The sequence below is a fragment of the Periplaneta americana genome, chromosome 15, assembly GCF_040183065.1.
Source record: "Periplaneta americana isolate PAMFEO1 chromosome 15, P.americana_PAMFEO1_priV1, whole genome shotgun sequence".
Taxonomy (NCBI): Eukaryota; Metazoa; Arthropoda; class Insecta; order Blattodea; family Blattidae; genus Periplaneta; species Periplaneta americana.
In genome coordinates, this window is record NC_091131.1 from 67,827,006 (window position 1) to 67,944,595 (window position 117,590).

Here is a 117,590-nt window from a genome sequence, read left to right on the forward strand (position 1 = left end):
CACTGACTAATCACATCACACCACCCACAGTACTATAACACACTGGAACCATAATGACATACAGTAGTCTAGAAGCCTGTGTTCTAACGCAGGTCATAAAGAGATGAGGGTGTTGACGGTTTTTTTTGTATATTCGAACAGATCTGCTTCGGTTGCAGCTCCAATGCAATCTTATGGGGCAGTGAACAAAACCTGTTTCCTGCTGCCGACTACCCTGCGTTGAGCTCCAGGAACTGCCGATCACAGATCCGAAAAGTACACTACAGTTAAAATTCTCCAGCAGTTCAAGGCTCCTACAGACAGTAAAATCTCGAATCGAAGGAGAATGAATTGGAAAAATAAATGAGACAATGAACTAGATTACATAAAAGCACGTTTTACATTTTTAATTTTACAGGTCCATTTAAATGGCGGTTCTGCAGCTCTGCAGTTCTTATTGTAGAGCCGCCACTGCTCCCAGGTAAAACAAATGATCAGTGCTCTGTGTCTATGACAGAGTAGAGATGAGACAAGTGCCATTATGAAATATGTAGTTGAACTAAACAATAACTTACGGTACCGAACTGGTAGTCTACTGTTCCAGATGGGTGCTGAGTGAACATCTAATCGTTCATGCATTAAAAACTTTGATATTATTTTTGTAATTAATATATAATTCGCGGAAAAAAAAGATTTGCTTTTCTTTAAGACCCAAATCCAACAAGCATAAGTGAATTTCAACCTGAGCCTGTGCAGACCTCTAACAGATGGGTAAAAAGTAGTACAACCAGGTCTGCTGGTGCAGATATCCACTGTGAATTCTCTCTCTACACAACTACATTGGATAGAGAAATTAGGGACATTTTATAGCTCTTCAGTGAAGTAAGATACAGGCACTCAAACTTTAACCACTGTGTTGTTTTATCTGACTCCAAGACCACGATTCAGGTGTTAACAACATAGCAGCAAGATACATACCAAACTGCAGAGAAGTACAGAAACACCTGAACAATTATAACAAAACCATAGCTTTCCAATGAATACCATCACATGGCAGCATTGCTGGCAATGAAGCAGCAGGTGTACATGCAAAGAAAGATGCCTAACTCTTCCAAACGACAAAGTTTGTTTCAGAATTGCATACAACCTGCTACATCAGATGTATCAACAAAATTCCCTGAGGCCAGACATGAGCTCCCAGAATACTAAGTGAAAAATGGAGATTGCATACCTTTCAGACTAGCCAAGAAAATAGGCTGTTGCCAAATTCAGATTGTGGACTAGCCACAACTGCTCTGCAGAGCATCTCCACCATATTGTCATCATTAACAGTCCTGAATGCAGACTGTGTTCTCAGCAGGCCATCTTGGACTCCGAACATATGAACAACTTTCCAACACTATCAGGGAAATCAGTCTGAGAGAGATACTGGGAAGGTAAGGGATTAATGCAAAACCTCAGATAACTAACTCTTCATAATTTGAATGTGTTCTCTGTGTAAGATTTCATTTTATATGTTTTGTTCTTACGACCAATGATGTAAATCAAGTACTTGCTACATTGAATAAATAAATACTACATAAAATCAAAATTTATGCCTTTAATTTAAACCAGCTGGTCTGTGAAGGTTCTTTTGTACATGAGGAACATGATGTACCGCTATTTACATTTCATCATTTTAAGGTTTTTTGTAGGTCTCCCTGTTTCAGAAGAGATCTATAAGGTAAGTAAGGTTTGCTGTACTTCGTTTCAAAATCTATGATCTGTTGTGCATAGTATCAAGACTTGGTATTTGCATTAATTCAAGTTATAGTATACGATGAAGTTTCCAGTTTTGCACGATATTATGTGGAATGAATAAAGGGTAATTTTTTTTTTAATATATGTAGTAATTCAAGAAGTGGTTGTGTGCTGTAACTTTGGTAAGCATCTTTCTGCTTTCACATGTATGGAGTCACCTAAACTCTATATACATAGGATATAGCATTGGCATTGCAACTAGAACTTCGACTTCCAGCATATTAGCCAGACATGTTGCCCCTCTGCCAAGGCAGTTCTGTTGAAGGGGTTCGACTTCAGTTTTTCACAGTAACCAATATTTGCCATGGAATAGATTAATTCCATATTAATTCTGAGTTCCCAATTAAATGAACATCGTAATACTTTAAGCCTCAAGAAAGCTCTCTTTTTTTTTTTCAATAGGTTTGTGCCCAGGTAGATGTGTACTAACAACAGTTACGTACTTGTTGGTCAAAAATAATCTCAATTTGGTCATGTATGTATATACACGAGATGTGATCAAAAGACATCCAACCTAAGATCGTGAAAAGAAAAGGACTAGCTTACTTTTCGAGTTTCCACTTTAATCCCTTTGAAATTAGGATCCTTCTGACTTTACACACTTGTCCTAGTGGCCTTTCTATTGTGCAAAGCACATTTCAAAGTAATTTTTCGAGATCAATAGCAAAGTCTTTGTCACATTGGTCTTTGTTGCCTCATTGCCTCATGGGAACAGCCTGAAGCACAGAAAGCTATATTTATAGGATAGGAGGCCTCTCAGACCTGATGTTTGACCAAAAAGTTCTGAATAGGTGGAAACATTGTCGTGATGAAGCTGCCAGTCAGGGGCATATTTTGCGGACTATCGGGGCTACCCAGTGGTAGCCCAAGGAAATTACAAAAGAAAAAGTTTATAATATAACATAATGTAATAATTTTGTATTATTAGTTTTACCATAGTAATTAAAATTAAAGTAATTGTTAGAAATATATGCGCTCTCTGCTCTCGAAAAGAAACAAGTTGTCAAGGCGGCATTGCTGGAGAAACCGCTTGCTATGTGAGGTAGCCTGTGACCGTACCACGCACGCTGTCCTGTCGCACAACTGCCCGTCCCCCCCGCTCCCTTCCGTTACCATCGTGCAGTGTAGGCTGGGCGAGTTGCCGCTCTCGTGATCAGTTTCTTCGCAGGCGCGAAGCAGCAATACGCTTAGTACGCTAGCAATTGAATGTGATTATGTTCTTGCAGTGCATTATTTTAAATCTGTGATTTGTTCGAGTGTCTAAGAGTTATATTAATTGTGAATTATTAAGTTTTTAATTTCCCAATTAAGTGATATTGTGAAAAATATGGCAGAACAAGTTTTTGGAGAGGTTTGTGTTGAAAATGACTGTGTAATAGAAGGTTTATTAAAAGTGCCTTTTAACCATCGTACATAACAACGAGAAAGTTGAAATTGTGAAAATGGAAAGACCAACTCCTGAGTTAAATTTGTCCATGGATGTAAAAGAAAAACAGCGAGAGTACACACGCCATTTCACTTCAACATCATATGGTAAGTGGAATTGGTTGTGTGGTACTTCTAAACTGTCTAAACTATTTTGCTGGCCATGTTTGTTATTTAGCCGTGAAACTAATGTGTGGTCAAAAGAGGGGTTTTCTAATATGAACCCCCTTCGAACGGCACTCCTAGAATACGACAAATCAAAAGCTCATATTTGTAGTAGCATGAACTTTGCAAACTTTGGGAAGACAAGAATTGATTTACAGCTAGATAAGCGAAAAGCTCTACACATCAACCAACACAATGCTGTTGTGAAAAAAAAAAAAAAAAATCTGGAGATTTTACTGCATCTTATTAACACAGTCTGCTTTCTAGGAAAACAAGAATTGGCTTTTTGGGGGCATAACGAGAGTGTGGAATCAGACAATATAGGAAATTATATTGAATATTTAAGTTCCTTAAGTGAATTTGACCATTTACTGGCCAATCATCTTGAGAGTTCAACAGTATTGCATGGTACTTCTCTCGCAATTCAGAATGACTTAATATTTGCTATAAGTGGGGTTATGATAAAGAACATAAAACCTTTTGTGGCCATTGTTGTTGATGAAACAAATCTGCTCTAATCAGAGTCAATTGTCCACTGTTTTAAGATACGTCGACAGTACTGCCAATGTTCAAGAACGGCTTATAGGATTCACAAATGTCAGTTCGGACAAAACTGCTGCTGCTTTGTTTCAGCATGTGGAAGGTGTTATAGCAGAATACAATGTCGGCAATAAGTTAATTGCACAGACATATGATGGTGCTTCAGTTATGGCGGGAAATATTAATGGCTTAAAAAAAAAATTTCAAGAAAAGTATCCTCAAGCACTATTTGTCCATTGTTACAGCCATGTTCTCAATTTAGTTTTGCAACAAACTACTTCATCCATTCCAGAATGCCGCATTTTTTTCAAAACACTGTCGGGTTTAGCTGCATTTTTCTCATCATCTCCTAAAAGATCAGAAAACTCAAGGAATTTATGAACAAGAAACTCCCAAAAGTAGCACCAACTAGATTGAATTTTACATCTCGGCTTGTAAATACAGTAAAGGAATACAGAGAAAAACGGACTGCTTTCTTTAAAAATATCATTTGTAATGACTCTGAAGAAAACTGGGATGATGCTGTAAATGTGCAGGCTCAAGGATATTTGAATTTTTTCACACAGTTTCAGAATATATTTCTTCTTGAAGTCTATGCTAGAGTGTTCGCACATACAGATGTGCTCTACAATATTCTTCAGACAAAAAGTCTAGACATAGCATACTACTTGCAAGAGGTATCAAAGTTAAAAAAAAAATACTATATCTGAGTTCAGACGTAGTGGTTTCCATCCATATGGAGTAATAAGGAAAATGAAAATTCTTCAGCCAATGCAATGGAACCACCATTAAAGTGAAGAAAAGGAGATGATGAATTGAAATACAGGCAGCTGTACTACAGCATACTAGATCGTATGCACATGGAAATTACTGACAGATTTTCTGATTATGGAAAGCTTCAGTTCACACATCTTCTAGATTCTCAAAAATTTTCTGCTTATAGAGAAAACTTCCCGAATGAGGCACTAAACAAATTATTTCAGTCCTATAACAGTCACTTTGATCAAGTACGTTTGAAAAATGAATTAAGTGTAATATATTCAGCAGAAGTCTTTGATTTTTCGAACAAACCTATCCATGAAATATTATCTGCCATATATGAAAACCAGCTGAACCAAGTTATTCCTGAAGTCCTTAAATTGGCAACATTAATTGTGACAATACCAGCTACGTCAGCATCGGTAGAAAGAACATTTTCTGCGTTGAAGAGAATAAAATCCTACTGTAGATCAACTCATACACAAGAACGTTTATCCGGCTTGGCACTAATATCCATTGAAAAGTCATTTCTACAGAAACTTTGCAAGTGGCCCAACTGTAATTTCAAGGACGAAGTCATCAACGTATTTTCGTCCCAATCAAGACGTCTGGAATTCACATAAATATGTAAGGAATTTTATTATAGGGATTTTAAAATATATTTTGTGTAATAATAGGGTCAGTGGTAGCCCAAATCTTTAACCAGTATACGCCACTGCTGCCAGTGATTATTGTATTGAGCAACAATTCTGGCCTCTTATGGCCCGCTCACACTTACGCTGCGGACTAATAATGTTTTTAAATAACAATAATTCAATTTATTAGGCCTTTAGACATACAGTAATAGGCTTCGTCACATACATTGAAAAACATATAATCCATTTGAAAAACGAATATAAATGAAACAGTAAAATTTAATTAAGACAATGAAAACACGTAATATTTTGAAACTATAAAAATTAATGAAAACACTTCACACTTAATGTATTAATTGTAACAAAATGTAAATAAATTAATTTATTAAAAAAATGCTTTCATGCAAATTTATGTTAAAAACTCACTAACAGAGTAAAAAGAATTACTAGGCAATTATAAAATCTAGTTTTAAAGCTATTGATTGGTAACATATATTGACTGGGATGGATATTATGAGAGGCTGAGGTGCAGCATGGCTGGTATTCATCAGAAAGAATAATTTTTTATGATGCTTCAGAATCTGAAGTTCTGGAATAGATGCTCGGGTTTTCCCAGGCTGTTGACATAACAGCTGTCTTTTTAGATAGCCCATCTGTGCATCTTAACTTCTTTATAGATTAGCAATTAAAATGGATTGTGAAAAAAAATTAATTTAGTGGAGAAATATCCATTTTTTACGAGAAAAGTGACAAATACTATTGTAATAATAACATGGTGATAATGCCTGGAACCAAATAAGTAAGACACTAGGACACACTACAGGTGAGAAAATATTTTTAATCCATTTTGTTTAGCTGCACTGCACCACATCACTTTAAAGAGCGCAGACTAGAAAAATATTAGTGCAGAGCAATGTGTAGGTATGAATGGGCCATTACAGTGAACAGCATCTGCACTTGATTAGGTGCACACTCGTGAATAACCAAACACTGCACAGAATGCTCGTCACTCTCACCTTATGTTCGGCCATTTTTTTTTAATTAACGTTACTACTCCTTAATTTGCGTTTCCCCTACAGTAACGTAAAAAAAAGAAGCCTCTATGTTCTCTGCTTGCGTATTGCATAGTGCAGTTCTCTTATGTGTTCAGTCATAGTGGCATGAAATCAGAATATATATGGTTACGGATTACATAACAAACACAGGTTGTCTGCCAGTGACCCTTCTGTTACGTCTCACTCAAATATTGCAACTATTTTGCGAGTATTGCCTTTTTGATCAAACATGCATGTGTACATGTGTGAGTCTGTAATATTCTTCCTCTATGTCTGAAAACTGATTTCTTATTGCATGCTTATTTCAGTACGATACAAACATATACAGAGTGTTTCAAAATTAAATTCCCAAACTAAGAGGGACCACAGAGGAGTTGAAGGGTAGTAAATTTCATTCACGAATCCATGTCCTAATGTGCATCATACTTCACCACCACTTCTAGCCCTCTTGGTCACCATCCAACCAAGCTGTGAAATGAGAACTCTTCAGGCTTACTGCAGTACAGTACACCATGCAACAGCTCATATGGCACCAGTAGTGGATTTCATCTGCCCCAGATACACTGTGACAACATGCAGCACATCAGCTATTTGTTGTTATGCGTTGTGTAAAAATGCAGACATAACTGTGTGTGACAGACTGCTTCATATGAAACTAACGAACAAAAGCGCTTTTGGTTTTATGGTGCAAGCAATGGGAATTCAAGAGCTGCATATTTTCTTAACGCCAGAGCAATATCCTGATCAGCATGTAGCAAATCCGTGAACATTTGTTGCAATTATTTATTGCCACCTACGCAAAACTGGTTTATGGCAGGCAAATCTGTCTGAAGTGAGTGCTCATTGTCACAATATGTCATTTTCATCTGCATGGCAGAGTTAGGAAGTAACAAGTTCCAAGTAATGCCATTACTAGTAACAATATATTTTTCAAAGTAATGCTTGATAATGGTGTTACTACCTGTATTTAAATAAAGTAGCTATAACTACAACAAAGTTACTTTTATTGGTAAAGAAAATATCATTACTATTTTTGTTACTTGTAATATATTTTGATCTAAGAATCTCAGACAGTATTGTGGCACCCGTCTGGAACATTCTAGTCATGTCTGGTTGCCTCGGGAGTGAGCGCGCGTGTCCAGCAGAAGGGAGGCTGCGAGGAAACGAGACTCGAGCTTCGGCAGCTGCTGTGGCGCGGTGTGGGGCAAGGGGAAGGAAAACTACTAGACGACGCAGAGCGGAGCAAAGGGAAGAAGACTATGGCACAGAGCAGAGGAAGGTAAGGAAGCACCTGGAAGTGGATTGTTGTGAAGGTCCAGATGCTTCATGACTCAGAACATTCTAGACAATCGTGGTAAATAAATAACACCGTGAATGCCGACGGAGGCCAGTTAGTTAGTCAACTGCGAGAGAGCTAGTTAGTCTTGTCTTGGACAGTGGAGACGTATCCAGTGGATCTGAGTTCGAGGTGCAGTGAACTTGAGTGAGTCCGTAACTGTGGCAGCGTCCAGGCGAGTGCGGCATATCCGGAAGTCTTGGGTTCGAAGTGCAGTGAACTGTATCTGGAAGTCTTGGGTTCGAAGTGCAGTGAACTGTATCTGAAGGCTTGGGTTCGACGTACAGTAAACTTGAGTGAGTGAGCTAGAAGAACTAGCCAAGGTGAACAAACTGTGAACTGAGAACTGACAGTTTTGTTCTGTATATAGTGCTTTGTGAACAGTTGAAATTAGGAGTACATTGTTGTTCTTCTCAATAATACACGTGAATTGTCATTGTCGCTGTGTGGTGTGCAATAATGACTACTGTGTTGCTGTGTTGAGTGGAATACACATTGTTGACGGGTGTGTGGCTAAAGGTAAAAATAAAAGTCACATTGTTGTAATAAAAGTTACAGTATAATAATGTCAAAATTTATTTCGATCATTTCAACAATGAGTACATTATTATTTTATTAATGCATTCTCTTCTTTGCCCTAGGTCCACTCATATTCACTTGGTTCATTGCGGCAACTGTATTTCCACCATTCCTGCTCTCCTCCCCCCCCCTCCCTGATCTCTAGGTCGCTAAGTCGTGTTCTGAATCTTTATCTTTCTTATGTCAGTTACGTAACAATAGCAGACCTTCCAGGTCTCATGCATTGTGTGTAAGACACACTGATTCGAGGCCGATCTCATGCTCACACACACATGCGAGCTGAAATCTCACGCATTTGTGGATTACAAAATTTTAAAACAAGACATTATCCTTGAAGATGTATATGAAAGTGCTAAAGTCCAAGATTAGAAGCAAGTATATAAGTCGCAGGGGCGTATTTTGCGGGCTACCGGCGGTAGCCCAAGGAAATTACAAAAGAAAAAGTTTATAATATAACATAATGTAATAATTTTGTATTATTAGTTTTACCATAGTAATTAAAATTAAAGTAATTGTTAGATATATTTTGTGTAATAATAGGGTCAGCGGTAGCCCAAACCCTTTAACCAGTATACGCCACTGATAAGTCGGTACATTTACCGAATGGATGTAATTTGGGCATATTTATCTCAGATGAAACTAGCAAATGTAGAAATAAAGTACAAGAGGCTATTTGAGGTTGCAGAATTGGTTTTAATAATTCCACATTCTAATGCTGGTGAAGAACGTGTTTTTTCTATGATAAGGAAAAATAAAACAGTTTTTAGATCTTCGTCAACATGGAAGGTAGGCCTATACAGTATTATAATCTGTCTTGACCATGAAAATGGCCATTCCTGAGCCATGCCACACATTCGAACCTCCAAAAGAAGTGATGGCTAATGTTAAGAAAGCATGGCATCAGTATAACCAAACACATTGCAATAAAGAGTGAAATCTGTATCGTTTACAATTAAAGTGCAACATTTGGAATATATTAACTTTTTTGTGTTCTATTGTTTTTCACAAAAGTGATGAATATTACATAAAAATAATTTGCATTATAAAAAAGTTGTGGTTTGCTAATGATTAATTATGAAATAAATGGATATATAAAAGAAATTTGTTGTCTCACTCATCTTCCTTGAATCTCACTCTTCCTGACCAGTGATATCATTCAGTTACCATGGGGATACTTGGCAGCTCTGTGATAGTGTCTGCTATGAAATGAATTTAAACAACTGTGCATATCTTAAAATCTGCCTTAGAAATATCCGAATTATAATTCTTATGAATACTGCATTCACGCCCTGCCAATTAGATTTAATTTATATAATTAATTGATTAACTAGTGGACTTACTCATGTTAATTATGTAAGATTTTTGTGCGGCTTACAGCTGTTTCAGTGCTTCACGCACCATCCTCAGAGCCTACTAGATCACGGCGTCATCTCGAACTTCTCTGCCTGTTATGTGTGTTTGATTGTTGAAAGGTGTTGAAGAGTGGAGTCGAATAGTGTGTGTGTACTGAAATTGATCTGTGTGTTGAGAATTTGAAGCACTGAAACAGCTGTAAGCCGCACAAATCTTACATAATTAACACGAAAGTCCACTAGTTAATCAATTAATTATATTCAAGTGTTAAAAATAGTGTATGCAAGATTCAAAATGGATTAATTTATATGCTTTTCATTTGAAAATGTTATACAGCAACAATGAACATGTTGCAATTACGTGACTCGAGAATAACATCTGATCTCTGTCATTACATTCATTTCAGTTTCTTTTAGTTATGGAGCATTATGGCTTTTAAATATAATGTTCCTGTCATATATTATTATGTATTGTGATAAACTTGTCCACCGTTGTGGAGTAACGGTTAGCCTGCCTGACCATGAAATGAGTAGGTTAGGATTCAATTCTGGTTGAGACAAGTTACTTGGTTGAGGTCTTTTCTGGAGTTTTCTCCGGACTCATTTCATCATCATCATTATCACCTTTTTCTACAATATCTATGACTCTCTGCCGACACTGAGGTAGTTTTTCAATTCCATATCTGAAGAAATCTGCTGCTTTAAAGTTAAAGAAGTCATCAAGCCAAGTTTGTAAAGCATTCGTAATCAAAAGAGTTTCCTTGAAGATTGTGGACAGAGATTGGAAAAAGTGGAAATCTGAGAGCGCAAGATCAGGAGAATATGGGGGATGTGGAATTATCGCCCAACCAAACTCCTGCATAGCTGCTTCCATCATGTTAGCAAAGTGCGTATGTGGATTATCGTGTTGCAGCAGCACTTGATGCAGTCTTCCCAGTCGCTTTTCTTCAATTGCGATCGCAAGATGTCTGAGTTGTTGGAAATAAGTGTCAGCAATTACGGTTACATTTTTGAGACGAAATTCGTAGTAAACGACACCTTCTTTGTCCCACCAGACGCATATCATCATATTCTGTGGATGAACAACAGCTTTTGTACGGGATATTCTATTGTGTGTTGAAACGACAGAACCATTTTCTTGCAGTGTTTTCTCCGATGGCAGTCTCCCCGTACATGAAACAAATGTTTCAAGCTGCCTTCGCTTCTCTATTAAACTCAAACAGGAGAATATGTCGAAAGTGTTCTTTTTTTTTTACTTCACATTTGAACTTCTTTAGCCCTCATATAGCACAAACTTTCTTCAAATCCGCAAAATTCAAGGCGTATTTACAAACACAACACTCCAAATAACTTATGATAAATGATAAACAATTTCCTATATATATATATATATATATATATATATATATATATATGAAGAGTCCACTGCAAAAAGGGAGAATGTTGTAAATTTGTGAAAAATGAGATGAAGGTTCAGTACTATAGATCAAAGGGAGTAGAAGATGATAGTTCCAGATCCACATCGTGTTGACAAATTGGTATACAATACAGAAAGGGGGGAATGTAAAAATTTAAATTTCATATCCTGCAAAATGGAATAAATTCGACATTCCCCTTTTTTCCAGTGGAATCTTCATATATACGTATATATTTCTCTCTTTTATTTTTTTATTTCTTGAAAATTTCTTAAAATCAGCTAATACTGATTTTTTTTTTCAACAGAAAAATTATAATCAATACAGTACCAGTTATATACTTGTATAAGGTTATTCAAAAGTAAGTTCCAGACACCGGCGTGGCTCAGTCAATTAAGGTGCTTGCCTATTGGTCTGAAGTTGCGCTTGGGTGCGGGTTCGATCCCTGGTTGGGTTTTTCCCCGATGTTTTCCCCAACAGTAAGGTGAATGCTAGGTAATCTATGACAAATTCTCGGCCTCATCTCACCAAATACAATCTCGCTATTACCAATCCCATCGACGCTAAATAACCTAGTGGTTGATACAGCATCGTTAAATAACCAACTAAAAAAAAAGTAAGTTTCCATTTTGAAATGATAATAAGTTTGTCAAAGTTTTAGATTCCACAAAAATAAAAACACCTATTTATTCTATAAAGAAATGGGATTTTATTAAAACATGAAAAAATTAAATATGACCACCACTGTGTTGTTCAATGAGAAATAGTCTTTCTTCTATGCTATAAACGGCATTAGAAAGCACATTCCTAGGGATGTTTTCAATGATATCCGATATTGACTGTTTCAGTTCCTCACATGTAGCAGGTCTACTAAGAAATACCTTTTCTTTTAGATAACCCCATAACCAGTAGTTAGCTGAATTTATGTCTGGTGACCTAGAAGGCCAACGGTTCAGAAAATGCCTACTAATTACACGATCACTAAATGTGTAGTGCAATAGTGTTTTTACATTATTGTGTCTGTGAGGTGGAGCGTGTCTTGCATGAAAACAATGTTTTCGATTTCATGATTCTGTAGTGCTGGTATTACAAAGTCTTGCATATTTGAAACTATCACTATCTGGTTACTGTTACTGTTTTTTTTGTCCATTTCCAATTTTTTTTATAGAAATACAGTCCTATTATGAAATGTGACGTAAGACCACACCAGACAGTAACATTGATATCATGTAATCCTTGCTGTATAATTGTGCTGCCCGTATCCTGCAATTATGAGTGTTAACACCGCGTTCAATTCGAAATGTGCCTCATCTGTCCACAAGATATTGTCTAAACACTCAACGTTAATCTGAATTTGTGTTAGTTAACATTTACAAGGCGAAATTGACACAAATCGGCCTATCTTGCTCTTTGAGTTGAAAACACATTTTCATTTTATAGAGATAGAATCGAAGCTATTTTCTCAGAATTCGCCACACTGATGAATAACTTATGGTACAGTATGTCCAGATGCTCTGCAAATTTATTAACACTACAAACATTATTTTCTGAATTTTCACTAACTTCCTGGACTTCTCGTAAAACTAGAGCTGTACTTACCTCGTTTTCTACTAATTTTTGTCTACACGACCACTTTCTATTGGCAACTGAACCAGTATAAAACCAAACTGCTGATATGTACAGAAGATACAGCTGTTTCCAAATGGGAACTTACTTTTGAATAGCCTTATACATTAAATCAGGTCAAATAAGGGAATGTGACAAAATATGCAGATAAATGTATAAAATAAAGTTGGCTTTATTCAAATTTAAAACTCACAAACTGCAAAGATTTATTTACTTTTAATAGATATGCCATATCAATAAGAACATGTAATTGCATTACGTTCTGCGGTCTGGTGATAAGACTTGTTTACTGCTGTGACAGGAAAATGCTATCTCAGTTTCCTGTTTCCTGTAGGCTCTTTACATGACTTCTTGTCTTCAGTCAGTGCAATGAAAGGACTGTTGCTACTTTTGCTGTTGATATGTGTGGATGCATGTCCACAGGGTTGTCGTTGTACCACATTCAGATTAAAATGTTTGCGTGCCAGGGTTGGAAAATTATTGATTGGCATGGGAAACAAGATAAGGGACCTACATGTGGAACACGACCACATTCCAGAGCTGTCAGCAGCACTGTTCTCACATGCAGGACTTGGAAACCTACGCATGCTGCAGCTACACGACACAAACACGACCAGCATCACAGCCAATGCCTTCAGTGCTATACCCAGACTGCACACACTCTCCATTACAGCCTGTCCTCTTCTTGCCCTGCCAGATGGTGCTCTGCATGGCCTGTCAACACTGTCTACCATAAGATTCTCTTCAACTATTCTACGAACACTTCCAGCACGCATGCTGGAAGGACTGAGAGTGCTGCACCTAGATCTCAGTGCCAACCTCCTGCTTCAATTGCTACCGAATTGGCTGGGGCATCCTGCTGTTGGCGCCTGTGAGCATGCAGATGCAAAGCTTTCCCTCCGGAGAAACTATCTGCGCATCATTAAGCCTGGGACATTTAGTAATGCCTGTATCTATACTGTGCTGGACTTGAGTAGTAACATGCTGACAGTTTTGCAACCACACACCTTCTTTGGACTGTCGCGTTTGCATACTCTGGACTTACGCAGGAACCACATCAGCATCCTTGCTGCTGATATCTTTGCTGGTATGGATAGACTACAAACTTTTCATCTTTCATCCTACATACAAGTTCACCTCAACCGACATGGCAACTACGAGCTACATAAGTCACTGGGACATGTTCTGGAGGGCCTAGGCTACACACAGTTCAAGGATATGGGCTCGGAACTTCCTAGGCACGTTGTGTTTGGAGTCATGCCACATATTTTCGAGAACAACAAGATTAAGTTCATAGAGGAAGGTGCATTCAGAAACCTGTCTCTGCTACAGCGTCTAGACCTATCCACGCACTGTATTCAGAATGTCACCAAAAACATGTTCCTTGGACTGTCATCCCTGCAGGCACTCAGTCTCAACCAGACATGTATTTGGACACTTTCACCTGCCACATTCATAGGCTTGCCCTGCTTATATCATCTGGATTTGTCATTCAACATGATGGAGCAGATGCTTCAGGGCACATTTCAGGGACTATTGAAGCTGAATACCTTAGATATTTCATTCAACAAAATTCATACAATACACCCTGGATCATTCAGTGATATCATTCAACTTCGGATCTTGAACTTGATGGGAAATGCAATCCAGATATTGTCAAATGGCTTCTTGGAAGGTCTTGGTAACCTCAGAAGTTTGAACCTGGCACTCAATGCGATCAGAATTATAGCACCTGAAACATTTGGGACAGTCACCCGACTTCAGGAATTGGATTTGTCAAATAATGTCCTTACTAAGATCCCTCAGAACACATTCATTGCAGTGGGGAGGCTAAACAAACTCGATATATCGAACAACAACGTCATTGTGGAACAAAGAGCGTTTGGAAAAAAACAGGTGATGAAGACTCTCGGAATCTCTGCCACAAATTGGACTCTTAGTGCCTTGCAGACAGTGCAGAGCAATCAGATCAAGATCACTGGGCTTCCGGCTTATCTAATACCTGGACAGTTTGCAGGTTTTGAAACACAAACACTGGATTTGTCCGACAACTTTCTTCCACTTCTCGCCTCGAATTCCTTCACAGGATTGTCTTCTCTAAGAGTTTTAGTTCTCAGAAGGAATAAACTGAAAGTGATACAGCAAGAAGCATTCAGGTCACTGTGGTCCCTTAATAGACTGACAGTGGCTTATAACGCCCTTGAATTTCTTGAGCGAGGCTTATTTCAGGGTTTAATAGCTCTGGAGTATCTTTTTCTACACAACAATAAAATTTCTAACCTTACTGATGGAGTATTTGATTCTGCAAAATCTTTGAGACGTATTGTGCTCTCTTACAATGAGATACATTACATCCATCCACACACATTTGTGCATTGTGCACTCTTGGAGACTCTGGAACTCGAATTTAATAGCATGCTGACTCTTGATGACAATTTTCTGCATTTGCCCTCTCTCAGAGTTTTAAAACTGTCAGTTTGCAACATCACGAACATTCCAGTCTCTACATTTAGATGGACTCCTAAATTATCTGTACTGGATGTGTCATACAACAAGTTAAAAACCATTGAGGCAGATGCGCTGAGGCATTTGGCAGACCTCACTGAGTTGAATCTTTTCGGTGTCACCTTTGAGTGTGATTGCCCCCTGAAGGACACCTGGACCTGGCTGCAGAGGCACTCCGTGAAGCTCGAAAACATAATGGTTTGTAGAAATCTCAACAGTTCCCAGGTGCTGTCCATGACTGAACTCGAAGACATATTATCTAAGCTGGAGTGTAGCAACCTCCACTCCACGATGGAATACATGCCCTCAGTAGACCTATTGGAGGTGTTCAAGAACTACATAGAGCCCTGTGTTCTGAGTCTCATCCTGTTATGTGGCATAGTGAGCAATGGCTTTTTGGTGTTCCTGTTCCTATGGCATCCTGACCTTCGTGCTGGCCCCAATGCCTACTCGGTAAGCATGACGGTGGGCGACCTGCTGTCCCTCGTGCTAAACTTACCTCTCAGCTACTGGGATATCCTGCATGGCACTTGGGAGCTGGGGCTCACAATGTGTCGCATCTTCATGAGTTTCAGGGATCTCACTGTGGGGGTGTCTGTGTTCTCTGTAGTGGCACTCAGTGTGCACCGCTACCGAGTGGTGGTGCGATCCTTTTCCAAGCACAGGGGTATGTGTGGCTTGCCAGAGCATGAAACTGTACAGCTGTGCATTTTGTTGGTGTGGGGATTGGCTCTGGGCTTTGCACTGCCCACCTTTCTCACAGCCACAGTGGAAACACGTTGCTACTATGCTCCATATGGAGTCGAGTACTTACAGAGAACTTGGACCATACAGCTGTTTGTGTACTGCATCTTGCCTGTCATCGTTATCACTGCACTGCACCTCCGAATGGTGCAGCACATGAAGGAGAGTGTTAGAGCCCTTCCAGGAGTGCCACAGGACACAGTGCAGTCAAGGGGTAGGATGCGAGTGGCGAACATGGTAATAGTACTAACAGCAGTCTTCTGCCTGAGTTTCGTGCCCAACTTCCTACTGAGAGTCTTGTTTATATGGTCTGTGCTTGAACATGAGTCAGTCACCACTGTAGTTGTCAGTTTTATTTCCTTTTGTCTCTTTTTCTGCAACTCGTGCTTCAGTCCCATAGCCCTGATATACATGAGTTCTGCCTTCAGAAGCAAATTTAAGAAATACATATGTGGTCAGAAGAAGGAAGATACGGCACCTCAAGTCATTATGTTGCAACAACGGATGCAGTTGGAGAGAGGTAGAAGGTGATGTAAGAATTGAAACTGGAGAATAGTTTAGAATCTGGTAAATCCATTGAAACGTTTGGCAGATAAAGACTGCATTCATATAGATTTTTATTTCCACTATCATTTAATTCCATAATTTCTCAGTTCATTACCATACATAATACAACAAAAACCTTGTAATGCTGTTACACTCTATAATATCTGCAATATTTCATTAGGAAATATCCTCGTACTCATAGGCTTCGATTCTTTGAAATATGGGGGGGGAGGGAGGGAGAAGACTGCAGAAAAGCCTGAGAGTTCACCATTGTGGAATAACGGTTAGCATATCTGACCACAAAACGAGAGAGACTCGGGTTCAAATCCTGATTGGGACAAGTTATCTGGTTGAAGTTTCTTCCTAGATTTTCCCTCAATCCATTAAGAGCAAATCGTCGTTGATTTTATGAAACCTCCTATCTGACAGTACAGAGTATAATTTTTGAGGAGGAAGAAAATTAATTAAACATCAATACGTATACACTGATCCTCGATGATGTCATTATATTCACGAACGTTTTCCACCGAATTGTCTGATATTCTTCTGTAGGTCTATTGATATTTAATTACTTTTTTCTTCCTCCTGAAAAAATTATGCTCTGTATTGACACATAGGTTTCATAAAATCAACGACGAAATGCTGCGCAACCTTTGGCACCAGACCCTGGACTCATTTCATTGGCATAATCACCTTAATTTCACTCAGATACTAGATAAACATCGCAATTGATAAAGTGCTATAAAATAAACCAATTTTTAAAAGTCTGAGAAGACTTTAATTGGTGTTTCTAAAATATGTCGTTAAGCATTTTCTGGTAACAACGTCTGATTTTTCATACAGTAACTGTGGAAACTGTTTAACCAAAGATGGTTAAAAACTATAGCTCTTTTTTTCTACCTTTGCTCACCCTTCGTTGATCCTTGTAGCGATGATGAACATGAGCTATTAGTTTTACTGCCACTGCTGCAACCCGATTTATCATTTTGTTTCCATTCACTGCAGTTCCATTTTGGGCACTTTTTTTTATTAAGAATTTTTAAATAATAGTTACATCCAAATTGCTGACCATTTCACAAGTCCTCACCCACAGTGACAATGATCACAAAAAACGATCACTGAAACTGCATGTTGATAACAGTTACTTCTAAATTTAGAAACAAATTTAACTGTTTATGAAAAAATGTGAACATTAATAATACGGTAATTTGTTAACTGATATTACACAAAATTGCAGTCGAATACACTGTTAATTTAGTATAATTATTATTTCCGCTTAGGTAATACTTACAACCATTACTGTTCGATCACAATAGTTGAAAAATTTGAACTGAAATGAAAAAATACCTCAAATACAGGAGGAAAGAAAGGAAGGGGACATTGTGAGTTGTGTCACTAACATGTTCATTGTGGCAGCTGGCCATCTCTATAGATTTGAAATAACCATTTTTGGCTTACAGATACAGATAAACTTCATTTTTAAATTAAAAGCACTAAAAATAAATTATTCTGAAGAATTCTGGAAATTTACGCTATAAGTAATGTTAATTGAATTCTGCATGTTTTGCATTGGGGAGTACAAATGGCCAAAGGATTCAGACTGCATCATCTATGATATGGGAGAATATTGTAAAAAAGATTAATCCACCAAAACAGATGAAGAGAAAAAGTTTCAAATTTGAGAATCTTAATATTTGAGCTGTTCAGAGCAGAAGTGGTGTAAGTCAAAAATGGGTAATGAGGGTTAAAGTAAACATTCTGTAAAATACAGCGCAAAGTAGCAGTTACTATTCAATTTATTTAAACTATTAGTAGTCAGTAGATAACACGAAGGACATATTAACTGCTACTTTGCACTGTATTTTACAAAATTTTTACTTTAAATCTCATTACCCAATTTTGACTTACACCACTTTTGCTCTGAACGGCTCATTTCATGCTAATGCTGGCACACTGTTGTTTGTTATACAGTATGTAAAATGTGTTGCTGTCTAAATAAATGCTTTGAGAATGCCAAGAAACAATGTTTTTTATTTAATTTTTTATAATTTAGTGCACAAGTCCCATACATGACAGCTGATGTCCCAAACGTAACAACACAGTTAAAAGTAAATTTTACTCTGTTGAAGTGCAAGAAGTTAATCTGAATGGTCTAGTCCATAAGCAAACTTCACAATGAAAACATAAAAAATTTGTCAAATTTTTAACATTTATAGTTCAGCTGAATTTTGATAGTAGTCTTACAAAAGCAATAATATGGTGTCCCATATGTGAGAACAAAATCTTAATTAAGTAACCCCAGTAATAGGGCTTGCACTAAGGATCTAATAGGACTCTGGATCTCCTGAAGTGTCCTGCTAAGTCTCATAACAAGCCCAAATTTTTTTGCAACTATTTTACTAACTGTTAGGGTATTTATTTCAAAATAAAATTGTGAGCAACTGTCCCATATGTGACAGTGGAATGCCCCTTAATATACCAGTAGTGATTGCTGCATACATTAATATACCAGTAGTGATTACTACAACAAGTCAGTGAGAAGGTACAAGTAAGTATGTTCATGATTTGAGAACATTAAATACGTTGATTTGTTATAAATATTATGATGACGAAACTTTAAATTAAAATAAGTTTATTACATTCCAAGATATCATAGAAAAATTAAGAGGCCTATGTGAAGTGAATACTGGTACCGATACTGTAATTGTTTGTTATTAGTTATATGATATTTTTATTCCTACAGATTTTTATCTGTTATTATATATGTATGTATATAGAAATGCCTGCTGTTATGCGGTTGAGAAGCTTTTGTTATTCAATCTGCTTTAAAAAATCTGAAAGTTAGAATTTATAAAACAGTTATGGTAACAGTTATATTACCGGTTCTTCTGTATGGGTGTGAAACTTGGACTCTCACTTTGAGAAAGGAACAGAGGTGTTTAGGAAAATATTTCGGGCTAAGAGGTATGAAATTACAGGAGAATGAAGAAAATTACACAGAACTGCACACATTGTATTCTTCACGTAACATAATTAAGTACATTAAATCCAGATGTTTGATATGGGCAGGACATGTAGCACATATAAGCGAATCCAGAAATGCATATAGTGTTAGTTGGAAGACCTAAGGAGAGGCCGAAATGTAAATGGGAGGACAACATTAAAATGGACTTGAGGGAGGTGGGATATGATGCTAGGGACTTGTAGTGAAAATGAATTACTTGGTGTCATAGCAACGTGTTTGTTTGTTGTAGTAACCTGTATTGGTTTTCTGTTTATTAAAGCCTTATATCCTAAAAGGTGTTTTCTTTACAATTTAATAAACAGAAAACATAAAATAATAAAGTAACTATGGATAAATTATTACGTCCTATAAGATTTGATGTAGAGGTGAATACTAATGGCGCAGAACAGCAGTGGAAGCACTGGTATTGTACGTTTAAAAATTTCGTGGAATCTACAAAAGCTAATGAAGAACAGAAGCTTTTGCTGCTCACTAATTACATTGCTCCCTCTGTATACGAACATATCAACGAAGTTTGCACCTACTCTGCTGCTATCGCAGTATTGGAATCCTTGTATGTTAAACCGAAGAGTGAAGTTTTTGCCAGGTACCAACTTTTTACTAGATGTCAGTTTCAGGGTGAGTCCGTGGATCAATATGTCGAAGCATTAAAATTATTAAGCAAAGATTGCAATTTCAAGGCTGTGTCAGCTGACCAAAATAAAAATGAATTTATACGTGATTCATTTATCAGTGGTCTCTTATCACAGCATATAAGGCAACGTCTACTTGAAAATTTAACACTGCCATTAGATGTTGCCATTAGTCAAGCCAGATCATTAGATATGGCGGAACAAAATTCAAAATATTTTATTGCTGTAAATCTGTCTGTTAATGCTGTACTTGACAACCTTTGAACCATGAAAACTCTATTTATGGAGACGGACCTACTTCTGCAGCTACGAAAATGATGTGCTATCTTTGTGGTCGCGAAAAGCACCCTCGTACTCAGTGTCCGGCTAGAAATGCCATCTGTAAGAAATGTGCCAAAATGGGGCATTTTGCTAATGTTTGTAAATCGAAATTTTTCAAACAATCTCAAGATAAAACTTCAGCGTCCCTCTTAGCTGCTTCACCATCCTGTCTTTCTAAAGCCGTTATACAAATTAAAGTTAATGGCTCTGAAACTGATGCATTAGTGGATACAGGAAGTTCACAAAGTTTCACTAGTCTTGAATTTGCATCTACTCATAAGTTCAAGATTTTACTAGCTCAAGGTCATGTGTCTATGGCTTCTACATCTCTCCAATCTCATGTGAAAGGAATGTGTATAGTAACATTACAATTAAAGGATCACACATATAATTGTATTAGCCTGCTAATTTTAAAAGGCTTATGTGCTGATGTAATTATTGGACATGACATTTTAAGACAGCACACTAGTCTCAATATTTCGTTTGGTGGATCTAAAGATCCTCTTTCAGTATGCAGTTTAGTTACAGCTCTTGTCCCTCCAGCATCACTTTTTAACACACTTACTTCTGATTGCACTCCTATTGCCATAAAATCTCGGCGACACTCAAATGAGGACAATGAGTTCATAAAACGAGAAGTTGAAAAATTATTATCAGAGGGAATCATAGAAGAAAGTCGATCTCCATGGCGAGCACAGGTCTTAATCACTTCCAGTGATAATCATAAAAGACGAATGGTAATTGATTACTCTCAGACGATTAATAGATTCACTCTTTTGGACGCATATCCCCTACCTCGATTAGAAGACGTTGTAAGGAAAGTGAGTAAATATGAAATATTCAGCACTATAGATCTGCGTAGTGCGTATCACCAGATACCTATTATGTCGAAAGATAAGCCATATATGGCTTTCGAGGCGTGTGGTCGATTATATCAGTTCTGTCGAATTCCTTTTGGTGTAACGAATGGGGTAGCATGTTTCCAAAGAGCTATTGACGCTATTATTGAATCACAAAATCTAAAGGACACATTTTCGTACTGGGATGATGTAACAATATGTGGACGTACTCAGGAAGAACATGATATTAATTTGCAACGTTTTCTAAAAGCTGCAGAAAAATTTCAACTCACACTAAATGAGAATAAATCTGTCTTCTCTACTAGACGTATCAATTTATTAGGCTATACAATTGGGAATAAAACAATCAAGCCAGATGTTGAACGACTTCGCCCTCTGTTAAATTTACCTCAACCTAGTGACAGTCGCACTTTACGACGTGCAGTGGGAATGTTCGCACATTATTCAGGGTGGATACCCAAATTCTCCGAGAAGGTACGACCTCTTGTTCAATGTAAGACTTTTCCTATGACTCAGGATGCTGCACTTGCTTTTAAAAGTCTAAAACAAGTAGTTGCAGATTCAATTGTAACTTCTATCGACGAAGACTCCCCAATTACAGTTGAAACAGATGCCTCTGATTTTGCTATTGGAGCGACTTTGTCACAGTCAGGGAGACCAGTTGCTTTCTTCTCTAGAACTCTTTCTAAAACCGAACAGAGGCACTCTGCTGTCGAAAAGGAAGCCTATGCTATTGTTGAGGCCTTGCGTAAATGGAGACATTACCTCATAAATCGTTATTTTAAGCTGATAACCGATCAGAAATCAGTTATGTTCATGTTTAATAATACTAGAAAGAACAAGATAAAGAATGAGAAGATTAAGAGATGGCAACTTGAACTGTCGTGTTATAAATATGATATAGTTTACCGACCTGGACGAGAAAATGCAGTTGCTGATGCATTCTCCCGTATATGTTCTGCTACAGAAATGCCTGGAGACAAACTAAGAACATTACATCAAGCACTCTGCCATCCTGGAATAACTCGTCTTTATCACTGGGTAAGAAGTAAAAACTTACCATACTCACTCGATGATATTAAGAAAGTAACTGCATCACGCAATGTATGTGCAGAACTTAAACCTAGATTTTTCAGACACAATGGAAAATTAATAAAGGCAACCTCACCCTTTGAACGATTAAATATAGACTTCAAGGGACCAATCCCTTCAACTACTAGAAATCGGTACATTCTGACAGTTGTGGACGAATATTCTAGATATCCCTTCGCATTTCCTTGCTCGGATATGAAGTCTTCAACAGTAATTAAATGTTTACAACAACTTTTCTCCATATTTGGTATGCCCTCTTACATCCATTCAGACAGAGGTACATCCCTTATATCGTATGAATTGAAAGCTTTCTTAGCAAGTCATGGTATAGCATCTAGTCGCACTACTCCGTATAATCCTCAAGGCAATGGGCAAGCTGAAAGGTACAATGGGATAATATGGAAAACTATTTTATTAGCTCTGAGAGGAAGAAAGTTAGAAGTATCACAGTGGGAGACAGTTCTCCTGGATGCCCTTCATTCAATAAGATCGTTGCTGTGCACTGCAACTAACCAGACTCCCCACGAACGTATGTTTGTTCATCCCAGGAGGTCAACTTACGGTTTTTCTCTACCAACATGGCTAACAACACCTGGACCAGTGTTGCTAAAACGTAATGAGCGTCCTACAAAATATTGCCCTTTGGTTGACACATATATATATATATATATATATTAAATGACTTTGATGGCTGGCGAATTCCAACAGTTTATGTACTGTTCAGCAGTTTATACGCCGTATGACTGAATATTAGTCCCGCGCCGTGGTGTTGTGGTCTAAGGCATCTTGCCTAGGACTCACATTATGCAATGTGCGCTGGTTCGAGTCCTCATGGGAGAAGAAATTTTCTCATGAAATTTCGGCCAGTGTATGGGACCAGTGCCACCCAGCATCGTGATGCACTTGGGGAGCTACGATAGGTAGCAAATGCTAGCTATAACGGCTGGGGGGATCATCATGCTAACCACACTATACCTTCATTCGGATTGGATGTTGTCCACCTCTGCTTTGGCATGTGGACGTGAGGCCAGCAGCCGGCTGGTCAGTCTAGGTCCTTCATGGGCTGTAGTGCCACGGAAAAAAAAAGTATGACTGAATATTTTATTAGTTACTGATATATGATATTTTTATTCCTACAGATTTTAATCTGTTACTGTAGCATATGTTATTTTAGAAGAAAATTTTCGCTCCTGCACTGGGGATCGAATCCAGGTCTTCAACTCTACTCACCAAGTGGGCTATCCACAGTATCAGCTTGAACTCTCCTTTCTCAGTCATCATCGTAGTCATCAATTTTGTTTCCTTTGTCTCTTCTTCTGCAACTTATGTTTTATTACCATAGTCCTGATATGTCTTTATGATGTACCGGTACATAATCCTATGCGTCCAGGAAGAGAAAGATTCGACATTTGAAGTTCTTATGTTGCAAAAATGGATGCAGTTATGAGTAAAATTGAAAAAGAGAATGGTTCAGAATCTGGTAAATCCATATAGAAATTTTGGCATATTATTGCGTTCATACAGGTTTTTCTTATTTCCACTGTTATTTACTGAATACCTGCCATACATATTACAACAGAAATCCTGTAATGCTGCTCCATTGTATAAAATCTGCAATTGGCATCAATACTTTGTTAGAAAAGATACTGAAGACTGCTTAATATCAATAATTGTTACATTGAATATTTAAAACACTCAGACTATGATTTAACTTATATACATGTTCTGGTAGCCATAATTATGTTGTACATGAATTGAAAATTATCTTTATATTATCACAAAGACACTGTTATCTGTCGAAACTAAGTTTCTTGGTACGTATTTAATTGAATTTCAAGAGAATAGATGCAACATCTACTTTGTCCACCAAAAATTTCATCACTATCAGGACAGATATCAAACCTGGGTTGTCTGGATCTAAGATCAGTGCTCTGGCATTGAATCACAGACATAGTAAGTTTGTTAATTCACCGACTCTACCTATTTTTCTTTAAGTACTTTCCCCCCACACATTATGCAAAGTTGAATCCTAAGAAACCAGTTCTGTCTTCGATTTGCAAAAGGGGACACGTCCAAAATAACAAATTGTTGGGAAATCGCAAAAAACTGTAACTGACTTAAAAAATTAAAATATTCCTACTTTTTTTTTTTAATTAGATCACTATGGATACATACATTCAGGATCCATAATTTCAATAATCCTGGATTTGTATTTTCCTCTAACATTTGAAAATAATATTGCAGTTGTCCCCTTATGTAACTTGATCATGGATTTGTCCCTTTTTGCAACATTTCTGCACTTTTATTTGTGCAGAGACTGTTATGATCAAATTCAGAAAATAGTTATAATGCTTTATTACGTTAATTAAATTAAAAACACATTGATATCTTTTTTTTTTTAAGAAAGAGATAAACTTCAGTATAATGATACATTTGTAACAGTAAAAAAAACTACAAATATAGTATATTATTCTCTTACTGAAATTTTGAAAGTCTGTTTGACTACAAAAGAAAAGATAATTAAATGTCTCTTTATCATACGGAAAATGTGAAAAACTGAACATATTGAAAATGAAACAATTAGGTTCCATAAGACAATAATAAAACATACAATACTAAAGAAACTGGCTATAAACAAAACTGTTAGTATCTTCTTCATTAATTTAATCAAAATCATAATCTGGATTATCTATTGCATTGTTTGGTGGGCCTTTATAATATTGGGGATTAGGCACTGTAGCTAAGTTTTCACTAAAATGTGCAGTGAGTAAATATGCAACATCTTTAATTTTTGGAACTTAGACAGCTACTCCAGTATAAATTTTAGTTTGCCTAATAGAATTAAGTGACATTCCACATTTTAACAAGAATTTGGCAACACCAGACTCTGTGCAATTTACTTGTCCTTGGACGAGTACAACACCAGCTTTTCTAGTCAGTTTCAATCTCTTACAAGGAGCAAATTGAAAATTATATTAAGCTAGAGATTTCATAAATGATTTGACAGCTGTTTTCCAGTCATACAGAGACACTTTCCTTCAGACGAGACTCTGATAACCGTGCCTTCAGTTCTGTACATTTTCCAATTTGGTTTTGTTTTGGCCATCACAGCCGTCAGAGAATAGCTCAATTTTGTGGATATTGGACAAGTATATGTTGTTTAAGCGATGAAATACGCATGAAGCTATTTCGTTTGAGTCCTTATGTTTACTTTCAAGCCAAGTATAGATAAATGTGTTTGCAGGAGTTTGTGCATCGTTTGAAGAGCCAAGGCAGATTGTGAAGTTATAAATGTATAACTGATGAGAATAATATGTCTTTTGATCTGGAACTTTCGGTAAAATTTTATTATTGTGACAGCCATAAAACAGAATGAGAACACCTTTTTCATTGGATTTTATTCTCTTGTAAAATTGTTTGGCCTTCAAGTTTTGTAACTTTAACTGAGTAGATACAGTAACTGTGATTTTTCACTTTGTTCTCTTGTGTTTCAAATTCTTTCCTGCATCTGTATACATGTTGAGCAACAATCTGTTGCCAGAGTTGCAAAACTTATGTTAAATTCCGTATCAAAAACATTTTGGAAATTGCCATATTTAACTTTTTGTTCTGGGTTTGTGATACATACCAACAAGATCTTTATATTAAATTTAAGTAGACACTACTTTATTGTGCTCGATTGTAATGAGACTCTACTGGTTTTGCAGCCTGACTTATCAATGGGAATAGACTAACATAAAGACTTGTCCCATTCTGTAACCTGTATGTAATCTGTGGAGCTTGTCCCTTTCTGCATCCTAATGTACACAGGACTAGTCCAGTTTTGCAAAAGTGTGGTCAATTGAAACATCTTTTTAGCAGTGGCTCTGATACCTTCTACAACTTTACTTATACTATCCAGTATCTATCTACGAGATAAACAAGATGGCATGAAAACCTAGAAATATTTTTTTCGTGGACTTGTCCCCTTTTGCAATTATTGAAGCATATCCTGCCACCCATTTCTGAAAATAGCTCCAACCTTCTGTTCATGGCATATAACAGCCTCATTCGGACTCCCAAATCAGTGGGCATGAAGTTTTATATAATATAAAGTAGTTTATTGGTACAAACTTTCCTTATTAAAGGATTGCCACCAGGACAACAATTAATTTCAGTGAATATAATATGTCTGTTTACAAACTCAAATGTGACTTTTACAATTTTTTAACTTTACATATCACAATCTTCAATCTTAAATAAAACACATTAATTGTTAAGTCCATAAAGATGATTTCTCAAAATTGAAACAGGCCCCTTAATAGCGATAATGGCCAATTGAAGAAGGAATGTTTTATCTAATCCCATTGATGTCCAGAAATTAGCAAAGTGTAGATTGGATTTCTTTACTTCTAGCCAAGCAGATAGCTGCTTGTAATGACTCCAACAAATATGAATTCCCATTCTCATCCCATATTTTTTATCATCTGAAGTTGAAGATGGAACTAATCTTCGAAACGTTGCAATTTACTTTTCCATTACCAGCAATGGAAACAGTTCAATCTATGGTACCTCTTCGAAACAATTCACTATTGCTTTCTCTCTCATTTAGATGTAGGCTACCATACCCGGTAACTGTTGGGAAACAGGAAAAGTCATAGGAACAGATTTGGACTGTATGGTGCACAATTCACTACTTTTACTTGTGATTCTTGCAGGAAGTAGGCTACTTTGTTTGCAATGCAGTATGTGCGGACATATCATTATGGAGCAAAAATCTACGGATTCCTGACTTTTATTTTCTCTTTATCAGCTTTTCGAAAATTCAGCTCGACTAACTCATTGTGGTTGCATTACAGTAGGCTCACAGTCTAGTATATACAGTCGCGAAGATCAATACGTAGTAAATATGCAAACATTAGGTAGTTGCTCACCACTAGGATCGCTGATATCGCCTCATTACAGGCAATGCAAAATAGTACCGTCACAGTCTATAGTTTCTAGCAACCTCAAAACTCAAGCTCGTGACTATATATAGTAGACTGTGGTAGGCTTACTACATCACTCTATTTGTCTATGCTCTAGGGTAGGCATTGGCATATAAAGAAAATAGCTCAGGCTATAGCACGTTTTTGCTGCTGATCCGGAGCTGCGCTCGGACGTGGGTTTGATTCCAGCTTTGATTCATTACTCGATTTGTTTTTTTCCGAGGTTTTCCCCAATTGTGAGGCGAATGTCACGTACTAATTCATGGCGAATCCTTGGCCTCATCTTGCTGTTATCAATTGTATTCACACTAAATATCCTCATAGTCGTGTAGTTAAACAACAGTTGTCACCATATAGGCAACTGGCGCCATGCGGATGATGCCCGATCTATGAATATACCGTGCGTTTTTTTTTTAAAGCAAGACGTAAAGCGCTGCAGCAAGACGTTCTTTTATTACATTTGCTTCACCGTCGCTGCAGCAGCGCTGTAGCAAGCGTGCAGCAAATCAAAACTTCGCTTTACGAGTTTGCTGCACGATCCATCATGGCCGAATGTGTGTTTTGGTCTTTTGCGACGTTTATTATTGTCAAAATCGTCTAGTAATAATAATTCCATGTCATTATCATAGAAGTCGAAATTATTTAACATGTTCGGTTCTTTTAGGGTTAAATTTATTACGGCAGAAATAGAAGCCAATATTAAATGTCCACCATTTTGCAGTCATTTGACCTACTTACGTTTTTTTCGACCCTCATTTTGCTGTCGAAAAAAAACGTAAGTAGGTCAAATGACTGCAAAATGGTGGACATTTAATATTGGCTTCTATTTCTGCCGTAATAAATTTAACCCTAAAAGAACCGAACATGTTAAATAATTTCGACTTCTATGATAATGACATGGAATTATTATTACTAGACGATTTTGACAATAATAAACGTCGCAAAAGACCAAAACACACATTCGGCCATGATGGATCGTGCAGCAAACTCGTAAAGCGAAGTTTTGATTTGCTGCACGCTTGCTACAGCGCTGCTGCAGCGACGGTGAAGCAAATGTAATAAAAGAACGGTCTTGCTGCAGCGCTTTACGACTTGCTTAAAAAAAAGAACGCACGGATTGCAAGCGTATCTGTGGCCGTATGCATAGAGGAAAGGAGTGATTCCTCTATGGCACTATAATCTCTGGTACTGTGTTCTCAGACATGTGAGATATGCGTTGCAGAACGTTCGCTGAAGAGCCTGTAATTAATAATTGTCGTCCATGTTTACAGTCTATGTGTTTGTTCTACAATAATAAAATGTAATTGTTCAAAACGTTGCTTATATTAACTTTGTACAATCATCAAGACCGGTGATTTCACGCTGTGCTAAGAGGTATTGGTTTTCCGAGTTATTAATACTGAACTTTTAAGATTTGTAATTGATTTGTATTTCATGGTTGCTGTTATTTTATGGACTTCAGAAGAAGCATAACTAGTGTTTCCAGCAATTTTGTATTTATTTTGTACTTCGAAATTCGACGATAGCGTGTATAGGGTAATTATTGCACCCTAATTTTGGAAGGCAATTGAATTTTTACCAAAATTTTTGGAAAAGAACTGTAACATGACAACTATTCTTGGTAAATGTGTATCATGCGGTGAATCTTGTGTATGCTGTATTCTGCACATGAGTTTTCATGAGTGGAGTGTAATTAATAATACCAGCAAAGCAGCGTGGTGCAGTATGTTTGTAAATTCTGAAATAAGTGCCCCATGATAATATAGCTTGATATGGGTTTTGTGTATCGGTAAGCTACTTTGTGAATGCATTCTTCGGTAAATATAAGTACTGGTTTTGTTTTTTTCGAGAAAAATATGTTCAAAACCCCCAGATTTTTGCCCCAAAAATTAAAACGCAACCTTCACCTAAAACCACTAAGAAAAAGATGAGCGGAAAACCTTAAAATTTGAAATAACTTCAAATAAAAAAATCTAAAAACTCCTCACTTTCGTAAGTAAATTCAAAACACAAAGAATTCGCAAAAACAAAACACTTTAAATATAGACAACTTCAACTTCAATTTATAATAACGATCAACTTAACATTCCTAAGCTAATATAGTCTAACCTAACCCAAGTCAACAACGAAATAATTCAGTAGGCCTAAATAGCAAACTACGATCACTTACGGCTTTTTAAGGAACCCGCAGGTTCATTGCTGCCCTCACATAAGCCCGTCATCGGTCCCTATCCTGAGCAAAATTAATCCAGTTCCTACTATCATATCCCACCTCCCTCAAATCCATTTTAATATTATCCTCCCAACTAACACTCTATATGCATTTCTGGATTCGCCCATACGTGCTACAAGCCCTGCCCATCTCAAACGCCTGGATTTAATGTTCCTAATTATGTCAGATGAAGAATACAATGCGTGCAGTTCTGCTTTGTGTAACTTTCTCCATTCACCTTTAACTTCATCCCTCTTAGCCCCAAATATTTTCCTAAGCACCTTATTCTCGAATGCCCTTAGCCTCTGTTCCTCTCTCAAAGTGAGAGTCCAAGTTTTACAACCATACAGAACAACGGTAATATAACTGTTTTATAAATTCCAACTTTCGGATTTTTTGACAGCAGACTAGATGACAAAAGTTTCTCAACCGAATAATAACAGGCATTTCCCATATTTATTCTGCGTTTAATTTCCTCCCGAGTGTCATTTATATTTGTTACTGTTGCTCCAAGATATTTGAATTTTTGCACCTCTTCAAAGGATAAATTTCCAATTTTTATAGTTCCATTTTGTACAATATTCTCGTCACGGGACATAATCATATACTTTGTCTTTTCGGGATTTACTTCCAAACCTATCGCTTCACTTGCTTCAAGTAGAATTTCTGTGTTTGTGCATTTTCTCCTAACATATTCACGTCATCCGCATAGACAAGAAGCTGATGTAACCCGTTCAATTCCAAACTCTGTCTGCTATCCTGAACTTTCCTAATGGCATATTCTAGAGCGAAGTTAAAAAGTAAAGGTGATGGTGCATCTCCTTGCCCACAGTGAATTGGAAAAGCATCAGATAGAAACTGGCCTATACGAACTGTGCTGTAAGTTTCACTAAGACACATTTTAATTACTCGAACTAGTTTCTTGGGATTATCAAATTCAATAAGAATATTATATAAAACTTCTCTCTTAACTGAGTCATATCATCATCATCATCATCATCAGTTAGCGCTACAACCCGGGGTGGGTTTTGGCCTCCTTAACAACAGCCTTCCATCTTACTCTGTCATTCACCATGTTAGTCCATCCTCTCACTCCCATAACTTCAAGATCTTTGGATACCCCATCCATCCACCTCAGCTTTGGTCTACCCTTTCTCCTCCTGTTATATAGTCTACTCTTTAACATTTTAATAGGAGTGCGTGTTTCAGGCATCCTGTTTACATGTCCTAGCCATCTCAGTCTTTAAGCTTTCATAAATTTTACAACATCTTGACCTCCTATCAGGTTAAGAAGTTCATTGTTGGAGCGTATCCTTCATCCTTGATTATCATTGATTGGGCCAAAGATTCTACTCAGAATCTTCCGTTCAAAACTTCGTAAGAAGTTCTCGTCTTTCTTTGTAAATGTCCATGTCTCTGAACCAAAGGTGACTACAGGACGAACTAATGTTTTATAAACTTTAATTTTTGTCATCCTCGATAACATCTGATTTTTAACGATTTCCAGCCTGTATTCTGTCATTGACACAACCACTCACATCACAGTTATTATTAATAATAACTCCAAGGTATCGGAATTGGGATACACCTTCAAATGTATACTCCTGGATGGTAATATTCTTAGGGGTCCTTCTCAACTTAGAGGTGGACATAATCATGTATTTAGTTTTTCCTTGATTCACTGTTAATCCCATGTTTTTGGCATTCCTGGATAATTCAATAAATAACTGTTTGAGTGTGGGAGCATTTCTAGATATAATAGCTGTATCATCAGCATACACACAGATTTGACTTGATTTTGTGAATATGGTGCCTTTCTGGTCTACACTTTCTATTGCTTGGTGTATGGCCAGATTGAATAATACTGTGGAAAGACCATCCCCTTGTTTGACTCCAGTATTGATATAAAAGCTTTACCGGTACTAATTTTATGTCTCACTTTAACATATGCCATAGAATTGTCCATGGTCATTTGTACCAGTCTTATGATTTTTAATGGGATGCCAAATTCTCCCAAAATTCCGTAAAGCTCCTGTTTGTTTACACTATCAAAAGCTTGCTTAAAATCGATAAACAGCAAGTGAAGATCTATGTCCCATTCAGGCGAGTTTTGTTGTGCTTATAATTTCTAAGATACACTACATATTTCAGTGAAGTAAACGGTGATCGACAGACGAAGGCTGAATGTATCCGTAACCTTGACTTGGAGTAGGTGACATCATTAGTGATACACAAGAGGGGGGAAGTTGAAACACGAATTAGTGGGTTGCGCGGCAGGAGAGGCAGTGTAACTCGAGAATGCAAAGTGATAGAGTGTTCACAGTGGTATCAAACCATTGGTTATGAACAAGTCTACAATCTCTGAAACCCCTGGTATATGTATATGTATATGTATATGTATATATATATATATATATATATATATATATATATATATATATATCAGTATATCAGTGGCGGTTCCTCGGGGGAGGGAAGGGACGAAACGTCTTCCTCACATTTTCTTCTTTTGAAAGTAAATACTAAATAAAGTATGTGCCTTGAAATTCGAGGAAGATTCGATAATTTTTAAGTTCACAGCTATAAGAAAAACTCGGTTGATCGAGTTTTAAACGATGCGCGCTCATGTGCTGTAGAAAACTGTGGGAAAGATGCGAGATTGTCTGTATAGAGGAAAGGCACTCCATTCCTCCTCTACTGCAGTTAACACACATAGACAACAGCGCACTAGCGGCCAGAGAAAGAAGCAGAGTTTTAAAGCAGGTAAATGAACGGAGAGGGAGGAGATCCTCCTCTGAATCAGTCATGGGCGGGAAATAGAAACCCACTGGTCGTCCAGCAAGCTCACTACCGCTGCCACCTAACGATGTTGCATTCAACCGGACTATAACATATCTAGGAGGAGACACAACAGAAACAGTTTTAACGCAATGCTATGAAAGACACCATATAAACTTTTTTCTAAATTATAAATCAAAAATATTATTCATTGCACTTTATACAGAGTGTTTAAAAAATACGGGGCATAATTTCAGGTATGTATTTCCCACATGTAGACAATCAAAATAGTTCATTACAACATGTGTCCGGAAATGCTTCATTTCCGAGTTATGGCCTTCACAACATTGAAATTCACCGGAATGTTTTTCTTTCCGCAGGTCGTTGTCATTACAGAAGATGTTCAAAATGTCCACCTCCTGCTTGAATACAGACCTCACATCGATGTCTCATTGACCTGCGAACACGATCCCAAACTCCAGGAGTATTGCGTATGTCCTCAGAACATGCCACAATTCGATTCCGAAGGGATTTCAAATCAGGCACCGGAGACGAATAAACCAATGATTTTAAATGGCCCCACAAGTAGAAATCGAGAGGGTTCAGATCAGGTGAGTGTGGAGGCCAAGCAATTGGGCCACCTCTACCTATCCATCGATCAGGAAACCTTCGATCCAAGTACCAGCGAGCCGTACGACTGAAGTGTGCAGGAGCGCCATCATGCAAGAAGTGAATGTGTTTACGATTGATCAGTGGAGTGTCTTCTAAAACATGAGGTATTGTGTTTTCCAGGAAGTTTGTGTACGCCTGCCCCGTAAGTCTGTTTACAAGTACATGGGGTCCAACTAATCGATCACCAATGATACCGGCCCACATGTTGAGGGAGAACCGCACCTGGTGATGAGATGGAACAATTGCACGTGGGTTTTCATACGCACATACTTGCTGATTGTGGAAATTTGTTATGCCATCTCGTGTGAACTGTGTGCTTCATCTATAAATAATACTAAGGCAGGAAAGTTCGGATTTACACCACACTGCTGCAAGAACCACTGACAGAACCTAACTCGTGCAGGGTAATCTGCTGGTGACAGGGCCTGTACACGTTGCAAATGATAAGGATACAATTGATACTCTTTCAACAGTCTCCAGACAGTCGTATGAGGAACATTGACTTGCAACGCTACCCTTCGTGTGCTGATAGAAGAAGTCATGTTCACAGCCTCCAGAACCTCCTCCTGTACTTCTGGAGTTGTAGATCTTGGTCGTCCCCTTCCCAAACCAGGAGAGTTAAATTTTCCATACTCGCACAGACGGTAATGGAGACGTACAAATGTCTTCCGATCTGGACATTGTCGCTGTGGGTACCTCTCCTGGTACAAATGACGAGCCAGCGCAGCATTGCCGTCCGCCTTACCATACATGAAGTGTATCTCTGCCAGCTCTTGATTTGAATACATATTGTCGCTGTGGGTACCTCTCCTGGTACAAATGACGAGCCAGCGCAGCATTGCCGTCCGCCTTACCATACATGAAGTGTATCTCTGCCAGCTCTTGATTTGAATACATGTCGCACAGTCTAACGCCTACACAACACGAATGTAACCTTCGCCTCGGAATGAACTGTCAGAGTGCCCTCTTAATGTCTCCTTTGACGGCAACGACCTGTGGAAAGAAAAACGTTCTGGTGAATTTCAATGTTGTGAAGGCCATAACTCGGAAATGAAGCATTTCCGGACACATGTTGTAATGAACTATTTTGAATGTCTACATGTGGGAAATACATACCTGAAATTATGCCCCGTATTTTTGAAACACCCTGTATATGCTACTATTCATGGTTTGAAACTTTCGTGGATATTTGAAAGTTAAAAGTCGGGTTTATGTAAAACAAAGAGGAAGCAGTTTTACGTAGTTGATCCCTGAAATTCACTTCTATTCATTGTTTACTAGACAGGGCAACAGCCAAGTTGTCAGTTTTGTACAAATATATTTGAAAATGAAAGTAGGTACTCCAAACTACATCATTTTTAACATAAAAAATTAATCGGCCACCGGCAGGTTTCAACAATAATGATACTATGACTTTACAAGAACTGACATTCTTCAAAAGTATGTGATACTGAACTTGTAAAATGTACATGTGGCAACACAGACCACGTGGGTGGGTGCAGTGTTCTCGCTTTCCTCAGATTATTTCCCATTCCCATTTCCATTTCCGTAAAACTGTTCCGGTTACGAGTTAATAGCTAGTCTCTTTCAACACGTGTGATTGTGTAGTGTGCTCGAAAAATGCTACGAGGTTGTGAATTTCCTTGTAATTATTAATTTGTGCAATTATTCAACAATGAATGGAAGTGAAATCATAATATATTTTGGACAATTTAGGAAACTCCGTTTACAAGAACAGATTATTGCCATACAGAAGGGAAGGCCAACCCCAACACTACCTGGTCTTACATGTATGCATGTAGGCTAATTTGTAGCATGTTTCATTCAAGAAGGTGTCATTTAGTGCTGTTAATTTCTTTCCTCCTCTTAAGAAATATGCAGGAGCCGCCACTGATATATATATATATATATATATATATATACATACATACATACACATACACACTGTATATCAAATTTGATTATTTACAGAAGATTGTGAGCCATGGCACTTCCTCCATACTTGCTAGGCCCTCACCCATGGGCAACCATGATGGCCCAGCAGCAAGCAGCACATGCGCAGTTAGCTGCTGCTGCCCAGGCACAGGCACATGTGCAAGCAGCCCATGCACAGGCTGCGGCTCATGCACAAGCAGCACATGCTGCAGCACAGCAGGCGCACATGCAGGCGCAGGTGCATCAAGTGCATCACCATCCACCCCATGCACAGCCACACAAGCAGCATGAGGTCATCACAGAAGAGAAACTACAGGAGAAGGGTGAGTGCATACTCGTATTGTTACACTATCAACAATCATCATGTGTGTTGCCATTACCATCAATACCTCTATGTTTGTAGGGATAATATTGTGATGATTCAAAATATCAATGCGAGATTTTCTTACATCTCGAAAAAGTAATATTCGATATGCTGTCTGTGTACAGCAGTTTCTTCTAAACTAATGGACGAATTGCATTCATATTCAATATCAGAGAAGTCACTTGGAATTCAGAAGTAAACTTTTGAGTAGTCCAGTGTGTCCTGGAATTTAACTCGGTAATTTCCTATAAGACGGGCAAAATCCAACATGGCTGACGAAAACTACCAAAAACGTTCTGCCAACTATGAAGTCCAAATGTCACCAAACATCGCAAAATCAAAGATGAAAAATCAAATATATATTCATATTTTTAAAAGAAGAACAAGCCCTCCAAAAAAAAAAAATGAAAATATATTTAATTTTTTGCCTTTGATTTTTTTGGCGTTTCGTGGCATTCGAACTTCATAGTTGGTAGTACTTTTCTGGCAATTTTCGTCCGCACTTTACCCCCAAAAATCACTAAAACACAAAACAAAACATAATAATTTATCACCTTATCAAATAAAATTCAATTTTAAAGGCATGTTGGGTCCGATAAGTATAAGACTATTGATAAGTCATTTGACTGTAATAAACCCATACACATTTGATAAAAATAAAATTCAATTCTCATCGACGTCAATGACAACATCTTCACTACCAGTATAAACGACACAGGCTTTAAGGCAATCTAAACTTAAACCATGCAGGCAACAAAGAACTAAACCAACACTTTGTCGTACAGTCAACTTTGCATAAATAAACCACGTGTTTACACTAAATGAAATTCTCTTCGAACACTTATTACACCTTAACTTCTACAGAAAATTCAGTAAATAATTCCTATAAACCACAAAAAACAACTCAACACAATCCTTATTCACCAGCGAAAGAACTAAACCAAAATCGACACAAAATTTAATAGATAAATTTCAGAACATGGATTCCTTCCTTTCCCTCTTACTTCAAAATTCCAACCATGTGCACACAAAATAAATTATTGGCACTGAAAAGTGCCTTTTCGTAAGCATGATGATGCGCATTCGACAAATTCAGACAAATCTACATTGTAACACCACTCACGTCAAACAACCAAGAACAACTGACGTCATTATCCATTAAAAAATAATGAAAATTCTAGAATAAATGACAACTATAACCAATCAAATCGAAAGAAAATCACAAAAATCATAAAATGACAAACTTTCAATAGCTTTAGCCATCAGACACAACATAACACCACTCATGGCAAACAACCAAGAACAACTGATAACGTCATTATCCATTCAAAATTAACGAAAATTCTAGAACAAATGACAACTATAACCAGTCAAATCGGTAGAAAATCACAAAACTCATAAAATGACAAACTTTCAACAGCTTTAGCCATCAGACACAACATAACACCTCTCATGTCAAACAATCAAGAACAACTGACATCATTATCCATTAAAAATTAATGAAAATTCTAGAACAAATGACAACTATAACCAATCAAAATAAAAGAAAATCACGGCGAAACCTAGTACAAAAAACCTAGAACTAACTTGTAAAAGTCATTAAAAGATCACTAACATTTAACTCTGAAATAAAAAAGTTTGTAATACTTACTATATTCAACCAAGTGCCCGTCTTCTATGAAATTACCTTTAACTCATATCATGTAGGATTGTTACATTTGAAATACAAAAAATTTTTCCTAAAATTTGACAGGCAGTTATAATTGTGAATTACAGTGAAACCTCTGTTAACTGAAATAAAGGGGGCTGACCACATTTTGCGTAATAAATATATATCCTTTTTTATAGTTAAATGATTAGAATCTGACTCGTAAGTTGTTTATATGAAGCATCATATGTGTTAAAAAAGGATTGATGCAATGCTTAGAGTAAATGCAATATCATCATCACAATCGTGATCATGACCATGATCCATCATCAACCAGGTCAAGCTTTGGACTAACTGATCGGTTGTGGTCTCTATGGTTTCATGCCATCATTTTAAGGGTCTTCTAATAGATCGTCTTCCGAAAGGGTGATAAACTAAGGCTTCTTTCTACCATCTACTCTCCAGCACTCTTCCTATATGCCTCTTCCAGTTGACTCTGTATTCATGTTGGAAATCAGTCACGAGTTTAACTGCAAGTTTTTCCGAAATATCTTTTACGTATTTTTTTTATCCCAGATTGTCTACCCTGCTGTTTTCCTCCTCAATCTCATTTCACTACTTCGATATCAATCTTTGTCATTGTTCAGGCTTCAGAACCATAGGTAGAGTAGGCTTTATCATCAAATATTGAATACTCTTAATCTTGTATGATGCTGTACAGAGTGGGCTTAAAAACTGTATTAACAAGTTTATTTCTATGAATTTTGCAAAATGTGTGGTTTTGAAATTTAGCCTATATCTTTTTCTTGTTCATTTGAGATATTATAGCCTAAGTATGAGGGAGGATCGAAAAGTAACACACAATTTTTTTGGCAACATATTTAATAGATAAACAAAATGAAATAATGCACAAGAAAGCTACATATTTTACCCATTTTTCGTCATAGAAACTGAGTCTCTCAACACATTTCTCCCATCGTGACACCAGGTTCAGTACACTTTGTTCATAAAACTCCGTTTTTTGGGCATACAGCCATCTTGCGCATAACTGATTTCATTTCTTCATCTGAAGTGAAGTGTTGACCTCCTAGAAATTTCTTCATTGGTCTGAAAAGGTGAAAGTCAGACGATGCGAGATCTGGACTGTAGGGTGGATGATTGCCACTTCAGTGCCTCTTACTTTGGTATTGCAGCAGTCACTGGTCGGTCAGAATGTGCTTCATCTGGAGCTCTCTTCGAAGAACCTACACCACTGTTACTACAGTCCAGACAATCAGCATCATACACCTCCAGCATTTCCCTATGGATTTCACTCGGACTTTTTCGTTTTGCCGACAAAAAACGGACCACACCTTGCTGCTTTTTACTAGTAGACATGCTATCTTTACTCAGTAGTTAACCGCTCGTTACGCCAGGGTAACACCTGATCGAACCATTGCTGTCTGTAGCACAAGATTCAAACTATCTGCCAACTTTGAATGTCCTAACCAAAATATATAGTATTCCATAAAAAAAATTGTTGTGCATTACTTTCCCATCCTCCCTCGTATTTAAATGTGTTCTAAAATTTTAGCATCAATGAATATTTACCGTGAAATGCCATTATTTTGGATTTTTTCACAGAAATTTCCATATTAAAGCCTTTCACAATAATATTTAAAAAAGTGTTATCTGAAGATCATCCTCTGTGGTGGCTAATAAGACCTGATTATCTGCAAATAAGATTGTATCTGATTTAGTGTGCCTGTTAATGGGGATGTATCCCCTGTTTGGACATTGGTTTCGCCATTTATCTATCATGGAATTCATATACATTTTAAAAAAATAATGAAGGAAGAGGATAACTTTGTCGAGGACCTGTATTAATTGATTTGAAGTCGGTGATTTCATCATTTACTTTGAAATTTTAGAGTCTTTTTTTGTTTAGTCAACTGTCCAAAGGCAGGTCTGGATCCCACAAGTGAGACCAACAAGGCATGATTCATGAGGCAACTAGGCCAGATGATAATGGGGTAGAGTGGCCAGTTCCTTTTCCCCTCCATTGCATATATCATTGACTAGATACATATTACACTAATCAGACTTCAGGTGTATACAAACAATTGTTCTTCCTCTGACACAAATCATAATTAAAAAAATAATTATATATATTTCCCTTGTCAATTTTATTACTGTAATTACAATAAAATCTCCATTAACCAAAGCTCCGTCAACTGGAAACTGGTTTAACTGAAACGTGTAAATGATGTAACTGAATTTTTATGAAGAAATTAAAAAGTTATACAGCGTACTGTATTATGAAATATAAAAATTACGTACGATGTACGGTTCATTCATAGGTATTTATTTTTAATTTCAACACTGTGGATAAAATATAAGGGCAACGTAAGAAGCATTCCGAAGACAAGTATTGTTATGATCAGATCAGAGGAATGTGTGCAAAGACAGCAACGTGTCCTATTGTTTACACAAGCTGGCTAAACCCACTCCCAGCGCTAAGAAGACAGAGAGAAGAAAAGATGTGAACAAAAAAAAACTAAAAACAAAATTCCGGACATTTTTCGTAAAAAAATGTAGTGGTGAAGAATCAATGTTTAGATCTGGTAATGGTGTAGTCCTACTGTAATGCATTGTATCCTTTTTTTTTTTTAAATACATCTGATGCTTTCTTGTATGTAACTTATGAGTCAGTTTCTAGCCTTTTAATTCTAATAATAGGTATATATTTTTATTCGAAATTTTGCTTAAACCAGAAATGGTGTCAGAATCCTCTTTATTTCGGTTAACAGAGATTTTACTGTAATTAGAAAATAGTTTTTGTGCATCCAGCCTATTGTCTTCCTCTGTAGTAATGCTGTGTGGAGGACTTCATTTTTTAACTAAGTTTAACTTAAGAGACCATGAGGGATCTCTAAGCTTACTAGCAAAATAATCTACTGATGTAGATAACTCAAAACCGAAAAAAAAATCGAATTACCTAGTTGCAGTACTGAACCCTCTTTCTTTTAACTAAATTTAGCTTAAGAAACCATAAGGGATCTCTAAACTTACTACTAAAATAATCTACTGATGTAGGTAACTCAAAACTGGAAAAAATCGAGTTACCTAGTTGCAGTACTGGGCCTGCAAAATATATCTTGAACAGTTAAAGGAAACAAGCACTGTCATCGTGTACATGATTAAGAACTATGTAAGATGTAAAATGAAAATTTGTGTATGAACTTCATGATGCCATTTAATTTATTTTGAGAGCCGTGCAGCCTATTGACCTACTGTACCCTATTTTCGTATTTTAAATATATATTCCTACTTTTTTCATTTATAACCTCTTCAAGTCACACAAGACAGTTTACAAGGATGTATTTTCACAGAGGGAACTTTGTGGAAAAGAGATGGCAGACAGGTGAATTTCACCTCAAGGTTGCCATTCAGGGATACCTTTTTATACCTCTTACATATTTTAGATCAAGTGGTCTGCTTAAGATATTTGATAAAGGGAAATTGCATGTATATGAGATCATTTAATCATTAAAATAGTAGGCCTAATATAGACTTATGCATAAAGATCATTAATAATTTTTATACTGTAGTGAAATTTATATTTAATTGGAGATTAATATATGTGCATACTGTACAACTATTTAACTATACAGTAGGCCTACATATATATAAAAGCATGATTCAATCTACAAATTTTTATAATCAGAAATCCTGCCACTATCTTAATTAAATATACCATCTTTCAATATTTATATATTTTTTTTATTTCAGTTTTATTATATGCCATTATGACTATTTTTCAGCACAAAAATGGCAGCAGTTACAGTCTAAAAGATTTTCAGAGAAGAGAAAGTTTGGGTTTGTTGATGCTCAAAAAGAAGATATGCCTCCTGAACATATTCGAAAAATCATTCGTGACCATGGAGACATGAGCAGCAGAAAATACAGACATGATAAGAGAGTCTACTTAGGGTATGTGTTCTTGGACTTTTCATCTTGGTGCTCTACAGCCATGGACAGATTATTAGCAAAGGCACTTAATGTTACAAAATATTAATTTGCAAGTGAATCTTACTACCTTCTTGTACCTCATCCTAAAATAATTTCTCTGCACTTGTATAGCATAGTACCGTACCACATTTTAATAGTCATCTTAGTGCACGTTTGTACATTAATTGGAGGTGTGTTTCAAGGTATTGTGTTTCAGTGATACTTTACATGTTCAGTATACCAGAAAAAGTCTCTTTGTGTCACTTTTATGGCCTTCATTGCACAATGTCACTTGATCGTAATGAATGCATAAGATTTATTACTTCACAACTCATAATTGCAATAAGAAGTAGGTTAGAGGTGAGTTCGAGATATTTCCAGCATGGCATTGTCATTCTGAATTGATGTTATTTGTGAGTGTGAAGATGGGCAGAGCTAGAGATGTTTCTCTTAGAAAAGAAGCAAAATATAAGATGCTATTTAAAGCCAATAGCAGATCGCAGGCTGAAATCGGTAAAATTATATGTGTTAGTGTCTTATGCTAAGCAATTTTTGTGATAGCTGAAATAACTGAGTCATATGACATCAAATCAGAAGGAAAAATGTGGATGAAAATGGGCTACATCAACAGTTCTAGATTGTTTTCTACTATAAAAAGTTTATAAAAATAGACACTGAACTTTAACTCAGCTTAAGTTTTCAGCTTGTATTCAGTAATGAAAATATTGTTTATACAGTAGAACCCCAATTATCTGTCTTCCTATTAACTGATTGTTGGATTATCCGACTTTTTTTCTAGTTCCTATTTTTTTCTGCTGCAGAAAAAATTATGAAGTACTGCACGCTATGTTTCTACATAGTTTTTCTACATAGGGTTATTAAAAGTCTTTACCCTTACGTAACATGTAGTAGGAATACTTCGCTGTTGACAACAGAAATAGTTGGTCTACTTGTAAAATAGTCACTACAGTACCTGCTATCCTTACTATTTGAGTGGCCGTATTGTCTATTGCAAAATATCTCACATAGTTGCCAAAATAAAATGTATTGTGTTAATTATAGAGAAAAATTGCAAATAATTGAGAGGTTAATTTATGAAAATCTTCTATGGTTCGGATTGTCCTATTTTTTCGATTAACCGTTCAGTTCACCCCTTTCATTAGCACGGATAACAGAGCTTCTACTGCACTCATACATAGAAAAAAAATTCCTTTGTATACGAGATGTTTAGGAGTAGCCTTGAACGCGTGCTCTGGAGGATTGTTTCAGCTTAAAAAATTGAGCAAAATAAGTACTGCAGAGAGGAATAAGAGCTGTACATAATACAGTCATAAGGATTGTGATGTGTAATAGCGTCATTGTTAAAGTGCTACACTGCAAGCTGGAAGATTGTGGGTTCACTTTTCAGAGGGATCATGGATTTTCTTCATTGATCAAATCCTTCCAGCCGCACTGTGACCCTAGAGTTTACTCAGCCTTTAACAGAAACGAATATGAGTGGAGGTTAAAATGACGTATTTCTAGTCAGTGTATTGGTACGCGTAGTTTGGGGACTAGTATTAGAGGTTTAAATACCGAAAGTAAAAAATGTTGTTAATAATGATACTATATATTATCTGCCTGTCCGAAACATGGCTACATAGCCTGTTGAGAAAAATGTATTTATTTTTTTCCAAATCTTTATACTACATATTGCTGAGATCGTAAATTTAATGATTTGATATATTACATATCACTGTGATCGTAAATTTAATGGCACTACTAAAACTCATGGTTACTGCTACTGCTGCTGCCACAATAATAGCCTTATTATCATTATTATTATTATTATTATTATTATTATTATGTTATTATTTTTTATTTTTATTATTGGAAAAGCGGTTCAATGGCAGCAGATCAAAATGGATGATCCTGTAGAAAATGCTCTTGGCATTGTCTTTGTCCACTACAAATTCATTGGGATTTGCACTCGGATTTCTGGTGTGGAAAACTGATGTCCTGTGAGCTAATGATGTGCCACCTTTTATACATGAAAACCAGGCTATAGTAGGCATTTAAATGGCCTTCTACAGTATAATGTACTGTAGAATTTTTGTGAAACATGCTACTTTGCGTTGGTAATGAATTTGTATTTTTATTTCAGTGCTTTGAAGTACATGCCCCATGCAGTTATGAAACTTTTGGAGAACATGCCAATGCCTTGGGAACAGATTCGGGATGTAAAAGTGTTGTACCATATTACGGGGGCCATAACATTTGTGAATGAAATTCCATGGGTCATTGAACCTGTGTATATTGCTCAGTGGGGGTGAGTATTAAGTGTTGTTGTTGTTTTCTAATGCCAGGCATTTGACAATAAAGTCATTTGACCTCTTGCACTCCAATATTTTTCAAAGATATGGCCAGCCACTGAAGCACAGATTTTGAGGTGTTCCGAATCCATTTCTTGGAGTATTAAGTGTACAGTTGCAGTTAAGTTGAATGCTGGATTCATTCCATGTCAAACCAACCAGTCAGCCAACTTGACCTCAGATTTTTATGAAACTTTCAGGAATCAGTCTCCCTAAAGGTCTAAATGAAGTTCTTTAACGATTATTTATACTAAAAATCCTTCTGGCTTTATTTTTAACACTAAAATATGTTTTTGTATTGTCTGTATATGATAGCCAGTGTTTGTACTATGTTGATTTTCATAAACTTGTATGCAGTGCTGTTAAATACATATGATATGAGGATAATTAAGATTTTTGTTTTAGATTTACTTCATTTTTATTAATCCCTTTCCGTTTTTATTATGTTCGTAAAACATTTATTTATATTCCTTTTGAATTTTGTACATTAATGTTAAACGTAAGCCTATAACATATTTAATAAATGCCTAGATCATATATGTAACAGATAACTCCTTGCTGCGTTAAAATCGGCAGCACTTTGAAGAGAACAACCGCCAGGATCGCCACCCATCTGCCGTAAACGAACACAAGATGGCAGCACAGTCGCTAATGCAATTCAGATGGGTATTATGACGTGACTCCTTATGTAACAACTAGATGGCAGCGTAGTAAACCTGACAAAAGTTGTTAACCTCAAAGCCTATAACCTCGACATATCTGTTACATACATGATCTAGGATAAATGTCAACCAATCTTCAAAATTCATGTCTTCATACTTCTTTTTTTAAACTAATGACAAACACTTGAGTCATTCAACCAATTGTCCCCATCTTGTGGACAACACACCAAAGCTAGAAACATTTAAGATAACACAGTTTTCAAAATTTCAGTACTATGTGGATTATGATGCGTCGAGAAAAACGGGACCGTCGACACTTCAAAAGAATGCGGTTCCCTCCATTTGATGATGAAGAACCTCCTCTTGATTATGCAGACAACGTTCTGGATGTAGAGCCTCTGGAGGCAATCCAGATAGAACTTGACCCTGACGAAGATGCATCTGTCTGCAAGTGGTTTTATGATCATAAACCATTAGTTGGGACGAAGTAAGTTGTCATTGATTATCTTCATTGAGAACACTGGAATAACACTCATTTCTGTTATATTAATTACCAGGGAAAGGATTTATATGTAAATACATATTTACTTATAAAGCTAATATAATTTATATTTTGCATTATCTTTATGTTTCACAATGTGTAGGGTTGAAAAATCCTACTTTTATTTTCCATATTTTTCCATATTTTAGAGTTTAGTACATATTTTCGTTAATTTCCATATATTTTCCATATTTCATATAAAACAGTCCATATTATATTAGGTTTAACAATAAAACAAAACAAAATTCCATTAACTTTTAAAAATACATTTCAACAATAGAGATTTAAACACATGTTCAGTAATCCCTTTAACATCAGAGTTATTTGAAAATTAGCAGTCCTATCAACAATGGGAAAGTAAGTTACAAAACTGTATTAATTTAATTTAAAATTTTTAACAGACTTCAGTTGTGCAGCTCAACAGTTAAATGCCAGTCAGAGTACACATAGGTTCAGTTTTGTAAATCATACTATAAAGACGGTAAATATGCCAAAAGTACGTCATTCAGTCAATTTAAAATCAAAACTAACAAGTTACATTTCAGAATTTAAAGAAGATGGTTTATCAACTGACAATAAAATATTATTTTGTAATTTGTGTCAGTGTGCAGTATCATCTACACAAAAGTTCCTGGTGCAACAACACATTACAACTAGTAAACATCAGGCCAACAAACAACTAAATTCCAAGCAGAGACAATTGTTTTTAACACAACCAACAACATCGAATGTAAGATCTGAGTTTAACATCGACCTGTGCCGTTCTCTCATCTCTGCTGATATTCCTCTCTACAAACTAAAGAATAAGGTCTTCAGGGAATTCCTTGAAAAATATACTCAACATACAATCCCGGATGAGTCAACACTTAGGAAGACGTATGCTCCATCCATCTACGATGAGACAATACAGAAGATAAGAGATGAAATTAAAGATAGTTCAATTTGGGTTTCCATTGATGAGACTGCCGACAAAGAAGGTAGACTTGTTGGTAATGTAGTTATCGGTTTGTTAAGTGAACAATATTCTGAACGAATTCTTTTACATTGTGATGTTCTAGAAAAGTGCAATAACAAAACTATAGTTAAACTGTTCAACGAAGCTATGGGTATCCTGTGGCCAAAGGGTATTATGTACGATAATGTGTTATTCTTTATTAGCGATGCTGCCCCTTATATGGTCAAAGCTGGACAAGCATTATCTGTTGTATATCCTAAATTGACTCATTTTACTTGTGTGGCGTATGCATTTCATCGTGTGGCAGAAGTGGTCAGAGACAATTTCCCTAAAGTAGATTTGTTGATTTCATCAGTGAAAAAAGTATTTCTCAAAGCTCCCAGTAGAGTTAACGTGTTGAAAGAAATGTACCCTGAAATTCCATTGCCACCAAAGCCAATTTTAACTAGATGGGGTACATGGCTAGAAGCAGTTGAATATTATGCCGAACATATAGACTCTATTAACAATGTTCTCCTTGCATTGGACTCTGAAGATGCAGTCTCAATTGATACTGCGAAAACAGTTACCTGTGACATAAGTGTGAAGAATGACTTAGCTCACATTCAGCATACATTTTCATGCATCATAAAAACGCTCAAAAGTCTCCAAAATAGGCACCTTTCACTATCTGAAAGTTTTGAAATTATAAATAGTACTGTGGAACAACTGAATCGTGGTAGAGGTAAAGTTGCAGATGCAGTAAGAGCTAAGGTGGACACTGTACTTTCAAAAAACCCTGGATATGAAGAACTACAAAAGGTTGTTGCTGTGATGAGTGGTGAATCAACAGTGAAGATTAACTTGGACTTATCCCCAGCAGACATTGTGAAATTGAATTATGTACCAGTTACTTCTTGTGACGTCGAACGCTCTTTTAGTCAGTATAAATCTATCCTCAGAGACAATAGAAGAAGATTCACTTTTCAGCACTTGAAAGAAATGTTTGTAACCTATTGTTATGGTAACAGACAATAAAAATTGTGTTTTGTTGAAACTACATTGGAAGATAAGGTACGTCCATTATATTTTTTGTTTAGTTTGATTAAAATGTACCAATATTTAACGTACATAGTCATTTTTTTATAATTTTAAGTCCATATTTAATTCCATATTTTGGTAAAAATCCATATTTAATTCCATATTTTGGTAAAAATAACTACATATATATTTACATATTTCATATATTTTTAGTCCATATAAATCCGTTCCCTGTTAATTACTGTCTGTAGCGTGATTCTGAATGTTATGTAAACCTGACATCAGTGTTACTCCTACATCCAACAGCCATTATTTTGAGATATTTGTTAAAAAGACGTAGGGGACGATGGATATCAGTTACTGAAGCACTACAAATTTAACAAAGCTATTTGAACATTGTAGAATTTCTACAATGCGAGAATGGTACTTCCCTCATAAATCTTCTTTTGCCGTAGGTAGAATTGGTGTTATAACTCTAGTACTCATCAATTCTGTTCATATTTCATACTGATTGCTAGTTACATTTATGTACATGCAGTTCAGTTAAACTGTTAAGATTTATTTATTTCTATTTTATGTTTAAGAAATATTGTTATAAAGTAACTGTGCCTTACGTCACAATCAGTTTTTTTTTTAATAATTAAACGATTATGAAAATTAATCTGTAAAAAAAAAAAAAAAAAAAAAAACTAATTTTTATCACATTACATAGTGTGTAAATTGTTGTACAGGTTTTTGTTTTTACAGACTTAACATAATAGGCATATTTTATATTAATAAATTGAAATCTTGTATTTTTAATTGAAAAAGTAATATATAAAAATAAATTGATTATTTAATAGCGTGTGTCATAGTGATATTATGAACATCTACAGTACTAAATTACAGGTCTGTGTCGAAATGTGTTGGTAATACAATGGTATTACACACAGTTTATATTCTAGCATTCAAATTAAATTTACTAAAAAGAAAGGAATGGTAAATAGGAAGAGTCCTCTTGAAATGGTTGAGAATACTGAAGTCCTGGCTGTAATTTACAAAAAAAAAAAAAAAAAAAAAAAAAAAAAAGTTTGGTATCAGGATAGTTGAAGAACTAAGAACTGTAGTTTGTGCTTTTTTATGAAGTGAGAAAAAAAAAGAGGTAAAATTGACTGAAGAAGGAAAGTTCCCCAAGAGCCATGCCCAGGGATCGAACCACCCAGTTGCAACTTCAGATTGCATTAACATAGTTACATGAACTTGCTTGTGGCTGTGTGATTAACCTCTCTGTCTTCCACCGTGGTGACCCACGTTCAATCCCTCAAAGCAGATGTGAGAGGGTTTTCTTGTCAAATTAATTTAATTGTAACCTCAGAAACAGTTCTGTTTCTTTCAAGTCCTCTTAATTATTATTGATACAGACTATACCAATTGTTCCAGCATTGGTTCATCACCACACAATTTTATAACACTAGAGAAATAACTTCATGTACATTTTGAGGCAGAAAGAGTGGGCAGACTCTTGGTCATGAGAACTGCTAAGTTCTACTCTGCTGTTCACATGTGTCAATGAACTGCATTTGGAGACATAACTGTTATGTTTGTTTATTGAAAGTCATCTGTCTACATCTACATCTGAAATGTAGTCAACCTTACCAGGGGAGAGGGTTTGTGTGTGTGTGTGTGTGTGTACACGCACGCGTGCGTGTGCATGTGCGCTAGGAGGGAAGTACCATTGTTGCTTACTGGAGACAATTATCTCATCAGAGAAAATGGCATTTCTTCAATCCGAACTGCTGTTGGAGAGTAGCCTACGGCAGATAGTCCACAATATGCTCTGTCTTCGAATGCTGATTCCTTACAGATTTACGATCCCTTATGTCATGCTCTCTAAAATGTCTCCTCACTGTTTTTGGGGAAACAGAAAAGTTGGGGCAGTTTTAAAGGGGTGGTTTTAACTTTTCTCAATAATGTAGCATCCTGTTTCCTTGTAGAGATGCATGGCTGACCAAGAATTGGACAATTCGTAACTTCATTCTCGAGAAAATGTTTCTCCCACTTCTTAGCATTTGACAAAGAGCCTTTAGTTAGTCTCTCTGGCTGTCCTTGATGCACAATAATCTATGTGAACCTGGGCAATGATTTGCTGACTGAGTTATTGTTTCTCTGCCATCGTCAAAAGTGAGGAGATAGTCAGTTTTATTTACAGACAGGAGTATTGTTTGGAAGAGGAGAGGTTTGTTATTTACTAGAGTTTGAGCATATATTGTAAGAGATATTATGGCATAAATCTAGCTTTGCGAGACATATGATGGAAAATTTGTAATTTAAAAAATGAAAATTGTCAGAGACTCGAACCTTGAACAAGTACTCTCCACTCTCTTTGTAGACCCATACTGTAACAGTCTATGCTACTGAAACTGATAATAGCAATTGGTATAGTACGTGGTTTTCCTATTCATATTTGCATCAATTGATTTTGTATTTATGAATTCTATTTATGATTTCACTCTTAAGAGGCCCTGATGCATCTAAAATCAACCCTCCATTCGATTTTATAATATATTTCAGACTCTTAAACGAAATATAGCAAATTTAAATGGTTTAATTTATGTGTTGACTAGAGCGCTTTCAGAATAAGAAGGCATATAAGGCGGAGCTAGTTCAGGCCGGTCTATCTCGACTAGCCAGTGACAGTGAAGCGGTGTTGTCCAGTTAAATCGTCGCGAAGTCTCGCTGAAGCGTCGCGTATTATTTTCTTTCTTGCGCGCACAATACTTATGGCTAGGAATGAATTTTAAGCTATGCCATTCGATAGGGCTCCGAATTCTGAATCCAACAGTACAAGAATGGCAATTGTATGTCAACTGGTTCACGTGTTATCGCTTTAAGACTAAACAGAGATATCCAACCTACAGCATAGAACATATTTTGCTCTGAATTCCGTCTCTGTAAACGAAGATAGATTCTGTTTATTTTCAAATTCAGATGTGGGCTGTTTCCTCTTGTGTGATGTGTAACTTACCGTAACAATGTCTCTTGAAGGGATTGCAATTGCCTCTGGTGTTCCATCTGTTATACGCAAAGGGATAGTCCAACACTCACAAGCGAGGAGTATGGTATTTTTGTATATATTTTTTTAAAGGACTAACTTATGATTCAGTGCGTGTCAGTTCTTCACGAACAAAGAATCTGACTGCAGAGACGTGTGGTTTAGAAGTGCATACGCTATCTCATATTCTCGGACAGGACAAAGAGACAATTAAAATAGGTGGTATACTTGAATTTACCTCTCCTGGAAAATAACGCAAAACAAACGTGTTAATTATTTGTACAATTTTCAGAACCGTGTATTACTTCATTGTACGATATTTTAAATACATTAGTAGTATGTGTTAGCAGTGCCATTAAAATAGAACGTGGAAAGAAGAAGAAAGCTGAGAATAATCATAGGTACGATTTTCACGTTTCATTGGAATATTATACATGGTATAAGACGAAATATTACATAAACATATGAGATATTTGGATGACATCGTAAACATGAACACTCCTGCCTCTTTTTCCGTGAATTATACGAAGAGCATTAACGACATTCTTCCTTAAGAGCATTAGAAAACTTTATAAAATGAAGCACATTAATTACATTTCACTTTTAAAATAAATGCAGGCATGCTAGGAACGAGGAGATTTTATAATTCCAAAACTCAATTTCTATTTTAAACCTTTCGTTACATATATTACACTTCGTACGATTTTTTCTAATATGCAATTTTATCTTCAATATATTAACGATATTATTGGATTACGGTTTTCATATTCGCTTATGTACAACTACCTTCACTCGTAGGTTTATATTGCCACAGGCCAGAGTGATAGAACATAGAATCCTGGACTTCTAGGTAGGTATAAGCTTGAGGATTAAATTAAATTAGATAGGCTTGATTTAATAAAATAAAAGAAAGTAAACTTCAGTTTCAATATGAGTACTGAATTAGCCCTACATATGAACAGATATGCTTAGATTCTTATAGCCGGATTCTTAGCCAGAATATGGAACACTGGACCTCTAGATATGTAAAAATTATATGACAAAATAAAATTAGAAGGACTTAGTTTATCAGAGAAAAATAAAATAATCTACAGTGCCAGAATGAGTACTGAATTATATATGAACACACATTATGATTACGCTGGATTATAGCCACATTCGTAACCAGAATGTAGAACCCTGGACCCCTAGGTATGTATAAGCTAGAGAATTAAATTAAATTATATAGGCTTCATTTAACGGAGGAAAAATAAAATACTTTCCAACTTCAATACTAAATTACATATCTACAGATATGTTTTCGTTTTGTTATCGCTATATTCTTAGGCTGCCCCTACAAACAAACTGCACCTTATCTTTCCTCTGGAGAAATAAACAATAATAAATTCAGCTTTGCTGTACAAGGAAGTCTGAGTAAGAATTAAAACATTCTTTCGCAGACATTATCAAAGTAAATTTCTACATATCTGTCACTTTATTTCGCAAGTCAGTGACTCCAAGAGCTACTGATCTATGAAGCGAAGAAGTAATAAAAATTGAGATGAGAATTACTTCAGTAAGAGTAATTATATTTAAACATTACACACAATGAAGAAACAGGTCTCGACCCGCTCGTTCAGCGAGAGTGCTGCTACTGATATGTTCTGTCCTTATCTGTTGTCTTTGTCTTCCACGTCTCGAGTACCGTGCACTGTGTGACAACGTCGAACTGTTGATAGCACTCAATTGGCTTAGGCCATATGCCTTCTTATTCTGAAACCACTATAGATGAGCGTGTACTGTATTACATATCTGGAACTTGTAAATAATTGTTGTCTAGTGCCTTGCATCTGGCAATGAAGCCATTAGCAGATTGTAAATAATTGTCAGAGGCCCATTCTTTTTGCTGACCATAACAAATGACCATCCTGAATTTTGACTTTTTCTCTTTCCCACTGTTACAAAGGAAAGCATGAATCTAGGAAGAAATAAATACTGTTACAAAAACACAATTCGAAGTTGAGCAATATTTAAAATAGAATAAAGTATTTTAAATTCGTTGGAATACAGTAATGGCTTTATTACCAAATTCACTGTTAAACTTCACAAAATTTAATGAGTGAAAAAACATTACTAAAGAAAGGGAGATCAGTTAAAATGACCTTGAAGTCTGGATCATTGTTACTTGCTTAGGAAATTATGTGGACAATAACAGTCATTATTACTGTATTGATTTACTGTATTTGTTCTGCTACTATGTCCCCATGAATCAGAAATGTTTGATACCACGTGACAGTAGAGTACCATTCCCTCATAAAACTTTCAGAGTTTTCCCTTTGTGGAATTTTCTTTCCAGGAATGTATATTAGGTTACATTGCAGGTTAAAATATCCATTGTGGTTCTCAAAATTGCATGTATTAAAGTACAAATGATGTGTGTTTTATGCGAGAGTCTAAATTAGTAATGTGTTTCAGGCATGTGAATGGATCAACATACAGGCGCTGGAATTTATCATTGCCACAGATGGCCACATTGTACCGACTTGCCAATCAACTCCTCACTGATTTGGTTGATACCAATTTCTTTTATCTTTTCGATCATAAATCATTTTTCACAGCCAAGGCCTTGAATATGGCCATTCCTGGTGGTCCCAAGTTTGAGCCCCTCATCAAGGATTCCAATCCTGCGTAAGTATTACGTAACTAGTTTTATATTCAGTTAATGTGTAGTTACTGAATTTTATTAGGCCTATAATAAATTGTAAATAGAAGTTGGCTGTTGATAAATTACTTGTTTGGTTTCCATTGCCTCTACATATGATTATTTAAACTTTTCTGCACTCTGTGTTAGTCTTTCAAAGTCGAATTCCATTCCAAATGTCAGAAGGCAGAATTCTTACGCGATTTTGTTAAGATGATGACTGTTGATTATTAACTGGAATTATGTAACTAATTTAATCTAGAGGAATTGTAATAATTTACATACAGGAAAGATGGTTGACATCTTATTATGTAGTTCTGACACTAATTTGAGAGGACATGTGGTGAAATATTGCTACTTTCTCAAAAAAATGGTCTAGAACAGGGGTTCTCAACCTTATAAGATTGTGAGTACCATCCACTTGTAATACTAAATGAGAAATGAAAGGTAGAATGCATATAGTTTCCTTTGGAAAAAGTAGATGCTAATTTTGATGAAAATAGATACGAAATTTTCAGGTCCCTAGTAATACTATAATACTAATGCTTCTTACATTGATGCATCTGTGTGACAGATCCATTAATTAAGAATACACAAAGACACAAATATACATAATACACTATGTTACTGTAGACTCCACTGCTGGTAGCCATATTTGCAGGTCTAAAATAAGAGGATTTCCATTCCATTTAATACGTGTGAAATTGCACAAAGAATAATAGACCTGGAAAACAACATCAGAATGCGTCAACATAAGAAAATGTACAATACTGAATATTACAAGTACAGTAGAGTCTCGTTAATCCGAACTAATTGGGACCAAGCCCTGTTTGGATTACAAGATTTTCGGATTAACTGAAATATTTCCTGTAATGCAATACATGCTATTCACGAGCACTGAGAGATGATGGTGGAAATACCCTGTTGCTATTTTTAGAACCACTACCTATCTGCCTGCCTGCCTGATTTTATGAACATGAGAAATGTGTAAATTATGTACAGAAAACACTAATTGTTGTAAGTACTGTGTAATGTGATATTTTTCATAATTTTTTAAAGTAAAAGAAATTGAGTGAATTTATACGTTTTTTTCTTTTCGCTGCTTTGTGCTATTACAATAAATTTAGTGTTTTCTTAAAATAATTTTGTTCGGATTAACCAGATTTTCGGATTAGTGTAGTTCGGATTAACGAGACTCTACTGTACATAAATACATAAAATATTGGGGGACATAATCACGCCTACTGTGTATCTGATTCTATGGTATACCGAGGTGCAGTATAATGGGATTTGTGTACTGTATATAAAACACACAACATATAAATTTAAGAGCAAAAAAAAAAAAAAAATGCTATATGAAATCTATTGCAAATTTGTGTGTTTGGAAAGGAGGATGTTGTTAGGCTTTCAGTGAATAACAATTCAATTACGAAATTTTTATATACATTTTCACAGATATACATGAAACATCTAATATGTTGTTTTCTAATGCCAGGCGTTTGACAATAAAGTCATTTGACCTCTTGCACTCCAATATTTTTCAAAGATATTATGGCCAGCCACTGAAGCACAGATTTTGAGGTGTTCCGAATCCATTTCTTGGTTTGAGTTGCACATTGGGCAGTTAGGAGACTGATATATTCCAATTCTATGCAGGTGTTTGGCCAAACAATCCTGGCCTGTTGCCAATCTAAATGCAGCTACAGACGATTTTCGTGGTAAATCGGGAATTAACTGTGGATTTTAATGCAGAGAGTTCCATTTTTTCCCTTGAGGTTGTGTTATCAAATTTTGTTTGTTGAAGTCCAAGTATGTAGATTTAATAAATCTTTTCACAGAGTGAAACATCTAATATACAATAGAGTCAAATTATTTTCCTCCTAACTATAGTAACTATAGGTTTTTTTTTGTCTTATATGGATTGGAAGACATTGTAATACGAGTTTGGATATTAACACACCTGAGAAATATGGTTAATATGATGAAATTTGATTATGTTTACATTCAGTTTCGTTAGGCTGATATTTCTTTGAAATAACTACTGAAGCTTTCCTGGCAACATAACTCAAAATTTTCTCGGGCTTCCAGCCAGGTCGTAAGTTGGTGATCCACCGACGTTTCGATGATGTTCATCTTCCTCATCTTCAGGGTTAAATGATAGGGTACCCTTAGATATCATTTAACCCTGAAGATGAGGAAGATGAACATCATCGAAACGTCGGTGGATCACCAACTTACGACCTGGCTGGAAGCCCGAGAAAATTTTGATTGATATTTCTTTATTTAACGTGTGATCTATTGATTGTATTGTTACATATCTTGAGTCTTTTATGTTTTATTTTGTAGGGATGAGGATTGGAATGAATTCAATGATATCAACAAGATTATCATCAGACAGCCAATTCGTACAGAATACAGGATTGCGTTTCCATACTTATACAATAACATGCCGCATTATGTACATCTTTCATGGTGAGTTCAATTATTTTTTTACATTTAGTTAATATTTCATAAATTATCATAGAATTATACTGTCAATATTCTATGTCCCAAGAAGAGGTATAGAGGTATGATTGTTATAAATTTGTTCTTTGCTACACACATTTCTGAACATTGTACATATACAGCTCGTTGCACATATACAGCTCGTGTGGAAGATCTGAAAGCTTGGTCTACGTCGCTTGGGAGGAGAGAGAACAGTGTGAAAACAGTAAGTGCTTGTGTACGCTAAACATGAAATTGAAAACATTGACTAGTTAAGTTGAGCTCCTAGTCCGAGTCCTCAAGTTCTGCTATCCCATCCATTTTACCATCACAGTTGGAAGCATCATTATCTTCATCACTGATACCACCGAGCCTTATGATACTGGGGTCTGTGATATCATCGAACAATAACTTGTGCTTCATGTATATATATATATATATTTTTTTTTCAAAAGTAAAATTTTTACAAAGAGGATGGCACTTTCAAGAATGGGATCTACAGAATATTTGACTAATGAGGGTTTGTACATTTGTATGAGTTGGTATGATGTTGGTTTCAACAAATCATCACTGTAAGGAATGGTCTATTTTTCAAGTCATTCCTTCGTTACAGTTATTGAATTTTAAATGGAGGTTCTATTTAAAGCTACATTACGGTAAGCAAATGTTGGGTAACTATCAATGCTGGACCCCGGACTCATTTCACCGACATTATCACCTTCATTTCATTCAGATGCTAAATAACCTAAGATGTTGATAAAGCGTCATAAAATAACTTACAAAAACATTATGGTAAGGAGTGTTATCAAATAACAATGGAGGGTTAAATTTGGAATCAAGTTCTCTCGAATCCATTTCTCATAATTAAATTGGATTATTTGAGAGTGGTAATCCCCATGTGTACATTATTTTCAAAGAAATAAAAAAACGCTGTATGGAAAAGGAAAAATTTCGGAACCAACTTCATACCTACATAACTGCAGAAATTATTGTATTTTGATGCAAAAATCGTATGTAAGCTATAATATGGAAGCTTATATATATACAAAAGAGGATCATAGACATATTAAAGCAATTTTTGTGATTTTGGACAAACTAATTTTGTAAAATCTACTCCTCATTTCTTCTCTCAGCTCGATAATTAGAGTCGGCCTTTGTTGGTGCAGTTGGTATAGCACTGGCCTTCTATGCCTGAGGTTGTGGGTTTGATCCCGGGACAGGTCGATGGCATTTAAGTGTGCTTAAATGTGACAGGCTCATGTCAGTAGATTTACTGACATGTAAAAACTCCTGCGGGACGAAATTCTGGCACACCGCCGACACTGATATAACCTCGGCAGTTGCGAGCGTCATTAAATAAAACATAACAGTTTTGTTAATTAGAAATAATCCTGATATCGTGATTTTCAACTTATAGTGATGTACTTATTTTTTGTTTATCCCAACAATATCACAGTTTTTAGCAGAGTTCTAACATTAATATTACCATATTAAAGCCAGTTGCGTCTGACAGTTTCATTCTAAATGCAGTGACTGCTGCAACATGTTTCTCTGTTATGTAAAGTCGTACACTGTTCTTCACACTACACTATCGTCATATGCGTCTGGTATGAAGATACTCATTTTAAATTATTATCATCTTCTTATACGGCATTTCGAAAGACATACCGTTGCCTCTTTTTATTTTCCTCGTTTCTGCAACATGTTTTCATACTGTTACAGGACACGCCTGTAGCCATTACCACTCGCTTTTGAATGTGTAGAGGAATTTCATTTCCTTGAGAAGCTTCTTTGGATGTAAACACCAATAGATACATAGTTTGTAACTTCTTTGGTTTTACTATGAAGCTTCCTCTCGTTTAATTTTGAAATAACTGCTGGATTTATTTCCTTAACTACATTTGCAAATTACAAACACTTAAACTCTAAATACACAGTTTAAATACATACACACTTATAAATGTATCCACTGAATATTTATAAAATTTCCGTAAAGTAACACAAATAGATTCACTACAAGCGCCTATCAATGAGCGAACAACTGGCAAATGTTTTGCAAGTGGACTTTACACCTGACTAAGAACAGTTATCTGTCTTTTAAATCTCAACGGGCTCTAAGCTTTTAGATATTTCGCACGAGCTGTACATAGGTACAGTGAGATTTTTGATAGTCATGATTCAGCATTTGTTCATAAGTCAGCATCTCCTGTTGCTGGAAAATGCTACAGTGACCTTGGTGTGGAATGTAATATCAAAATCAAAATTAATTTCAGCACTAATAAAACAGTGTAACCTAAATAATTTTAATATAGACACCAACATTGATCGCAACAACTTTGAAAGGCTGTCTGTACATTCTTGACGTCACTTTAAGAAGTTGTCATTGATCATCTTAGGTTTTTGTGCACGGTTCTTCCCAATTTCTGCCCGCAAATTGATCTCGATGTATGATCTTTTAATTCTTCTGCTGTATAAGTGTTGTGTGAAGTTTTTAGGCGAATTTTCTAGTTCAGCACAAATATAAAAAAGTTTTTCCTTGATGAGCACATATCCTTCTTGTTTGATTTTTTTGTCTGGTATAGATACACTTTCTCTACACTTCTTTGCCAATATGATTTATTACACTATCTCTATTGGAGCATGAAGACTTGGGTACTTCATAGTATGTATTTTTGAGTGGCCATCATTTACAAGCAGATAAAATACGTGAGACAGTAAAGCTGATAGTAATAGCTCTGTACAGCTCTGAAAGTAAACTGCATTTCTATTTTTTTGAGGGATCTTGAGATAGGATGTTAATATATTGAGTAGAAGGTAGATGTTAGAAGCTGGAAAGAATACCGATCCTTCACTAGCACTGTATAACACCAGGTTGGTCATTTAAAAATCTGTTGTTGTTATTGTTGTTGTTATCTAATGCCGGGCTTTGGCAACGAAGCCATTAGCTTTCTTGCTCTCCAATATTTCTCTGTGGTGGATCCATCAGGTAGAACTTCACAGGTTTGTAGATGATCTTCAGTCATTTCTTCTTCTTTGTTGCATAGAGGGCAATTTGGATTTGTGTAAATTCCTATTTTATTCAAGTGTTTGGCCAAATAATCGTGTTCTGTAAGCAGTCTGAATTTTGCTACTGCAGATTTACGTGGGATTTCTGGAATAATTTCTGTTTTTTTTTTTTTATTAAAATGCTCCATTTTTTATCTTTGGCTTTGGTACATAGTGCTTGGTTTTGCTTGATATTTAAAAATCTTAATTTGATTTAGTTGGCCATGGCTAGCACCCACTTGCTGTATTCCATCTAATTTTGTTCTTTCTCACCTATGCTGTGTCAAATGTTATTTGACATTATCTTTTGCACCTTTAGTTAGTTTTTTGGGTACAGAGAGTTCATTAATTGGGATAAAATTTAAGCAATTTTTGAGAAGAATTCGTTTTCGCATTGTTTGAAAATAATTATTTGATTTGATAGTTCAATTTTTGTTGATCTTATAATTTGAAGTTTAACAGAGTTGTCACTTAATAAGAATAAATGAATTTCTGAAAGGAAGGTTGTTTATCAGAGTGAGGGGTGCTCTTAAAATAGAGGAATGCAGTAACAGAAATTACAGGTATTATTTTCATTTGGTTAAAAAAAAAAAAATGCTCATTTACAACAGTTATTGCTTGATAGAAATGATGTAATAATACAGATTTCACTGTGTACTTTTGTAATTGTAAAATTATCTTTGTGTCATTTATATGTTCAGTCACGCTTGTTTTTAAGTATCTTTCAAGATTAAGATTCTGAACTAGCAGCGTGAAAGATAAATAGTGATGGCGTATTAGTTGCTTTACAAAGTTAGTAATGCAACTGCTGAGCTCACTAACATCAATAATACATATTTTGTGTTATGAAATGATTATTATGCGTGTAAAAAAATACGAGATAAAATATAATTATTTAAAGCTCTGATAAATTCCAGAAACCGAAGTTACTTCTTTTTTCCTTTCGTTTTAGGTATCATGCACCAAATGTTGTGTACATCAAAACAGAAGATCCTGATTTACCAGCATTCTATTTTGATCCACTGATAAATCCAATATCTCATCGCCATTCCCTGAAGGTATGTCTTTTAATCTGTTTTCAGTTTGGTGAACTGATCATATATATGAAGAGCACAGGAAAAGAACGTGCTTTGTCCACTTTATCAAATTTTTCAGGAGAGCAATTTCAAAGTTTGAAACCGAATTCCATGGATACTAACGGAGATATTAATGAACACTTAAGTCAGTATGAAAGAACAGGTTATCTGAATGAATTTGAATTTAAGTTTGCATCCTTATTTTTGAAAATTGTAGTTTTATTGACATTTACGTAAAGTAATGTCATAAGTTACAGGGAAAAAACGTGCTTCTTATGTACGGAGGAATTAATTTTAGATTAAATATTACAAGTAAAGCTGTTTTCTTCCGGAAACGTGTTTGTATGTCTGTTTGTGCATATTGTGTGTATAGAAATTTTGAATTAACATTCAGAATTTCAAAATCACGGGATTGACAAACCTTTAAATGATAACATAACGTTAAACATTTTCTCTTTCCTTTTTTAACTTTTTCTGTAATGAAGTGGAGTGGGGCATAATAATAATAATAATAATAATAATAATAATAATAATAATAATAATAATAAAGATCACTTTTGTCACAAAATGCTCAGAACCTTATAAGAATAAAACAAGATCAATTCTGTCCCAAAACACACAAGGTATAATAATAATAAAGATCACTTTTGGCTCAAAATACACGTGAACTAATAATAATAAAAATCACTTTTGTCCCAAAATGCACAAAGCCTAATAATAATAATAATAATAATAATAATAAAGATCACTTTTGTGCAATTTTGTCCCAAAATGCACGGGACATAATAATAATAATAATAATAAAAAAAAAATAAAATAATAATAATAATAATAATAATAATAATAATAATAATGCTCACTTTTGACTCAAAATGCACAGAGCCTAATAATAATAATAATAATAATAATAATAATAATAATAACAACAACAACAATGATCACTTTTGTTCCAAACTGCACAGGACCTAATAACAATAAAAATCACTTTTGACCCAAAATGCACAGCCCAGTCTAGTGTGGAAGGTTTGTGTAAAACACTCTATCTTTGTGTCCACGAAATTCCTTCAAAATCTGGAGGTCCTAATACTTTTCCTTCGATATTACCAGAGAAGTTTCTTTGTTAGAAACAATGTTACCGATATTTAAATTATTAGCGGATATAAAATAAATTATTCAAAATAATTTGTGTTTTGCCTCTGTAAGCAGGACATGGGTATTCTTCAGATTGCTGCTCTCGAAATCGCAGTGAAGCTCTCACCACCGATGAAATCCTAGTTCCATTACATATATCACAATGTTGAATGAGGTGAGGGTGTTCTTTTGTGATGATTACTCCTCTGATGGGCCTTGTAAGAAATGAATATTTCCTCAAATATTTCTTCTGCAGAAATGACTCCCAACTTCCCATCATATCTTGATTGAACACCACAACATCAAAAGGCGTAGGTTTACTTCGAGCTTGTACCATGATCCGCACCCAACCCATTGGAAGTTCTGCTACTGCTTTTGTATTAGTTAGTCCTATATTTTATTACATTCCATAAACGAATGTTTCATTCTGTTCGTATGTTTCAATTCGTTCACAAGATAATTAAGATACTTCAGAACAATATAATTCTTGCTCTGGCCTGAACATGAATCACAAAAATTTTCAAGATATCCGCTTTGTTGTCCATTATTCCTGTCACAAAGTGATTTAAAAAGGATACGACTTCATTGGCTCCTTTTCTACCATTATCTTCAGTACAACTAAAAAACACTGAAGTTTCATCTGAAATTTGATGAATATTGAAAGAGTAAACAGATAATTGCCTTCTGTAATACTAGTAGACATCATTGATACTAATGTACGGTAAGCATACATTTTTTCGTAGTCCATGAAAATTGCTTCTGTTTCTTCAAACTTCCGACTTCTTAAACGAGCATTCCTCTTTCTGGTATAAAATATTTCAACTTTGAGTTTATGGACCTTGTTGTTACTGGTGATCTTATTAATTTATCCCAAAACTTGTTTCTTCATGTTGCCATCTAAATTATTTTCAGTCAGTTTTGCATTCAGCACTTCCATCTCAGCTGTGTACTTATCACATGCATGTATCACTCCTTGGATATCCAAATGCTATATTGAATTTGGTGTTGAACATTATTCTGTATGTTTCATATGAAATTATTAAATTTTGGTATTTTTTCTTGAACATTTCATACATCTTTTTCACTGATAGTTCTTCTGGGAGATACAATTTATTGGTCCTTCCATTGCTGTAATGACTGATCGCTTTCGATAAACTGGAATTATTGTAATGAGCCCAGTCATATGCAATGATTGTTGATTCCAGTCTGCTAAATCATTAAATTGCCTTATAATACTTGATCTTTCTTCAGCACTTACTTCCTCGAAACACTTTAACTAACAGTTGCAGTCTTCTCCTACTTCATGTGATTGAACCCTTAATTTCTTCATGACTGCAGTCATTCTCCCTCGTACTTTCTTTTTCTTAACACTGTTAGAAGTCGAAGGTCTCTGAGTTCCATCCTCAGATGAAGTACTCAACATTCAATAATATAATAATATTAAAATTTAAGTGACAAATTTACAACACTTATACTTCTAAACTGAATTTCTCAAACTAAAAAGATTTATACTTGTACATAAAGTTTATGCAGCAAGAACGAATTTTCTCATTATAACAATAATGAAAAACAATGGAATATTATTTTTACTCCAATTCCCTTCTTCCTGCTATAACATGCATGCCAATCCATAAGGAAACTAAAAATTAAATCACAGAAACAGTGGACAGAGCACATTATTTCCCTGTAGTGAGAGGACTTAGCACGTTCTTTCCCTGTACGCCAAATCTAAAATCTCTTGTAGCACTTCGACTATTCACATTATCACACTGGTTGATTAATAACTTTAAACTACATGGAATCCTGCATCTCACAGCCTGCATAACTCATTTTTGAAAAAGTGGACAAAGCACGTTCTTTTCCTGTGCTCTTCATATGGAATTCCTTTTATATATTGGAGGATCTTCCTCATGAAATGATCTGATGAATTAATGAAGCATTAACAGGGAAATGGATATGTCTTAACATATATGAATACTGTTTGGACTCACAGGCAGTTGAAGACAAATTTGTATTATGGAAAATAAGTGGTACAGACATTTGGCCAGTGGTTCATGCATTACTGACTGAATTTATAACTTACTTAATTTAATTTATTATTACCACAACAGTTATTTTCTACAAAATATATAGCTTGTTAGTGTTATGAAATCATGCAATGGATGTACGATGCCTGTCTAAAAAGTATCCGACCTTTAGCCAGAAAAAATATTTCAAATACCTGACGGGGTTGGGACCCTAATCCCCTTCAAAGTAGGCCCCTTGTGCTTGCACATACTTAGCCCACCGATCCTTCCACTGCCGGAAACACCTCTGGAAGTTCTCTTTTGGAATGGTGTTCAGCTCCGTCTCGGTTTCCGCATTATCTCTTCTCTACTCTCAAAATGGGATCCTTTCAGTGGTGTCTTCAATTTTGGAAACAACCAGAAGTCGCAAGGAGCCAGGTCTGGAGAGTAGGGAGGTTGGCGAACGGTTGTAATTCCATTTTTGGCCAAGAAAGTGTGGATCAATTGGGATGAATGTGCGGGGGCGTTGTCGTGATGCAAGTGCCAGTTGTTCGCCGTCCACATGTCTGGTCTTTTGTGCCGAACTGCATCACGGAGTTGCCGGAGAACATCGTGATAGTACTCCTTTGTCACCGTTTGTCCTTCCGGTGCGTATTCGTGATGCACAATTCCACAGACATCAAAGAAAACAGTCAGCATCACCTTGATTTTGCTTCGCACCTGCCGCACTTTCTTCGGCCTTGGAGACTCGGGATGCTTCCATTGCGACGACTGTCTTTTTGTTTCTGGGTCGTACCCGTACACCCATGACTCATCTCCAGTTATCACGGTGTTCAGAAACCCAGGATCAGCGTTGGTGGTGTCCAGAAGGTCCTGTGCAACGTCACGACGGAGGTCTTTTTGTTCCGGGGACAACAACGTGGGCACGAATTTCGCAGCCACTCGGTTCATGTTCAAATCATCATGCAAAATTGCATGTGCAGAATCTTTACTCACTCCAACCTCTTCGGCAATCTCCTGCACGGTCAAACGACGATCTGCCATCACCAAATTTCGCACCCTCTCAACAACAGCTGCACTCCGAGCAGTTTGGGGCCTGCCACAACGCTGCTCACTCTCCGCTGATGTGCGGCCATCTTTGAATCGGTTGAACCACTCCTTAATTTGTGTTACACCCGTCGCATCTTTCCCACACACCTGCTGAATCTTACGAATTGTTTAACTTTGAGAATCACCAAGCTTTTGACAAAATTTGATGCAGTATCTTTGCTCAGTTCGTTCAGTCATCTTGCGAGAAAACTAAATCCGACAAACACTTAGAACAGCACCTTACTTGGCGACCACCAGCCAGTGACTGGCACAAGCGAATGCGGTGAAAAAATTCAAGCATGCGCATTACGGTTCCTCCTTCCACCGTGCGCAGTGGCGCCGCCTTAGAATCACTACTTTGCGCGGGAAAATTTAAGGTCGGATACTTTTTAGACAGGCCTCGTAGATAATTAAATATTTTTTATAATACTACTATTTTCATGAAATAACAGAGTAGCAACTTGAAAGATAAAGTTATTTTGTATGAATAATCCTGGATGTGGTTGATAATTTATTTTAAAAATTTCGAACTTTGATGCAAACGTCTTATTTAATGTATTTATACATCATTGAGTTCTTAATTTTTCAGTGACCATGATTATTTGTTATTAATTTTTATGAATTTCGTTACCTCCATTATTTATATTTTTGTACTACTACTATCTTTGATTACATCTGTTATCATGTTTTATTATGTACATTTGTTCTAGGCTGCTGAACCATTACCTGAAGATGACGAAGAATTTGAATTGCCAGAGGAAGTACAGCCATTCTTGCAAGAAACACCATTGTATACTGACAACACAGCAAATGGCATTGCCCTTCTGTGGGCTCCTAGGCCATTCAACATCAGATCAGGCAAGTTAGTCAGTGTGAATGAATATCATTTATTCTTAAATGTTGTTGATTCAGTAATGTAATAATTAGCTAACCAGCCTGTCACTTTCAATGACTGTTGCATTGAGATACCGTCACAAAACTGACTTAAATATCGCAGAAGGCTTATTCTCTTAGACAACTTACCAATATTTCTTCATCGTTGACTTCGTTTGTGATGTGATACATTTTTTTGTTATAATGTAACTAAGGGGTATTATTTGTAGATTCTTATAAAAGATAAATGGTGAATTTAATAGATTATGGTATATTAAAGTAAAAGTGACATTTTGTTTAAGCTGATAATACCTTCTTTTTCGAAACCAGAAAGTGCTCAGAGCTAAGTGTAGTTTTTTCATTATCATTGTCTTTGTTTTTGTCATCTTCTTTACGCTCGCTTGAGAAGAATCATCTGAGCGCTAGGTTACCGTGAATAAAACAGCGAACGAATGCACTCTCTCAATTATCGCTTCGTTTTTGTTTATCGGACTGTTTCAAACATCCTCGCAGTTTTAAATAACAAGTTTCAATAATCATGGAAAAAAAAAAGAAAAGAGCACCGAACTTCTCACAGTTCAAAGTGGGAATTCTTTTAGAACTCGTCAGCAATTCTGCATTCACATTAGAGAATAAAAGTACTGACGGAAGTTCTTTAAGAGAAAAGCAGGCTACCTGGTTGGATTTAACCTCACAATTCAAAATGAGTTATACGTGTTTACATAATTCAACATAATTTGAAACTTAATTTATACAGTGGTTATTTCATATTATTGATAATAATTGGGAAAATTTCAGTATATGGATACCTCACTGACAATTATCTTGAAATAGGCTACTAAAAAGAGCAGATTTGTATGTGTCGAATGCTCATCATCTTGCTTACGAAAAGACACATTTCAGTACCAATAATTTATTTGGGAAAATTTCAGTATACGGATACCTCGCTAAAAAAAAAAAAAAAAAAAAAAGAGCAATTCGTCTGTGTATGTCGAATACGCATCATCATGCATACGAAAAGGAAGTTTTTAGTGCCAATTTATTTTGTGTGCACAAGGTTGGAATTTTGGAGTAAGAGGGAAAGGAAAGTATCCTTGTTCTGAAATTTATCCATTTATTTTGTGTTCACAAGGTTGGAATTTTGGAGTAAGAGGGAAAGGAAGGTATCCGTGTAATTTCTCTTAATTCAAGCGTAAATAGCCTAATTGTTCAAAACGTCATGTAGGTCCTAATAGTTTCAAACGGCAAATCTATAGCTAATAAATGATAATCTCGCATTCTACAAAATGGTAATTTAGTTTTACTATATTATTACTGGCATAGAATAACTACTTTATTATTATGTTAACAAAATTGGACAGTTAGGCCTAAATAATATTTTGTTCTCTTGTAAAATCCCGATCTTCCAAAGCAGAAACATATATAAAACATTAGTCTATTTTGAGAAAAAAAAACATTTTTATTATTCATCTACAAACTTACTCTTTCTACAATAACACCAATTCTGTTATTTCTGGAGTGATTTGCGTGTTCAAGATACATCATTTCATCTTCAATTCCATCAAGTACCTACGTCAAATCGTGCCGCCATTTTGGTTTTCTCGACTTGACCATGTTCAATTGAAGGTAATCGGTCCCACACCCGTGATCAAATTTGATCATCATCAACTCGCTTGTTTAACTTTGATCGAGATTGATACTCCGCAAATTGGCATTGAAGATGGTCAAGTGCCGACTTAACCATGGTCAAATTTTAATAGAGAATGGTGCATACGGCCATAAGAATGACACTTCATTTAGACTTGTGAAATTCATCTTGCTGTTTCATATAGTGATTGAAGATGTCACTTTACCAAACATGTTCCGAATTTTTTGTGTAATCTTTGTATAATGATCGTGGGAGGAATGTGTTAGGAAGGCAGTACTTAAGTTGTTTTCTGTCTTCATTGATATTACATTTCGTTATTATTGCTTCATCTGTCAGATGTGAAACTGGAAACACCCAATAATATTGATGGTTTCCAGTGCATTAACACTGTAGGTAGTAAATAGTTACTGGGTTTTGATATTTAATATTACTTTATTTTTCAGGTCGAACTCGCAGAGCTATTGATGTACCTCTTGTAAAGTCATGGTACAGAGAGCACTGTCCACCTGGTCAGCCTGTGAAAGTGCGAGTCAGCTATCAGAAGTTACTCAAGTACTTTGTGCTGAATGCACTGAAGCATAGACCACCAAAACCACAGAAGAAAAGGTGATTATAAAGGATATTTTGTTAGGGCACATATGAAAGAAAATATTGGATTATATTTGCTATATAAAGATATCATGATACAGAATTGTATTATTGTATCAAAATAAGATGATTCATTTTAAATTTCTCAAGATATGGCTTATAATTTAATACTTTACCTGGCCTTTATTGGTCTAAGTGAGTCAAAATCCATTTCTGAAATGGGGATATCTGTATGACTGAATTCATTATCCTACCGATAATGAATAAATGGAGTTTGAGTAGACAGATTTTATCTGGGTTGCTTTCAAGGACTAGATTCTTTACTTTCATTGTAAAGGAAGCCATGCTAAGGAAGTTCATTATCATGAAAATCCACTGCTTGGAATCGTTTGACCACAAGGACAACTCAATTTGCCCATTTAGATTACTAATTTAAATTTATAAATATCCCACATTAGTAATACAACTGCATCAGTGACATGGTTAAAAATTTTTATTAAAAGCTTTGTAGAACTGAAACAAAATTAATATCTTTCTGGAGGTCTAGACATGTTACATAAGATTAAGCAAAATGATTGTCTTTTTGGTGATCTGGACATGTGACAACATTAAATGCTAGTTAATAAAATGACATTATTTTTTTTTTTAATTAAGAAGGTGAATGAATCATACTGTAGTGATTGACCATGTTCGTTCGTTTTGATCTCAGCTTTAAGTGAGTTAGAATTAAGTTTTGTTACCAACAGAGCAAGAAAATCGTGTACTCAGAACCCACATCTGCTGCATTACATCAAATTTATTTACTTCTACTATGACGAGCATAGATATATTTTTCTCACGTTCAACTAATGCTAAAAGCTCTACCTGTTGCTGTAATAGGGAACTTGTTGAAAGAAGATAGCTTTAGGATGATGGTGTTCATCCCTAGTACTGATTTTGTTTATCTATTACACATGTATGTGAATATTTTTTTTCTTAAAGTAGTATATAATTTTTGTGTAACTTGTATTCCAGATACTTGTTCAGATCATTCAAGTCGACAAAGTTTTTCCAGACAACCACTCTTGACTGGGTGGAGGCAGGTTTGCAAGTGTGCCGTCAAGGCTACAATATGCTTAATCTCTTGATTCATCGCAAGAATTTGAACTATCTTCACTTGGATTACAATTTCAATCTGAAGCCTGTGAAGACACTCACAACCAAGGAGAGAAAGAAATCTCGTTTTGGAAATGGTATGTATGGTACCTTGTTATATGTTCATGTTCTGTGTGACTTTCTTTGCTTGTATGGTATCCTACCTGAATATTAAGTTGTTGGTGTCAACGCCAGCATTCCAATGTTTGCTTACTTTCTAGAATATTCGCCATATATGTCACAATGTAGTTCTACTGAGGAAGACAGTTATTACAGTGGTGAAAATGGTGGTAATAACTTACATGGGGAAGTAGTGAAATGATAGCAAGGGAAATGAGAATACCTAAAGGAAACTTGTCATAATAGATTTTTGTTGAACTTTGTGGGATTTGAAATTGTGTCTTCAGGATGGAATATTGTTTGGCTGACATTGCACTTAATATGACTCAGGAGACGTTTTTGGCTAAGAAAGGCACAGAAATTCTACAAAAACTCCTACTATTCTGTAAAATTGCTAATCAAGGGAAAATTTCAATCAATGTACATACAAAACTGCAAAAACAATGTGGAAGGCAAGAAAAGTGTTAAATTGTTATATCTAATCCAGAATTGTTCCTTAATTACCACGAAAATGTGCATTTGCAATGTACTGATTTATTACAGGCTATGACTGTCTGGGAGAACATCTACACTGATTGGAATACTTAACTCTCCCTTGTGTGTATGCAATTCTAATGAACCCAAGCACTTAGAACATTTAGGAAGATATAAAACCCTAAAAAAAATAAGATTCTGTAGCTCAAAATACTGAAGTACAAGGGGAGGACTAATGGCTTCGTTGCCAAATGTGTAGGCATTTGAACAACAGCAGCTTATTTATAGATTAAAGTAATGAAGTGTGAAAGTTAGAACTATTATAACTTGTCACATCCATTACGAATTCATGCCCATTTGTTACAGAAAATAACATAATTTTGTAAATTAAAATAAACATCATGGAACTTATCAACACAGGTAGGTAGTTAATGTTATCCTTTAAGGGGAGAGAATGGTATTTTTTAAAACTTTTTTCCTATTTGGTGTAAAATTTTAATTTTTTGTATGTAGAGAGCTCACAGCTGTAACAATTCAACCAAATATAAATATTTTGAAAAAAAAAAATTATTTGGGGGCCCAAATTTGAAAAAAAATATACCCAATGCAGGATTGTACTAAAACCGATATATCTAAACCGTTTTTAAAGATAGATTCAAACGGTTTTTTGCAATGTATTTGCAAAAGCATGTTCTACAAACTGTCTGTAACAGAATTTCGATATTAGTCCCTATGTTTGTAAAATAAACAATTAAAATTTAATAACAATTTTCTGATTTCGTTTCTTGCAAACAAACGGACGTATTTTTAAAATGACATCTAGTAACAAAATTCTGTTACAGAGAAAAGTTTCCCAATAGTCTAAAGAATGTGTGTTCTAAATTTCATTCATGTATCTTTAATATTTCAGAAATTATGTCCATTTTTGTCTGGCAATGTAGCAAAAAAATGAACTTACTGGAAACCGATAAATGTGGGCATGCGATTTAAAAATCCATAGCGCAGGAAGTTTAAAAATGACGTCTCAACATCCTATAAGGGCACAAATACCCACAAAGTGTTATGCAATGCATTCCACACATATCACAGAGTATTTTAAAGAAAAAAAAAATTTTTTGAAAATTTAATTTACTGGAAACAACAATAAAAGTTGGTGAGTTATTTAAAAGTCCATAACGCAGGAAGTTTAAAAATGGCGACTCAACATGCGATAAGGGCACAAATACCCACGAAATGTTATGCTATGCATTCCACACATATCAAAGAGTATTTTAAAGAAAAAGAAATTTTTGAAAATTTAATTTACCAGAAACAACAATAAAAGTTGGCGAGTTATTTAAAAATCCATAATGCAGGAAGTTTAAAAATGGCGATTCAGCATGCGTTAAGGGCACAAATACCCACAAAATGTTATGCTATGCATTCTACACATATCACAGAGTATTTTAAAGAATTTTTTTTTTAATTTACTCATTTTTTTACTAAAAAAATACCATCCTCTCCCATAAGTACCAGTAAAAAATTTTTAAAATATAATTATTCGAAATGATTAACAGATTTTTAATCTACTATCAAATGGTGTTTAGGTGGGTAACATTTTTGTCACATCCATTACATTGCAAAAAGTGCGGGTAAAATAAAAATCTTGAGAGCAGTAATGATGGAAATTCAAGAGAATCCAAGAAAGACTGTAAGATGACGAGGTGAGAATGTAAATACAAAATATCTGTTTACAGTTTTAAAAATGAACTTCTACAACTATGTACATATCACACCTATTACAAAAGAATGACTGAAAGAAAGCTATGCTAAGGATTTTTACCACACATTGCTTATGTAGCTGGTAGTTGCAAATGACTTATAATTGGCTGTTCATTTTTTTACTGAAAAATATACCGTTACTGTACTGTGCACTACCTCTTTCTGTTCTGTTTGCAGCATTCCATTTATGTAGAGAGATCCTTCGTTTAACCAAGCTGATTGTGGACTCCCATGTGCAGTACCGATTGAATAATGTGGATGCCTTCCAACTATCAGATGGTATACAGTATATCTTTGCTCATGTGGGTCAGCTGACAGGAATGTATCGTTACAAATACAAACTCATGAGACAGATTCGTATGTGCAAGGACCTGAAGCATCTTATCTACTACCGCTTCAATACAGTAAGTATTTTGGAGCGTAATTTTTTGTTATCTTGTCTAGTGATTTGAAGAATTTCATTTGTAGTTGAGAATATGTACAGTGAGAATCTTATGAAAGCATTGGTTTGCAAGTCTACTGCTTACTGGTGCAACTCCTATGCATCTTCCTGCGTGAACTCACAGCGTCACAACATTTCACTGGCATTCCCTTACATTCTCCTTATAAAGTTATAGTTTACTACACATTAAATAAATAAATTTGTTATTTAGTTCAATATTTGCCCTTCTCACAGAAGGTACTGAAATTGTTGCTGATTTTATGCGGTGCACAATCTATATACATTTTCTTAAACTATCATTTACACGTGCTATTTTCTCTGTATTAACGGACCTAATGTCTTTACAAATGTTTTCTTTTAATTCATCTATAGTGTGAGGATTAGTTGCAAACACTTTACTTTACTTTGGTTTGTTAGGAAACTACCGTTCAAATTTTTGCCTTCTACTGTAGCCTACAATTTCTTACACCTTATGTATGTCTTCAAAATGTATATGTATATTATGATGCAGTGAATATCTGTTGCGCAACACAAAACACTACTGCACTGCTTCAAATGAAATGTGACTCAACTGATCTGCCCACAGTTCGAGACAGCTTGCAACTATGCCGTAACTTTATGCAGGGGAATGCCGGTGAAGTGTTGTGGCACTGCCAATTCATGGACGGAGATGCCAGCAGATTTGAAGGGCACCAGTAAATTGCTGACTTATGAACCAATAGTTTCAAAAGATTCACGCTATACGAGTAGAGCTCCAGAAATAAATTAAATTTACTATTCTCAAGAAAGGATATTTGTTGGGCATATTATATTTTTTATCGTCGTTTAACAACATATGAATTGTATGTTTATCTAGCATTGATGGAATTTCTTGTAGTGAAATAAGTCCGAGAATTCATCATGAGATTATCAGGCATTCCCCTTATGGTCAGGGAAAATATCTGTAAAAAAGCCAACCAGGAATCAACCCAAGTGGATTTCGAATCCACACCTAAGCACAACCCACATTCACAAGTTCTGTGCACTACCTCTAGATTTTATTGGTGATTAGGTTATTTTGAAAGCATAATGAGATTGAAAATTCATTTGTTTTATGTTTCTAGTTAACTTGCCCATGGTAAGTGAGCATATGGAATCTGCAGCTCTTTCTACATTGCAGATTTCATTATATGTAAGACAGGATGGTAGCGAAGACAATGCCTATCAGCATGAATTTATGATATGGGCGAGAAATGTCTGTTAAATTTTCTGGTCTCCCTTTCTCTCTTGTGCTTTCCTGTGCTCTCTTTTATTGTTGTGTCTATACTCTTCTTGCCATTATCTTAACTCTTCTCTTCTTACTCTCCTTTTCATCTCGTCTCCTTTCTTCTGCTCTGCTCATTTTTCCCCTCCTCCTTTCTTTCCTCTTTCTCTCTTTGTCTCCCTTTCCCTTCCCTCCACCCTGCCTCTCCTTCCTTATCCTCCTCTTATCTCCCCTTCTCTCTCTCCTCTTCCTCCTTTCCTTTCCTTCCCCTCTTCTCACGCCCTTTCTGTTTTGTCTTCACCTCTTGCTCTCTCTCTCTCTCTCTCTCTTGTCTTGTTCGCTCTTATATCTCGCCCCCTTCTTTTCTCTTCTCCTCATCTACTCCATTCCCTTTCCCTGCCTTTCTTTTCACTACCTCCTGTCCCCTTCTTTCCCCACTTTCCCTCTCTTTTCTTCTCATATCGACTTCTATTTACTATATTCTCTGCTGTGTTTCATCTTATATATCCTCCCTCTTGACATTTACTAAGCTGAAGTAGCCTACTACAGTCTCAAGCCACCAAATTAATAATAATTGGCAGCAGATACATTTTTATGCATTTTATTAGTACTCATTATGTAAAGCAGATAATTGCATTATGATATTTTATATCAGGGTCCAGTAGGGAAGGGACCAGGATGTGGTTTCTGGGCTCCAGGATGGCGAGTATGGCTCTTCTTCATGCGAGGAATCACTCCACTTCTGGAACGATGGCTTGGCAACCTCCTGTCCCGACAGTTTGAAGGTCGGCATTCCAAGGGAGTTGCCAAAACTGTGACTAAACAGAGAGTGGAGAGCCACTTCGATCTGGAGCTGCGAGCTTCAGTGAGTATAATGTGTCGTATTTGTGTAGTTGATTGGCTGTTAGTTTGTATGCATTGTTTATTATTTATACGTTTCTTACTCTTTTTTCATAGGTGATGCATGATATTGTTGACATGATGCCTGAAGGAATTAAGCAGAACAAGGCCAGAACTATTCTTCAGCATCTGTCAGAAGCTTGGCGGTGTTGGAAAGCAAATATTCCTTGGAAGGTTAGTTCAGAACATCTCGATTTATCCCAGTAGAATTTAATCTCTCTTACAAATACAATATTATTGTGAAGACACAATATTTTAACTGCAATATTGAATAAGTTTCCATTTCATGTCATGTATTTTGTTGTCACTAGGAATATTGGTTCAGTTTCACTTTCATTTGTTTGGCACCAGCACAGAATTCATTTATTTACTAGGGTACAGCTTTTGTGTTCCATAATTAAGAAATACATTTTCTTGGAACTCTTTTTAGGCTTTCTACACATTTTTCATGCATATCTAATAATGAGCACAGAAAAAATTTGTCATAGGCTTAAAAATTTTTTTAAATTTAATATGCTGCTCTTAATTGAAAAAATTTTAGAAGTTTTGTACTGTACATGTCATACTGATAAATTACGACAATTTAATCTTCTGTAGATTATCTGTTATATGCAACCATTTTGTATTGTTGTATTGATTTAAGGAAAATATTTATAGATAATGTTGAAATAGTAATAATAATCATCATCATTATCATCAGTAGTGTAACAATCCTTGTAGTCTCACCTTGATCTCTCCTTTGACAGAATATTCATCTTCCTATGCAATAAGGACATTTTTTTGGAGAGTTAGAAGGTAGAATTAGAGCTCATGTTTCTTATATGAAAATATGAACAATTTACTTACATTTGTGTTCTGCAATTTGTAAGCTTACATTATTTAAAACAATGATGAATTGCGTAGGGGTCCTGAAATCAGCCATTCATGTGGGCTGACAACCTTTCTAGTGCACGTGAATTTTTGTCTGAGATGAAAATTCCCACTAGGAGAGGTTGGAACTACGCTATCTGAGTTACACAGCATGGACATAGTAGTTTTTAACAAAACCACCTATATCAGTCCAATCTATGAGCAATGATTTTATAGGTACCTGGTCTTCCAACACCAATAGAGAACATGATTCTGCGATATGTGAAGATGAAGGCAGATTGGTGGACCAACACAGCTCACTATAATCGTGAGCGTATTCGTCGTGGGGCTACAGTTGACAAGACCGTGTGTAAAAAGAATTTGGGAAGACTTACACGGCTGTATCTGAAGGCAGAACAGGAGCGACAGCACAACTATTTGAAGGTATTTATTACCACCACACAGTTAATGCCACTAGCACCACCAACCACCACCAGTGATGTCACTTGTTATGTAGTTGGACCAATTCTTAACCAGTCTCATTTTTACGTTGAAGTTTAGTAGACTGTATGTTCATGAAAGTGATGAAAGTGTTTTGCTGTGTTGCAATTGAATATTTTAGTCATAACTTAGCCACAACCATATTAAAGAATTACAGTAGTATGAACTTAAAGTCACATACTGTTGTGTTTTTAATATAATGTTCTTGGAAAAACGTCAGGTAGAAGCATGATGAGTTCATTGTGGAGCACTGCTGTTATTAATATTGTATGAAACCAAATGAAAACTGTGTTTCTAGGATGGTCCGTACATCTCACCTGAAGAAGCTGTTGCCATCTATACTACCACTGTTCATTGGCTCGAGTCACGGAGATTTGCTCCAATTCCATTTCCACCTCTGTCTTACAAACATGACACAAAACTTCTGATCTTGTCTCTGGAGAGGCTGAAGGAAGCTTACAGGTGTGTTAGAGTGAAGTCTTTGTTACATTTATCTTCTCAGAGGGAATGGTGGCTGCTTTTGTGTCTTGTAAGTTGTTTTGAGCAAGATGCTGTCTTAAACAGGACATTGTATCTGGGAATATCAAGATTTATATCCATTACCATGCTTCTCATACTCCTCTTAGAAACCCACAAGTTACCTGGTTTTACATATGCTTTAATTTAATCATTTCTGTCTATAAGTGTAATTTACTCTCTAAGGGATATCTTGTATCACATAAACTGATATTCTCTGTTAAATGTTTAATACATAGCTATCCCCACTGTATACCTCCTTACTATTGTAAACCAAATCAGTATACGAAACAGATTCAGGACTTTTCGAAATGATCTTGTTAGCGGATTTCTGAAAGAATGTAGTTTACATACTTCTCCCATACATTGAATCTTCTTGATCTTGTAATTTTGTACAGGGTTTACATTGCATATTAAGGTAAAATGAAATAAGTTTACAAATTAAAGATTTAAATTTGGTCATTATGACCAAAAAAGTGTTGAAATTGAAGCATTTTTAATCATTGTACACCCTCTGTTCATTTAGATCCTTCAGTAATGGCAGCCTATACTGTTCAGACATTGCTTTAATAATAAAGTGCTACCTATGTTTCAGTGTGAAATCTCGACTAAATCAGAGTCAGCGGGAGGAGCTGGGTCTCATTGAACAAGCTTATGATAATCCTCATGAAGCTTTATCAAGAATCAAGCGACACTTGCTCACACAGAGAGCTTTCAAGGAGGTAATAATATATCAAAACTGATAGTTTAGCACAATGTACTTTCATAAACATAATATTGTTAAAAATGATACTTTTTCTTAGATCCTCTTGAAAGATAAATGTTATGTTTATGTATCTGATGCTCTTGATTTAACAATGAAGTCATTCTCCTTCGTGCTTTCCAGTATAAAGTTTAATAAAGATAAATAGTTTAGTCCCAAAAGAGTTAAAGTATTTCACAGATATTTTACTCTTATTATGTAATTCTAATAAAAAAAATCCTTAAATGAACATTAACTAGAGTAATACGTGATCTTTTTTATGTGATGTTAGGGCTAGTGAATAAGTACTTTTTGACGAAATACATTCTTCTGAAAGATTACATTTCTCTTCAAATTTTTTCCATTACTACTCCTTTGATGAAGTAACAATTTCATTTTGGTTTGTTCAGTACTTTTATTTTGGGGTGGTGTGCTTTCATTTTGGGGTGGTGGGGGAATTAAATTGAGATTGTGATATAAGAATGCTGTTGTCCCACTAGGGAGCAGGAATATGTTCGAAATGGTAAAGAGCAGCTGACGAGTGCCATCAAAAATTGGGCAAGCGTATAAGTGATATACCATTATATTTAATTAAACAATAACAAGTAACTTAAAGAAACTGTGCGTAGTAGATAACATTTGTTAAAGACGTCCAAAAGTCCGTAACCAAGGCATTAAATAGTGTCTCAAAAGATGAATTCAGCAGTGGCAGCAACATTGGAATAAGTTTGTGCAGTCTCAAGGGAACTGTTGAAGGTGATCACATTGTAATTGATTAAAAATGTAAGTAAAAGTGTTTTTTAAACCAGTCTCATTACTTTATTGTCCGACCTCATGTTCTTGTTAACTTTCCTGTAACGGGTTGAGGAAGAAACAAGATGGGTAGGAAATTGGCACCAGCAACAAAGAGACACAAGTTCTTTTGCTAGCATGTTGTTCCCTTGGCAATAGTGTTTGAATTTGGACTTCCGGAAAAAGATTCTCTACCTTCTTTTTAAATTAAGAACGGACATAATTCCATGATACTTCCTCTGAATAAAAAGTTTTTTTTTAAGTGATCAGAATACATAGTTTATAATAATAACTTGCCATGAGTAGAAAACATCTTCTAATCTTAAAGGGATTTGAATAATAATAATAATGATGATGATGATGATGATAATAATAATGTAATAATAATAATAATAATAAAGTGAGATGAAACCTTCATAAACCTATGCTCAAAAAACATCACAACATAACGAGTGGAAAATTATGATGTGTTACAAAACCTTCAAAATATTATTCCTATTTTACAGATGTTTAATCATTGGTGATTTATTTTTGTTATTTATAGGTTGGCATTGAATTCATGGATCTGTACAGTCATTTGGTGCCAGTGTACGACGTTGAACCACTCGAAAAGATCACAGATGCCTACTTGGACCAATATTTGTGGTATGAAGCCGACAAGAGACGACTGTTCCCACCATGGGTGAAACCCTCAGACACAGAGCCACCTCCCCTACTGGTGTACAAGTGGTGTCAAGGTAAAGCTTAAGTTACTCTTCCATCCTTTTCGTATCAAATATCAGATTTGTGCTGTGAATGGCTATTTATGGCACTTAATGCAGAGCATAGTTGGGTGAGAACTTGATGTTTAATCCTAACAAAGTTTATTAGTAATTTAAGGCAGTTAATATTTGGCCACTGGTATAGTGTAAAGATAATGAGAAGAACTTTTGCTCTGAAATTCCGCTCAGGCCTGGGTTGGGTTCCTGCTAGAGCTGACATGATTAGCTTTTGTCTGAGGTTTTTTCCAACTGTAATACAAATGTCAGGGAATTCCATGGCGAAACAGATTCATTTCACTATCACCAATTCTAGCAATACTACAAAACAAGTTAAACCTAAGGGACAGGCATTTCTGCCATCTCTCAGCACTACAGTCTGGCAAGTGAATTTTTGGCTTAACTAGTGAATTACTTAAGGAGAATATGAGAGAATCACCTCAATGTTAGAACAGTTGCTCAAAATGACCTCCATTTATTCTGTACATGAGGTCGAGAAAACCCAACTAGTGATGGGGTGTGATTTGAAGACCTGTGACTTTGTCGCAGGTTCCAACTGTGACTATAATATTTCCAAAATCACATCTCCAAGAAATCTCCTTCTCCGATTGACATGTGACTCATAACGATGGTGACTGATGTACGTATATGTGACAGCTCCAGAGTCCAAACAGCTGAAAGTCAGAAGAGTAGCTTGAAGGACAACATAACTGGGTTCTAATTAACTTTCGTCTCATTCAGAAGTTTATGTCGGCAACTCTTTGATACTCAGGTGATAATACACTCACTATATTCTTCCATGAATGATTCACCTAATCATTCGTAAACATTCTTGGGTGAATAAATATATATTAACTAATGGCGAGTACTTAACTGTTTGTCTCTTTGGTGAATATACACACCCATACATCACGATAACACAGTTCAGAGAGAGCATATTGTTATACCCACCAAACTAATCAGTACTAGTACTGTATATCAATTCGCAGAAGAGCAGTAAACATAAACATCTGCTAGCTCGTGAAGAGAAACATTCACAATTGCCAAGAATCATTTGAACACAAAAATCTCACTGTGACGGAATTGCTATTATCTATTACAGTGATTTTTCTGGAGCTGTGATGGCAAAATGCTGTCATTCCACCTCTAAACTAAACATGCTGCTTATCACACAGTAAGCTCACAGTTCAGTAAGAGTGCTGGTAACTTCGATTTGGCTTCAATCTGACCTAGAACACAGTGCATGGGTTTTTCTTATCAGTAGTTGCACTATGCAGTTGACACAATTTTGCTGCACTTCACATTGTCAATCTTAGTAGTATTGAGAAATACCTATTTGTGACCAGGATTAGATGAAAATGCAGCAACACGTTTTCCTTGTTAACACGGCTACTTAAGGAGAAATGTAGGAATTATGTTTATGCAAATTTCAGCAGTATTTTCCAGGGACTACATAACTATCTAAGCATCATGTTATTAAATTATTTAATAATTGGCGAGAAATAGATTGTATTTTCAATAAGAAGAAACATTGCTTTATGGCAAGTAGATAGTACATTGAGTTTTTCAGACCTCATGTATAGAACATAATGAAGGGTATTTTAAGCAACTGCTGTGAAATTGAGGTGAGATTCTCTTCATTTTCTTACATAAATAATTCAGTGATTACACAACTGATCACTTGCCAGACTGTAGTGATTTGAAATGGCAAGAATGTTATTCACGGGAGCTGGCAATCTGCTTGTCAGACTATAATGTTGAGAGATGGCAGAGTGCCAGTCCCTTAGGTTTGACTCATTCTGTATATAGCCGTACAGTTTATAGAGCACTAAAATAACGGATTAAGAAAAACAATGTCAGACTTTAGTGATTTGAAATGGCAAGAATGGCAGTCTGCTTGTCAGACTGTAGTGTTGAGAGATGATAGAGTGCCAGTCCCTTAGGTTTGACTCTTTCTGTATATAGTCATACAGTTTATAGGTGACTAAAATAACAGATTAAGAAAAACAATGTTCTTAATTTGGTGTCATTTTGTTAAAAATTAGGTATAATATTATTTCTTTATTATTTTAGATTTAGTTTCAAGCAGTCATTGTGTTTAATTTAGTTATGTTTGTCACTTTTAGGCATCAACAACCTTCAGGATGTGTGGGATGTGACAGAAGGTGAATGTAATGTACTTCTTGAGTCCAAGTTCGAGAAGATGTATGAGAAGATTGATTTAACTCTTCTCAACAGATTGCTCAGGCTCATTGTGGATCACAACATTGCAGATTACATGACAGCAAAGAATAATGTTGTCATCAATTACAAGGTAATTATTTATTTTACATAAATTAATAATTTTGTTCGAAAATGTTTCCTTTAAGAGTCATAAGATGTATCTGTATGGCTTTGCTCAGTTTGTAAAAATCAAGCATTGTTGTGGTTTAGTCAACAGTCCGAAGACATGAGGTGTCACATAAGTGACACCTCATGAGACAACTAAGCTAGGGTAGGGTGGTCAGTTCCTTTCCCCTCCGTTGCATACATCGCTGACTAGTAACATAATCAAACATCCATTTGTATTTTTCTCTTCTGTTCATATAGTTGTCAAGTCATTTTATAACTGAAAAGTAATGTGCATTGTAAATTATAGAAAGACGCATATAATGTGGTACAGTTGAAGCTGATAAATTTGTACAGGCAATAAAAATACATAATGATACCTTTCTGAAATGGGAGTAAAGTTGCAGGTTCTTTGTCGTATTTATAACATGCAAAACTGTCCCTGTATGAGAGAGTTTTGGGAAAACTTAGAGACTCTCACCCATGTCACTTTGCTAGTCATCATCTTTGCTTATTTGAACACTGGAAGTACAGTAATTAATTTCATCATTAAGGATCCTTTCTCTCAAATAAGGAATTTGTTTTGCTTAACTAGCAGAGTCCAGAAAGATCTTAAGTTTTAATTGATAAAGTGTGGATGTTTTGGAAGATGAAAAATGTATACTTTGAAGTTTGTATGGTTTTGCTTGCATGTTACCATTTTGTTTTAATTGAAACATTTTTTCCGAGAAATTTGTCCACTGAGAGAAGTTTGTAAGTGAGGTGTGTAGGAAGTTATTTGAATCAACAAACTCGTACACATTAAAGGTGGTTGTAGTCGTAAATTTGAATTTTATTATAAAAGTGTATGGTTTCTAAGCTCTACCATAATGCTGGCATTGGAGCTTAATTGAAATGGGCAAAGATGTTTCATTACCATCTGAATAAAGGTATCGCGTGTAACTTAATTGATACAGTTTTTTAAGTATGTTTCTTCTTTTTTGTAATACATTTTTAGTATCGTGAAATATTTTAAAACTTTTTCTCTATTGTCTTTATTAACTTATTTTTTACAGGATATGAACCATACCAACAGTTACGGTATTATCCGTGGTCTGCAGTTCGCATCTTTCATTGTGCAGTATTATGGGCTTGTGCTGGATCTCTTAGTTCTTGGTCTCCAGAGAGCTTCAGAAATGGCTGGACCTCCACAGATGCCCAACGATTTTCTTACATTCCAGGATGTTACTTCAGAAATTGCTCATCCCATCAGACTTTTCTGTCGTTATGTAGACAGAGTACACATTTTTTTCAGGTATAAGAATATTTTTTTTTTAACATTTAGTTACACTGTTTTGTATTATATAGTGTAGTTATAAGTTGAGGATTCTGACAGTTCATTGTCCTCTACAGTATTATGTAGTGTAATAGAAAGTTAACCTGTGGCTTATTTGATTAGGTGACCTCTTTTTAACAGAATGATAGTAGATCAAGGTTATAAATGTGTATGACAGCAATAGATTTTTAATGGTGTCATTGATGTCCTTAGAAGGACTTATTTGAAAAGGGAGTAGAACTCAGAGCAGTGTATATTAGAGAGTACCGCATTCTCGACGGCGGTGGCCATATTTACTCCTTGCTTGGCACAGAAGCGTAAGCAGTAATGCTAGAACGATGATGATTAAAGGCGATATCATACATGTTATTGTGGTTTATTGAACACAGGAGACAAGAATTAATAAACATTATTGTCATAGTGAAATGACTCATGAGAGATAACACTTTATTATTTATGTTATGTCCATTTCAATAAGGATAACATTAGCAATTTTCTACTGCAATTCTCATACCAACACTTCGACTGTTACATTTAGCAAATTGTTGTAGTGCATTTGCTATAACAGACAATTTTCTTAACAATAAATACATTCTAGTCCTAAAATACAGTGATAAGACTTTTTCAAAAATAATATAAGTTGGGAACGTATGAGTTGAAGTGTTAATGAATAAAGACTTCAAATACTTTACTGTCAACTCATTTTCTACCAACGTTTCACACTTTCTGCATTTAGAATTATACCAAACACGAATTTACAAGGGTATGCAAGTGATATTTCCTTGTACGACTTGAGAGTCACAAATAAGCTAATAAAATTTATAGATTCATCCCTGTTATCAGTTACTAGAGATGAAAAACAGTTCTCACAAATACTATATAACTTATTTTGTTTTATTTTGAACAAAACTGATCCCAACAAATAGTAAAGAGCTTGTTCACTCAAGTCAATATCTCTATTTTCAGTTAAATTACAATTTAGCCTATATAAATTTCTATTGCTCACATTCATCTTCACTAGACCTTTCTGTTCCGGGTTTACTTACATCTACGTATATCTAGAAACTCAACTAATTGTTCAGAATCGCAAACTGCGTAATTTCCATGCCTCGTTTTTTTTTTTTTTTTATAGAAAAATTGATAAATCATAATGCAGTGTTTGAATTCTATTGGATTCGGGATTGGATTTAAGGAACGGACAGTAGAAAATAAATTTTCTAACACATCTTGAGTGCACATATCTAGCATAAGCTATTTGAAGTTCCCTTTATTAAGATAGCTTTCTTGAAAATCAAGAACTGTTTTTATTGCCAGTATTGTACCAGTTTGGAATAGTTTCCAACATCCACTTTTGCCCACCTTGATATTTTCAATTATAAATATTATATCATTATACTTAAGGCTTTTAAGGAACCCGGAGGTTCATTGCCACCCTCATATAAGCTCGCCATCGGTCCCTATCTTGAGCAAGATTAATCCAGTCTCTACCATTATATCCCACCTAACTCAAATCCATTTTAATATTATCCTCCCATCTACGTCCCGGCCTTTCCAAAAGGTCTTTTTCCCTCCGTCTTCCCAACAACACTCCATATGCATTTCTGGATTCTCCCATACGTGCTACATGTCCTGCCCATCTCAAACGTCTGGATTTAATGTTCCTAATTATGTCAGGTGAAGAATAGCCTACAATGCGTGCAGTTCTGCGTTGTGTAACTTTCTCCTTTCTCCTGTAACTTCATCCCTCTTAGACCCAAATATTTTCCTAATTACCTTATTCTCAAACACTTTTAACCTCTGTTCCACTCTCAAAGTGAGAGTCCAAGTTTCACAACCATACAGAACAACCGGTAATATAACTGTTTTATAAATTCTAATTTTCAGATTTTTTGTTAGACCAGATAACAAAATCCTCTCAACCGAATAATAACAAGCATTTCCCATATTTATTCTGCGTTTAATTTCCTCCCCAGTGTCATTTATATTTGTTACTGTTCCTCCAAGATATATTAATTTTTCTACCTCTTTGAAGGATAAATTTCTAATTTTTATATTTCCATTTTATATAATATTCTCGTCACGAGACATAATCATATACTTTGTCTTTTCGGGATTTACTTCCAAACCTATCGCTTTACTTGCTTCAAGTAAAGTTCCCGTGTTTTCCCTTTGTGTATTTTCTCCTAATATATTCATGTCACCCGCATAGACAATAAGCTGTAACCCGTTCAATTCCAAACACTCTCTGTTATCCTGAACTTTCCTAATGGGATATTCTAGAGCGAAGTTAATAAGTAAAGGTAATAGTCAAATAGTGCATCTCCTTGCTTTAGCCCGCAGTAAAGATATTGTCGTTGAGAAAATTAATCATTGAAGTATATTCCTCCTGTCTTGTTCGTGAGTTAATGCTAATTTGGTACAGCAGCAATTGATTACACATTGATTAACTGCACAACAACACGGTATTCTTCAAGATAACGATGGAATATCACACTGGAAACCTGTGTTTCTACGCAAGTCTTGCGATGTACTGAGTCTCCGCAGGAGTAAATATGGCCGCCGTGGCGGCATTTATCGGATCAAAAGAATGCGGTACTCTCCAATATACACTGCTCTGGTAGAACTGAGATTCTCGTGTCAGTTTTGTGGAAAGATGCTCAGCATTGTGTGAGACTGTGGAGGTCTTTGTAAGACACAGTTGATAGCATAATATAGCAAATATGAAAGAGGGACACTAAATCAATAGACTGCAATGTTACTGTTGCTGGTTAGTGGTTGGGCCTCAAATTAAAAACAAAATAGGACTTGTTTTCATGCTGAACAACGTTGCCGAGAAGTGAAAGAGAAGATTGACTGAACAATCTGTCTTTTGCTCTGTAATAGGCCCTAAGTAACTTGGAATTGGGACATGGTGTATTGTAATTTCTTTATATTTGTTATTGTGATGTTGTCATGAATAGACTATTGATCTCTTGCCTTGTAAATTTTGTCACATTCATAATGTAATCAGAAATATATTGTATTTTGAAATAGATTCACTGCTGAAGAGGCAAGAGACTTAATTCAGCGATATCTCACAGAACATCCAGACCCTAACAACGAAAATATTGTTGGTTACAACAACAAGAAATGCTGGCCAAGAGACGCAAGAATGAGGCTGATGAAACATGATGTCAATCTGTGAGTATGAAATAAAATGTTCTATAGGTTTCAAATTTTTTTAATCTTTCACTTTTAGGTCTCTCTGTATTCCTTTTCATGAGTGTAATACCGGTAAGAGTGAGAGATGAGTTCGTGTGTGCATATGTACAAGGGATAGTTAGTCGGAAAATAAGTTTCCCTTGTTTGTCATCTGCAGGAAACATTACAGACGCAATACAAAATGATTTGGGCAGAAAGAGGCATTAGTCGTCTATTTTTCTATATAATCCCCACCGACATTGGTGTAATTGTCCCACTGCTTTATATACACTCATTTGATATTGAGAAGAATATTAACAAAGTTATTTTTCTTTCTTTTCATAAATATCTTTCACTATATCACATCAATGAAGGTTTACCTGAGAAATCTTACATTAATGTAGCATTTATTTTATATTTATTTATTTTGCCCTTTATTCAGAATGGTTATCATCGAATATTTGTGTCACAATGCTTTTTGCATTGAGAACTAAATAAGTAAGAATATGTTTAATAGGCAGTGATGAGAATGCTCTGAGAAGCTTCGAACATAAGATCTTGGTCCTGTTAGAGATCAAGGATGGAAGATGCACTCTAATAACTAACTATACAACCTGATTGAAGGACAGGATATTGTAAAATTTATAAAAGCCCAAAGGATAAGATGGCTGGAACATCTAAATAAAATGCCAGAAACAGAAATACAGAAAATGAGAGACTATATAATAGGAGGAGAGATGGTAGACCAAAGGTGAGGTGGGTGAATAGTGTAACTAAAGATCTTGAAACTATGGCAGTGAGAGGCTAGACAAATATGTTGGATGACAGAGTAAGATAGAAGGCCGTTGTTGAGGCCAAAACCCACCCAGGTTTGTAGCGCAAAGTGATGATGATGATGATGATTAATAGGTCATTGGTAAAAAAGTTCACGTATAGTTTCTGCTATCTCAGCAGCCCCCAAACCATTTATTACATTTAGTATATCCTCTATTTAAAGCATTGCTGGAAGTCTGATATGAATTACAACAGAGTGACTCTTAACTACTGCCATTTGCTATTACAGTAACTGATTACCTCACAATATGTGAAGAGAGCTATTTATATTGTTTATTTCTTCTATATATCTACTTCAGTTTTCTGTTTCATAATATGTGTTGATGCTCTTTTGTGTTCTTAATGATGTTTCTCTTTCGACCAATGGGTCTTCCATTTTGTTCATTAAAAGTCGTACTTGTTAAAATTACCTTTTATTTAATATCCTGAAGCTGTCTTCCGCTTTTTATAATGATAGGTTTTGGCATCTTATTTTGCTCTTAGGTATGATCATTTCTATTGATTTATAGGGTTAATGAGAATAATTGGTTTGTTAAAAATAAGGGCATATTCAGCAGATTAGTGTTACATTCGTTTTTAACAAGTAACATGTAATATTAAATTTGTTATTTAGTGGTCGTGCTGTATTTTGGGATATCAAGAACAGACTTCCTCGTTCCACTACCACCATCCAGTGGGAGAACAGCTTTGTCAGTGTCTATTCCAAAGACAATCCAAATTTGCTGTTTAATATGAGTGGTTTTGAATGCCGTATACTTCCTAAGGTAAGTTCTTATGTGAAAGTGATATTCTTCCCAACAAAAGTAAGTTCATGGATAATGGACACACTTTCTGGTTTATGTTATATATATATAATATGTCCAGATGTGCACAATTCCTTGAAGTTTCTGGTACCAAAACGAAGCAAATAAATTTTATGTAGCTTGGACTAGGACACCATATCATAGATTTTCTAACTTAATGTTAATGGAAGATAATGTTGACGTCATAAAAAGAAATACTGGGAAAAACTCGCCTTTAAATCAGAAATTATTGTGGCATTTCATTCATGTTTTCCAAGTTTGGAACGTGTTGAGATTTTCTGTTACATTTGCTGAATGTCCTTCTGAACATGATAAGAACATTATTTGTAGAAATTAAAATAATTTTTGCAGTTCATTTCATGTATAATTTTCTCTAACACAGTTGTGACATGTCTTTCCCCAATTTGGATACTGCAAACAATTTAATTTCTCATTTTTGTTGCACGAATACTTTCTTTGGTTTTTAGCATTAAAAACGATATTTCATTGCAGAATGATATACGTAGATGCTTATCTTGTCCTACAGGCAAGTCATGCCACAATGGAGTGTAAGAAAAATTTCATTGCGTCAGCCTCATATGAGAAAGTTTAAGTTGACATTAAACAAGGATACAAATTTAATATGATATTCTAATTTTATAATTTCAGGTAACTAGTTCTTTCGCCCATAGGGATGTACTATTTGCCAAATGGCTAGTAGGGTTGACTTTCCACACTAGACATATAGGTTTGAATCCCACCACGTTTATGTGGAATTTCTAGTGGACAAATTTGGTGTTGGAACATGTTTCTACAGGTTTCTGTTTCCCCTATTATCCCGCAATTTCATCATTTCATCATCATTATCAGGATCATCGTCGTCATCCGTACCCTTGATATAATAATATAGATCTACCTTCTTCATGGTGCATCTCAGTTAATGCCTAAGATAGCAACCTTATCTCCAACTAGCACATTACTCCAAAAGGATGATACCCTAGTACAGTAATAATCATATCAATGTAACTGCCATGGAAAACTTAACTTTGTTACACCTTAGATTGCAATAAAATAACTGTCCGAAGTGTTGAGTACATGTTTAATTACATATTAAGCATGATAATTTAACTTTGGAAGATAAATTTGCTCTATAATGACAAGTGCAGTAACTATGTCTTAGTTGCTGGTATGTCTTTTAAAGCAACATAATGTTCTGGAAACATCATAAGATATTATTTTTCTTAATATTTCTGTATTTACAAATGTGCATTTTTTTGTAGTGTCGAACCACACATGAAGAGTTCACTCATCGTGATGGTGTGTGGAACCTCCAGAATGAGGTGACAAAGGAGAGAACAGCTCAGTGTTTCCTACGTGTTGACGAGGAGTCCCTTCAGAGATTCCATAATAGAGTTCGACAAATTCTCATGGCTAGTGGGTCCACAACTTTCACAAAGGTATGGCACCTTACTAGGAATTAGATTATAAGTTTTTGTTTTTGATATATGTTTTGTGACTTTTTATGGTGTTCTATCATTTGAGCATTTTAAGTCACTTTTGGTGCATTACACAATGTTTTTGGCAGTTGTCCTCCTTCCATTTTCGGGATGTTGGTATTTGATATTACAGGAAATAGTATATAAATAATTTTTATTGGGCAAATTTTGTCTTGTATGTAGATCTTTTCTACTTAATTTGTGAATATGTAGTAGGCACTTACGGAGAGGATGTGATCATTAAAAAATATTATCATGCCACTGATATTAGAATTCGAGGTTGCATGTATCTAACATTAGTCTCTAGTACAAAATGAATTCACAGGTTTTAGCAATCTGTGTTCTAGTTTTCACTAATAAAATTGTAGAAATATGGTCATATTTAACATTTCAATATGGTGCTATAATTTTATCATAAAAGTGGCCTGTAACGAAATTAGTAAAAGATAGCAATGACACATTGTTATCAATGGCATAGACTATGTTGGGTTAAGTTTTCTGGTAGCACTCTTTTTTTCTGAATGTATTCGTCATAGTAAGTAAGTATGTTTCAATGGTTTCCCATTACATATGTCCACATTCGTATGTGATGTTATTAGCTGTGTGCAAAATTGTTTTCAGATGTACAGACTTCTACATACCAATTCCTCTTAATGAAAAGTTTTTTTTTTATGTCCAAAGTGTTGAGTACATGTTAGTCTATACGAAGCATGTTAATTTAACTTTGGTAAAGAAAATGCTTTGAATTGTAATTGCAGTAGCCTTATGATGTAGGTTACTGTTATGTATTTTGAAGCAACATCAGAATTAAAATGTACTTCCTGTGAATGAGATATTTCTGTTTATGCATAAAATTGGAAGTTTTTATTTAAAAATCTGTTTCCATCTTTCGACTATTCATAGTTAAATAAAAATGATCTAAAAATTCTTTGAGTGGCAGTAACACTGACGTTCAATTTGTGAGTGTATCTTGAAATATTGCATCTCTAACATAACAATTTAACTCTATTCTGTTTCCAGATTGTGAATAAGTGGAATACTGCATTGATAGGTCTGATGACGTACTTTCGGGAAGCTGTTGTGAACACTCAAGAACTTCTAGATTTGCTAGTTAAATGTGAAAACAAAATTCAGACCAGAATAAAAATTGGACTCAACTCCAAAATGCCTTCCAGATTTCCACCAGTTGTGTTTTACACACCAAAAGAATTGGGTGGTCTTGGTATGCTGTCCATGGGACATGTGTTGATTCCACAGGTATTTAATCACATTTACATTGGTTTGCTTGAACTTACAACACGTCAATTATTTTATGAAATTAAAATCTAATAGATTATCTTGATATAGGCTATTGTAAGAAGATATGCCACAGTGCAGAGTAGATTTAAAATATTTCTTGGCAAAATAAGTAGTGGAATGTGCCTCCATATAAGAAATAAAATTCTGCACTACTAAACTGTAGAATCTGTAGAGTCCCATATAAAAATAATTTCCAGAGGCTTTGGAAACAAGCTGATTTTTTAATAATAGAGTGGTTCAAAGAGAAAATGAATCTAGACCGAATTTAAAAGGTTTAACATTTGTTAAAATGCTCATAAGTATTGTATTTTCATCATGTTTTCACTTGAGCATATTTATATGATATCGCAGGAACTGGTGAAATTTCACGTGTTTCGAAAAAATGATATGATAATATTCAAATTTGACAAACTTAAATGTATTTGCATATATGGGTTAGTTCACTCTCTTGCTAACTGTTGTGAATTATTTTTGAGTTACACCTCTTCTTTTCAGTCTGATTTGCGTTGGTCAAAGCAAACCGATGTTGGTATCACCCATTTCCGTTCTGGCATGAGCCATGATGAAGACCAGCTTATTCCCAACTTGTACCGATATATCCAGCCCTGGGAATCAGAGTTCATAGATTCACAGAGAGTATGGGCTGAATATGCACTCAAGCGACAGGAGGCAAATGCACAGAACAGAAGACTGACATTGGAAGATCTGGAGGACAGTTGGGACAGAGGCATTCCTCGCATCAACACTCTCTTCCAGAAGGATCGTCACACACTGGCGTATGATAAGGGGTGGAGAATTAGAACAGAATTCAAGCAGTACCAGGTAAATATGATTTGTATTCAAAAATGTATTGTCAACAAGACAATTAATTTGCATTAGATACAATATGTAATGATAATTAAATATTTACATTTTTGTCATCATTAGAATAGAATAGAATAAAACAGAACTTGACATTAAGCATGATATAGGGGTAGTAAGGAGGACTTCGAGTTCTCTGAGGCTTTTCTTGGGCATGAGTTTGAAACTGTCGTATGCTGATTATCCAAATTATAAGTAGAGATGTGAAATTATAGCATTATTTTTTTTTTGTATCATAGCAAAAAAAATAGCATTTTATAGCATTAATTATTTGAAGAAATAGCATTCATTAGCTAAAATGTTTTGCTTTTTTTTTATATATTTAAGAGGGGTAAATGAAAATAAGATATTGTATATAAATGGTAATAGCCATAATTTCTGATCATTGTTATTCAGCTATTAACTATAGTTTCAATTACGCTGTAACTTAAAAATCAACTATTGAAACATTATGGACAGCTGGTGCTTCCCTTCTCCCTTGCCTGGGAATAATATCCATGTTCATGTCAAAGAGTATCAGAGTGATACTCTTTGGTTCACGTGCTCTGTACAGATGGAAGCAAAGATCATTAATGCATATGCACAGTTCACTGTATGCCAGACTCCACAAAAACGAAGTTCCTCCAGCTGTGTCCTGAAGAATGGAACAAAATATGAAACATTTATTCAAATTGAAAAGAAAACTGAAGAAAGAAGCAAAAAGCACTCTTCTTAATCTTTATCACATTTATCACGATTGCGATATTTTCAGCATCATCATCATAGTCATACAGGTTATAGTCCCAGGAGGATTGTTATGATCAACAAAAGTTTTCAGCCCATCTCTTCATTAGACGTCCAGTTGATCTCCTGCCTCTAGGTTGGTAATGCAAGATTGCAAGAGGGATTCTAGTTCTAGACATACGCCTCACAGTGTTGCCAACTGGACGGAAATTCCGTCAAAAGTGACGGAATTTCAACGTAGCAGACGGGAAAAAAATGGTTTTGACAGGTGACTGATTTTCTGGCGGAAATCACGATTTACATAGTCTTTTGACATTTTTAGCTGCTGTCATTTTTAATTGTTTAATTTTTGAGAGATTTTACTTCTTATTTGAACAGCCGTGCCTGATCTGTAAGAATCTCCTGTTTCAGATTTCCTCGTAATCGAGTTAGATTTGAAGAATTATTATTTTAATCAGGATTTGTAAGTAAGTTGTGTTAAAATTTGCTTTATATTAGGCCTATATTGGGTCTTATTTTTATTTTTTTTTTTTAATTTTGATGGATTCTGACCGATTTCCAGGTGTTATACTGATGGGGATACAATTTATGTGTTGGCAACACTGATGTCTCACATGCTGACACCAGTTATTTTGATAGTGACATATATCTGCTGTATAGAATTCATTTCAAGTTCCTTTAAGATGTCTTCATTTCTTTTATGGTCCCACTTAGTGTAGTCAGCTGTTCGACACATGAATCTCATTTCACTAGCAGTGATTCTACTTGCGTCACGTTTCCTTAGAGTCCATGCTTCACTTCCAAAGTGCACGACTGTGATGTTTTCATTCCTTTAATTATAAAGTAAATGTGAGGTAATGCAATGGTGAATCTTCAAACTTCATCTCACCAAAATACTATCTTGTCACATATTCCACTAATGCATAATTAATACAGAGTAATTAAATAATTGTTAAATAAATAGAAAAAGAGAATCTGGTTGCATTAGACTGAACACTTCAGCCCAAGTGGACTTCTGTTACCAACCTCTGTAATATCACCACAGAATTAAATAAACAGAACAGTCTTGAAATCTTCATGAATTTCAGAAACTTGCTTGCAAACTTTGTTTATTGATATTCTCTCCCTGGGATTTTTTGTTAAGTTTATTTAACTTAGACACACTTTAACATCTGCAGTCATATCACATATTAGGATCTGTGGGTGAACCAGTAGGCCTCCCTGGGATTTATGGTGTATTCTTAGGCAGTTATCATTAGTTTTAATTTTTTGAATTTTAAATTTCGATGTGCATAGTTATAACTGGAACAAGACTGTTTTTACATCTGGAAAAATGTTAACAAGATGCCTCATGACCATATTTCATATACTTCCTACATTATAAAATTTCTTGTAATCTTATTTCGTTTTACAGTATATATAAGAAAAATATTTATGTTGTAGGTGTTGAAGCAGAATCCTTTTTGGTGGACTCATCAGCGTCATGACGGAAAATTGTGGAACCTGAACAACTACCGTACAGATATGATTCAAGCTCTTGGTGGAGTAGAAGGCATTCTTGAACATACTCTTTTCAAGGGCACATACTTTCCCACTTGGGAAGGTCTGTTCTGGTTAGTAATTTTAATTTTGAAAATGTACACTTTTTGCATGAGAGAATATGTGGAGAGATCAGACTTTCTAACATTTATAATGCAGCTTCATAGCTATACGCCTTTGGTTTTAATGCATGTATTGACATAGGTAGTACAGTAGTATGAGAATTGGAAATTAAAATGGTCACTTTTGCCTTCAATTGTAGAAGTCACGTTTAAACTTCCAGCTTAATAGACAAATTAATGAATATCTAGTTCTTTTAGTATGTTATTAACAAATATCTGATCTTGCACCTCCCTTCCAATACTGAAAGTCTTCTACATTCCTTCTATTGTTCTTTACCAAATTATCTTATGGAAGGTCTTGTCTGTCTGATTGGGAGTCTTTATTGCACAAAACACCTGCATTCTATGTAGTATTTCCCATCCCTTGTAAATGTTCCTGAAGACAATCAGCCTCCAATCCAGAAAGTACTGTTGAATATATGTCTTTATTGCTTCTTTTACCAGTCAACAACACACTGGCCTACAATTTTTTCCTTATTTTGGAGGTAGTTGCTATTGTTAGTATTTTCACTTCAAAGTTTGTCGAGTCTGGTCCATGTGGTATGCACTGTAAAAAGATTTCACTTGTATTATTTCTTTTGCTCCTTTATCTATGTTCGTCAGAAAACTATTGTTTTCTATTTTTTTTAAATTATATTACCTTTTTAGTGCCCGAACATATTCACTCTAGTATGTACTATACTTGCACTCTTCCAATGAGTAATCTACATAAAACACTTGAGGTGCAATTTATGAATATGTTGTTGTTTTCTAATGCCAGGCGTTTGACAGTAAAGTCATTTGACCTCTTGCACTCCAATATTTTTCAAATATATTATTATGGCCAGCCACTGAAGCACAGATTTTGAGATGTTCCGAATCCATTTCTTGGTTTGAGTTGCACAATGGGCAGTTAGGGGACTGATATATTCCAATTCTATGCAGGTGTTGGCCAAACAATCATGGCCTATTGCCAATCTAAATGCAGCTACAGACGATTTTCGTGGTAAATCGAGAATTAACTGTGGATTATGATGCAGAGAGTTCCATTTTTTCCATTGAGATTGTGTTATCAAATGTTGTTTGTTGAAGTCTAAGTATGTAGATTGAATAAATCTTTTCACAGAGATTTGGCACTTGGAACGTAACTAGTCTTTATAGAACAGGAGGGGTAACATTAGTAGCAAAAGAACTAGCTAGATATAGAATAGACTTTGTGGGAGTACAAGAGGTTAGGTTAGATGGGAATGGCATATCACAAATAGGAGATTACTTGTTGTATTATGGGGAAGGAAACAATAATCACCAATTAGGAACAGGATTCTTTGTACATAAAAGAATAAACTCAGCAGTAAAAAAGGTCGAATTTATCAGTGACAGGTTATCGTATTTAGTACTTAAGGGTAGATGGTGCGACATCATAGTTATAAATGCTCACGCCCCTACAGAAGAGAAAGACGACTATCTAAAGGATAGCTTCTATGAGGAATTGGAACATACTTTTGATCAGTTCCCTAGATATCATATGAAAATTTTATTGGGGGATTTCAACGCTAAAGTAGGACGGGAGGATATTTTTAGACCAACTATTGGAAAAGAGAGCCTACACGCAATTAGTAGTGACAATGGAGTTAGATTAGTCAACTTTGCCACATCGAAAAATTTAATTGTCAAAAGTACAACATTCCCCCATAAGGATATACATAAATATACTTGGACTTCTCCAGATGGATTGACACACAACCAAATAGATCACATCTTGATAGATAAACGGAGACATACTAGTATAGTAGATATTCGAACTTTCAGAGGTGCAGACTGTAATTCTGACCATTATTTGGTGATTGGAGAATTAAGAGAAAGATTATCAGTAGCCAAGCGAGTAGAGCAACAAGTTAATATTACTAAATTCAATATTTTGAAATTAAAGGACGAGGAAGCTAAGCAAAATTATCAGGTCGAAATTTCGAATAGGTTTGCCACTTTAGAAAGTTCCGACGAAGTTGAGAAAGAATTAGATGTTAATAGCGTGTGGGAAAATATCAGAGATAGTATCAAAATTGCAGCTGAGCAGAGCATAGGTTATTATGAAACTAAGAAAAAGAAACCGTGGTTTGATGAAGATTGTTGCATGGTAGTAGAAAGAAGGAAACAGGCAAAATTGAAATTCTTACAGGATCCAGTTGAGGAGAATAGAGATAATTATTTCAATGAAAGACGGGAAGCAAGTCGTACACTTAGGAATAAAAAGAGAGGTTAATTGAAGGAAAAACTGAATGAGGTAGAAACAAATAGTAAGAATAAAAACATTCGAGATTTATATAAGGGTATAAAGGAATTTAAGAACGGATATCAGTCAAGGGTAAACGTGATCAAGGATGAGAATGGTGACTTGCTTGCAGACTCTTCATCAATCCTAAACAGATGGAAAAACTATTTTGCGCAACTACTAAATGTACATAGGCCAAATAGAAATGATCGGGATGATATTGAAATACAAACTGCTGAGCCATTTATACCCGAACCCACGATTTCAGAAGTCGAAATTGCGATAGAAAATCTGAAAAAGTACAAGTCTCCAGGTATCGATCAAATTCCAGCAGAATTAATACAAGAGGGTGGAAGTGCATTATATAGCGAAATTTATAAACTTGTACTTGCTATTTGGGAAAAGGAAATTGTACCAGAACAATGGAAGGAGTCCATAATTGTACCTATTTTTAAAAAGGGGGACAAAACCAACTGTGGTAACTTTCGAGGAATATCACTTTTGTTGACGTCGTACAAAATTTTGTCCAATATTCTTTTGAGGAGATTAACTCCGTACGTAGATGAAATTATTGGGGATCATCAGTGCGGTTTTCGGCGTAATAGATCGACTATTGATCAGATTTTTTGTATTCGGCAGATAATGGAGAAAAAATGGGAGTATAAGGGTACAGTACATCAGTTATTCATAGATTTCAAAAAGGCATATGACTCGGTTAAGAGGGAAGTATTATATGATATTCTTATTGAATTTGGTATTCCCAAGAAACTAGTTTGATTAATTAAAATGTGTCTCAGTGAAACATACAGCAGAGTCCGTATAGGTCAGTTTCTATCTGATCCTTTTCCAATTCACTGCGGGCTAAAGCAGGGAGATGCACTATCACCTTTACTTTTTAACTTCGCTTTAGAATATGCCATTAGGAAAGTTCAGGATAACAGGCAGGGTTTGGAATTGAACGGGCTACATCAGCTTCTTGTCTATGCAGATGACGTGAATATGTTAGGAGAAAATACACAAACGGTTAGGGAAAACACGGAAATTTTACTTGAAGCAAGTAAAGCGATCGGTTTGGAAGTAAATCCCGAAAAGACAAAGTATATGATTATGTCTCGTGACGGGAATATTGTACGAAATGGAAATATAAATATTGGAGATTTATCCTTCGAAGAGGTGGAAAAATTCAAATATCTTGGAGCAACAGTAACAAATGTAAATGACACTCGGGAGGAAATTAAACGCAGAATAAATATGGGAAATGCGTGTTATTATTCGGTTGAGAAGCTCTTATCATCCAGTCTGCTGTCCAAAAATCTGAAAGTTAGAATTTATAAAACAGTTATATTACCGGTTCTTCTATATGGCTGTGAAACTTGGACTCTCACTCTGAGAGAGGAACATAGGTTAAGGGTGTTTGAGAATAAGGTGCTTAGGAAAATATTTGGGGCTAAGCGGGATGAAGTTACAGGAGAATGGAGAAAGTTACACAACACAGAACTGCACGCATTGTATTCTTCACCTGACATAATTAGGAACTTGAAATCCAGACGTTTGAGATGGGCAGGGCATGTAGCACGTATGGGCGAATCCAGAAATGCATATAGAGTGTTAGTTGGGAGACCGGAGGGAAAAAGACCTTTAGGGAGGCCGAGACGTAGATGGGAGGATAATATTAAAATGGATTTGAGGGAGGTGGGGTATGATGATAGAGACTGGCTTAATCTTGCACAGGATAGGGACCGATGGCGGGCTTATGTGAGGGCGGCAATGAACCTTCGGGTTCCTTAAAAGCCATTTGTAAGTAAGTAAGTAAGTAAGTAATACGTAGATTTAGTAACAGGTCTGTAAGTGAATATAAATTGTAATAAAAATGTTTGCTGACAGGGAGAAGGCTTCAGGATTCGAAGAAAGCATGAAGTATAAGAAGCTGACTAATGCCCAAAGATCTGGTTTGAACCAGATTCCAAACCGTCGCTTCACATTATGGTGGTCTCCTACAATCAATCGAGCCAATGTGTATGTTGGTTTCCAGGTACTGTATTTTCTTGAAATTAATTTTTTGTGAATGTTATATTGTTCTTCGAAGAGAGATTGAAAGAATATTGTGGACATGAAGGCAGTCAAATGATCCCAGGCAAACAATGCTGATTTCCATGTTCAAAGAAGCTTAGTTTGTTTTCAAAATATTGTATTTTGAAAGTAGGGTAGAAGTAAAAATCATTTTTCTCTACTTGAGATTGAATCTGCTCCCCTTCAGTTAGTAACTAGTTTCTCTGTTCACTGCGTTTTGCCCTCCAAAATACTCCTTATACATTATGCACGTGTTTAAAAAAAGTAAATAAAGGGTTAATATACAGTATTTAGACATCTGTATCATAGATTTACATTAGGACCTTCAGAGAAGTTTATAAAAATCTGTATTAAGGCCTTTTGGATGTGGATTTTAATATGCAATGTTTCTTAATCAAAGGTTAAAGGAAGACATTCCCAATATTAATTGATACATTTCTTTATTATGTTTACACGGAAATTCAAGATAAAATATTTCACATATGCTGGAATAGATATTTAGGGTGAATAATAAGCCTCATGTACGTTGGGCTTGGCTTTTTGGTATACCCCTCAACACCTAATGTTGTTGACATAGTTATCTTCCTTTCATAAGTTTTCCCCATCTTGTAGAAATCATCAGGACCTTATAGCAGTAATAGATCTTTTTTCTCCTCCCTCCCTCCCTCCTCCCACCTTTTCTCGTTCAATCATCAATGGATCTTTAATAACGCAGGTTTAATAAGAACATATACAAAACATTTATGTGTTCTAGGCTGTTTTTGTTTCACACCACTGGAACATACATGATCTGTTTTCGTTAAACCTTTATTCTGGTCGTCTTTTCTCCAAATTTTAATTAAGTGAAAAATTTCCAATGTTTTGTGTGCATCTCATTAGGTTTTATAAATACATTTTTAATATGGTACAGTCTTTAGTGAAATTAATCTTTAAGTCATGAAGAATATACTTTCTCTTTCATGTATAGAGTCAACAGATAGAACATATGTTTGACTTTTTTTTGTGTATGTTTCACGATTCCGTTATTATTATTATTATTATTATTATTATTATTATTATACATAAACAAAAGAAACGAGTTCTGTGTTCTAAAAATGTATGTAGGCATTGCTGGTAAGGAATTAATATTGTATTTAATATTAGATACCCTACACTTAGAATGATTTTTTAATCTTACGTGTTTCAGATTATGCCATATTGAAGTTATTTTCATATTTTGTGTGCAAAGTGAAAAGAGATGAGAGTTATAAAAATGTATAAATCAATTACTGTACTTTGAAAAAATCTGGTTTTTCCTCTAACCCGATTATTTTGGTGCAGAATAGTTTTAGCTCATTTATACATGCAAATGTGAGGTTGTAGTGACATCAGATTGTGTTTGTTTCAGGTACAATTGGATCTCACTGGTATATTTATGCATGGTAAAATTCCAACATTGAAGATCTCATTGATCCAGATTTTCCGTGCTCACTTGTGGCAGAAGGTGCACGAATCAATTGTCATGGATCTCTGCCAGGTTGGAAAAATTAAATTTTGTAAGCATGCAGAAGTAGCATGATGAACGTACAGTTTTTAAAAAAGAAATAATTGCTAAATAATTGTTGTAATTGGTGATTATTTTAACTCACTAGAATTGACAGAGATATTTGATGTTTATATAGGTGTTCGACCAGGAGCTAGATGCCTTGGAGATTGAGACTGTACAGAAGGAGACTATTCATCCTCGTAAATCCTACAAGATGAACTCCTCCTGTGCTGACATACTTCTGTTTGCAGCCTACAAGTGGAATGTGTCTAGACCATCCCTTCTTGCTGATTCAAAGTAAGATTCCCTGTAGATGTAAATATTGTTTCCAGTTCAAATTCGAGTTGAAGATACAAAAGTATATAATTTATTTTTAATTGGAACTCAAGTAATGGCTTGCTGAAACAATATTTTAACATAACAATGTATTTTCAGAGACACCATGGACAACACAACAACACAGAAGTATTGGATTGATGTGCAGCTGCGTTGGGGCGACTATGATTCTCATGACATTGAGAGATATGCTCGTGCAAAATTCCTGGACTACACAACTGATAACATGTCCATCTACCCATCTCCAACAGGATTGCTGATAGCTATTGATCTAGCATACAATCTGCACAGGTAATATTACTATAAACAAATATTTATTAACCCATTTGATCCCAAGACACTTTCAATGATTGGAATATAAATATTTCAGAATTGCCCAAATTATTTTTTATTAAAAATGTTGGTGTTTCTTATATATCCCTTCTTATTGACACATAAGATACAAAATAAGATGATTATTGATCCTCTCAAATCATTTACGCCGTAAATAATGCATGTTCCCATTTGGGAACAGTGGGAGTAAATGGGTTAATAGTGGAGAAAAATCCGCTCCGGCCCTGAGGATCGAAACCAGGACCCCCCAGTTCTGTACACTGAGTGCTCTACCACTGAGCTATGCAGAGACGCAATTCACAGCACTGGATCAAACTCTTCTTATGATTTTTCTCTTTTTGACCTACTCCATGTTCAACATATATCATCATATAGGAGCCCACTCATATAAGTGACTTGGGTGGCCAGTAACCAATAGTTAATGTTAGATTAATAAATATTTATGTGATGGTATTGTTAATTTTTGATCCTACATAATTGGTTATGTGGTTATTATTTATTCTGTAGGATCAAAAATTAATATTACATAGATTTGTCTAACAGTACATAACTATTGTTCCCCAGCCACACAAGTCACTCATGTGAGTGTGCTCTTATATGATGACATAATGTGTCGTTGATTTTATGAAACCTCCTACAGTATGTGATAGTACAGAGAATAATTTTTCAGAAGGAAGAAAAAATTAATTAAGTATCAATAAGCCTACACTGATATCATTGATGTGCATCATATTCACCAGTGTTTTCCACCGAAATATCTAATATTCTTATGTAGACCTATTGATATTTAATTACTTTTTTCTTCCGCCTGGAAAAATTATGCTCTGTACTGCCACATAGAGGTTTCATAAAATCAACAATGATAATATGACGAAAATGGAGTAGTTCAAAGAGGGAAAAATCATAAGGAGAAGAGTTCGATGCAGGACTGTGGATTGAGCCTCAGCATAGATGAGTGGTAGAGCAACCAATGTGTAGAACTGGGGGTCCTGGGTTCGATCCCCAGTGCCGGAGCGAATTTTTCTCTGTTATTAATAAATAATCACACCAGAGATTTCAGTAGGATAAAAAATTAATATCATCACATACATCAGGGTTGCAGAACTGAGGAAGAGAGGGGTGGAAGTATGGGGAAAGAGTTTGTTTCCTATCCACAAGGCCAGAACCTTCAATGACGTTTGGCAAACACTGTTCTCTCTTCTCTTCTTCCCATACCACAATGACGTGAGGGTTTAAGGGAAGGGATGAATTACGTGTTCCGGCTTATGACGTGTGCTTCAATTTTAGCACAGTTTTGCATCTCTGACATAGATAAACAAATGTGATGATAATGTCAATATATATTTTTAATTCTTTGTATGAACTGTGTTATTGTTAATGAGGTCGAATACATATTAAGAAAGAGAAAATTAAATATTTGTTATAATGTTATAATATTTATGGTCTTGCATTATCTCATAGCAGAGTCAAGACTTACCTGAAATTCTACTAGTATTCTCAGTATACAAGTCTTAATGTTTATTTACAGTGCCTATGGAAATTGGTACCCAGGCTGCAAACCACTGATACAGCAAGCCATGGCAAAAATCATGAAAGCAAATCCTGCTCTATATGTGTTAAGGGAGCGCATCAGGAAGGCTCTTCAGCTGTACTCTTCAGAGCCCACTGAGCCATATCTGTCATCTCAGAACTATGGAGAGCTCTTCTCAAACCAGATTATCTGGTGAGTTAAAATATTAAATCTTCCATTTAATTTTTATGTATATAACTGTGCATTGTGTTGAATGAAATTGGCTATATTGTGGGAAAGGCTAGTTTCATGCAAATCAGTATTGAACACGATGGCAGGTTTAAATTATTATTTTTATTTTACAATTCATAATTGAAAATTCAATAAATTCTATAGACTAATTACAACATAAATTCAATATCAGTCCAAAACTTACCTGTTCATTGCAAATTAATATAATGCAAACTTATTATTGAAATATTTAATTAATTATAAACTTGGTAATTATTATATACTATAATATTAATTACTTCATGTTATTATACAATTTTAATATGTAATAGATTTTGCTTACATTGATACATTATATAATATGTTAATCTGATGTTGCCATAACAAAGACGAAAACGTTAATTAAACATTTCAATAATATATTTGTATTACATTTATTTGCAATGAGCAGATAAGTTTTGGACTGATATTAAATTTATGTCATAATTAAAATAATTATTATTATTCGAGATACACATCGGCCAGTAAATTGGTAAATTTAACATTTTTTTAATGCAATGTGGAGAGATTATGTAAGTGTAAGGACATATACTTTTGAAGAAAAAGATGAAAATGTGAGTAATAATTACCAGCAGTTTTTGTTATATAATTCGAGTTAATGTAATTTAAGTTACACTATTTTATATCACAATAAAATTAATCATCAAATTCTCAACTATCACATCACCATTGTGCTCTAGCTGAAAATAAAAATCACTGTCAGCTTGTAAATATTGTAGTTTGATACATGCTATGGAGAGGTTGAACTTACGAGAATATGATATGACACATTAATTTTCTACCACTTGGTGCTAAGTGTTATTAATTATGGAAAATGAGTGAAATAATGGCAGAAGAAACGGGGCTGTGTAACAGAGTTATAAAACACAAAAAATGGGAGTCATGACTTACCAAAGCTTATGAAAGTAGTTCAGTGAGGGAATAAGCTAACACAAATCAGAAATGAAAAATGTTAGACTTTCGTGAGAATTCTCATAACTGCTGTTCTCATTTCACTGCAGTATATTTTTATAAATAATAAATTATGAAATTGTGATAGGTTTACTGTTGAGACTGTTGAGCTGGAAGACACTATACATGGCATGGCATGGCATGTAATCTATGCATAAGAGTCTGTAAGCCTCAGAAGAAATGTTTTAATTACTGTCATAAATCTTGAATGTAGCTAGTTGGCGATGTATGCAATGAAGGAGGAAAAGAACTGGCCGCCCTATCCCATTATTTCCTGGCCTAGTTGCCTCATAAGTGATGCCTTCTTGGTATCACTTGTGAGGTTCAGACCTGTCTTCGGACAGTTGACTAAACAACGACAAAACAAATCCAAAATGAAGAATGCCAATAAAAAAGAGATTTTGAATCAGCTTGTAAAAGTGACTGTAATTTCAGGTCTCTTAAATTAATTCCTCCCTTCAATGTAAAGATTTAATCAGTTTCATACTACGTATATGGGTTTTTTTTATTCTACTGACATGTCGAATTTGACAGAAGTCATGGATTGAACTCTCATTAAACTATTTAATTTATTTGTATCTATTTGTTTATTGAAATTTGCAGATTGGTTAAAATAAATGTAACTATAATTTTATTTTGAGCTGCCATGGTGGTCTAGTAGCTAGAGCTCTGGACTTTTAAGCCTGTGAACTCTGGTTCGATCCCCAGCATACCCCTGATTTATAACTTGTGTTGGGCAAGTCCGTAGTCCAGGTAACATAGGGATTTTCTCTGGGAACTCTGGTTCCTCTGTGGCATCCCAACAAATCCCCATCACCTTATCTCATCGCAGGTGTAACATAGACAAGCCTCCTATGGTGCACCCTGTGCAACAACTCTGTTGATAAATTGGTCTACACAACTGGCTTCATATGGTTGAATGGCAAACAGTCATGTACCCGCCATTAGTAAAAAAAAAAAAAAAAAAAAAAAAAAAAATGAATAAAATAATTTTATTTTTTGTTGCTAGGTTTGTGGACGACACAAATGTGTATCGCGTGACCATCCACAAAACTTTTGAGGGCAACTTGACAACGAAGCCCATCAATGGAGCTATCTTCATCTTCAATCCTCGAACTGGTCAGTTGTTCCTCAAAATCATTCACACATCTGTGTGGGCTGGCCAGAAACGTCTAGGACAGCTGGCAAAGTGGAAGACAGCTGAAGAAGTGGCTGCACTCATTCGGTCTTTGCCCGTGGAAGAACAGCCCAAGCAGATCATTGTTACACGAAAGGGAATGTTGGATCCACTTGAGGTAATGTTCATGGGTCCATACTTAGCAGGAATGATTAATTTTTATAATAGGACATTAAAAATTCGTAGCATGGCTTCTTCCAAAAGTGAAATGAAGTTTCTTATACAGTGGGATTTATGATGCATAAAAGCCTGTCCAGAATAAGAGGGGTTTGGCCAAATTTATTGACTAGCCATTTCTCTCCTACAGAACTCTCTGCTTTGTGACAGCTGTTTCCTTAGGTTAGCTTCTCTGGAGACTGGAAAGATCTCTGGACGAAGGACCTAGTAATTAAAAAAAATTCTGCATTGCATGCAGATATAGGCGAGAAATTAATTGATTAGGACAGTCTGGCAAACGAATCTCTGATTTTCTGGCACTGATACTGTTCTCTTACTCATCATGGCTTTTTTCAATTTACTTTCCAGGCTATTCATATTGTCTGCTAAAGATGATCCAGCATTAGTATTTATGTGAACAGTATCTGATACGATTTCCACTCACAATGTAGGTTGATTATTTATTTACCTTTCCAAATTTTCTATAGTTCGTCTTCTCAGACGATAACACTAGACATTAGTAAGTCTTTAACCTATCACTTCACCAGTAGTATTTGTTATCTGATGGTGGAAGGTAGGTTTAGTGGGTTAGAAGAAGCATATGCCTTTCTTCTAATTTATGAATATGATATAAATTCCAGTGTGCTCTCAAAAAAACTGAAAGTTACAATTTATAAAAGAGTTACATTGTTCTGTATGGTTGTGAAACTTGCACACTCACTTTGAGAGAGGAACAGAGACTATGGGTGTTTGAGAATAAGGTGCTTAGAAAAATATTTGGGGCTAAGAGGGATGAAGTTACAGGAGAATGGAGAAAGTTACACAATGCAGAACTGTACATATTGTATTCTTCACCTGACATAATTAGGAACATTAAATCCATATGTTCGAGATGGGCAGGGCATGTAGCACATATGGACGAATCCAAAAATGTATGTAGAGTGTTAGTTGGGAAATCGAAGGCAAAAATACCTTTGGGGTGGGCATGACGTAGATGGGAGGATAATATTAAAATGGATTTGAGAGAGGTGGGATATGATGGTAGGGACTGGATTAATCTTGCTCAGGATAGGGACCGATGGCAGGCTTATGTGAGAGTGGCAATGAACCTCTAGGTTCTCTAAAAACTATTTGTAAGTAAGTACGTACATATATAAATTAGAATTCAGAAGAGGTAATTTGCTTGGTGTCAAATCTGGCGGAGGTTATCACCAGAAGAGGTTCTGACACTGATTAATGAGTTAATGTTGCAGAGTTGATTAATTAGCTGTTCTTTTTGAGCCATTGGAACTAATATAGTATTTCGTGCTAATCTCCTGTTGTGAATTCTTTAGTTTATTGTGCTTCTGAACTTGGTAAATTACTGTACTTATTTTCTGTCGTAACAACTTACGAATGGAACATACCGTAATTGAATCAAATTATTAATGGAAAATTTAAATAATTTGTGCATAGTGTAATGTATAAAGATTTATGTTGAAGTTGAATGTTGACTAAATGAATGTTTTATGTTACAGGTTCACTTGCTGGATTTCCCCAACATTGTGATCAAGGGCTCAGAGTTGCAGCTGCCTTTCCAGGCCTGTCTCAAAGTGGAAAAGTTCGGAGACCTCATTCTCAAAGCAACAGAACCACAGATGGTTCTCTTCAATCTCTATGATGATTGGCTGAAAACCATATCTTCGTACACAGTAAGTGCAGCTCTGAACTACTAAAAAATTTGTTGATTTCAGTCTTGTGCCATTGTATCCTGCATTTGAACTGATTATTATTTCTCTTACCAAGTACTTTTATTCATACTCTGTTATTGACACACTTGTATTTATTTATTTATTTTTTTTTCCTTAAGTGCATTGAGAATTAAATTCTTTGCAGTATTGGTTGTTTATGCTGATGATCCAGATTCATATCCTGTGAAGTCCAACTGAAATTTGTGGTGACATGGCATTTGGAGTGGTTTTCATGGAGTGCTTCAGATTTCTCTGCCATTATTCCATTTATCATTAAAATCGTTTCAAAGTTTCAGCACTAATCCTCCAGTTACAAGGATATTTTCAGTGTACAGAAGATACTCATGTTCTTGATTAGTAACCTCCACTGTTCTTTCAGTTACTTTTCTTTCTTTTAAAAACAATTGTTCTGATCTTCATTTTTTTTTCCAGAACTGCTTCATTTTCGGAATTGTTAAATTATTTTTGTCTCACTTATTTACCAGCAGATGTGACTCGTGTATTTACATAGCATGCTGCCTTCATCTTCATGAACATCATTGTTTCATTCACAATAATGTAGGTCCTATACTCCAACATGTTTTGTGATTTTTTTCTGTTCATGAAGCAAATAACATGATTTTAGTTTGGAATACACCGTGCCTAGCTCTTTTCAAAACCCTTTGTCTTTGTAGTTACATATTTATCATTGCAGTAACGCTGAATAATTTCGGTAGTTCAATCAGTCCCTTTTCATGGATGTCTTGATTGCCTTTAGCTATAAATTAATGTTCATCATCAGGGTTCTAGAACTTTTAATTGCAAATCAATTAACAGTGGTAATGTGAATAGTCTCATTATATAAAATATTTACAAATTAATAATATGTATATATATAGAGTGTCTCAAAAATAGACCGATAAATTAATTGTGGTGGTAGCCACAGAATAGAGATATATGCTAGTGAAAATCCTACAGACCTACTGTATTTTAAATACCATTTTTCAAGTTATTCTGTGAATTTGTTAAAGCCCAGTTCCGATAATAAGTTCAAAGAGAAAGGAAATGTGTTATTTTTGTGAAAGAAATTCCCGATGTTTTTTCTCTATTGCTCAAATGATTTCCACTTCTTTTAATAGGTAAAATTATGTAAACTCAACCTATCTCAGAGTGACTGGGCTGTATATGGAGAACTGTTCTCAGATTCTGTGGCAAGTTAGTTGAACAGTTTGATGTCAGGTAGTAAACAAATATCCAATACATATGATGTACACCAACATACTGTCTGATCACAAATAATTTTTCTGTAATATTTCAAGAACTATTTCAATTGGAAGATTGAAACCGTTTGCTCGTGTGTTTTTTTTAAATTAAAGAACATTCCAAAAAATTTTGTCAGGCTATTTCTGAGACACCGTGCATATAAAAGAAAACCAAAGTAAGTACTTCATTTTCTGTACATGTATCTTTTATATATCCAGGGAACGGATTTATATGGACTAAAAATATATGAAATATGTAAATATATATGTAGTTATTTTTACCAAAATATGGAATTAAATATGGATTTTTACCAAAATATGGAATTAAATATGGACTTAAAATTATAAAAAAATGACTATGTACGTTAAATATTGGTACATTTTAATCAAACTAAACAAAAAATATAATGGACGTACCTTATCTTCCAATGTAGTTTCAACAAAACACAATTTTTATTGTCTGTTACCATAACAATAGGTTACAAACATTTCTTTCAAGTGCTGAAAAGTGAATCTTCTTCTATTGTCTCTGAGGATAGATTTATACTGACTAAAAGAGCGTTCGACGTCACAAGAAGTAACTGGTACATTTTTCAATTTCACAATGTCTGCTGGGGATAAGTCCAAGTTAATCTTCACTGTTGATTCACCACTCATCACAGCAACAACCTTTTGTAGTTCTTCATATCCAGGGTTTTTTGAAAGTACAGTGTCCACCTTAGCTCTTACTGCATCTGCAACTTTACCTCTACCACGATTCAGTTGTTCCACAGTACTATTTATAATTTCAAAACTTTCAGATAGTGAAAGGTGCCTATTTTGGAGACTTTTGAGCGTTTTTATGATGCATGAAAATGTATGCTGAATGTGAGCCAAGTCATTCTTCACACTTATGTCACAGGTAACTGTTTTCGCAGTATCAATTGAGACTGCATCTTCAGAGTCCAATGCAAGGAGAACATTGTTAATAGAGTCTATATGTTCGGCATAATATTCAACTGCTTCTAGCCATGTACCCCATCTAGTTAAAATTGGCTTTGGTGGCAATGGAATTTCAGGGTACATTTCTTTCAACACGTTAACTCTACTGGGAGCTTTGAGAAATACTTTTTTCACTGATGAAATCAACAAATCTACTTTAGGGAAATTGTCTCTGACCACTTCTGCCACACGATGAAATGCATGCGCCACACAAGTAAAATGAGTCAATTTAGGATATACAACAGATAATGCTTGTCCAGCTTTGACCATATAAGGGGCAGCATCGCTAATAAAGAATAACACATTATCGTACATAATACCCTTTGGCCACAGGATACCCATAGCTTCGTTGAACAGTTTAACTATAGTTTTGTTATTGCACTTTTCTAGAACATCACAATGTAAAAGAATTCGTTCAGAATATTGTTCACTTAACAAACCGATAACTACATTACCAACAAGTCTACCTTCTTTGTCGGGAGTCTCATCAATGGAAACCCAAATTGAACTATCTTTAATTTCATCTCTTATCTTCTGTATTGTCTCATCGTAGATGGATGGAGCATACGTCTTCCTAAGTGTTGACTCATCCGGGATTGTATGTTGAGTATATTTTTCAAGGAATTCCCTGAAGACCTTATTCTTTAGTTTGTAGAGAGGAATATCAGCAGAGATGAGAGAACGGCACAGGTCGATGTTAAACTCAGATCTTACATTCGATGTTGTTGGTTGTGTTAAAAACAATTGTCTCTGCTTGGAATTTAGTTGTTTGTTGGCCTGATGTTTACTAGTTGTAATGTGTTGTTGCACCAGGAACTTTTGTGTAGATGATACTGCACACTGACACAAATTACAAAATAATATTTTATTGTCAGTTGATAAACCATCTTCTTTAAATTCTGAAATGTAACTTGTTAGTTTTGATTTTAAATTGACTGAATGACGTACTTTTGGCATATTTACCGTCTTTATAGTATGATTTACAAAACTGAACCTATGTGTACTCTGACTGGCATTTAACTGTTGAGCTGCACAACTGAAGTCTGTTAAAAATTTTAAATTAAATTAATACAGTTTTGTAACTTACTTTCCCATTGTTGATAGGACTGCTAATTTTCAAATAACTCTGATGTTAAAGGGATTACTGAACATGTGTTTAAATCTCTATTGTTGAAATGTATTTTTAAAAGTTAATGGAATTTTGTTTTGTTTTATTGTTAAACCTAATATAATATGGACTGTTTTATATGAAATATGGAAAATATATGGAAATTAACGAAAATATGTACTAAACTCTAAAATATGGAAAAATATGGAAAATAAAAGTAGGATTTTTCAACCCTACACATTGTGAAACATAAAGATAATGCAAAATATAAATTATATTAGCTTTATAAGTAAATATGTATTTACATATAAATCCTTTCCCTGTATATATCATATTTTCTAGTGTAACTTTTTGTTGTCTTAAACATTAGTGTAAGGAAAGGATTATTTTAGTGGATGTTCCTGTGGTTGGAGAAATTTGCATGGGATATAATATGATGTGCGTGTTCTTTTTATTGAAAAATGAATACAGTAATAAAATGACCACTGCCAAAAAATTACAGTAATGAGGAAAAATAAATTCTCTTCTAATTATCAATAGGAAATGATGTTTTGCATGTAGTTGAAATGACTTTTTGTTAATTTTCTTTCATATGTATTAGTGTGTACAAACACATGACATAAGAGAAGTCTGCTACATTTCACATGTACTAAATTAAGTTTTATATGCACGTAGTTTCAATCAGTTTAATTTGCATACAATACCAGCAATAACGTTTCGGAATATAGTGTTAAAAGTTGAGTAATCAAGATGTATATACCAGCAATAAGTTATTGTGGACTGGCAATTGGAAATTTTCATCTTACATTACAGTAGCGTGCAAATTAATCCGAACAACGTAATTACTTATGCAAAAACATTCAAACGGGATAAAAAAAGGATCTAAGACATACCTCAGTAATCTATGTGGCCTCCCTTGTTCCTAATAACAGCTCTGAGACGATTTGGCATGGATTCCACTAATTTCCCACAAATATTCTTCATTTCTTCATCACGAAACCATACACCAATGAGGGCAGAAATCATCTTCTCCTTTGTAGAACAATCCAATTTTTGCATTCTTCTTTTGCAAATTGACCACAAGTTCTCAATGGGGTTGATGTCGGGTGAGTTGCCTGGCCAGGGAGTACCTGAATATTCTTCTTGTTGAAGAATTCTGTAGTTTTTTGAGACGTATGGCATGGTGCCAGGTCTTGTTGGAACACACCTCTGCCATCCGGAAATGATTTTTGCAGCTGGGGTACGATTCTGGTTTCCAATAAGTGAATATATTTGTCAGAATTCATCATTCCCTTGATAGGTATTAATGCTCCAGGCCCTTCATGTGTAAAACAACCCCAAAACATTACTTTAGGGGGGTATTTTGGTGCTTGTTGGAGATGAGCTGCTGTTACTTTTTCGGATCCTTTCTGTATGTAAGAAACACAGTGGCAGTGGACCTCGAAATGAGACTCATCGGAAAATAGTCCATTCTTCCAGTCATTCACTGTCCAGTGTTGATGTAATTTTGCCCACATTAAGCGTTTTTTGCACATAACAGGGGTTAGCAGTTGCTTCTTAATAGGCTTACGAGCCCTTCGTCCAGCTTCCAAAAGCCTACGCCGCACTGTTGTGATGTGAATATTCGCCCCAGTGCAGTGGTAGCCATTAACTCGCGGGTTAAGTCGACAGCAGTTAGTCTAGGATTTAATTTACTTTTCCTGACAATTAAACGATCATCTGCAGGTGAAGTCTTCCTTTTCCGGCCACAGTTTCCTTTTTTCTGGGGTGTGATGGATCCAGTCTTCCTGTATCGTTTTATGATCGAATTAACAGTAGCCAAACCGATGTGACATTCTGCAGCAATTTGCCTCTGTGTCATAGAAGAATGCTCTGCTAATGTTATAATTTTAGACCGTTTTCGTGAAGTTGTATCCATTTGTGAAGACGACAGAATATACACAGGATTGCAGTATTAAGTCTTCGACGCAACTGAAATGCTTATAAGTACAAAACGACAGGCAAAATGTCACATATTATAAAGAAAATAATGACAGACCTTCAACAATGGAATTACACGTACTATAGATCTCAATTAAAGCGGTATGAGCAGCTGTGAGGCCAACAATGATAGAAAATGTAAAAATATGTCGTGTTCGGATTAATTTGCACACTACTGTATTTCTGAAGGGTAAGAAGCAACAAAATTACACGACTTTTAGAATTGTAATGAGTTAATGAGTTCATGGTGAGATACTGTACTGTTGGAATGTCATTCATGAAGCCTCAGAAGCCTTGTTTATATACAAATCTGGGACAAAGGCAAGATTTATGAGAAGACTTTGGGACTAATTAAGGTTTCAGGGCTGTCAAATTATTAAGTTTTTTTACGTAAAGAAAGGTAGGCTTATTGAAGTTATATCTGAAATTTTAAGGGTTTAGTGTCTCGGTATATTCATTTATTCATTCGTAGTTTTCTGTCCAAGGGCAGGTCTTCCACTGCACTGCCTCTATATAATTGAATTACATTTCTATTTTTAACAAAAGCATACTCTCTCCCCCCATCCTCTTTCTCACTTCCTCCCTTTTCACTCTCTCTATAGAAAGATATGTACAATACCATTTTTCCTCTTATGTTTTCAAATTATGGGTATGCAGATACATTGGAAGCTAACTGAGTTATGTTGTTGCTGACTTTCCTGTGATAGCACAAAAGACATAAAAGACATATTTGTTGGACTTGAAAATTACTTCTGATAGGTAAATTTACATTAATCATAGTGTTCTTTATTTGCATTGTTTAGGCTTTCTCACGTTTGATCTTGATTCTGCGAGCCCTTCATGTGAACACTGAACGCACCAAAGTGATATTGAAGCCAGATAAGACAACAATCACGGAACCACATCACATCTGGCCAACATTGACAGATGAGGAATGGATCAAGGTGGAAGTTCAGTTGAAGGACCTGATTCTTGCTGACTATGGCAAAAAGAATAAGTATGTATAGTTTACTGATATATTACAAGAGTTTTATTTTCGTTGGAAAAAAAAAAATGTATTTTACAACATAGTATTCTATCATAGTTTGAAATTTCTCGTAGCAGCTTTCAGTAATTGCATTTATATATGCTGAAGATTTCACAATCGATAAGCATTTCACGTTCTTAACATAGACTGTGAAATATCAGTAATAATGTGTATTAAAGAATTTTGCTAAACTTATATCATCGGTAAGAATTTCAGGATTATTACATGAAAGAAAGAATTAATACGCACTCAGTCATGCACAAATTAATTTCATTAGAATTAGAGTTCTTGTGATGCGAAAAGGAAAAAGGGATCTCTTTTCGCAAAAATTCAAAATAGACTTTTTCTCTTTTTCTTATAGAGGATAAAAATATAAGCAATTTATTACAGAAATGATCCTGATACCACAAAATGAGACTTCTTATCACTACAATGTAAAGTGCCCATAATGACATGAGGTCACTTTTAGCAGCAGTGACTATGAACTATAAGATTTTTCTGCCATTTAATGATGAAATATGCAGTTAATTGAACATTTAATGGGTGCGGAATATAACAATAAAAAGAGACGAACAGAAAACAGAAACTGGATATTTATGACCTAAACTTTTTCAGCTCTCCTGTAAAATTTACTTGGGAGACAAGAGGTCACTTATCCTTTTTAACATCACATTTATTTAAATATCGAGTATGTAAAAGTTATGCCAGATTTTTAATGGAAGAAGTATTATTTTTTTTATTTGTTCCAATATCACAGTTACCTGAATCGAACCTTAACCATAACCATGATACAGTAATTCTACTCAATAATAATAATAATCATCATCATCATCCTCGTACACAGGGTATTCTTGCATGAAGAGAAATCTGGTGTAACCTTGTACACATCTGGTATAATTTCATCAATGAGATAAATTTATAGTGCAGATTGTTCATAGAATTACGTTTGCAAATATAACTACTTCTGTCTTCAGTTAATTTTTTTTGTCCGTTTCAAGCAAAATTTGTACATTAGCAGTGTAAAGACCACAATGATTTGTGTGCAGAAACTTCGATATTAGGAAATTGTGAATATTTCACTCTTTTTTGTCTTTACATTAATGTGAATGCCATACTTCGTTTTTTCAGGATAGATAGTAAAGATAGATGAGATTTTTCCATATTTCACTACACGAGGATATAGTTTATTATTTTAACTGCTACTAATGCTGCTTCTAATCATGTAATTTTCAGTGTGAACGTGGCTTCATTGACACAGTCAGAAATTCGTGACATCATCTTGGGTATGGAGATTAGTGCTCCATCTGCTCAGCGGCAGCAGATTGCGGAGATTGAGAAGCAAACAAAGGAACAATCACAGCTGACAGCTACAACAACACGCACTGTGAACAAGCATGGTGATGAAATCATAACATCTACCACATCAAACTATGAAACACAGACTTTCAGGTGACTAATATTTTGTAATGCACATAGGAAGTAAATTTGTGTTTTGTTTACTTCCTAAATATGTATTTATCTCGATTGATTGTAATCTCATATAATTACTATATTTTAACGTGCAAGAGAAAACATTTGAAGTATAGTTCGAAACAAAATTTTAATGTATTAATGCATTACAAACTCAACTTGTGTGAAAAATTTTGCAAAATAAATTTAAAATTTTGTTTTTCTTTTCACACGTGATATGTTTTTCTTGGTTTCAGCTCTAAGACTGAATGGAGAGTTCGTGCTATCTCTGCAACAAATCTTCATTTACGTACTAATCACATTTATGTGTCATCTGATGATATTAAAGAGACAGGTTACACCTACATTCTCCCGAAGAATGTTCTCAAGAAATTTGTGACAATCTCCGACTTAAGAGCTCAGGTTTGTTCATTTGTGCATTGCTTACACAATTTGTGTTTGATACATTAAAGAGCATTTATTAATTCTATTACATTTTATAGGGATGGAATTGTGATTTGATGTTTTGAAACTAGTATCTTTGTTGCGGATAACGAGTTATATCAGAAATGTACTGATACTTGGCAGTTTCTCAAAATGATTATATTCAGTTTTTTTTGTCATAATAACTTTGTTTTTGTGTAAAAGTGTCAACTGTCAGGCATTAATCTCATCTACAATTTAAAACGAAACAAATTTGTCAAAGGGAGAGGCAAAAAAATGTTTAAAATATTGTGAAAGATAAATTCTGCAGTGCTTGGGAAAAGAGACATGTCAGTTTTCACAAACCTTTTTTGATAATTTATTGACAACTTACAGAACATCTGCTCGCTTGAAAAATAATACATAAGTATTTCTCCCATTACAATAATTCATACAGAAAAAAATCAAATCGACATAAACCAGTGTAAGTTGCCAATAAATTATCAAAAAAGGTTTGTGGAAACTGACATGTCACTTTTCCCAAGCACTGCAGAATTGTAATGTATATTTTGCGAGTATATTACTGTAAAAATATTTCCAGATATACATAGTAAAAATTAACTCAAATTGAAATTGTAACATACAGTCCTCATAATTTGTGGGGTTGAGATTTCTAGGAAACCTCGTGATTACAGAAAATGCGAATATGGAATCATTCATCTTAGAGGAGAAGAGGGGATTAGGTTCATGCAGGACTCGTTTTGTTATACATTTTTGCCACCTATTCATCTTGTAAAGAGCAGCTAACTTATTATATTGTACATTTTGTAAATGTATTTCACACACTATTTTCTTTGCATTAGTACAGTATGTACAGACTTATTCACATATCCACATAAAAAACACACATGCATATTACTAAAACCTTGGAAACAAACATTGAAAACATATAAAGATGAGTTTAAACTTTCGTTGTCTGCAATGCATGAATGAGAGCAGTCATAAGTTTCAATGAATGGAAAAAATGTTTACTCTTTTTCACGCAAATGAGAAAGTCAGCAAACATTAATTGTAATTGTGTAATAGTTACATTTTACTTTAATTTTAAGATACAGTATTTTTAGTTTTCTGTTGCCCTCTTTTTTAGCTACCAGATATTGGTGAAGTAATAGATCTTAACACTTTGCGAAATTATCTCATCTATAAATTCACCGTATATATTTATACATAGCATGTTTACATGACTTTTGATTAATTTAGATTGCAGGATATTTATATGGCATCAGTCCTCCAGATAATCCTCAAGTGAAGGAGATTCGATGCATTGTGATGGCTCCACAGTGGGGCACCCACCAAACAGTTCACTTGCCAAACCAATTGCCACAGCATCAGTATCTCAAGGAGATGGAGCCTCTGGGCTGGATACACACGCAGCCAAATGAGTTGCCGCAGCTTTCTCCTCAGGATATCACCACGCATGCCAAGATAATGGCTGATAACTCTTCATGGGATGGAGAGAAAACAATCATCATTACATGCAGCTTTACCCCTGGCTCTTGCTCCCTCACAGCCTATAAACTGACTCCAAGGTATGTAAATCATCAAGGATGAAATACACTGTTACGTATTTAATTTTAGTAGTGTTATTATGTGATGTATCTGTTGCTGCATTTTGTCTTAAAATAACTACATACCGGTACCATATGTTCAGCATGCAGAGAAATTGCAAGTGTAATTAAGTGAATTAGGTATTTGATGTTTTTCAATGTTATGGGTTGAGAGTAGTATGAGGGGTACTATAACTGTAGGAGTATTATAGAAATAAATATATGGAAAGAGAAATAAAATAGGAAATTTAGGAGTGAAGCGAAGAGAAAGGGATCAATACGTAAATAAACACAGGGTAGGAAAAAAAAGTGATGTAAGTGTTGTAAAATAGAGTAAACGAAAAAGTCAGCAAGTAATGTAGGAGAAAATAGCTGGAAAACAATGATTAAGAGTAGGTAGGATTTGAAGGTATAGAAGAAAATAAGTAAATAACGCAAATTATTAAGGAAGGAATATGCAATATTTAATAGGTGAGCGAGAAATGGAAGGGAGACAGTCTAGGTAGGAGGGAGAGAATAGAAGAGGATAGAGAGGGAAGGACATATAGCAATTCAGTCTTAACAGAACATTAGAAAGTAATCAAGAAATTCTCAGCAAAGAATACACTAATAGAAAAGAGTTGTATGTATTAAAGGGATGGTGGATCGAAAAACAGAAATGTGAAGGTCCACCATAACTGTGAATTGTAAAGTTGACTGACAAATAAATATATCATATCATATGTTCAGTATGCTGAGAGACTCCTGTCGACTATTGGTTTATGTCAAAGAGAAGTGTACAGAAAATATGTTCTGATTAGTAGTAAATAAATGGAATGGTAAGTTATTTTTAATAATATTTTATTATTACAAGATTAGACATACTGTTGGCTAGTTCTTCACCTATTCTTCTTCTAAATTGAGACATGTTAGTCAAGTGACGCAAGCTTATACTTGCCTTAAGGTTGCCTTTTCCATTCATGTAGACAGAATGCACAGTGTACTAGATTAATAAATCTAAGTGAAGAGTTTTATACATTTGAGGTCGTCTTGAAGAAGTAAAAGAAGAAATTGAGACATTTGTCATATCCAGAGCTGTAATTTTTAACATTTCTTTTTTTAGTGTTTGAAAAAAGTAATGTCTCAATAAAATAATATGTCTCTTAGCGAGTAACTCCAAATCAGTGAAATGGACAAACTGCACATAAGAAAAGTTGCAATATGGGTATTTTCTGATTTCATTGAAGACCTCTTGTAACAATATCATTATCAATCAATCTTCTTAATGTATCCAGCTGTTTGCTGACAACATAAAATCCACTATAGTCCACTGTAGTCTATTCAGTTGTTGTTTTTCACGAGTTTTGATCGGTGTTCATTATAGATGCCTGGTGCTAGTAGCCAGAGTTGGGGTGTAGTCAATATATGAGCCATTCAGAGCAGAAGTGGTGTAAGTCAAAAATGGGTACTGAGGGCTAAAGTAAACATTCTGTAAAATACAGTGCAAAGTAGCAATTAATATTCAATTTATTTTAACTATTAGTAGGCAGTGGACGGCAAGAAGGACATTAATTGCTACTTTGCGCTGTATTGTACAGAATTTTTACTTTAAACCTCATTACCTAATTTTGATTTACACCACTTTTGCTCTGAACGGCTCATATACTGCAGGGCTGTGTCTTCTGCAACCGGTATTGATGAGTTTAATTTACTTCTTTTGTGATTTATGGATGGACAGTATAGAAGAATGTAACAATATCAGTATCATTTAAATAAAACCTATGACTAACTAACTTATTTCAACACACAAGAAGACGCATTTATTTTGCCTCAGCTTCACACCACCACCACTTCACTTTGCGAACTATTAAAGCTACCAAGTAAAATGAAACTGATTTGTAAAGATTTATTGCCCAGAGTATGTTTGTTTGACAAATGCCCTTTATATGAAGTGCCACTGAAGTAGTTCTTTTATGTTCAAGCTATTAAATGGTAGGTAAAAGTACTTAGCGTAAATAAATAAGAGAAAGTCAAAAGGTTTAAGTATCTATGTGGTATTTCCACGAAAAACTAGATATTATTTCCTGATAAAATAAAGATGTATATATTTTGATACACTGTTTCTCGTGTTTATCGCGCAAATTAAGACTTTCGCAAGAAAATGTCAAATTCGCGTGAAAAATATTGTCATAGATGAACTATATTTAACATTAAATATGTACATATTATCTTTAACTACAACTAAAAATCAGTAGTAACAAAAAACCACGACTCTGGTCATACCAGAAAACAAGTTTTTAATTTTCCAACATAATAATCTGCCACTAGTTCTGGCCCAATCTTTCATGGCTATCTTTACATCATAACTGTCAACTGTCGTAAGTATATAACATTATCGCTCTCAATCTTGCACCCAGTGGTTTTATATTTTCCTCACTTCAGATTTTTGGTTGAATGAAAGTCCAGCATATACAAAGGATTACTTTGAAGCACTGGGTGAAGATCACAAAGGAGACAGAGTGGCTATCATTCTAATCAGTATTGTGATAATAAAATATAGAATATATTTAATTCATTTTCAACAAATTAGAACTTTCTTTCAGAACATGTCTTATGTCTTGTAACTGCATATATTATGTGCAATTATAAAATTGATTAACCGAACTACCTTGTATTGAGAAAAATAAAAAATGTTTTGTTGCATTGTATGTTACTGTTAACATTATCACTAAATGCTCTTGGCTACAAAGAAGTGCGTGTTTATTGGTACATTTGCACACACATATACATACAAAACAATTCTGCTCTTTTGTAGAATTTGGTAAATGAGAGACCATGTTACATCTGTTGCAAAAGTATGAACGTGTTAATTTCTGAGATGTTATACAAATTCATTTAACAAAGAATTCTGAACTATTACATATGCATTGGTACATAGTTACACACGAAATTTATTTTCGAAACCTATAAAAAATCATTTTGAAGTTCCATAGCATAATACATTATAGGAATACATACAATATTCCACAAAATTTTATCACTGCCATCAGTATCATTATCTTTATCATGTGTCATAGAAAGAACCATAACAATTATTCTGGAATGTAATGAAGTTTTCTCAACATTTTAGTGGCTATGAATGGGGTCGGCAGAACACAGATAAAGGCAACAATCCCAAAGGCTATCTGCCAAGTCATTATGAGAAGGTGCAGATGTTGCTATCAGACAGGTTCCTTGGTTTCTTCATGGTTCCAACACAAGGTTCTTGGAATTACAATTTCATGGGTAAGTTACATAATAAGATAGAAATTATTTTGGGCACCATTTCACAAAATGAGAAAATCCCTCTTCCTTTCGCCCTTACTGTAGTAAGTATTTTGCAGCTTTTCTATCAAGGAATCTGTAGCACTTACAAGATCGATATCTATACGGTAACATTATAGTTGTAGTATATAGTTTAGTGTAACTAAAAGTAAAATATAATATTTACCCTATTAATTTGGTGATGTCTGTAACAGTGCAGTCTTCTTATTTATAACATCGAAAGAATATACTAAAATATCCTCAAATACGATGAAGTAAGATCATTTTGAAAGCACCTTAATTTGGGCACAATTAAAATGCATTTGTTAATATTTCGTCGGTATCTTACAATGTCTTATTTTTCTTACTTAATGGTTACGTAAGAATTATGTATTTAAAGTGTCCCTTGAATAGATTCGTATCATTTTGGTCTCTTGTAGAATTTTTTTTTAGTTTATGTCCATATTTTGTTCTCTGATTTTCTTTTCGTGTTTACAGTCTAGTCTTTTTGCTTATGTGTTTCTTGAGAACTTAATTTAATGTAATTAAAACTGGTAACTTTTTTTTAGGTGTACGTCACGATCCTAACATGAAATATGAGCTGCAGCTCTGCAATCCTAAAGAATTTTATCATGAGGTTCACCGCCCTGCACATTTCCTTAATTTCTCTTCATTGGAGGATGGGGATGGAGTTGGAGCAGACAGAGAGGATATGTATGCATGAGCAGCGTAATTGTGTGTATGTGTGTGTGTGCGCGCACGTGTCTAATGTACATAAACTGATAATGTATGCTGAAGTGTAATTGAATTACCATTATTTTATGATTGATGTTAGTCACAAGTCGAGGGAATGTATTTTCTTTGTTTTTATGTATAAAGCATTTTTTAATTGCTTCAATCTTATTTAGTTACATCTGTAAACTAAAACTCATCTCTATACCATATATTTGTATTTTATGTCTATTTGAGTCAATAAAAATATAATTGTAAGTGAACTGTTCTTAATTTTTTCCACCTTCCTCTTCATCTTTCTAACATTTTTACTGACTTGACTACTTTATAACCCATCGCCGAGCATGAAAGCTGCTCGGTTTAGCTGGCCGCAGCAAAACTCTTGCGCAGTGGCTGACTCACATTACAGCTACCTTCCCTGCATTAATATAACAAGGGCCATGGTTCTGTTCATTCAGTCTGTCAGTACATAATATTTATAAGGATATTACATCAATCCATTGTACAGTACAGACTTTATAACACTCTTATTAATTTAATGAAATGAACTTTGCTTTATGCCAGGGCCAGGCAACTGAATGCTCT

The 117,590-nt window shown here is 35.2% G+C and overlaps 1 protein-coding gene across 1 annotated transcript; it reads left to right on the forward strand.

Annotated features, from left to right (window-relative positions):
* The first annotated feature begins 28,517 nt into the window (after window positions 1-28,517).
* Window positions 28,518-117,147, forward strand: Prp8 (pre-mRNA processing factor 8). Its single transcript, XM_069847607.1, has 39 exons — window positions 28,518-28,732; window positions 34,992-35,278; window positions 40,771-40,939; window positions 43,101-43,265; window positions 44,242-44,457; window positions 51,972-52,184; window positions 54,544-54,669; window positions 58,679-58,784; window positions 63,739-63,886; window positions 65,993-66,155; window positions 67,152-67,369; window positions 69,804-70,030; window positions 71,967-72,176; window positions 72,269-72,385; window positions 73,298-73,504; window positions 73,860-74,023; window positions 74,673-74,799; window positions 76,156-76,348; window positions 78,496-78,683; window positions 79,753-79,991; window positions 83,046-83,192; window positions 84,640-84,790; window positions 86,089-86,265; window positions 87,325-87,561; window positions 88,099-88,425; window positions 90,631-90,800; window positions 94,981-95,128; window positions 96,554-96,682; window positions 96,828-96,988; window positions 97,127-97,318; window positions 98,889-99,083; window positions 101,122-101,407; window positions 102,963-103,136; window positions 109,289-109,482; window positions 110,746-110,961; window positions 111,219-111,384; window positions 112,645-112,973; window positions 116,101-116,255; window positions 116,843-117,147. Exons 2-39 carry the CDS (start codon window positions 35,005-35,007, stop codon window positions 116,995-116,997), a joined length of 7,179 nt encoding a protein of 2,392 aa, XP_069703708.1. The 5' UTR covers window positions 28,518-28,732; window positions 34,992-35,004; the 3' UTR covers window positions 116,998-117,147.
* The last annotated feature ends 443 nt before the right edge of the window (window positions 117,148-117,590 follow it).

Excerpts from the sequence above, each read along its gene's own strand:
- Prp8 (XM_069847607.1), top strand. The coding sequence starts at position 35,005 with ATGGCACTTCCTCCATACTTGCTAGGCCCTCACCCATGGGCAACCATG. Across the intron at positions 67,370-69,803 it reads GAAATCTCGTTTTGGAAATG|CATTCCATTTATGTAGAGAG; the intron begins GTATGTATGGTA and ends TTCTGTTTGCAG. Across the intron at positions 103,137-109,288 it reads AAACCATATCTTCGTACACA|GCTTTCTCACGTTTGATCTT; the intron begins GTAAGTGCAGCT and ends TGCATTGTTTAG.